Source organism: Thalassophryne amazonica, chromosome 12 (assembly GCF_902500255.1).
Source record: "Thalassophryne amazonica chromosome 12, fThaAma1.1, whole genome shotgun sequence".
Taxonomy (NCBI): Eukaryota; Metazoa; Chordata; class Actinopteri; order Batrachoidiformes; family Batrachoididae; genus Thalassophryne; species Thalassophryne amazonica.
Window position 1 is genome coordinate 23235950 of NC_047114.1, and position 139799 is coordinate 23375748.

Below are 139799 nucleotides of genomic sequence, written 5' to 3' on the forward strand. Positions count from 1 at the left end.
AGTAACTGTGGCAACACTGGGAATGAGTCATTTAAAAGAAGAGAACAAAAGAGGTAAAGGGCTGGATGCTGTTTTTAATCCTCCAAATCTCTTCTACAAAACAGGTTTGTTCACTCAGCTTTGTTTGTGTTACTGATACTTTATACCATGTTGTTGTAACGGTCAAATATTTTCCTCATTGGGTATTCCTCCAGTGATTCTGTGAATAATTACACAACAGGATGAGGAGGATTTGATGAAAGATGCATGTAAAATTTATCCATATTCTGTAAAATCTCTGGATAATTTCCAGGACTGCAGCTATCGGTTATTTTAGTAATCGAGTATTCTATCGATTATTTTGGCGATTTGAGTAATCAGATAAAAAGTACTTTTGTGTTTTTAAACATCAACAATAGTCCAGGGCTCTCCCTACTAAGCAATGGCACAATGTTGCTGCGCCAAATTCTTGACATTTTCCTGAAATGGCGAAGGGATGTATCTTTCTGTTTTGTTTTATTAACCATTTTTAAGGTTTTTTTTTTATGTTGGTGGACAGGGTCCCTGTGTGATTTTTTTTTTTTTTTTTTTTTTTTTTTTTTTTTTTTTTTTTTTTAAATCCCTCTTTCTCTGCCATTCAGCAGATGCATTTCAGCTGGAGGTTGAACATGGAACCTTCACAGTCAGTTTTTTATTTTATTTTATTTAAGTTACAGTGTTTGTGAAGCGTTGTGTGTTGCCCAAAAAAGCGAAAATTAAAAAGTGAAACACTCAGTGTGAGTCTGAGTAAAACACAGTTGAAAGAGTGGACTTTTTCTGGGAGGTTCTTCTTTCAGAAACTGTGTGGCCGGGAACAGAGCTGTAGCTGTGTGAGGGGCTCCTCTCACACCGGGCAGAGAGACAGCAGCCGGGTGAATAGTCACTCTCCACATAGAGTGGACCATGTGTTTTTTAAAAATAGACAAACACACTGCTTCGCATTAAATGTGCAGTAGGTCTATTTCAGATGAACAATGTGGACCGTCTTTCTCATAAAAGACTATTTTTTTTATTCTGTGTGTTGCATTGGAAAGGTGTAACTATCGTTAATTTTATTAGCTGTTATGCTCTAGTCTTCTGTTTTGTTTTGTTTTTTCTGGGGATGTTGCAGCACCACACACCAGCCTGGCCTATGTACTACAATGTTAAACGAAGCTTCGAGGCACAGAATTTGCCTCAAACATTTTTTGTAATCAAATTATTTGAGTTACTCGACTAATTGTTTCAGCCCTAATAATTTCTTACTGAAGGAAAGTGACGTTACCACCTTCAATGTTTTGACTCCCTTTATCCAAAATCAGCAGGGACTTTGAATTTAGAAATGAACAAAGGTAACTGAAAGGATGCTGGTGGCAGTGATTTGTGTATTCTTGGTTTATTTTGATCTAACACTTGGCACTAAAAGGTCAACATCTGTAACCTGTTGTACACAGGTAAGAGCAGCTCTGGTTATGATCTGGTTATGTAATGATCTTTAGAAAGAATAATGGTATGTTTGAGTTCCTGACCAAGAGAGTATTTCTTTAACCTGCCTCCAACGCAGAGTCCTTGATCCAATAAGGGATCGAATGTAAACCGGAGACTTGAACTGGGAAGGTTTTCTCCCACCTTCAACCTTTGTAGCTCTTGGCGGAAAGTGTGCTACTGCAAAAGTCTTATTACTGTGTCTGCAGCGTCTTTTCTTTCTTCAACTGTGACAAGATTAGCATGTCATGGTAAAAGCGACAGCCCTGAGAAGATTTATAAGTGTTGTATATAACTGAAAAATGGAATTAATATATATATATATATATATATATATATAAAATCCATGTCATCATGTTGCCTGTGAAAATGTCATGGAGACATTCCACATCCATGTGCAAAGCGGCAATAAACAGCTGACATGCGGGGTAAAACAGTGCAGCAGCTGTTTTAACCCGCATGTCAGCTGTTTATTTTGTTTTATTTTATTTAAGGGATTCTTCAACATTAATTCTCTTTAAAAAGTTCCTTACAAAGATTGAGAGTTTTATGACATTTGGGAGAGTCTATAACAGGGGTAGGCAACCTGTTCCAGAAAGAGCCTTGAGGGTGCAGGTTTTCTTTGCAGCCACTGACTCCACCAGGTGATTTTACTGATTAATATCACTTTGAGCAGATGGAATCAGTTAATCAGTGAAATCACCTGGTGGAGTCAGTGGCTGCAAAGAAAACCTGCACCCTCATAGCTCTTTCTGGAACAGGTTGCCTACCCCTGGTCTATAAGCTTAATACTGCTTATATATTGTTCAAATTCAGCCAGAAGTCTGTGTAAATTGGGGGTCCTTTTCAATACTCATTTATGAATATGGATGATCAAACAGATGTGATCAGATTTGTGAGCAATAAAACATCAGAGCTGCATGCTAAAACAATGTGCTGCACACACACACACCCTCACTCACTTACTCACTCACGCTCTCAAAGTAATTTTTTTTACTTTCATTGAAAGCTCCATTGAAGGTAACACAAAGCAAAAGATGAAAGATTTATAAATAAGTCCAAAACAAAAAGAAATCCTTATGCACACATCGCGCGTGCACACGATCGTAATCGCCAACCAAGGAAACAGCCAGAGATCATTTTCAAGTTCCACTAGTCCTCAAATACGGATGACCGGCCAGAGAAAAATGTCCAGATCCACTTGCCCTCAGATGCTGATCGCGCGTGCACATAATGCTCGATTATAGCTCTGCTCAACTTCTGTCACAATTGTGGCAGCTTAGATAGAGAGTCCATTATCTCCTGAAAATAGCGTCTCTGAGTTTTTCCAATAAGAGACACACATCTCCATGTCCAGGCAGTCTGCTGGGGACAGTTCATATCATGTTCACAGCAGCAGTAAACTAGCATCCTGCCACACAAACAGCAGCATCATGACACTTTAGATTCCAAAATCCGACAGACTCTGAAAAAGTTGAGTTTCCGGGTGAAATGTGTCATCTCCTCTGTAAATCTGAGCCATCACTTTCAGATAAAAGCTCAGAAGCTTTGTTATCGGACATGACCGCATTCATTTCGCTCTGTCTGTCAGCCATCAGATGTTGCTGTTCATTCTGATATGTACGTCACATGCTGAGAATTGCCAAGTGAGATGTTTTCTGGAAATGCACCTGTTAACTTGCTCAAGGAGAGGAATACAAAACATCACAGACCACTAATTATGAGTGCATGTGCGCAGAGAGACTTACAATCATGAATACTTTGTTGTGTTGCTAACTGGGATGTTAAAAAAAACATGCAACATGTCCTTTAATGAGTTTGAGCAACAGACAAAAATTTGTCTGAGGTGAGTGAATAATTGAAAATATGTGACGTAATGCTCTGGCTGAAGTTTAATAGCTACTTATAGCTTTTATACTTATAGCTTTTAGCTGCAGGAAGTTAAATCATTCACTGTTGAGCTGAGTGAGCGTTTTAGATTTATAAATTGTTCAATCTATTTTTATTTTTACCCAATAAAGCTACAGTTCTTTGTCACTGCCAGAACTGCAATAAAAGTCTCAACTTTAAATAACTTAGATTTTTTTTAACTATCAGTGCTGTTTCATATTTCATTTTGTTTAATGTACACATCACTTTCCATGCTATTTTATTTGCCTAAAAATAAATGCCCAAGATTCCTTATAATGTTAATCAAGAAATTATCTCAACAACAACAGATAAGTTATGGCTTTAATTTACAGATGAACATCAAATATTTCGAAATAATCTTTATTATTTTTATTAAAGCTATTTTAATTACACGTTTTCTAATGTAATAAAAGTTTTTTTAACTTACAAATGTACAGCAATCAGAACTTCATCTTGAAGTAAAAACACATACATAAGGATTTTAAGATGGCCAAGAATTTGAAAACAGAGATTATCAATAGCTCCAAAGCTCTTGTCAAAACTAAGAAAATTGAAACATAAGTGATGGATCTGAGATCTTACATTTTTCAGGGGGAGAACCCCAAAGAAACATATTCAGTTTTTTTTTTCCCATGGCCCACTTTCATCACTAATATGTCAGCAACAAAACCTTGAAATATGCTCTTCGAGTCACATGGAGACAGTGAAGGGAACCCAAAATGGTTGTGATCAAACCTCCTGGTTTTTATCAAAACTTGAGCAGCAGTAATCTGTACCATCTGTAGACATCCAATACTATTTTGTGGCAATCCAGAAAACAAAGCATTACAATAGTCATTTGTGAAAGACAAAGACATGAATTAAAATTTGTGAAATGTAAAACAAATCCTGATGTACATTTCCACTTTATCAGTTCCATGAGCCTTACTGTCATTCAGGTCAAACTCGCCACTCTGCTACTTTATTTTAATGAGTTGTTCAAACATTTATTGTTCATTTGTTTCTTTACAGACATGCAGCCATTGTTGGTGACTAAAAAAGAAATTCCTCCTGAGCACCAGGAATGGAATCTGAGTGTTGACCAGGAGGACATTAAAGAAGAAGAGAAGCTGTGGATAAGTCAGCAGGGAGAGCAGCTTCAGCAGCTGGAGGAGGCAGATCTCACCAAGTTTGGTTTTACTACCATCCTTGTGAAGAGTGAAAATGATGATGAAAAACCAGAGTTATCACAGCTTCATCAAAGCCTAAGTGATGAGAGCACAGAGGCTGAGCCTGTAGCCAGCAGCTCATCTGTACACAGAACACTGATGGCAGAAGTTGATGGAGAGGACGATGGAGGACCACAACCAGCCAGCAACTCAGGTTCAAACAGTCATTTACAACCAGATACCAGTGGCAGGAGCTCAGACGGTTCTGGAACTGAGACTGATGACAGTTATGACTGGAAACAGACCAAAGAATTTTGTTCAAGTTTTAACTTTTGGAAAAATACTAATCTTGTTCGTTCATTTAACATTGATGAGAAACAATATAAAGGCTGTAAATATGGAAAAGCATCTGGTCACATGAAAAACTCAGAAAAAGAAAAGGAGAGGCAAACAAGAAGAAAACCACTTAACTGTTCTGATCGGAGTAAAAAACAGAAACAGAAGTGCACTTTAAACAAACACAGGGCAATTCCTACACGGCAAAAACAATTTGGCTGTTCTGAATGTGGTCAAAGATTTGGGCGAAAGAGCCACCTGAAAACACACATGATAATTCACACAGGGCATCAAGCATTTGTCTGTTCTGAGTGTGGTCAAAGATTTGGGCGAAAGAGCAGCCTGAACACACACATGATAATTCATACAGGACAAAAAGCATTTGTCTGTTCTGAGTGTGGTCAAAGATTTGGACAAAAGAGCAGCCTCAACAAACACATGATAATCCATACAGGGCAAAGAGCATTTGTCTGTTCTGAGTGTGGTCAAAGATTTGGACGAAAGAACTACCTGAACAAACACATGATAATTCATACAGGGCAAAAAGCATTTGTCTGTTCTGAGTGTGGTCAAAGATTTGGACATCAGAACATTCTGAACAGACACATGATAATTCATACAGGACAAAAAGCATTTGTCTGTTCTGAGTGTGGTCAGAGATTTGGACATCAGAGCACTCTGAACAGACACATGATAATTCATACAGGGCAAAAACCATTTGTCTGTTCTGAGTGTGGTAAAAGATTTGGACATCAGAGCATTTTGAACAGACACATGATAATTCATACAAGGCAAAAACCATTTGCCTGTTCTGAGTGTGGTAAAAGATTTGGACTAAAGACCACTCTGAACAGACACATGATAATTCATACAGGGCAAAAACCATTTGTCTGTTCTGAGTGTGGTCAAAGATTTGGACATCAGAACATTCTGAACAGACACATGCTAATTCATACAGGGCAAAAATAAGTGGATAAGTGGAACACCACCATCACTCTAAACCATGCAGAGGGGCAGATAATAATCCCAGACATAAAAGTGACGCGAGGGATATTCCAGGGAGATAGTCTCTCTCCACTCCTTTTTTGTCTTAGTATTGATCCATTAAGCAAGATCCTCAAGGAATTGGACATTGGGTATGACTTAGATGGAGGTAGAGGAAGAAAACATAAACAGGTGGTGAGTCACCTTCTGTTTATGGACGACTTGAAAATATTTGCAGATTCAGAGAGGGGACTCAGGAGATTAGTGGAGGCAGTCCATACTTTTTCTAAGGAAATCGGTATGGAATTTGGGCTGGATAAGTGCTCTAAATGTACAATCAGAGGTGGTAAAAAGCAGGTCACAGAAAATATACAGCTGGATGAGGGGAACGTTATTGAAGATTTGGCTGAGGATTCCACGTACAAATATCTGGGAATTGAAGAAAATACTACAATAGAGCATAAAAAAATGAGAGAGAAAGTAACACAAGAATACTTAAACCGCTTAAAGAAGATCTGTAAATCAGAATTGATACCAAAGAACAAGATCACGGCCATAAACCAGTTTGCATTGCCTGTGTTGAGCTATGGCTTTGGCATAGTAGACTGGCCACAGGGTGAGCTTAACAAATTAGATACTAAAACTAGGAAGATGCTCACCCTACATAAAATTACATACAGAAATCAATGTATGGATAGAATATATCTCCCTCGTCGAGAAGGCGGCTTAGGTCTAGTGGAGATCAACCAGGCTTATAGAGCATCTATAATAAGTATTGGGCAGTACTTAAAGAGCTCTCAAGAAGAAGTTATGAAAAAGGTTATGCAACATCATATTAAGACTATGCCACAACAGACCTCTATTATAAAATTGGCAGAAAACTTTGGCGGAGATCTTTTGCGAGAGAGAGAAAGTAATGAGCTGACACCTGCAACGACACTAGCAAGACAGGCCAGGGAAAAATACAGCAAAAGAGAACAAAAACATCGAATGAATAGATGGAAACAGCACAAAAGGGCTGGCCGATTCCAAGAAGAACTTGAAAAAGAATACATAGACAAAGAAGGATCTGTGCGCTGGCTTACAAGCGGAGAACTTGGTTTTGATGGGGAAAGAATTATAGTTGGAGCGCAAGACCAAGGACTATTAACAAATGGCTTCAAAAAAATGGCAGGAATATCACAGAATGATCAATGCCGTTTCTGTCATGCAGCTGTTGAGAGTGTAAACCACTTAGTATCAGCATGTCAGATCCTCATGGCAGACGGACATTACACAAGCCGGCACAACAAGATCTGTAAGTATTTACATTGGAAAGTATGCAAGGAACTGGAGGTGGAAGTAGAGGGACACGTTTGGGAGTATGAGCCAGCACCAGTCTCATCCAATGGAAAAGTGATTGTCTTTTATGACAAAGAGATCCCAGCAGGAAGACATATCGAAAGAGGTGCAGTAAAACCTGATATTGTCATTTGGAACAAGCAAGAGAAGACAGCAAAAATTATTGATGTGACAGTCCCCAATGACTATGGCCTGAATAGAGCTGAAAGGGAGAAAATTACGAAATACCAAGACCTTAAAAATGATCTACGAATAACGTGGTCATTGAAAGAAATTGATATCATACCAGTCGTGGTGGGAGCAACAGGGCTTATGAAGAAGAACCTGAAGAAATATCTTGAGGCAATCCCTGGTCACCCAAGTGCCCATGAGGTGCAGATATCCGCAGTTAAAGGAACAGTTACCATCTTGAAGAGAGCCCTCGGATACAATGCCAATAATGATTAATGATTAGGATGTAACTGTAGACCCCAGGGTTGGGGCCCATTACACTCTGTAAAAAAAGAAATTGAAGAGAAATAAAAAAAAAAAGGCAAAAACCATTTGCCTGTTCTGAGTGTGGTCAAAGATTTGGACGAAAGAGCAGTCTGAACAGACACATGATCATTCATAGAGGACCAAGACCTTAAAAATGACCTCTGGACAACATGGTTATTGAAAAAAATTGATATAAGGATTAAAGTTCTCCATTGCTGTTACTGATTTCCTTCAATTCAGCTCAGACCCCATTCTAGCCAATTTGGTGCCCTAGGCCTCGGATTTGCTGTGGTGAGCCCGTGTGCAAACAATAATTTGATGTGTTTCTGTGCAAGCTGTAAAAACAGACAACGATAAATTTGTTCTTTAAAGTTTAGATTTATGTGGGTATTATCTCTCAGGATACTGAAACTAATTATACATCATTCTGTTGGTTTACCGAAACTATTCCCAAAAATCTGTCAGTGTTTGACGATGGTGTTTAACTTTCTACCACCTGTGGTAGAACTAAACCAAACACGTAAAAAAAAAACTTTTTTCCTCATGAACTAATAGCCTTCTGTTTATGTACGTAAAAAGAAAAAATATGTAAACTGTTCAAAAATCTACAGAAGTGTTCAGAAAGTCGAACAGGTTTTATTTACGCTTTCTGTTTCAGCTTCTGCCTTTATAATTCTAAATACCTTTATCAGACACATGTGGGCAGCATTTCTTCACAAATAAAGGTGTTCACAGGATTTTCATGAAGAAACCATCAGTTGGTCTGAAAGCACCAAATTTGGTGTTTATGTTGATGAAACAGTCCACGAGCAGAGGAGCTTTTCTGTCCTGTTTAAGGAGAATAAATTCTCTGCTTATAAAGATTCTATAAGCGTATAGCTTAGATAATTTATGACAGAATGTTCTGGAGTTATGGGTTAAAAACAGAAAAGGTGACAAAGGTCAACTTCAGTACACACAGGGGTCAAAACGTTGCTCCAAATTTGTTAAGTCTCTGCTGGAGCCTCAGCTTTGTGCATGCTCATAAGTGTCATCAATGCAGTAACTGTGAAAAATCTAAGAAATACGAGGTCTGCGAGAAAAATAATGTACCTTTTTATTTTTTTCAAAAACTATATGGATTTGAATCACGTGCGATTACATCAGCCAACTTTGAACCCTCGTGCGCATGTGTGAGTTTTTTCACGCCTGTCGGTTACGTCATTCGCCTGTGGGCAGGCTTTGAGTGAGGAGTGGTCCACCCCCCTCGTCGGAATTCCTTTGTCTGACTTCTTCCTGAGAGACTGGCGCTTTGCTTTATCAAAATCTTTTCAGAACCTGTGAGGCAGATCAAAGTGGACACCATTCGAGAAATTCAGCTGGTTTTCCGTGAAAATTTTAACGGCTGATGAGAGATTATGGAGTGTTGCTGTCGCTTTAAGGCCTTCCCACGGAGCGGGACGTCGCACCGTGCTCTGAGGCGCCGTCGTCAGCCTGTTTCGAACTGAAAACCTCCAAATTTAAGCCTCTGTTGACCCAGGTGTCCACTTCGATCTGCCTCACAGGTTCTGAAAAAATTTTGATAAAGCAAAGCGCCAGTCTCTCAGGAAGAAGTCAGACAAAGGAATTCCGATGAGGGGGGTGGACCACTCCTCACTCAAAGCCTGCCCACAGGCGAATGACGTAATCGACAGGCGTGAAAAAACTCTCGCATGCCCACGAGGGTTCAAGCTTGTCTGATGTAATCGCACGTGATTCAAATCCATATAGTTTTTGAAAAAAATAAAAGGTCCGATACTTTTCTCACAGACCTCGTACATCTGTGTGATTAGGCAGCCTGTAAAACAGTTGCGACTTCCATATGCACGTTCACAGCAGCAGCTGTAATGGTGTTTAAACAGTGTTCTGCTCTGGTACAGACAGCAGACTCTGAATTTCAGTCAGAATAATGTAGACATTAGAATAGATTTTAAAATATGTCATATAAATATATAAGACTTTTACCATTCACAAAAATACGACTGCTTGAATTTAAAGATCATAATGACTCACTGTACTCAGGTGGACATATATATATATATATATATATATATATATATATATATATATATATATATATATATATATATATATATATATATATATATATAATTTCCTTAAATATTCACAAAAATACGAAACACTACATTAAGGATTTCAACAACAATGATGATATTAACTCAATGGTAATCATACTATTTTCTTATTCATTAAAACAGGAATGGTTTTACAGGTGGAGGCCACCAATGTTTTTCCCCTCGTATTTTCTGACTGATGTTTCACTAGTTTTACATTTGGTTAGGGTTAGTGTCACCACTGGTAGCATGGTGCGGTACCTGTCCTGGACCCTACAGAGGCTGCACAAGTAGTCCAACTCCTCTGGGATGGTACTTCAATATGTGCCTTTGCCAAAAGGTTTGCTGTGTCTCCCAACAGTCTGACGAGCACTGAAGAGAGTCTAGGAGACAGGCAGTTACTCTAGGACAGCTGAACAGGGCCGTAGAAGGTTCTTAACCCATCAGCAGATTTCGTATCTGCTCCTTTGTGCAAGGAGTAACAGGATGAGCACTGCCAGAGACCCACAAAATGACCTCCAGTGGGCCACTGGTGTGAATGTCTCTGACCAAACAATCAGAAACAGACTTCATCAGGGTGGCCTGAAGGCCTGACATCCTGTAGTGGGCCCTGTGGTCACTGAATGGCACCGTGAAGCTCCACTGACATTTGCCATGGAACACCAAAATTGGTAGGTCCACCACTGTGCTTTTCACAGATGAGAGCAGGTACAACCTGAGCACAAGTGACAGACGTGAAAGGGTTTGGAGAAGTCGTGGGAACATTACGCTGCCTGCAGCATCATTCAGTATGACTGGTTTGGTGGGTCAGTGATGGTCTGGGGAAGCATCTCCCTGGAAGACGCACAGACATCTACATAAATTCCTCAAAGGGTACCAATAATTATGTCCAGCATACATTTTATGTCAGGATTTTTGTTTTACTTTATGAATGCATTTTGTTTCGTTTTTGTTGCCAAATAATTTTGGACATTTTTAAAAAATATTTTTATTAAACAAAATTGTTTTGTTTGTATTTATTTCTGACCATATATTAAACAACAACAGCAGAGACTAAAGACGCAGACGACTGCCCAAAAGACAAAAATTCTACCAGATATGTCCAGTGTTTGGAAACAGGAAGACAGAGAAATGGTGCAATTCTGCCCCTAGTAGTCAAAGTGAGAATTACGGGAAAACGTGCGTCTGAACGTAACAAAATCTAACTGGGGTTAAAAACAAAAACATACCAAAACATTGATGTTTGTGTGTGTTCTGAATTTGTTTTTGTCCCTACACCTTTAGACCTCTTCAAATTAGACCTTTTTCATCAAATTTATGCAAACTGATATTATTCCCATTCTCCAAGGTCTAAATTAATTACATATACCAGTTACTTTGATCTTGGACCTTGGCTATGCCTGCCTCAAGAGCCATGTAGTTTTTCAAAAACGCTGCAAAATTCAGGATATTATGTCCTTGTTTTCTTTGTAGCTTCCCAGAGGTTAATGCTATAGCACTGAAAGTGGTACCAAATGAAAGCTAATAAAATTGTCTTGCATATGGTGTGAAACACATGAACACCTGTGTAAATTTTAACTAATTTTAATGCACATTTTAATGCTTGGAAAGGATGACGTCATATGATACATAACTTTATCTAAAAATGTTACTCTATAGCAGGGGTGGGCAATTAATTTTTACAAGGGGCCACATAGGGAACCTGAATTATGTCCGAGGGTCACATCATCGATAACTCGGCTGTCTCCCATTACAAATTTTACAAAAAATTACCTATTTAATAGCTTTTATAGGTCATTTTTATTATTGTAATAATATGTAAATATTTAAATATACCTAAATAAACCTCTCATGATTTGCAACACACAAACTTGACATTTTTAATATATGGAATAATAATCACAGACCTCATGAGGGCTGGACAGAGACATACAAAGGGCCGCATGTGGCCCCCGGGCCGCAGTTTGCCCAGGTCTGCTCTATAGTCTATACAGCTTTAGTAAAGCTGTATAGACTATAGAGCTATAGAACTATAGGCTATAGAGCTTATGAAAAATGAGAGCAAAAACAAAAGTGTTGGATTTATATTTTTGTTCAGTGTATAATTGCTTCCTGGAGGTTAATGCAAAATATTAAAATGCATGTTTTGTTTTAATAGCAGTGCTAATACGTATATTCAGTTTCATTTGGCTCATTGTAACCGAATATTTTACTCATTACTTCCAGTGAAATTTATGATTTTGTTTACTTGGTGATAATTTGGCTTTTTACTTGTCAAACTTGTCATGTGACGTTCACTGAGCTTGACGCAGCATACAGCTTTAGTAAAGCTGTATAGACTATAGAGTAACATTTTTGAGATAAAGTTATGTATCATATGATGTCATCCTTTCCAAGCATCAAAAATATGTATGTTTGTGCATTAAAATTAGTTAAAATTTACACAGGTGTTCATGTGTTTGACACCATATGCAAGACAATTTTATTAGCTTTCATTTGGTACCACGTTCAACGCTATAGCATTAACCACTGGGAAGCTACAAAGAAAACAAGGACATAATATCCCGAAATTTGCAGCGTTTTTTTAAAAAATGCATGGCTCTTGAGGCAGGCATAGCCAAGGTCCAAGATCAAAGTAACTGGTATATTTAGTTAATTTAGACCTTGGAGAATGGGGAATAATATCAGTTTGCATAAGTTTGATGAAAAAGGTCTAATTTGAAGAGGTCTGCTACACCTTATATCAATGACACTACTGAAAATGTAAACAATGAAAAATTATAATTGTATTTCCAAAATTATGCTATATATGACATTTTTTTTCCAACCTGTGTGATGTACTATGACCAGCAGACCATTGATGTGTGCTGTGGATTTTGAATGCTGTAGTATAACCAGAGAGAGCTCACTGATGTGTGATGTGGGTTGGTGGCACTACAAGCTATAAATAAAAAGTTATTGAGATTTTATTCAAATTTATTGGAAAAAAAATTTCAATATACATATAAATTACTTTCTTTTTCTACGCTTAGAGAACAGGGTTATTCAACAGAATATAGTACAGTGTAATTTCCTCCACCTTTTTCCCTCCTCTCTTATCTCCCAGTTTCCTCATTAATATAACATACGTCAGTCTCTATTAATGCGTTACTCCCTAATAGGTGGTGGTGGTGGTAATGCACTATGTCAGTTTGCAAACCGCCAAAAAACTTGATAATGGAAGAAGAAGACTACTCCAACGAAGAAGAAATTTCCTGTTGGCGCGCGAGGCTAAAGCTAGTTAGCTGGACACGCTGGAAACTTCCCTGAACAGATCGAACTTCACTCTGCGATCCTCGAATATGTTTTTTTTTTTTTTTTTTTTTGAAGATCTCCAGAAGCACAAAGGTCGATCGTAAGCCAGAAGAAGAAGAAAAGGCGAAGATAGTGCGAAAAGGTGGAACAGCCGAGGAGGTTGTTGAAATAGCGGCTAACTGCTGCTAATGCTGAGATATTTGAGTTGGTAGAAATAAACACATCGTAGAGCAGCAAGAAGAACGAGTGGATTTAAAGAAGAGAAGCAACTAGTCAACCTGCCAGATGTTTTCAAGTCCAAAGTTCGCTGATCCAGAGGAGGTTTGTTAACTAAATGTTATTTCAGACCAACTCCACCACATACAAATGATAGCTGTTAGTTTGTATTGTAGTTCTTATAGACTGAACACCAAATATCAGCAAAAATAAACAAGACAAACTGCTTTATGATGATAATTGGACAATTCAGCTTGGTGATGAGCTAATGAAGCCTATCAATTTGATGCTATCAATTAGTTTTTCCTCATTTTATACACAAAAATGGGACTTTGCACACAATTCATAACATCTGAAGCTCATGTACAGTAGTGTTCAGAATAATAGTAGTGCTATGTGACTAAAAAGATTAATCCAGGTTTTGAGTATATTTCTTATTGTTACATGGGAAACAAGATACCAGTAGATTCTCACAAATCCAAGAAGACCAAGCATTCATGATATGCACACTCTAGGCTATGAAATTGGGCTATTTGTAAAAAAAAAAAAAAAAGTAGAAAAGGGGGTGTTCACAATAATAGTAGTGTGGCATTCAGTCAGTGAGTGAGTCAATTTTGTGGAACAAACAGGTGTGAATCAGGTGTCCCCTATTTAAGGATGAAGCCAACACCTGTTGAACATGCTTTTCTCTTTGAAAGCCTGAGGAAAATGGGATGTTCAAGACATTATTCAGAAGAACAGCGTAGTTTGATTAAAAAGTTGATTGGAGAGGGGAAAACTTATACGCAGCTGCAAAAGCATAGCCAATAAAAGAATAACCAGAATGGCAAAGGCTCACCCATTGATCAGCTCCAGGATGATCAAAGACAGTCCTGTAAGTGCTGTGACAGTTAGAAGATACCTGTGTGAAGCTAATTTATTAATAGTTCAAGACATTGTTCCGAAGAACAGCATAGTTTGATTAAAAAGTTGGAGAGGGGAAAACTTATACGCAAGTGCAAAAAATTGTAGGCTGTTCATCTACAATGATCTCCAATGCTTTAAAATGGACAAAAAAAAATCAGACGTGTGGAAGAAAATGGAAACCATCAAAATAGATAGAAGAATAACCAGAATGGCAAAGGCTCACCCATTGATCAGCTCCAGGATGATCAAAGACAGTCTGGAGTTACCTGTAAGTGCTGTGACAGTTAGAAGACGCCTGTGTGAAGCTAATTTATTTGCAAGAATCCCCCGCAAAGTCCCTCTGTTAATAAAAGACATGCAGAAGAGGTTACAATTTGCCAAAGAACACATCAACTGGCCTAAAGAGAAATGGAGGAATATTTTGTGGACTGATGAAAGTAAAATTGTTCTTTTTGGTTCCAAGGGCCACAGGCAGTTTGTGAGATGACCCCCAAACTCTGATTTCAAGCCACAGTTCACAGTGAAGCATGGTGGTGCAAGCATCATGATATGAGCATGTTTCTCCTACTATGGTGTTGGGCCTATATATCGTATACCAGGTATCATGGATCAGTTTGGATATGTCAAAATACTTGAAGAGGTCATGTTGCCTTATGCTGAAGAGGACATGCCCTTGAAATGGGTGTTTCAACAAGACAATGACCCCAAGCACACTAGTAATTAATGCCTCGCAGATGTGAAGAAATATGAAAAACTGTGGTTATACAACTAAATACTAGTTTAGTGATTCACAGGATTGCTAAAAAAGCAGTTTGAACATAATAGTTTTGAGTTTGTAGCGTCAACAGCAGATGCTACTGTTATTGTGAACACCCCCTTTTCTACTTTTTTTTTTTTACTAATAGCCCAATTTCATAGCCTTAAGAGTGTGCATATCATGAATGCTTCGTCTTGTTGGATTTGAGAGAATCTACTGGTACCTTGTTTCCCATGTAACAGTAAGAAATATACTCAAAACCTGGATTAATCTTTTTAGTCACATAGCACTACTGTTATTCTGAACACTACTGTACTTCTAAATTTTTCGACCTGCCGTCTACAGATAGAATTAGTTTGGCCACCTCTCGTCTTGTCTTTGTCTTTGAAAAGTGATATGTAAGAGACTTATTAAATCAGTCATTGTTTTCCATTTTCTTCCATGTGTCTCTGTTTTTTTTTTTTTTTGTCTATTTTAAAGCATTGGAGATCATTGTAGATGAACAGCTTATAAGTTTTTGCACCTGCGTATAAGTTTTCCCCTCTCCAGTCAACTTTTTAATTAAACTACGCTGTTCTTCTGAACAATGTCTTGAACGTCCCATTTTCCTCAGGCTTTCAAAGAGAAAAGCATGTTCAACAGGTGCTGGCTTCATCCTTAAATAGAGGACACCTGATTCACACCTGTTTATTCCACAAAATTGATCAACTCACTGACTGAATGCCACACTACTATTATTGTGAACACCCCCTTTTCTACTTTTTTTTACTAATAGCCCAATTTCATAGCCTTAAGAGTGTGAATATCATGAATGCTTGGTCTTGTTGGATATGTGAGAAGCTACTGAATCTACTGATACCTTGTTTCCCATGTAACAATAAGAAATATACTCAAACCTGGATTAATCTTTTTAGTCACATAGCACTACTATTATTCTGAACACTACTGTATGTTTGAGTGTCAGAGAGAGGAGTTATAGAATCTAATGACTAATTTTGAGGCTACATCGCCCACCGCTAGGCTACATGACATCAGTTGTCTGTCGTTGCTCGATGTGAGTGTGTATTTATTACAACATGACAAATTAGTTTTATCTGTTGATAATTTGTTTTTCAGTCTGACATGGTTTCTTCTGGCTTCAATCAGATTATGTGTCACACTAAAGATCAAATTGATATGAGAATTTATTTTTTGCTGTATGGCCCTGCCCAAATTGAGCTTTTGAGTTATTTTACAACAAACCTAGAAAATTAAATGCCTTCAGCAAGGCTACAAGTTTGACCACAGAGACAGTGAAACATAAAAATATATCTAAATGGAATCTAAACACAAAGTTTAGTGTTTTAAATTGAAGCTATACATGTACCATTGTAAATGAAATTGTCCCATTACTTTGCCGCAAAATGAGGACAGTGTGTCATTGTCTTCTTTTCTCTTCCTGATCACTGACCCTGTGCATTTAGAACACTTCATTTTATTTAACACCATCTTAGTTTAAACAAACATCTTATCAACATTAATATCATCTTTCTCTCTCCCTCTTATCAGCTGGTTGCAGCAGGTACGTAAGGAAAACGTGCATATCAGGTGATCTCTGTGATCAGGGTTGGTGTCTCCTGCTTTAGGACATCTGTCCCAGCACAGGAACATTTCGGTGTTGTCTCACACTTGTGATTGGTCAGCCTGGGCAGCAGAGCAGCAGATGATTAAATCAGCCTGTTTTTAGTCTTTCCTCCACTTGGTCATTGACTCTCTCTTTCTTTTGTGTGTGTTTAAAGTCTTTCTACAAAAATGTCTGACATCCAACAGCTGAGGAATATGTTGCAACCACAGCTAACACCTGCTGATGAAGGAATGATGGCAGACCAGGAAGAAGAAATGTGTCATTTAAAAGAAGAGAACAAAAGAGGTAAAGGGCTGGATGCTGTTTTTAAGCCTCCAAAGCCTCCTCTTCTGCAGAACTGTTTTGTTCACTCGGCTTTGTTTGTGTTTCTGATACTTTATAACATGTTGTTTTAATAGTAAAATATTTTCCTCCATTTCTTTGGTAACTTGTTAGCATTAATAGCCAGCTTTGCTACCAGGCATGTAATGTTGACCCAAATAGTGTAAATGTGGAAGTGTGCAGAAATGTGTTTTTGCAAAAGATAAAGGAGAAAGAGAGGCTGTGATGGAAGTCTGGTCACAGAAGCACTCTTTAACAGAATTATCTTTGATTTTATGATAGAAGTCAGTTTAGCATGAGTGGTGCTCACAGCTGTTTTCAGATCAGGCCGGGAAGCACCACAGATTTAGCACCAGTTGATGCACATAGTAACTGTTATATAATGACTGAGTGGATCCTTGTCATTTGATTGGTGCTTTGTATGTCACGTGATATGGATTATTCGTCCCATTTGTGTTGCGTTACATTTATCGTGCAAGTGTGGTTCCATTTACTGTGCAAATTTGGTTCTATACATTGTGTACCATTGCATGCTGCGAACCCCGCCCACACACAATGGGGTGGCATTTAGCTAAACATGGCAGACTTTGTTTTGCTGACGGATGATGATTTGAACAAGCTAATTGAGATGCTAATTCTTCTAACACACACACAAAAAATATCCACTACACCATAAACCCTCTGGGTGCATGAAGAGCAAAAAGCTTGGCAAATTTCTGACATGATTTTTTGCTGGATTTAGGAAGTAGACAGCAAGTATCACGGACTACATCTGTTTTTCCAAGTTGACTGAGAACAATTTTGGACTCCTATTTAAAGTTTGTGTTGGGCTGTTAATGTCAAAGCACAGAAATGTAAGTCCCATTTCTGTTGTTTTTAAATTAATATATTATCAAACGACAAGGATCTATTTTAGCCGTCATATAAAACAAATAATGAATGTCTTTAAATTTTATGTTTTTACAATAACAATAATAACATCCTCTGTTTTGTGCGACTAATTGCGCAGCGCCAAAGAGCCGCGCAGATTTCGGTCGGAATTAATAATTTTAGAGGGAATCACCATTTTTAAATCAAATGACACCTCTTTCCAAACGTTATAATACAAACAATAAACTACAACTGACCAAAACCAGTCTAACCCTCCCCCTCATGAGATGTCCTGCATTTTTTATTAATTGCATCCTAACGTGCAGCCAGCCGGCCGAAGAGCTCAGCTCAGTCTGTGGAGTTACATTTATGCCATTAATATCTGACAGGAAATGCTTTTGACAAAAACTACAGATAAGGTTCATTTCTATTTATGTCCAGAGAGCCAAGATCCAGTGACCAATTTCATATTTATTTAATTTAAGACTCAATAAAATGTTGTTGACATGGAAAACCTGTACAGCCTCCCTTTAGTACACAGAAAATTCACAAGCAATATTGATAAGGTAATTAATAAACAATTGGATCAATAAGCAGAATCGATAATGTCATTGATATCGATAAAATCTTATCAGTACCCATCCCTAATAGTATCGCACCAAATCGTATCGCATTGTGAGGAATTGAATCGCTATCAAATACATATCAAATCGTATTGAATCGGGAACGGGGTGAATCGTATTATCATATGCATCGTATCACTGGTAGTGTATGGAGATGCGTATTGAATCGCTGTCAGTGAAGAGATTCACATGCCTACTTTCCATCACACTCTGCATTACTTTGGACAGTTGACCCCAAGTATTTAAACTCATCTACTTTCACCATTTCAACTGCACTGTTCCACTGGGCTCCCTCTCATTCACACTTATGTACTCAGTCTTGCCCCTACTGACTTTTATTCCCCTTCTCTCCAGAGCATGTCTCCACCTCTCCAGGCTAGACTCAACCTGCTCTCTACTCTCACTACAGATCACAATGCCATCTGCAAACATCATAGTCCATGGAGACTCCTGTTTGATCTCATCTGTCAACCGGTCCATCACCATTGCGAACAAGAAAGGACTCAGAGCTGATCCTTGGTGTAATTCCACCTCCACCTTGAATGAGTGTCATTCCTACTGCGCATCTCACTGCTGTCACACTATCCTTGTACATGTCCTGTACTACCCTAACATACTTCTGCCACTCCAGACTTGGACATCTCCGTTCCACCATCACGTCTCTGTGTCTTCCTTCCGCTGTCCAGATGTCAAATCAAATCAATTTTATTTATATAGCGCCAAATCACAACAAACAGTTGCCCCAAGGCGCTTTATATTGTAAGGCAAAGCCATACAATAATTACGGAAAAACCCCAACGGTCAAAACGACCCCCTGTGAGCAAGCACTTGGCAACAGTGGGAAGGAAAAACTCCCTTTTAACAGGAAGAAACCTCCAGCAGAACCAGGCTCAGGGAGGGGCAGTCTTCTGCTGGGACTGGTTGGGGCTGAGGGAGAGAACCAGGAAAAAGACATGCTGTGGAAGAGAGCAGAGATCAATCACTAATGATTAAATGCAGAATGGTGCATAAAGAGCAAAAAGAGAAAGAAACACAGTGCATCATGGGAACCCCCCAGCAGTCTAAGTCTATAGCAGCATAACTAAGGGATGGTTCAGGGTCACCTGATCCAGCCCTAACTATAAGCTTTAGCAAAAAGGAAAGTTTTAAGCCTAATCTTAAAAGTAGAGAGGGTATCTGTCTCCCTGATCCGAATTGGGAGCTGGTTCCACAGGACAGGAGCCTGAAAGCTGAAGGCTCTGCCTCCCATTCTACTCTTACAAACCCTAGGAACTACAAGTAAGCCTGCAGTCTGAGAGTCTGGGAGGCCAAAGTCATAAAAGGAACCTTCTTCGAAAAGTCTATCGCATTAAAAGAAAATACAATATTGAAGATAAACAACTGGCTGCGAGGCTGGCTGAGTACCAAGCCATAGTGAAAGCATTAGCCGCTCAAATTAGAAATAAAGATAAAGTAAAATAAAGGCCAAACAGATAAACAAGCAGTTTGCAAACAACCCTAGACTAGTCTATAGAAATATGGCAAATGATACAGTAGAAGTACAACAGCCACCTGAGAGAGAAGTTGAGAGGTTCTGGAGACCACTGTTTGAAGACCCTAAACAGCACCAAGAGGCTGAGTGGATTGAAATAATAAAAGGGAAAAACAAAGAAACAGCAAATGCCAGCAATGATCATAACTGAAGAATTGATAAGAAATAAAATTCATGAATATAGTAACTTTAAGGCACCTGGCATTGATAAAGTTCCAAATTTTTGGTTAAAAAGACTGACAGCATTGCACCACCATTATGCCGCGGCTTTCACAAAAATATTGAACGGAAAAGAGGACACACCGGACTGGCTATCGACTGGGAACACAACCCTACTCCCAAAGACCAAGGAAACGCAGCTTCCCAACAAGTATAGACCCATCTGTTGCTTAACAACAACTTCTAAATGGCTGACAGGAATTATAGCCGATGCCGTTTATGAACATTTGGACACTGGTGGCTACCTGGAGAATGAGCAGAAAGGTTGTTTCAGAAAAAGATTAGGAGCTAAAAACCAGTTACTGACAGACAATGCTATCCTGGAGGACTGCAAAAGAAGGAGAACCCTCAGCATGGCTTGGATTGACTACAAAAAGGCATTTGATAATGTCCCACACTCCTGACTCATGAGGTGCTTAGAACTCTACAACATCAATGAGGAAATAAGATCTTTCCTGAGTGCACAAATGAACAAGTGGAACACCACCATCACCCTCAATCACACAGAGGGACAAATAACAATCCCAGACGTACGAGTTCAGAGAGGGATACTTCAGGGAGACAGCCTTTCGCCTCTCTTATTCTGCTTAATCATGGACCCGCTCAGCAAGATCCTGAAGGAGCAAGACATCGGATATGACTTAAGTAAAGACAAAGGAAAGGAAAACCAAAAACTTGTGAACCATCTGTTGTTCATGGACGATTTGAAAATCTATGCCAACACAAAAAACGGACTCACTCAGCTCGTGGAAACTGTCCATAAGTTCTCAAAAGATATTGGCATGGAATTTGGACTGGATAAATGCTCAAAATGCACAATGACAAAAGGAAAAAAGACAAAAACCGAAAACATACAATTGGATGAAGGGAGCTACATTGAAGATCTGGCTGCAGACTCCACATACAAATACTTGGGAATTGAACAAAGTAATTCAATTGAGCACAAGAAAATGAGAACAAGAACAATAAAAGAATACCTAAACCGCTTAAAAAAGATCTGCGAAACACAGCTGACACCAAAAAATAAGATCACAGCCATAAACCAGTTTGCAATACCAGTGGTGACCTATGGGTTTGGCATAGTGAACTGGCCACAATGTGAGCTTAATAAGTTGGACACAAAAACCAGGAAAATGCTCACCCTCCACAAAATCACATACAGAAATCAGTGCATGGACAGAATATATCTCCCTCGCAGAGAAGGCGGTATGGGTCTCACTGAAATCAACCAGGCCTACAGAGCATCGATAATAAGTATTGGACAGTACTTAAAGAGCTCTGAAGAAGAAATCGTAAAAACGGTCACACAACACCACGAGGCCATAACTGAACGGACCTCAATCACTAAACTGGCAAAAAACTTTGGCGGAGAACTTCTACAAGAGAGAAAAAGCAACAGTCTCATGCCTGCAACAAAACTTGCAAGACAAACAGAGAACAATACAGCAAAAGAGAAGGAAAACATCGAGTAGAAAGATGGAAACAGCACAAAAGAGCCGGACGTTTCCAAGAAGAACTCGAAAAGGAATACATCGACAAAGTTGGATCAATGGGAAAACTTGGTTTTGATGGAGAAAGAATTCTGATTGGAGCACAAGATCAGGGACTTCTAACAAATGGCTTCAAAAAAATGGCAGGGATCTCACAGAATGATAAATGCCGATTCTGCCATACAGCTGTTGAGTGTAAACCATCTAACTTCAGCATGCCAGATCCTCATGGCAGATGGGCATTATACATCCAGACACAACAAGATCTGTCAATATCTCCACTGGAAGATCTGCAAGGAACTGGAGATGGAAGTCAAAGAACATGTCTGGGAGCACGAGCCAGCACCAGTCTCATCCAACGGAAAAGTAACGATCTTCTACGACAAAGAGATCCCAGCAGGAAGACACATTGAAGGAGGTGCAATCAAACCTGATATTGTCATCTGGAACAAGCAAGAGAAAACAGCCAAAATCATTGATGTGACAGTCCCCAATGACTACGGCCTGAATCGAGCTGAAAGGGGAAAGATCTCGAAATACCAAGACCTGAAAAATGACCTAAGAACAACATGGTCATTGAAAGACATCAATATCATCCCAGTTGTGGTGGGAGCAACAGGCCTGATGAAGAAGAACCTGAAGAAATACCTTGAGGCAATCCCCGGTCACCCAAGTGCACATGAGGTGCAGTTGTCTGCGATTAAGGGAACGATCACCATCTTGAAGAGAGCCCTCGGATACAATGCCAGATCTAGTTAGGATAACTATAGAGCCTAGGGTGCAACTTTAGACCCCAGGTTTGGGGCCCATTGCATTCTACTAAAAAGACATCAAAGATAAATGAAAAACCAAAAGGCAGAAAGCATTTGTCTGTTTTGAATGTGGTAAAAGATTTGGACTAAAGAGCCACCTGACTGAACACATGAGAATTCATACAGGGCAAAAATGGGCCCCAGGTTTGGAAAAGAAATTGAAGAGAAATAAAAGGCAAAAGGCAAAAACCATGTCGTCTGTTCTGAGTGTGGTAAAAGATTTGCACAAAAGAGCAACCTGAATACACACATGCTAATTCGTCTGTTCTGAGTGTGGTAAAAGATTTGCACAAAAGAGCAACCTGAATACACACATGCTAATTCGTCTGTTCTGAGTGTGGTAAAAGATTTGCACAAAAGAGCAACCTGAATACACACATGCTAATTCGTCTGTTCTGAGTGTGGTAAAAGATTTGCACAAAAGAGCAACCTGAATACACACATGCTAATTCGTCTGTTCTGAGTGTGGTAAAAGATTTGCACAAAAGAGCAACCTGAATACACACATGCTAATTCGTCTGTTCTGAGTGTGGTAAAAGATTTACACAAAAGAGCAACCTGAACACACATGATAATTGGGTGGGTTGGAGTTCCTACTGGACACAAGCCTCGAGTGTCCTCGGTCCCACTGTGAAGGGGTTTGCCAGGAGAGATCTTGGTATGAGGATGTTTCAAAAGAAACAAACCCCAGCTAAAACCTCCACAAAGTGCCTAGGCACCAGGGCGTATGAAGAAAATGGTGCAGCTTCTCCCAGTGCTGTGGGGAGACATCTCCTCTGTAGCAGCACTCAGCTGGGACATCCACCAGATTAGCGGTGTCATCCACCACATAGTTCTGATCCTGGACCCCAGCAACATTATCATCAATGGGCTAAAAGAATCCAGTGAAACTGCATCATTGTAAATTGGTCCATTGGGGAGAAGAAAAAGATCTCTCACTGCTTCCCCTACTCAAACTTGAGAGGTGGGGCAGGAGATCAAAGGCAGTATTTGAGGAGAGGAAAGGTTACCATCTTGAAGAGAGCCCCTCGGATACAAAGTCAGTAATGTTAAGGGTGCAGCTTTAGACCCCGGGTCTGGGGCCCACTGCACTCTTATAGAAGGAAATTCAAGGCAAATGGAAAAAAAAACAAAAAACGGCAAAAACCATTTGTCTGTTCTCAGTGTGGTAAAAGATTTGGACTAAAGAGCACTCTGAACACACACATGATTCATGCATCCAGCAAAGAACACCAAAGCAAGCCAGCCTCTCAAACAAAAGGAGAAATAGGAGTCAGACACCACCAAAACAAACTAGGGGTCAGGCACTGCCCCCCCACAAAAGGAGTCATTCACCATGTCAACCACAACACAATATATAGATGCACCCAGACCCAGAGCAGTGGGAATTAGAAGACAAATTGGCAAATAAAATTGAGGAAGCAAACAGAATGAACATGAAAGAGCATCCAAAACTGATCAAACTGAAGGACGATAAAAAGTTCAATAGTATGCTACAGAAAGTTAACTTGGAATTAGCTTAGACAGGTCCCAGAAGCAACCACATTGACAGAATTAAATTGTGAACTATGGAGCAGCATGGTACATACAGAGTAAACTAGCCCCACAATATTTGGAGTGTAGAGGAACCAGAATTAAGAAAAAGAATACTGTGCCACGATGGAAAAAGACATTACAACAGAAAAATCAGCCATCTAAGAGCAGAAATCTCCTAAGTAACAACATTTTTGGGAGGCCAAAACCATCACAGGAACCTCTGTTGAAGATAAACAGCTGGGTGGGAGGCTGGCAAAACATCAAGCCTTAGTGAAAGATTTGGCTGTACAAATCAGGAACAAAGACAAGAAAATTTGTGCAAAACAGATAAACAAGCAGTTTGCAAAAATCCAAGGCTAGTGTACAGGAACATGGCAAAGGACACAATAGAAGTACAACAGCCATTTGAGAGAGAAGAAGTTGAAAAATTCTGGAAACCACTCTTTGAAGACCCAAAACACCACCAGGAGGTCGAGTGGATTGAAGTAAACAGAAAAACAAAAACAAATAGCAAATGCCAGCAATCACTGAAGAGGAGATGAGAAAGAAAATGACTGATTACAGTAACTTCAAGGCTCCTGGCATTGACAACATCCCAAATGTTTGGCTGAAAAGGCTGATAGCATTGCACCACCACTATACCATGGCTTACACAAAAATAGTGAACGGAAAAGAGGACGCACCAGACTGGCTAACAACTGGGAATACAAGCCTACTACCAAAGACTAAGGAAACACAGCTTCCCAAGAAGTACAGACCCATCTGCTGCCTAACAACAACCCATAAATGGCTGAGAGTAATTATAGCAGATGCAATTTATGAACATCTTGACAATGGTGGCTACCTGGAAAATGAACAGAAAGGTTGCTTCAGAAAAAGATTAGGAAGTAAAGGCCAATTATTGACAAAATTATCCTGGAGGACTGGGAAAAAAAAAGGACAAACCTCAGCATGACTTGGATTGATTACAAAAACACATTTGATAGTTCGCCAGAGTCCAGAATAATGAGGTGCCTAGAACTCTACAGCATCAATGAGAAAATAAGATCATTCCTGAGGACACAAATAAACAAGTGGAACACCACCATCACCTTAAACCACACAGAGGGACAAATAATAATCCCAGACATGAGTTCAGAGAGGGATATTCCAGGGAGACTTTTATTCTGACCACTTTTATTCTGCTTAACCATGGACCCGCTTGGCAAGATCCTGAAGTGGTATGACTTACAGGACTGTGAAAACTCTGCGGATCCGAGGAATTCCGCGTATTTCGTCATGGGGTGGGGGGGGAGTGTTAGTGCTGTAGTCTGTAATCGTGATCATCAGTGAGTTTTTAAAATGCCTATTGCAAAGCTTTTTTTTTTTAACGACGTTCAAGTTTTATAAGTCAGTAGACAAAAATGCCTAACTTAAAAGCGTGGCTGTTATGACAGTTGTTGTAAAGCGGGACTGGTTGGTTACTACAGCGACACTGTGTTCCTGCTGCAAGACGCTGTTCTGTAAGCTAAATGTAGCAGGTGGATATCACACACTTTAAGAGCCATCAAGTTTTTAGAAGAATTTTGCAGCATGTCTGTGTCACGGAGTGACGTCAGAAAGAGGGAAGATGGCGAGAAAGATGGTTTGAAAAAGTTTAATAAGGACAAGAATCCGTGGAATTGGCACTGGCTTGAATTTAAAGTTCATCTTTATGAACACATCCACAAGATAAAATAAACTTGAAAAGCGAACTGCATCTTGTGCCCTCAGGAAAGATAAAAAATTTTTTGTCTCTGGAAAATAAACATTGTGCTGTTCTGCGTCCTTATCAGGCGGGCCGGTCGCGGCACCGGTCGGCATCACCGTGATTGCTCTCACTGCCTCCAATGCACTTACTGAGTCTGCGGGCTCGGTAAATGCTGCAGGGGGCCACTCACACCGCCCCCCTGTCTGCTGTGCCAAGCTGCATCCAACTCCAGCAACAGGTCCAGAGACTACGCTCGCTGTTTTGATGCGCAGCACCCGCTGCATGGTCTCGGTAACCGCAGCCGCAGAGCTCCGTGGCCATGACTTGGATTCTTTGCGGGTCCCGCATCCGTACCCCCTGAGGCAGTGAGCAAAGGGAGAGCATGCGCATTGTGTTCTGCGTGCATTTATCATTTATAGGTATGTGATAAAATCGTTATCAAGTTATTCACCAATGAATATGGCTTTTTACATGCTTCAGAAAACCATACACCCTGAGGCCGAAGGGTGTATCATTTTCTTCAGGGTGTATAAAGCCATATTCATTGGTGAACAACTTGATAACTGATAACATCCACAGTTTCAGACTCTGGACTTCGTCTAACCATCCGTCAGTTGCCTTCAAGGGGTCAGAAATTTGTCTCCAACTATCAACAAGGACTGGTCATTTTCAACAGCAGCTCTCTTTTCCTCCTTTGTCAGTACCGATGCAGCATACACAAGCGCAGCCAGCTCTTCTTTCCATTTTTCTCTCCTGCTGTACGCAGTCTTGGTTGTAACAGGCAATCTGCGGAGCTTACAAACATGCTTTAAATCGTCAACTTTCCAGCGGTTGAAATGGTCCAAATCATAGCACTCCTCGCTGCTTTCCGCCGTCTCTGAATGTGGATTGGTAGCCGAAAAATTTAGCATACCCATAATGCACTGCACGACCCGAGATGCGCACTTTGCTTATTCCTCATTGCCATGCCGAGCTCTATAATGCCTCAGCATTGATGAAGTGCTCTTATTGATGTAAGATAGCTCTGTGGAGCAGAGCTGACACGTCACCTACAACAAAATAAAAGGTTAATTTATCTGAAAACAATTCAAACCTCTTACCAGAAAGGAGATTTGAGTTGTGGAGATATTTAAATGAAAAAATAACAGTAAACAATGCCCAAAGAAGAAAAAGATTTACCTTATTTGGTGTCAAAAGATCAAAATTATTCCAGACTGGGGTAAACCTCTTTGAATGATCCATGAAGTCAGTGGAACAAGGTGAGGGCAAGCAAAAATCCAACTCCAACAGCAACATGTCGATAGTTTGTTTCCTTATAAACACAACTTGGTGCTGTGCATCTGAACGACAGTTCCTGTATTGGTCACATGATTTTTTTTTTTTTTTTTTTTCTTAAAGCGATACACGCACCAATACGGGGGTTCACTCTTGTGTGCTCGGTACAGTGCTGTTGCACCAGTGTTCATCCCATCACTATTTCTTTCGTTGGAAAAAAGACATTGTGCTTTGAATGGATTTACAAGAATATTTGATATTTTACCATGATTTTCAAAATATTCTACAAATGTTAGCTGTAGTTTTTGAAGTGCTTTAACAGTCTTCAGTCTTCATGAATTTCTTGTAGTTTAATTGTTCTGAGTTAATGTATAATTTGATGAAAGGTTGAATCTAGGCTCATTTAAATATGCACTATTTTTTCTTCTAGGAGATGCTGAAAATGTAATATTAGATACAAAATTGATTTGGTTTCTGGTGCCCTGCGGGCCCTAGACCCTGGCTGCAAGGGGGCTGCAGACCCCAGGGAGGAGTTAAACAGTAATTGCTACAAGTCGGAAGGACCTCCTGTGGCATTCTATGGTGCACCTCAGTGGTCTCAGTCCTTTGCTGAAGGTGATCTGACAGGACATTAGTTTGGCATGCAGTAGCTGGGAGGTGTTGTCACAGATGGTGAGCAATTTTCTCGACATCCTCCTCTCCAACAGACTCCAGTTCCACCCCCAAGACAGAGCCAGACCTCCTGGTGAACTTGTTGACTTTGTCAGCTGCCTTCAGCCTGCTGCTCCAGCACACTACAGTGTAGAAGATGACGCTGGAGACCACTGAGTGATAAAACATCTGCAATGTATTTCTGCAAACACTGAAAGATCTGAGTCTCCTGAGGACGTACAGTCGGCTGTGACCTTTCTTGGCATTTGTGTTTACAGTCCAGTCCAGTTTGTTGTCTATGTGGGCACCCAGGTACCTGTAGTGGTCCACAATGTCCACCTCAGTTCCATTAATGGTAACTGGGTTCCGACGGGTCTTTCGTCTTCTGAAGTCCACCACCAGTTCCTTCATCTGAAATATGTCGAGCTGCAGGTGGTTGAGTTCACACCACTCAGCAAACCAGAATGGAAGAAAATGCTACAATAGAACATAAGAAAATGAGAGAGAGAGAGCAATACAAGAATACCTAAACCGCTTAAAAAAAGATCTGCAAATCGGAGTTGACACCAAAGAACAAGATCACAGCCATAAAGTTTGCAGTACCAGTGGTAACCTATGGATTTGGCATAGTAGAGTGGCCACAGGGTGACCTTAATAAGTTGGATACAAAAACCAGGAAGATATTCACCCTCTACAAAGTTGCATACAGAAACAAGTGCATGGACAGAATATATCTCCCTCGCAGAGAAGGTGGTCAAGATCTCACTGAAGTCAGCCAGGCCTACAGAGCATCTATGATAAGTATTGGACAGTAGTTAATGAGCTAAGGGTAGCACAACATCACAAATTTGGGGGAAAATATGGAGTTTTTTGGGGGGTGGGCGTTAAATGAAATTCACCCTTTTTTTTCACTTCTTGATAGATTTGGATGATCATAGGTTTGTTTTTTTTTTTTTCCTTTATCTAAACACTGTTGACAATTCATCCTTGGGGAAATATGAAATTTAAAATTTTAGTAAAAAAATATGGCCGCCTTTAGGATGAAATTCACCCAAAAATTTCTTCTTTCATTTTTGATGGCTTTAGATTCATATTTTTTTTTTGTTTGTTTGATTCATTTAAACACTGTTCACAGTACTTCTTCACTGAAATGTTTAATTTTGTTGTAAGCAAATAATGTTTGTTGGGAAAACAATAAAAGTCACCCAAAAAACTTACTTTCCTCCAGTTTCTGATACATTTTAATTCTGATGGTTTTGTTTAATTTATCAAAGCTCTGTTCTTCATTGCAGAATTTTGAAATTTTAAATTTGGGCAAAATACCAACGATCATAGTCGAGTGGTTAAACATTGGGCTTGAGACCAGAGGATCCTTGGTTCAAACTCTAGCCTGACTGGAAAATCACAAAATTTGCCAAGATGCCAAGATTTGAGGGAGCGTGCAATTGGCATGCCGACAGCAGGAATGTCAACCAGAGCTGTTGCTCGTGTATTGAATGTTCATTTCTCTACCATAAGCCGTCTCTAAAGGCGTTTCAGAGAATTTGGCAGTACATCCAACCAGCCTCACAACTGCAGACCACGTGTAACCACACCAGCCCAGGACCTCCACATCCAGCATGTTCACCTCCAAGATCGTCTGAGATCAGCCACTCGGACAGCTGCTGAAACAATCGGTTTGCATAACCAAAGAATTTCTGCACAAACTGTCAGAAACCGTCTCAGGGAAGCTCATCTGCATGCTCGTCGTCCTCATCGGGGTCTCGACCTGACTCCGGTTCGTCGTCGTAACTGACTTGAGTGGGCAAATGCTCACATTCGCTGGCGTTTGGCACGTTGGAGAGGTGTTCTCTTCACGGATGAATCCCGATTCACACTGTCCAGGGCAGATGGCAGACAGCGTGTGTGGCGTCATGTGGGTGAGCGGTTTTCTGATGTCAATGTTGTGGATCGAGTGGCCCATGGTGGCGATGGGGTTATGGTATGGGCAGGCGTCTGTTATGGACTAAGAACACAGGTGCATTTTATTGATGGCATTTTGAATGCACAGAGATACCGTGACGAGATCCTGAGGCCCATTGTTGTGCCATACATCCAAGAACATCACCTCATGTTGCAGCAGGATAATGCACGGCCCCATGTTGCAAGGATCTGTACACAATTCTTGGAAGCTGAAAATGTCCCAGTTCTTGCATGGCCGGCATACTCACCGGACATGTCACCCATTGAGCATGTTTGGGATGCTCTGGACCGGCGTATACGACAGCGTGTACCAGTTCCTGCCAATATCCAGCAACTTCGCACAGCCATTAAAGAGTGGACCAACATTCCACAGGCCATAATTGACAACCTGATCAACTCTATGCGAATATGTGTTGCACTGCATGAGGCAAATGGTGGTCACACCAGATACTGACTGGTATCCCCCCCAATAAAACAAAAATGCACCTTTCAGAGTGGCCTTTTATTGTGGACAGTCTAAGGCACACCTGTGCACTAATGGTGTCTAATCAGCATCTTGACAGGGCACACCTTTGAGGTGGGATGGATTATCTCAGCAAAGAAGTGCTCACTATCACAGATTTAGACTGGTTTGTGAACAATATTTTAGGGAAATGGTGATATTGTGTATGTGGAAAAAGTTTTAGATCTTTGAATTCATCTCATACAAAATGGGAGCAAAACCAAAAGTGTTGCGTTTATATTTTTGAGTGTATTTCCAGCAAATTACCATCCCCTGATACATTTCATACACTGCTGTCAACATTTCAGCTGGTACTTCAGGTTTCATTCAAAAGTCCATTTATTATAATAGGGTAAACACTAAAATGACTTTTACTAAATTTACAGCTGTTGGTAAAGAATTTTATTTGGGGTATGTTATTTTCCTCACCTGCTTAGTGCAGGGAAATGCGAGAATAAACCAGGGTGAGCTCTGGTTATTAACTAGAACTGGTTCATGATATCTGCTGCTATATGTGTAAGGTCAGAGGTGAAACTGTCAGCGGTGACAGCGTTGATGGTGGATGTGGAACAAGGAGTGTCTTAAAGATGAACATTTTTCCTGAATCAGAATCTGATTGTCATGAAGACAATTTGGCAGCAGAAATGCTGGAAGATCAACATGACAGAAGAGACGGACATAAACTGAGGACAACAGGGTGTCCAGATTTACAACGGTGCTGTTCATCTGCTCTGATCCAGGTTTCTGACAGCTTCAGTCAGCTGGATGTTGGCTCCTCCTTCTCTGCATGGACAGACACGCCTACCATAATGTGTCAGCTGTGTTCTGTGGTCATTCTGTAAAACACTCCTGCATTACGTTGATGCGGCTCTATGACATCATATTAAAATGTTATCAATCAAGCCTGTGTGGTGACTACTCACCTTTGACCTTTGCATCATATGAGAAAACTCCAATTACTTAAATTATTCAAAAAAATTAATGGTATTACAGTTTGTCTCTGTTGCTAAAACACTAAACCCTCTTGTCTGAACCAAATGCTCAGTTGCCTGAACCCACTGATTGAATCAGTCACTCTTTTGGCAAAACCATAAACACTTTTCATGTGTTTAGACACAACTTGCCAACACATTTTCATTGTGATGCACCTTTGTTGCATAATGGTGAGCACACGTGGCAAAAGTCAAACACCGTTAATAAAGCACTTTGTTTTGAATTCTGTTTTTATAACCCTTATTAAAGCAGGTTAGTCCCTGCATGTCTTTGAATGTAGAAGGAAACCCACACAAACACGGGGAGAACATGCAAACTCCACACACAAAGGCCACCGGTGGGAATCAAACCAACGACCTTCTTGCGGTGATGCAACAGTTTGACCCACTAAGCCACTCTGCTGCCATTCTAGAAGCTCTGAGATGCAATCTGGGGCTGTTCCAGACAATAAATTGTAGTCAGTGCAGCACCCATTTTGGTGAGAAAAGAAACCTTTTACTTCTGCAAAATCACTCTTCTGGTAGTATTGTCACAAGAATTTGCAAGTATTTCTTTTTAACATAAAGTAACAGAAACTAATCCTACCTGTAAAATAATGCACAACCACTTTACATCACCTGTACTCCATATATATACTTTAATATACATCTAAATTTTTCGACCTGTTGTCTACAGATACAATCAGTTTGGCCACCTCTGGTCTTGTCTTTACGTCTTTGAAAAGTGATATGTAAGAGACTTATTAAATCAGTCATCTTACTTTCAGGGGTGATTCTTAGACTACGGGCACTTATTATGCCCTTTGATCATATTGTATGAAAAACAGAAAAAAGGGAAAATTTCGCACTTTTATAGTTATCTTTACAATGAAAGTGTGTTAAGAAATTTGTTCTAGTAGTCTATGATGACTTTTTTTTCCACCTTTTTTCAGCATCATTATATGCAAATATTGCCGTTTAGTGCTTGTCCCACACCCAGACTTTTGATCTTCAATGATAAAAATGAATGGCAAAGAAACGTTTTTTTCTAATGTTTTAAAATATCTCTGAATAAAATATCAGTAAAATAATCAAACATAATTGGGGTATTCAATGTCATACAACTGTTGTGATTTTTTTAAACAAAATGTAGTTGTCCCACACTATTGCCTTAATTTCCACCACAACACTGTAATGTCCCTTTAAACAGTTTGTATGAAAGATTGTTTGGGTAGTTTCTATGGAGATAAACAGTGACATCAGAGCACATGTATGTAGCGCCAAATCACAACAAACAGTTGCCCCAAGGCGCTTTATATTGTAAGGCAATGGTGTGGTGGAAATTACATTTACAAGGCCAATAGTGCCCGTAGTTAAAGAATCACCCTCAGATGGTTTTATCGGTGCACATGTCCATTAGCAGGGTGCGGTTCCATTTCACAACCACCATCATAAACACTTGTCTTCACCATATTTCAGTCCGTTTGCCATGACGAATTGCTGTAACCATTCAGCATAGGTGTCAAATTCTTCATCCGCTTTGTGAAATCAAAGGTCTTCTCCGAATGCAGTTGCCATTGCCTATGTGCGTGCTTCATCTCAATGGAGTTCTGTCACCGACATAGAACTCTTCTTCAAAGCTTACATCCAGGTCCCTCGTCGCCAATTCTGCCATGTACAACTCAGTTTAGGTTCATAAGCTTTAAGAAATGAAATGGCAGCACTGGAATTATTGCACATTTATTTACAAGACTTCAATAATGCTCCTGCTTCTCTCAGCATCACCCCACTTCAACACTGGGGCTGAAGCAGCCACAGCCTCAAAGCTTCTTATTCTAGTGCCCCTGCAGGCGACCTTTGTCACTGCAGGCTTATAAAGTTCCGGATACCTTGATTTATTCAACAATCACTGAATGTCTGTCATTATGTGTCAAAGCCCCAATAAAGTGCAGAAAGATGCACAAAGTGGACATCAGATTCTCTGTTTCAGCAAATAAACATCTCCTGTGCTGAATGGCAGAGCCTTTGACGGGCAGGGGGCCAGAATGCTTGTCCACAGGTGACACTTATATGTAAATAAATAATTGAGAAGAAGCATGTAAAGTCACCTTGTAGTTAGTATCTCTGCCTTTTGTGTGGACGACTGGTTAAATTCCCTGAATGAATGCTGTGGCACTCACCGTCCAATTCCAGCCATGTCTGCAGACAATCTTGATATTTACTCCATCTACGAGCAGTAAAGGCAAAAATCCTCCCTTTCGTGGCACAGTTTTTGTGATGCCATCACATGCATTTCATCTTGCCATGTGTGCCACCATTTTAAAGATCGTTAAATTTAACCAGGTTAGTCCCATTGAGATCAAGATCTCTTTTGCAAGGGAGACCTGGACAATTCTAAAGTTTCCAATTCACGTAACGTGCATGTCTTTAAACGTGGAAGGAAGCCGGAGCACCCAGAGAAAATACAAGCTCCACACAGAAAGGCCGCAGGTGGAAATCTACACAATGACCGGACTGCTGTGAGGCAACAGTGCTAACCACTAAGCCACCGTGCTGCCCGTGGGATCATGGGATGCAATCAGGCACTTTGACTGGTCAACATTCAAAATCACTGCTCTCAATCTCAGACTAAATAGTCCAACATAAAAGCGGGCTAAAATTTAAAACTGGCAGGATTTGTGAGTTGAGCTTTTTATCTGTGCTACTGTATATCTCAGCAGTTCTTCCAAGTACAAATGTTTACTTTTTAGTCCACCTGAAGTGGGAACGAACCAAAAGAAAAACGGGACTCAGCTGGTGTCCTAAATGGCAAGAAGTTCTTGAATTTCATTATGTATTCCACAATCACTAAATACCCGTCAGTGTCTGTCAAAGCTACAATACAGGACTGAACGATGCACTATGTTGGCCTCAGAGGCTGTGTTTCAGTGAAATAATGACTCCTGTGCTCATTGGGACAACAGTTGTTGGACTGGTGTCCCGAATGTTCGTCTGCAGGTGACCAAAAAAAAAAAAAAAAATTGACAAGAAGCATTTAGGCTCAACTCCTTGTTAGTAAATGCAGACTGGGGTTCATTTCCCTGACAGGGAGAAGCTGCATTAATGTTTTTTTTTTTTTTTTTTTTATCTTGTCAGTATGTCTTAAACATATGTGAGATGAATTCATTGCCCTAAGTTTTTCACAAAATCCGTTAAGGATGCAGACACATGACAAATTTGACTTTGACTCAGTGAGGAACTAGGATTTTGAGAAATCATCACTGACCCTGAAAATCATGAACAAGAGCCAAGCACAGGTGTGTCAGAAGTGGGATTTGAACCCATACCTCCTATAGAGACCGCAACCTGAATGCAGCACCTTGGACCGTGTGGCCATTAGGACTCTTGACATGGTGAATTAATGTATGTTGCAGTTATGGATCACTTTGCAGTTAACATGCTGTTGCTGCATGGCGCTGTTGCGTGCAAATGAATGAAAACCAAAATCATGAAATGAACATCAAATGTTGTGTCACACAATCAGTTCTTTGCCTCCAATTTTATTCAGTCACTGTGTTTTGTTAAACAATCCACAATGTTTGCTCCACAGCCTCAGAGTGACTTATTAACTCTAAGCATAATGTCGGCATCATGATATGCGTTTGCAAATCAAATCAAATCAATTTTATTTATATAGCGCCAAATCACAACAAACAGTTGCCCCAAGGCGCTTTATATTGTAAGGCAAAAGCCATACAATAATTACAGAAAAACCCCAACGGTCAAAACGACCCCCTATGAGCAAGCACTTGGCGACAGTGGGAAGGAAAACTCCCTTTTAACAGGAAGAAACCTCCAGCAGAACCAGGCTCAGGGAGGGGCAGTCTTCTGCTGGGACTGGTTGGGGCTGAGGGGAGAGAGTCAGGAAAATGACATGCTGTGGAAGAGAGCAGAGTTCAATCACTAATGATTAAATGCAGAGTGGTGCATACAGAGCAAAAAGAGGTGAATTAAAAGAAACAGTGCATCATGGGAACCCCCCAGCAGTCTAAGTCTATAGCAGCATAACTAAGGGATGGTTCAGGGTCACCTGATCCAGCCCTAACTATAAGTTTTAGCAAAAAGGAAAGTTTTAAGCTTAATCTTAAAAGTAGAGAGGGTGTCTGTCTCCCTAATCCGAATTGGGAGCTGGTTCCACAGGAGAGGAGCCTGAAAGCTGAACGCTCTGCCTCCCATTCTACTCTTACAAACCCTAGGAACTACAAGTATATATGTATATATGATGCGTGACACAGTAACTGTGCTATATCCATGTAGATGTCATCAAAGCAAAAACTGCACAAAACAGCCTCAGATCATAAAGGCTTAAATGACATGACTGCAAACGGCAATAAGTTCTTGAATTTTTTTAAATTTATCCAACAGTCACTGAATGCCTGTCAGTGTCTGTCAATCCACAACAAAGTGCAGAAAGATGTACAAAGTGAACCTCAGATGCTCTGTTGCAGAAAATAAACATCTCCTGTGCTGAATGGCAGCGCCTTTGATGGGCATGTGACCAGCAAGGTTGGGTAGGATTACTTTGAAATGTAATCCAAAAGTAATCAGATTACAAGTAATCCAAATGTATGTGCATACATAGATGTAATCCACATGTATTATTTCAAAGTAATCCTACCCAACCCTGGTGACCAGAATGTTTGTCCACAGATGACACTTATATGTAAATAAATAATTGCAAAAAAGCATGTAAAGTCACCTTGTGGTTAGTATCTCGGCTTTTTGTGTGGAAGACGGGTTCAATTCCCTCAATGAGAAAACTTGAATTTATGACTTTTTTGGGGGGGCTTGCTTGTTTTTGTTTTTTGAAATCTTGTCAATATAAGGGAAACATGTCTGAAAAATATTTGTTACACATTTTTAAATTCAGTGCAGTTTTTTGTGTGTGATGAAATTCCCCAATCAGCTGGCTGAAATCGATCAATTATCAACTAATCAACTATTTCAGTGATGAAATCACCTTTTGCCACAACTTTCTTGCAAAGTCAATGACAGATCTGGTTGGATTCTGACACACAACAACATCCACCGAAGTTAAGAGCGAAAGATATTTTCCAGCAAACCATTGCTAACCCACAAAACTCAAACCAAACTGTTACATGTGAAAAGCGGGATTTGAACCCACACTTCCTAGAGAGACTGCAATCTTAACACAGTGCCTTACACTGCTCGGCTATTCTGACAACTTCTACCAATTGTTTGTACACATTCCAGTGACTGGTCACTTAGACCAGAATGGCAAGAAGTTCTTGTATCCAACAATTACTACATACTGTCAGTATCGGTCAAAGCGACAATAAAGGCCTGAATGATCCACTAAGTCAGCCTCAGAGGCTGTGTTTCAGCAAATAAATGACTCCTGTGCTCATCGGCACAATCTTTGTCTACAAGTGACACTTTAAATTTAATGAGGAGTACGTAAAGTCACCTTATGGTTAGTATTTCTGCTTTTCATGCAGGTTGTTCCCTAAAAGGAAAAGCTAAGTTTAGACTTTTTTTTTTTTTTTTTTTAAGAGTTTTTGTTGTATGAAATTTTGTCTGTATGAGGGAAATGTCTGAATAATATTTATGTTTTCAAATTCAGAAACTAAAACGTCAAATCCAGGCTTGTATCTCAGATGTACCTTCTGACACATTGTAGCTGAACTTTCAGGTCTAAGAAAATCCTCCTCTACCACATCATCATGAAGCTGTATAACTTGTGATGCAAAATGCAAAACATGCGCTATGCACAATTCCTCCAGTACAGTCACAGCCAGAGAAGCCTTTAACGTCTTCTGGGTTGCCTTGGTGTCTGGTCTCATTCTTCTCCATCTTGCACAGTCACTCAGTTTTTGAGAAATGTCTACTCCATACAGATTTACCACAAAGTGCCATACTGTTTGTATTTCTTCATAATTGATGTAAATAAAGTGTATCCATTCCCTGATTTGTTGGAAGAAAACTGGCAATAAAACAGATTTACTGGTGTTCCATTACTTATGCAACCCTCAATCTTGGCTTTTATATTTTTAATTAATTAATAAATATCAAGTTTACATTTGCTTTCAATTTGAGTTAACGGAAGAAAATTTTAGATTTTTTTTTGTATTTGAAATGGCATAAACAAATTAAAATGTGTGAAATACCATGTGCTTCAATACTTTGGAGGGCATTGTACATGTGGTTTATTATTATTTTTTTTTTTAATGAAATTTGCAAAATTAAAAAAAAAAGTTTTCACACATTGTCATTATGGGGCATTGTGTATAATTTTGGGGAAAATGAATTCCATCTATTTTGGAATGAGGTTGTAATATAACAAAATGTGGAAAAAGTGAAGCTGTGTAAATACTTTCCTCATGCACTGTATAGAAACGATTAGAGAAACATGAAAAGACCCATGTTTGTGATTTATCATGAAAAAAAATGCAAAATGGCAACATTTAAATATCTTGGAAACAGTAATCAGCCATTTTTATTGACACATTAGAATTCAGCATGCCAATATCCATAGTAAAAAGCACATTTTATTTCTGAAGCAGATAACTTCTAAAAAATTGTATACCAGTATAACATACAATGTAACACAGAAAAATAAAATACTATCACTAGCAACAAATAAGACACCTACAACTGCAATCAGAACAACACTGCTCCATTCCACGATGGGATACAATATTTACATACAATATTTTTATTTTAATAAATAAGGTTATTAAAGTATTGTATTAAAGTATTTTTAATCCTGCTTTTTATAGTGTTTCAACTTGATATTTTCACAAAATGTCTTAGGAAATACATATTTGCAATAATTTAATTTAGCACTATTAACCTACATTCTGTGACTATAACTGGGTTTTAAGGGTCCACACAGAAATGTAGGCCAATACCCTGTGTCCATTTTAACCTGTCCCAATCCCAACTGAATATGAACATATATACATACATATATACAGCAAATGCCAACCTATCACGTAGATTGTATTAAGAAGTGACAGCATTCCGACAGTCTGGTGTAATAGCAGCTCATATTTAAGTTCAAGCAGCTGAATGTTTGAAATTTGCACTCATGAATATTTGTATTTTATTCCCTTTTGAATCAATGTGTGGGTCACTCAACTTCCAGTGGTCAGAGAGAACTATTACAAACATGTGTGGACTCCATTAGAACTTACAACATACAAACCCAATTCCAATAAAGTTGGGACATTGTGTAAAATGGAAATAAAAACAGAATACAATGATTTGCAAATCCTCTTCAACCTATATTCAATTGAATACACCATAAAGACAAGATATTTAATGTTCAAACTGATAAACTTTGTTTTTGTGCAAATATTTGCTCATTTTTAAATGGATGCCTACAACACATTTCAAAACAGTTGGGACAGTGGTATGTTTACCACTGTGTTACATCACCTTTCCTTCTAACAACACTCATTAAGCATTTGGGAACTGAGGACACTAATTGTGAGTGTCATGATTGGGTATAAAAGGCGCATCCCCAAAAGGCTCAGCCGTTTACAAGCAAAGATGGGCGAGATCACCACTTTGTGAACAACTGCGTGAAAAAAATAGTCCAACAGTTTAAGAACAATGTTTCTCAACGTTGGATTGCACAGAATTTAGGGATTCCATCATCTACAGTCCATAATATAATCAAAAGATTCCGAGAATCTGGAGAACTTTCTACACGTAAGCGGCAAGGCCAAAAACCAACACTGAATGCCTGTGACCTTTGATCCCTCAGGCGGTGCTGCATTAAAAACTGACATCATTGTGTAAAGGATCTTACCGTGTGGGCTCAGGAACACTTCAGAAACCCACTGTCAGTTAACACAGTTCGTCGCTACATCTGCAAGAGCAAGTTAAAACATGCAAAGCGAAAGCCATACATCAACATCGCCGCCTTCGGGCCCGCCTTCTCTGGGCCCGAGCTCATTTGAAATGGACAGACGCAAAGTGGAAAAGTGTGCTGTGGTCTGATGAGTCCACATTTCAAATTGTTTTTGGAAATCATGGACGTCGTGTGCTCTGGACAAAAGAGGAAAAAGACCATCCAGATTGTTACCAGCACAAAGTTCAAAAGCCAGCATCTGTGATGGCACCATTAATACTAAAAGGTACATCCAGGTTTTGGAGAAACACATGCTGCCATCCAAGCGTCTTTTTTAGGGACGTCCCTGCTTATTTCAGCAAGACAATGCCAAGCCACATTCTGCATCTGTTACAACAGTGTGGCTTCGTAGTAAAAGAGTGCGGGTACTAGACTGGCCTGCTTGCAGTACAGACCTGTCGCCCACTGAAAATGTGTGGCACATTATGAAGTGCAAAATACAACAACAACGGAGACCCCGGACTGTTGAACAACTGAAGTTGTACATTGAGCAAGAATGGGAAAGAATTCCACCTACAAATCTTCAACAATTAGTGTCCTCAGTTCCCAAATGCTTACCGAGTGTTGTTAGAAGGAAAGGTGATGTAACACAGTGGTAAACATACCACTGACCCAGCTTTTTAAATGTGTTGCAGGCATCCTTTTCAAAATGAGCAAATATTTGCACAAAAACAATAAAGTATATCAGTTTGGACATTAAATATCTCGTCTTTGTGGTGTATTCAATTGAATATAGGTTGAAGGGGATTTGCAAATCTTTGCATTCTGTTTTTATTTACATTTTACACAACATCCCAACTTCATTGGAATTGGGGTTGTATATTCTGGTCACATTATCAAACATGTAATTTGCCCCTATAGGCAAGGGATACAACTGTAAGTTGATATATTGACTGCCAGCACTTGACCCATACTAAAACACTAGTGTGGGAAATAACCATTTATTTAAGAATAAGCAGAAGGTTTTATGATGAAAACAATGACATTCATTTCTACAGAGCTCTGTGGTACCTCTGTATAATAAAACACCAAAAATATGACTGAGGGGGTCATTCCATGCTAAGTCAGCCAGTGGTCCCCACATGACCCCCTCCAAAAAAAAAAAAAAAAAATCTGAAAAACACTGCACTTGCTCCCCAGCCAGAGAAATAGAAATACCCCAAGTTTTAATGAGCCAGCTCTAATACTTTAGGCACAGGAGCTGTTTCAAAATCGCAGCATTTTTGTTCGTATTTGAAAAAAGCACTTTCTGGCCAACTTTGGAGAGCAATATAACCTAGCCAAATTAAGTGAAACCCCTCAAACATAGTATCCTAGGCAAAAATCATACTGGAAAAGTCATATTTGGCATCAAAACAATGATATCTGGCTCCATTTTTTTATCCAACTGTTCTTAAAAACTGCCAAAAACTGTATATTTTCTAAACGAGGTCTTACTTTGAGCATGCACTGTATCAAAATGGATAAAAACCCACACTTCTCTTTACAGGCATAGACTCTCATGAACTAGTTCCAATGCCAGAATGTTTCAATTTTGCATTTCAGCTTAAATTTTGCTTGCAAGAGAAAAATTGAAGTTACGCAATTTCAATTTTTCACAAAAATACCCCATAATTGACCACAAAAAAAAAAAAAAAAAAAAAAAATCACTAGGTGAGCAATTGATAAAAAATGTGAAATTTCAACCATGCAATTATATGGATGTAACGATTATATATACACTAAATTTCAAGTTTGGGCAAGAAATATTTATATATTTTTAATTTTTCTGAAAAGTTGTAATTTTATGAATACAGATCCAACAACACATGATATACAATGTCATGTAATCTAAAAATACTTTCAAGGCTTACCTGAATGATTCATTTCTTATATTTATTTAATAGTTAAATACATAGTGAACAAGTAATATTTCCTCCATAATCTTTAAAATGCACACATTTGCAAACAAAGTGCTCTTAATCTAGGTATACCATGTACAAAGCCATCATGTCCGAAAACTATGTTCTTGGGTTATGTACAGGAAAACGTGTTTTCTGCAGACACAGCACAGGCAAAAAGGCTAATAGTAAATCAGCTACTGTAATAATATTTGTCATCAGTATGCATGTTATGTGTGCAAAAACCCTGGGAGAAGTGACTCAACTTTGTTCTGATCACTGTCATTCAGACTGTACTTGTGAGCACCAGCATCACTCAAATCAACAAAATTGTGAAAGCCAACCGTCTTACACAATGTCTTTCGATGACATTCATCTTGCAAAGTCAACCCTAGAGCACATTTTGCCTCCATGATTGATGAGAATATGATTAGGCAATGGTCAGAATTCCCAGAAATTCTTTGACCTATTTCTGGGAAACCAGGTTGAAATTAGGTTGTTCAGTTAATCCCACCTTCTGGGAAATTCAAAATATAGCCTGACCTTTTTCTGGGAAATTGTCAAAATTATCATTCATTTGGGTACCCTGTGCTGTTGCATCCATCAGCAATACAGTTTTTTTACCAAGTTAAAATAACTGTATAATTATTATAGTTATTATGTAATAACTATATATTCACATTTCTAGCCCATTGATTAAGACTTAACACCATATAGTCAATGTGCGATTTCACGCAATATTGCCTATTGTAAAAAAATAATTAAAACAGAAATATTTCTTGCCCAAACTTGAAATTTAGTTATCATCTTTACATCCATATAATTGCATGGTTGAAATTTCAATATTTTAATCAATTGCTCACCTGGTGATTTTTGTGGTTTTAATTTTTAGTTTTAATGAGCTGGCTCATTAAAACTTGGGGTATTTCCATTTCTCTGGCAGGGGAACAAGTACAATTTTTTTCTTTTTTGGAAGGGGTCATGTGGGGGGAATTATTTAAAATTTGACCCATTTGGCATGGAATGACCCTGAGAATAATAAAAAATGAATGAAAATTTCACACACAGGTCTTACTTAAGGTATACAATATTCCCCATGCAAAAATTGAAATCTCAGGCTTTAGTAGTTTTTGAGTTTTAGGACACGGAAGGTTTTGTCATTTCTCCTGCAAGCACAACTTAACAGTTGTGAACAAATAAACATATTTCATGTACACTTGGACAGAGATCACTGTCATAAGTAGAATTTGCCTCCTTTGGCGACCTTATTTATCTTGGATGTCTTTTTTTTTTTACAGAGTGCAAGGGGCCCAAAACCTGAGGTCTATAGGTGCATTCTAAACATTACTGACATTGTATCCAGGAGCTGTCTTCAAGATTGTGACCGTTCCCTTAATTGCGGATATCTGCAACTCATGGGCACTTGGGTGACCAGGGATTGCCTAGAGGTATTTCTTCAGGTTCTTCTCCTGTATGAATTTCCATGTGTCTGTTCAGCTGTTTTTTTCTTCCAAATATTTTACCACATACTGAACAGTCAAATGGTTTCTCTGCTGTATGAGTTCTCATGTGGACATCCAGACTCGTTTTTTGTACAAATCTTTTGTCACAGTCTGAGCAGCCAAATGGTTTCTCACCAGTATGAATTCTCATGTGTGTTTCCAGATTGCTTTTTTGAGCAAATCTTTTGCTACACTCTGAACAGCTAAATGGTTTCTCTCCTGTGTGAATTCTCAAGTGTCTCTTTAGACCACCTATACCTCCAAATCTTTTACCACAGTCAGAACAGCCAAATCGTTTCTCTCCCGTATGAATTCTCATGTGTGTGTTCAGACTGGTTTTTTGTCCAAATCTTTTACCGCACTCAGAACAGCCAAATGGTTTCTCTCCCGTATGAATTCTCATATGTTTGTTTAGATCACCTATACCACCATATCTTTTTCCACATGCAGAACAAGCAAATGGTTTCTCTCCTGTGTGAATTATCATGTGTTTTGTTAGACCACTTTTACGTCCAAATCTTTGGTCACACTCTGGACAGGCAAATGGTCTCTCTCCTGAATGAATAATCATATGAGAATCCAAACTGCTTTTATGCCCAAATCTTTTATCACACTCAGAACAGCCAAAGGGTTTTTCTCCTGTATGAATTCTCATGTGTGCACTCAGAGTGTTTTTTTGTCCAAATCTTTTTCCGCACTCAGAACAGTCAAATGGTTTCTCTCCTGTATGATTTCCAATGTGTCTTTTCAGCTGTTTTCTTTGACTAAATATTTTACCACACACTGAACAACCAAATGGTTTCTCAGCTGTATGAGTTATCACATGTCTATTCAGATGGCATTTTTGTCTAAATCTTCTACCACAATGAAAACAGATAAATGGTTTCTCTCCTGTATGAATTTTCATATGTCTATATAGATGACATTTTTGTCCAAATCTTCTACCACAATGAAAACAGCCAAATGGTTTTTCTCCTGTAAACATTCTCGTGTGTTTGTCCAGGCCGACTGATTGTCTCCACATTTTGTCACACTCAGTACAGCGAAAGAGTGTCTTACATACTTGCATTCTCTTCTGTTTCTTTGAAAAGCTCATGTGACCAAGTGCTTTTCCACAATCAGAGCAATTAAACTGTTTACTACCAATGTTACACCTGCTATCGACAACGCCTGTATCACAGTTTTTCAGGGAGGTGAACCCCAAATTAAGTTCCCTGGTCTGATTTCGATCATAGCTATCTTCAGTCTCTGTTCCAGAACTGTCTGAACTCCTGCCACTTATAATGGGTTGTAAACAACTATACTGACTCAAATTGCTGCCTGTCTGCTGCCGTCCATATTCCTCTGCAATAGCGTGTGACATCGGTGTTCTGTCTGCAGTTGAGCTGATGGCCAGAGCCTCTGCGGTCCCTTCAGTTTGGCTTTGACTAACCCCTGACGACTGTGGTTTTTCTTCATCATTCTCACTCTTCACAGTGACAACAGTGAAAGGTAGGTTTGAAATATCAGACTCCGTCAGTCTGTGAAGCTGGTGTCCCTCCTGACTTCTGCAGAGTTTTTCTTCTTCTTCTTTAATGCCTTTACATTCAAAGGTCTGCTGTTCAGGAAGCATTTCTTCTTTACTCACTAATATCTGCAGCATTGCTGTAAGAAAGTAATAAACAAAATTAAGAATATTCATGACAATAAAATCAAACTAAAACTTCTAACTTTGATTCAATGCCTTGAACAAAAATATTCAATACCATAATGAAAAACTGAACCCAACACAGTGCATAGCAGGGATCTCTAGCCTTCGCCACATCACATACGGTGGATGAATTCGTGATGTGGCGAACGGAATTTGTGAATTGCCATGGCAGTATGTATATATATATATACACACATATACACTCAACAAAAATATAAACGCAACACTTTTGGTTTTGCTCCCATTTTGTATGAGATGAACTCAAAGATCTAAAATGTTTTCCACATACACAGTATCACCATTTCCCTCAAATATTGTTCACAAACCAGTCTAAATCTGTGATAGTGAGTACTTCTCCTTTGCTGAGATAATCCATCCCACCTCACAGGTGTGCCATACCAAGATGCTGATTAGACACCATGATTAGTGCACAGGTGTGCCTTAGACTGCCCACAATAAAAGGCCACTCTGAAAGGTGCAGTTTTGTTTTATTGGGGGGGATACCACTCAGTATCTGGTGTGACCACCATTTGCCTCATGCAGTGCAACACATCTCCTTCGCATAGAGTTGATCATGTTGTCAATTGTGGCCTGTGGAATGTTGGTCCACTCCTCTTCAATGGCTGTGCGAAGTTGCTGGATATTGGCAGGAACTGGTACACGCTGTCGTATACGCCGGTCCAGAGCATCCCAAACATGCTCAATGGGTGACATGTCCGGTGAGTATGCCGGCCATGCAAGAACTGGGACATTTTCAGCTTCCAAAATTGTGTACAGATCCTTGCAACATGGGGCCGTGCATTATCCTGCTGCAACATGAGGTGATGTTCTTGGATGTATGGCACAACAATGGGCCTCAGGATCTCGTCACGGTATCTCTGTGCATTCAAAATGCCATCAATAAAATGCGCCTGTGTTCTTCGTCCATAACAGACGCCTGCCCATACCATAACCCCACCGCCACCATGGGCCACTCGATCCACAACATTGACATCAGAAAACCGCTCACACACACGACGCCACACACGCTGTCTGCCATCTGCCCTGGACAGTGTGAACCGGGATTCATCCGTGAAGAGAACACCTCTCCAACGTGCCAAACGCCAGCAAATGTGAGCATTTGCCCACTCAAGTCGGTTACGACGACGAACTGGAGTCAGGTCGAGACCCCGATGAGGACGACGAGCATGCAGATGAGCTTCCCTGAGATGGTTTCTGACAGTTTGTGCAGAAATTCTTTGGTTATGCAAACCGATTGTTTCAGCAGCTGTCTGAGTGGCTGGTCTCAGACGATCTTGGAGGTGAACATGCTGGATGTGGAGGTCCTGGGCTGGTGTGGTTACACGTGGTCTGCAGTTGTGAGGCTGGTTGGATGTACTGCCAAATTCTCTGAAAGGCCTTTGGAGACGGCTTATGGTAGAGAAATGAACATTCAATACACGAGCAACAGCTCTGGTTGACATTCCTGCTGTCAGCATGCCAACTGCACACTCCCTCAAATCTTGCGACATCTGTGGCATTGTGCTGTGTGATAAAACTGCACCTTTCAGAGTGGCCTTTTATTGTGGGCAGTCTAAGGCACACCTGTGCATTAATCATGATGCCTAATCAGCATCTTGATATGGCACACCTGTGAGGTGGGATGGATTATCTCAGCAAAGGAGAAGTGCTCACTATCACAGTTAGACTGGTTTGTGAACAATATTTGAGGGAAATGGTGATATTGTGTATGTGGAAAATGTTTTAGATCTTTGAGTTCATCTCATACAAAATGGGAGCAAAACCAAAAGTGTTGCGTTTATATTTTTGTTGAGTGTACATACATACATACACATACATACACATATATACACATACATACACACACACACACACACACACACACACAGAGTGGTCCCTCATTTATCACGGGAGTCACGTTCTAAAAATAACCCGTGATAAGGGAAATCCGCAAAGTAGTCAGCGCTATTTTTGCTATTATTATAGATGTTTTAAGGCTGTAAAACCCCTCACTACACACTTTATACACTTTTCTCAAACAGGCATTAACATTTTCTCACTTTTCTCTCTTGTGTAAACACTCTTTTTTTCTTCTGTGCGAGAAGATTATAAACAGACACATGCAGAACACAATGCGATGATAATGCATCTTGCCATAGAGCAAAAACTGCAAAAACATTCCTTGCAAAAAGACACATAGGGTCAATGTCATGGCATAGGGTAAATGTCAATGAGCAGATCTGATTTGATGCAGGTGTTAATTTGGGGGATGAAAATTTACAGGGTGATTCCATAATTTTTTCCTCAGAATTGAGTGATTCCATATTTTTTTCCTCTGCTTGGTCTAAAAAAGTAACCGTTACTGACTGCCACAATCTTTTTTTCTTGATTTCTTATAGTGTTTCTTAAAGCCAGAAAGTTGCCATTTGAAATGACTTTAGTTTTGTGTCATGTCTGTGATCTGTTTTTTTTTTTCTACAAAATTAAACAACTGAATGAACATCCTCTGAGGCCGGTGATTCCATAATTTTTGCCAGGGTTGTACAACAAATTTCTTAACACACTTTCATTGTAAAGATAACTATAAAGGTGTGAAATTTCCCCTTTTTTCTGTTTTTCATACAATATGATCAAAGGACATAAGTGCCCGTAGTCTAAGAATCACCCATGAATGATAACACAAACCCTTTTTTCACTCATGGTTAGTGGTCAGTTGAAGCCATTTATTGTCAAACAACTATGTTTACTCTTTTTAAATCATAATAACAGAAACTACCCAAATGACTCTGATAAAAAGTTTACATACCCTTGTTCTTAATGCTGTGTATTGCCCCCTTTAACATCAGTGACAGCTTGGAGTCTTTTGTGGTAGTTGTGGATGAGGCTCTCTGATGGTGAAGCAGCCACTGAATACGCCTTGGAAAGCTATTTTACAAATAATGAATGTTTATGAGTTCAATGGTACGAATATTTCATGAGGTGAAAGCTGGAACATACCACTGATGGAATGTTCCAGCTTTCACCGAATTAAATATTCATTCCATTGAAAGAATGTAAAAACATTCATTATTTGTTTTATATAACAGCTAAAATAGATCCTTGTCATTTGATATTTAATTAATTTATAAACAACAGAAAAGGGCTACCATCGACATTAACACTTGTCCGATTGTCCGGGACAAGTGTAAAATGTGATCAGACAAGCAATAGCTCTAAATCATTGTCCGACCGGACAAGTGGCATTTTTTTTGGTTTAAAATGTTCAAATTCTTTATTTTCATCACTTGGAACCAAAATACCTGACCGCCGCCTTTTTCTTATTACATCATGTCTTGTCTCACACCTCGCAAGAAAGCGTCTTCGGTTTTTCACGCCACTCTCCACGAATCGGAAAACATGATATCACAGGGTTCTCCCCAGACGATGGAACAACGGCTTCCGACAGTGCCGTCACACTCTGCCCTGCTCTCAGGTAGTTTTTCTAAAATCCTGCCAGGCTGTTTGTGCTGAACTGACCACTCGCCCCTCCACCGCCGGCAGAGAGCTGAGCAGCGCTGCAGCTCAGAGAGCATAGTGGAGAAAAGAAAAAAAAAAAAACTCTGTCAAAGTCTTCAGATAAAAAGAGCTTCTTCTGCTTGCATAGCTCCAGAAATTCATTTATACAACCCCTGGCAAAAATTATGGAATCTGCTCGTTGACATTGACCCTATGCCATGACATTGACCCTATGTGTCTTTTAGCAAGGAATGTTTTCACAGTTTTTGCTCTATGGCAAGATGCATTATCATCTTGAAAAATGATTTCATCATCCCCAAACATCCTTTCAATTGTCCAAAATATCAACATAAACTTGTGCATTTATTGATGATGTAATGACAGCCATCTCCCCAGTGCCTTTACCTGACATGCAGCCCCATATCATCAATGACTGTGGAAATTTACATGTTCTCTTCAGGCAGTCATCTTTATAAATCTCACTGGAAAGGCACCAAACAAAAGTTCCAGCATCATCACCTTGCCCAATGCAGATTCAAGATTCATCACTGAATATGACTTTCATCCAGTCATCCACAGTCCACGATTGCTTTTCCTTAGCCCATTGTAACCTTGTTTTTTTTCTGTTTAGGTGTTAATGATGGCTTTTGTGTATGTAAATCCCATTTCCTTTAGGCGGTTTCTTACAGTTCGGTCACAGACGTTGACTCCAGTTTCCTCCCATTCATTCCTCATTTGTTTTGTTGTGCATTTTTCGATTTTTGAGACATATTGCTTTAAGTTTTCTGTCTTGACGCTTTGATGTCTTCCTTGGTCTACCAGTATGTTTGCCTTTAACAACCTTCCCATGTTGTTTGTATTTGGTCCAGAGTTTAGACACAGCTGACTGTGAACAACCAACATCTTTTGCAACATTGCATGATGATTTACCCTCTTAAGAGTTTGATAATCCTCTCCTTTGTTTCAATTGACATCTCTCGTGTTGGAGCCATGATTCATGTCAGTCCACTTGGTGCAACAGCTCTCCAAGGTGTGATCACTCCTTTTTAGATGCAGACTAACGAGCAGATCTGATATGATGCAGGTGTTAGTTTTGGGGATGAAAATTTACAGGGTGATTCCATAATTTTTCCTCAGAATTGAGTGATTCCATATTTTTTGACCTCTGCTTGGTCTAAAAAAGTAACCGTTACTGACTGCCACAATCTTTTTTTCTTGATTTCTTATAGTGTTTCTTAAAGCCAGAAAGTTGCCATTTGAAATGACTTTAGTTTTGTGTCATGTCTGTGATCTGCTTTTTTTTCTACAAAATTAAACAACTGAATGAACATCCTCCGAGGACGGTGATTCCATCATTTTTGCCAGGGGTTGTAGGCTTTATTTTATAGTTGAAAGCCTTCATGTTCCCAAAGTGTGCTCAAATACAGTGTGAGAGTGAAGAGTCTCTCGTTCCCTCACACTCACACAGAGAGAGAGAGAGAGAGAGCGAAATAGAGAGCAGGGCTGTGAAATGAAAATTGTTAAATCCGAGGAAAATTTGCAGGGGGGTTACAGCTCCACAGGAGCCGGGGTCGAGGGCCCTGTGGGGCCCCAGAATTAAATTTTTATCTAATAATACTTTTTCAGCATCTCCTGAAAGAACAAATTTCAAAATTAGTGGATATTTAAATTATCCTATATTCAACCTTTTATTTATCCTATATTCAACCTTTTATTTCTCCATGTAATGTGGAGTTGCGTCAGGAAGGGCATCCGGCGTAAAACTTGTGCCAATTCAACATGCAGATCCACCTTGGATTTGCTGTGGCGACAACGAGTGCAAACAAGGGAGAAGCCGAAGGGACTTACTTTATTTGACCTGTCAATGATGATGTTGAAATAACAATATGACGTGGAAGTAGGACCTGGAATGATTTTCCTTTTAATTGTAAACCAAATTATGCATTAACTCAGAACAATTGAACTACATGAAATTTATGAAGACTGAAAAGACTGTTACAGCATTTCAAAAACCACAGCTAAAGGTAGAATATTTGGAAAATCATGGTAAAAATCATGGTAAAATATCAATAACATACCTTATAATAAAAAGTCACATATTCTTGTGTAAATTCATGCAGCCTGAATCCATTCAAAGCCACAATGTCTTTTTTTTTACAATGAAAGAAAGTCTAGATTAGTGAAAAAAGTCACATAAACTTGTCTAAAATCCTGTTTGAACAGCAGAATGCTTATTTTCCAGGGAGAGAAAAATTCTTACCGTGTTTCCAGAGAGGGCACAGTTCACTTTTCTCGTTTCTTTTATCTTTCAGGTGTGTTGATGAAGCCAGCGACAGTTCCAGGGATCCTTGTCCTTATAAGACTTTTTCAAACAGTCTTTCTCGCCATCTTCTCTCTGTCCGACGTCGGTCCGTGACACAGACATGCTGCACAAATCTTCTTTTAAAAACTTGAAAGCTCTAAAAGTTTGGGATGTCCACATGCTAAGTTTAGCTTAAGCGTTGCACAGGAGCTACACAGCGTCGCCGCAGCAACAAACCAGTCCTGCTTTATGACAACTGTCGTAACAGCTACACTTTGAGTGGCATTTTTCCTCCGCAAAACTCCGCGGATCTGAGGAAACTGATTTATATCTGTAAGACACAGATCAGTGTCCGCTGACTTATAAAACTTACACGATGTCGTAAAAAAAGAGAACGCTTTGCGATAAGCATTTTAAAAACTCAGTGATGATCACGATTAAAGAGTACATCACTAACACACACCCCCCCCCCCCCCCCCAATGATGAAATGCGCGGAATCCTGCGGATCCGCGGAGTTTTCAAAGGGAGACAGAGAGGGAGGGAGGAGGAAAAAGCGTCAACAGCAGGCGCTACAAGCTGTAAAAAGCAGTGAAACAATTTTAATAAATCATCTTCACCACACAGCCTCAGTGAAACAGTAAAGTGAGAAAAACTGATTCAGAAAGTTTTTCATCCATGATTTCATCATTAAAAGACCATATTTACTCCTTCACTTCGTCCAGAATAATTTTTTTCATTTTCTTTTAATTATTGTTGTTTATGCATCAATGACACCAGATCAAATTACTTGTATGTGAGAACTTACTTGGCAATAAATCTGATTCTGATTTGACAATCAAATCAGTCCAGATTTTGCTCTTGTTCAAACAAGACAATTAGGGGTTAATATTGTTTTTTTTTTGTTTTTTTTTAATAAGTATGCAATTCCACTCAAAAATGTTGAAAGAAAAAAAAAAAAAAAAAGCTAAACTGTCAACATGACAGAAAAACTGCCTGGACTCAAAGTACAGTGTGTCATTTTTAAAGAAGAGAGCAAATGTTATGTCCATCAAATATTAATGTGTTTTTAAACTTTTCAATGTCATTTATTTTCCTAACATAGAGAATATTGTAATTAATGTAAATAAAGTCCAAGACATATTCAGTGGCAGCTTTAGCATCAGAGATCCTCGTCCAAAACTACCACAAAAGACTCCAAGCTGTCGTTGATGTTAAACGGGCAATACACAGTATTAAGAACAGGGATATGTAAACTTTGGATCAGGGTTATTTGGGTAGTTCTCTTGTCATTTTGATTTAAAAAGAGGAAACACAGTTGTTTGACAATAAATGGCTTCACGCAACCACTAACTATGAGTGAAAAAAAAGTTTTTGTGTTGTCATTGATATTCTCTTAAAAATGGCCAAAAAAAGCAAAAATGCTGCCAGGGTATGTAAACTTTTGAGCATGACTATATATTCAATTGAATACGCCACAAAGACAAGATATTTAATATTTAAACTGCTAAACTTTGTTTTTGTGCAAATATTTGCTCATTTTGAAATGGATGTCTGCAACACGTTTCAAAAAAGGTGGGACAGCGGTATGTTTACCACTGTGTTACATCACCTTTCCTTCTAACAACACTCAATAAGCGTTTTGGAACTGAGGACACTAATTGTTGAAGCTTTGTAGGTGGAATTCTTTCCCATTCTTGTTTAATGTACGACTTCAGTTGTTCAACAGTCCGGGGTCTCCATTGTCATATTTTGCTCTTCATAATGCCCCACAACACGTGCAGAATGTGGCTTGGCATTGTCTTGCTGAAATAAGCAGGGACGTCCCTAAAAAAGACGTTGCTTGGATGGCAGCATGTGTTGCTCCAAAACCTGTTTGTACCTTTCAGCATTGATGGTGCCATCACAGATGTGTAAGCTGTCCATGTCATGGGCACTAACACACCCCCATACCATCACAGATGCTGGCTTTTGAACTTTGCACTGGTAACAATCTGGATGGTCTTTTTCCTCTTTTGTCTGGAGGACATGACGTCCATGATTTCTAAAAACAATGTGAAATGTAGACTCATCAGACCACAGCACACTTTTCCACTATGCATCTGTCTATTTCAAATGAGCTCGGGCCCAGAGAAGGCAGTGGCATTTCTGGATATTGTTGATGTCTGGCTTTCGCTTTGCATGGTAGAGTTTTAACTTGCATTTGTAGATGTAGCGACGAACTGTGTTAACTGACAATGGTTTTCAGAAGTGTTCCTGAGCCTACGCGGTAATGTTGCGTTTACACATAACGACGACAAGTCACGAATGCCATGAAGTATACATTCTTGGTCGCTGATCATGAATGTGATGATTTGAGGCAGAGGCATCAAGTGTCCTCAGGAACTGCTGCAAGCTGTCACCACATCTTACGGGGTGATTCTTTAACTACAGGCACTATTGGCCTTGTAAATGTAATTTCCACCACACCATTGCCTTACAATATAAAGCACCTTGGGGCAACTGTTTGTTGTGATTTGGCGCTATATACATGTGCACTGATGTCACTGTTTATCTCCATAGAAACTACCCAAACAATCTTTCATACAAACTGTTTAAAGGGACATTACAGTGTTGTGGTGGAAATTACGGCAATAGTGTGGGACAACTACATTTTGTTTAAAAAAAAATCACAACAGTTGTATGACATTGAATACCCCAATTATGTTTTGATTATTTTACTGATATTTTATTCAGCGATATTTTAAAACATTAGAAAAAATGTTTCTTTACCATTCATTTTTATCATTGAAGATCAAAAGTCTGGGTGTGGGACAAGCACTAAACGGCAATATTTGCATAAAATGATGCTGAAAAAAGGTGAAAAAGTCATCATAGACTACTAGAAGAAATTTCTTAACACACTTTCATTGTAAAGATAACTATAAAAGTGTGAAATTTCCCTTTTTCTGTTTTTCATACAATATGATCAAAGGACATAATAAGTGCCCGTAGTCTAAGAATCACCCTATGATTAATGGCACGTTTTGCTGGAGAATTATCAGGAACCATTACACACGGCCAAGAATAATGTTCTGCGTTGTTGCGCACTATCACGCGTAACAGCGCATCGTTTTCTGTCACGTTGTGAATGAGGCAAATTATTTCCACACACACCCCCATATTCATCCAACCGTCAGTTGCTGAGCAATTCAGATCACTCCAGTTTGCGCCTCAAAATCCAGCAGAAGAAGTAGCAGAAGAACTTTGTGATTGCATGCTTAGTTGGGCTCTGTACCATGGAGTGGTGCAGAGAGGAGGAGGAGGAGTCGGAGAAAGCCAGATGTGTGGCTTCATGCGACTCTCATCTCGCTCGTTTTCCCAAACATCAGGCACATGTAGCAGGTGGAACGCCTGCAGGAGCACGCCGATGAGCATTGGAACGAGGTTTTTAGCCGACTTGGCGTCACTGTCCTTCTTCAGCATACCACAGCAATGAAACTGAATGCGGTGCAGCAGGGTTTAATTGTGCGCACATCAGAGAAGAACGCTGTCACGCTCTGTTACGGGTCACCACTGATCAAGACAGATCAACACGCTCAGTTGTGACCTCCACGACATGGGGTGAAATGAGGGTATTGTGTGAGATTCGTGGAAGATTTTTTTTGACAGCCAAAAACATGCTCCACGAAAATCACAAATATCATGCACTATTAAGAAACCTATTCATATGTGTTAAGTCAAATTAAGAATGTCAGGAATGTGCCAAGAAGGATGCAAATATGACATTCATAATGCGTCTTGCCTATGTGTAAACGCACCATAAGATCCTTTACACAATGATGTCTGTTTTTAATGCAGTGCAGCCTGAGGGATCGAAGGTCACAGGTATTAAATGTTGGTTTTCGGCCTTGTCGCTTATGTGTAGAAAGTTCTCCAGATTCTCTGAATCTTCTGATTATATTATGGACTATAGATGATGGAATCCCTAAATTCCTTGAATGTGGAGAAACATTATTCTTAAACTGTTGGACTATTTTTTCACATAGTTGTTCACAAAGTGGTGATCCTTGCACCATCTTTGCTTGTAAATGGCTGAGCCTTTTGGGGATGCTCCTTTTATACCCAATCATGACACTCACCTGTTTCCAATTAGGTGTTCTTTGAGCATTCATCAACTTTCCAAGTCTTTTGTTGCCCCGTCCCAACTTTTTTGAAACGTGTTGCAGGCATCCATTTCAAAATGAGCAAATATTTGCACAAAAACGTTTATCAGTTTGAACATTAAATATCTTGTCTTTGGGGTGTATTCAATTGAATATAGGTTGAAGAGGATTTGCAAATCATTGTGTTCTGTTTTTAATTTACATTTCACACAACGTCCCAACTTCATTTAAATTGGGGTTGTAAAACTTGAGTTGTAAAACTGAGTTGTCAGCGCAAAATTCTGATGAAAAGAACAATCAACTGGCAACCAGTAAACACACAAATGGAGGGTCAGATTGTGGACTCTTTGCCATCGTGTTTGCTGAGGTCCTCTGCCGATCTAAAGGCTCTACTTTTTCAACAGGATGCAATAAGGAATCATCTTCAAGGATGCCTAGCTAGTCGCAAACATCATCTCTTTTCCTGTGACAGCCAATAGAGAAAACACATTCCTGTGCAGCTATGAGGTACCAGTATACTGTCACTGCCAACTACCAGACAATGGAAGCTTTATGATAGTGTGAAAAATGTGGAAATTGTATGAAATCTTTTCATACAATAATAATATTGCCCCGTAACAAGGCGACAATCGCTGAGTTGCTACTGATGCTTTGAAATGGCAGGGGCGCAGTGAACGCAACAGGTAGCAGCTCGTCTGGCTGCGGCGCTCTGATCACTTCCTCCATCTTTTATGATGAAATAATGCTGAATTTATGTGGAAATGATTGTTGTACAAAAGCTTCAGATATCTGTCACTGAGATAGATGATGACTGAAGTGCAGTTTTAAGCAGAAAGGAAGTGATAATCGGTGAACCGCATAATCAGTAAACCACGACTGACTCACAGAAATGACACATAGGCAGTGAAGGCAGAGTGGACTGGTTTTACGGGGGGGGGGGGGGGGGGGGGGGTGTTCGGTGGTCGACACCGGAACAGCCGAAATGACCGACTTTTCTGGCTGTTGCCATGATGAGACCCCGCCCATACAGACTCACTGTGAACTCATTAATGCATGAAGGAGTGGACCGTGGGTGGCTCCGTGTGTGGCAAAAAAGGCCTGAGCATGCCCCTCTATCTGAGTCTAAACCACCAGCTTAACAGGCTAACCTCGGTTCAGGTGTTTATTAAATCATATTTTTGGGGACTGTGTGGTCGTTCTCCTAACAGTGTGCTTTGGTAGGGACAGCAAAAGTTATGCACCGTGTATTTCCTCAATAATCGTGCATTAAGTGGACCTACTGACAGCTGCTAAAAGTGCTAACACAGCATACAGCATTAAATGAGACGAGTTTCACTCAGCATCAATATTGCAACATGGATGTTCTATATCATGGGTTAAAGCAATAAATTTTCATGTGACTGAATTTTTTTCCTGGCAAAAATCAATGCCAGCAATTCCCTAAAATGTGGCGTAGTGGGGGCACACACTTTTTTCCCCTCAATAAATACAATAAACACATTATACAGCATATAAATCTATTCTAAATAGCCTCTAAGGAGAGACAGACAAAGCATAAAAAGAATGCAAAACTTGAACATAAAGGTACATAAAAGGGCGGTGGGGGTGTAGTATTGATTCTGTAGGGTCTGTGGGTGCCCCCCAGAACATTTTTTAAAGACCAAGTCAAATTTTGTGTATTCTGGTAAATTTTAACAGGTATGAAGCCCTCTGAAACAAATAAAACTCACTTCAATCTGTGAAGTAAAAACACAGTATGGATTATTGGGGGTCCGGGGGATCTCCTCCAGAAATTTTTGAAAAGAGCAAGTCAAATTTTGTATATTCTGGTGAATTTTAATGGGTATGAAGCCCTCTCAAACAAAGAAAACTCACTTCAAACTATCGGGGTCTGGGGGATCTCCCCCAGAAATCTTTGAAAAGAGCAAGTCAAATTTTGTATATTCTAGTGAATTTTAATGGGTATGAAGCCCTCTGAAACAAAGAAAACTCACTTCAAACTGTCAAGTAAAAATTCTTTGTCTTCTGTAGTATTTTGATATGTTCTAATCTGGTGAATGCACCAAATGGGTGCTGTGTTGCTGGCTGTACAGTCAATAAAATACAAATTTAGGGCCTATAGCAACTGACAACATTGTTCTGCTGTGCACAAAGTTTGACAGAAAATGATTAATCCACTACAAAATAATTTTAGAGTCCAGCGCACAGAGCAGGTGGAATTGTGTGCACAAGAGGAGAGCCGGTCCAAAAATAGCCTCTCAGGTCCTGCGAAGCTGCTAGGCGCACGGATAATGGACTTTCAGCAGACTCGTAAGCACCACGCAAATGCCTCTAAGCTGTCGCAGTAACTCGAACACAAACTGCACCACGCTGTTGTTGCTAAATTTTGAACTTGAAATTAGTGCCACGTTCAGAAAGGAGCCTCGTTAACTGAAGATAATGCCTCTAAGAGCCACTCGGAGCCATGAAACTCCCACGATAGTTGAAGAAACCCTCTCGTAGCAAAGAAAACATGCTGCGTGGCTCCTTCTTCATCCTTCATTATTTGGTGGGACCCAGGCTTAACACTGTCACCAGTTTTGAAAATGCATGCACACTGAGAAACTCAAAACTGGCTTATTCACATTTAATCTGTAAAATGCTCTCACTTGTAAAACAAACTAGGGCTGCAACTAACGATTATTTTAGTAATCGATTAATCATTTTTTTGTTGTTTGTTTTTGTTTTTTTTACTTGTGAGTTTGGCCATTATTTCTTTAAGTGAGATATTATTAAAAGGCCTTTATCACGCAACATCAACGTTTGAGCTTGTAATAAAGTTATGATGTTATTCTTGCCAAAAATATACCTGGAGTAGTGTTTTGTTTTATTTTGCACATATATACATCACTGACACCTCACTTTTTTTTTTTGCCTCTCCCACAATGTTTTTGTTTTCAAAACTTTGTTTAAAAAGATATATTAACAAACATTAAACAAACAGTTAATAGAAAGAGATAAAAATTAAAATAGAAATAAATTGTACAAAAATAAAGGGATTCTTTAACATTAATTCTCTTAAAAATATCCTTATAGAGTGCGACAGTTTTGGACAAGTTAATTTTTCTGGCAAAAAATATGAAGGTACAAAATTGGTATGAAATTGAACAGGGCTTCATGCTGGAACCGTTGTGCTGCGCTTTGTTAAAAGCTGTTTACTAGGAATGTATTATTTTATAATATTTCATACATTTGTCATTTATTTGAGAACATTTTATTTAACTTATTACCAGGCAGCACTTTGCAATTATTTTATTTTCCTGTTTGTATAATGTTACAATAAATTGTTGGTTTAAACAACAAGCAAATTTAGGTTTTGCATTTTGTTGCCATACTGTACCGAAAAAGAACCGAACCGTGACCTCAGAACCGAGGTATGCCCGAACCGTGATTTTTGTGTATCGTAACACCCTTAGTGTGAACTGTCGGCATGGTGATCACCGACAGCCACAGCACTTTAAATGTTTAAACAGCACATTAATCAGGCATGATCACCCTGATCGATCAATCAGGTCATCTGATGATCACACCACAGCGACGGTGTTTTAAAAGTTTAAATCATTATAGTGCTTCTATACTCAACAAAAATATAAACGCAACACTTTTGGTTTTGCTCCCATTTTGTATGAGATGAACTCAAAGATCTAAAACTTTTTCCACATACACAATATCACCATTTCCCTCAAATATTGTTCACAAACCAGTCTAAATCTGTGATAGTGAGCACTTCTCCTTTGCTGAGATAATCCATCCCACCTCACAGGTGTGCCATACCAAGATGCTGATTAGACACCATGATTAGTGCACAGGTGTGCATTAGACTGCCCACAATAAAAGGCCACTCTGAAAGGTGCAGTTTTATCACACAGCACAATGCCACAGATGTCGCAAGATTTGAGGGAGCGTGCAGTTGGCATGCTGACAGCAGGAATGTCAACCAGAGCTGTTGCTCGTGTATTGAACGTTCATGTCTCTACCATAAGCCGTCTCCAAAGTCGTTTCAGAGAATTTGGCAGTACATCCAACCAGCCTCACAACCGCAGACCACGTGTAACCACACCAGCCCAGGACCTCCACATCCAGCATGTTCACCTCCAAGATCGTCTGAGACCAGCCACTCGGACAGCTGCCGAAACAATCGGTTTGCATAACCAAAGAATTTCTGCACAAACTGTCAGAAACCGTCTCAGGGAAGCTCATCTGCATGCTCGGCGTCCTCATCGGTGTCTCGACCTGACTCCAGTTCGTCGTCGTAACCGACTTGAGTGGGCAAATGCTCACATTCGCTGGCATTTGGCACGTTGGAGAGGTGTTCTCTTCACGGATGATGCGAAGGAGATGTGTTGCACTGCATGAGGCAAATGGTGGTCACACCAGATACTGACTGGTATCCCCCCCCCAATAAAACAAAACTGCACCTTTCAGAGTGGCCTTTTATTGTGGGCAGTCTAAGGCACACCTGTGCACTAATCATGGTGTCTAATCAGCATCTTGGTATGGCACACCTGTGAGGTGGGATGGATTATCTCAGCAAAGGAGAAGTGCTCACTATCACAGATTTCGACTGGTTTGTGAACAATATTTGAGGGAAATGGTGATATTGTGTATGTGGAAAAAGTTTTAGATCTTTGAGTTCATCTCATACAAAATGGGAGCAAAACCAAAAGTGTTGCGTTTATAGTTTTGTTGAGTATATGTGTTCAGAATGCAGCACTGGCATGAGAAAAGCACCTTAGTGCAGGAAAAAACACAGAGGGACTTGCTTTAAAAGGCTACGTTTCCAGCCACAAATTAAAGTATTTTCCAAGGTCATTTTCAAAAATCAGGAGCTTTATATGGATTTGTGTCCATCTGTGATGGTGAATTGGACTGAAATGAACAGGTCAGACTTTATATTTTTTCTGTGTGTGAACGAAACAGTCGTTCTGCATATGGACCGCAGCTTTCAGCCAATCAGCGGCCAGCATTAATGGACCAATTTAGACTTATGAGTAAATTACAAAAAACTTCTGCCAACAATCACATAACTTACCTACAACTTATGTCCAGCATGTGGGGGATGTATGAGTCACACATTGGCATCCGTTGAAAATTTTCAGGATGCCCAAAATTTTTGAGGAGCTCAGCTTATCAGGGCATACATCAGCGAGCTTCAGCATGTTTCAGCGTGCTTCAACTTGCTTTTAACTTATTAAAAACAACAACAAAAAAACAACTTACCCTTAACTTATTGAACTTATGCCAGTTTTTTTTAATATGGTTGGCATACACTGGCTAAATCGTCAAGGTGTGACAGGGCCTTTAAATGTTCATCGGTGTGTCTGTGATGTGCACATCAGTCTGATGACTTCATGTTTTCACACCCTTATTGGTTCCCAGCATCACCTCTATGTGGAGATGGCACAATAGTTTTAGAAAAGTGCATATGCCGGCCAGGATTTTTGTGTGATGCACCACACATTTCCATAGTCATTTCACTTATGACATCAGAACGTGAGCATGGAGAAGGATGTACGTCACGTTTTTGTATAAACGCATTCTTTGTACGAGGCCCCTGGTGCTTGGTATTTATCTTATTTACACAACGGCATGTCATTTGTCTCTACATGGGCCCGCGTTGCCAATTCTCTTCTGCTCTCTATATCGCGCATGCATGCACACATACATACACAGGTAAGCACACTCCCGCCAGGCATCATAACATGTTGTGTCAACCATCTGAAAAGCAGATGAAAATATCTGTATTTTCTTTTTAAACAAGACTGGCTGTAGAAGACTGATCCTCCTTTTTTTCGTTTTCAGTGGGTGGGTAGGGGGCAGTGATGGGTACAGCTAACCAAAAAGTTAGCTTTGATAACCGTTAATCTGATAACTGAAAAGTTATCTTTTATAACGCTAAACCGATAAACCCCTAAAAAAATTAACGGAAATTACAGATGAAAGCTAAACCGATAACTTTCAGTATTGATTTCAGTACACTAGCAGCTACTGACACAACAACGAGCCAGCGCTTCAGTATCAGATCAGCTTTCTCTCAGCAAGAGAGACCTGATAACAATAAAGAAAGGAAAGTGAAGAAAGGAGGGGGGGTAATTTCTCTGCACACCATACATACTCGCCGGCATATCACACAAGTCATGCACAGGCAGAGAGTTTTGACTTATGGTTAAAATTTTAAACAAACTAATTCCGGACAAGTTATTGAAATTAATGTCACGTCTGTCATTTTACAAAGTGAAAATATCAGCTATATGTTTTAGTTTTAAAGTAATGCGCTAATTTTGAAGGTTTTAGCGTTTAGACACACATAGGTAAGACCCTTCGGCTGCTCCCTTGTTTGCACTTGGGGTTGCCACAGCAAATACAAGGTGGATCTGCATGTTGAATTGGCACAAGTTTTACGCCGGATGCCCTTCCTGACGCAACTCCACATTACATGGAGAAATGTGGCAGGGTGGGATTTGAACCAGGAACCTTCTGCACTGACACCAAGTGCATTAACCACTTGTCCATCACCCCTGCTGTTTAGATACACATGCCGCAATGAATTATGGGTAAATTAGTTTCCTGACATGAGTGTGGCTTTTGGTCATTATAACACGTTACTGAAACATGTGGTGGGTTTTACAAATAAATCTGTATTTGTAAATATGTCATTTTTTTCATTTGTAAAAAAAAAGGGCAATTTGAACACTGAAAATTTGGTTTGCTAAGTGGATTCAGCACTTTTAGCGAATGTGTGGCAACAACTGTATTCACACTGCCATGAACACAAAATCAAATCACATGTACTTTTGAGGAAGGCATGGTCCTAATAACATCACTCACACCAGCCTTTATTCCACCATCACTCACATACTGAGTAGCTGCTGCACAGTGTGCGGTTAATACAGACAAAACATAATGTTCCACAGCCAACTAACCAGAGTGCAGAAGTCAAATTTCCAAAGCAGGTCTGAGTAAGCTGAGAAGATGGGGTTTCTTGTTTGTTCTCTTGAGAAACCAAGTTAAAAGCAAGTTTAGACTCAAGAAAATCTGAAAAGAAAAACAAGAAAACACCCATAAGAAATCCATGAACCATATCTACTGTCTGTGTTCATTCTGACAGCATATTTAGCCATAGTCTTCGCTAAAATATCACTTTGTTCTTGTCATAATTTAGTCAACGGAACAGTTTTAAATGACTAAATATCATAACATTTTAGATACTTAAAAACTCTCCTGTGGATTTAGTTGACTAAAATCTTCCTCCACTTTTAAGCCATTATACAACAGAAGGCAAAGCTGATAGCAACAGACTGCAAACCAGAGTATTTTTAATGAGAAAATGTAAAATTAATCCAGAGCAGGCTGACTCTTTACAATGAGTTAACATATCCTGCCATGAGATCGGGTTGGAGAGCACAGTGACTGTGCACCGCAACAGCACTTCCCACGAAACATTAAAATGTCAACTTTTACTCTGACAGAGCAACAAAACCAAATGCTGTTTTACATTTAACAATGAGATAAGAAGAAGAAGAGAAAAAAAAAAAAACACCCCAAAAAAATTACTAAAAGTACTTAATTTACTCAAATTTGAAGTCAGTCTTGGTAAATCGTCGTTCCCTGGCTGATATTGTCTTTCTGCTCTGGTTAAAAAAAAAAAATCCTTGCATTATTTAATGTGATGCTTTCTCAAATGTTTTATTCGGGTCGCGACGGAGCCGTCCACCTCCACCTGGAGCGTCCACTGAAATAAACAACGGGTTTGCAAATATTGCACATTGCTGTCTTAGCTTTGCAGTGATCAGCGAGAGTGCAGAAGACACTCACTGCTTGAATTGAGGCGTCTCACTCCTCGTCTCAGTGAGAGACACGCCTCAGCTCAGAGCACCCCTCCTCCCCTCTCCTCTGCATTCTGCAAAGGAGCAGTGGTTCACAGACGCTTCACAGTTTTCCTGGATCAAAACACTCCACGGGCGTTGTTGCGATTTATCATGGAGTCCAAATCTCTACCGTAGGCCAAATTTATATCATTTCTACTGTCAACCGCAAATACCGTGCACTCCTACTGTTTGATATTACAGAGGAGGATTAAACTGCAGTGCCACAAAAAAAATTGACTTTTTAAGCAACATTTTACCAATATTTACCATTTGGGGCTTTGGTGGAATGAGTGGACATTGGCTGACAATGAACACATTTAACAACTGAGTAAAACATTTCTACAGGGCAAAAATGGATAAAAGGATATCTAAATTTTATTTCTATTGCTCATATGCTTCCCCATACCATCAAAGTTTGATGACTGCTCGATGCTTCCCAATTTAAGATAATGTGCAAAACATCAAAACCATGTTGTATCTTTCAATTAAGCAAACTTGCATAATCTTTAAATGACTCAGTCTGCTGCTGTGGATAAGCGTAGAACTGCTTTAATGAGCATTAAAAAGAGGGGGGGGGGGGGGTTGCCATCAAATACTGGGAGGTTTTGTGTGTTACAAGTGAAAAGGAAGTCAAATCGTAAATGTAAGAACACAATAAGCATTGCAGAACGGCTGAAACCACAGAGCACTATAGAAGAACAGACAGGCTTCCAGCTCACAAACCAACACACATAGCAAGAAACAGGTAACTACACAGCAACACAACATGGCATGACATCAACCCTGCAAGCTCTATAAAGCTCAACAGCGACCACCCACTTATGACTCAAGTTCTGGAAGTAAAAATCCCATTTATTTTCTCTATTGGCATTTCAAAAAGTTCTTATATAAAATATTTTAATCTTTGGACCAATCAAATTAGATAGGAGAAGAGTGAGAAAAGCCACCAAGACACCCAGATAACCCAGAAGAAGTAACGGGCTTCTCGGGCTGTGATTGGAAAAATTGTGCACAGTGCATGTTTTGCATTTTGTATCCCCAGTTGTACAGCTTCAGGATGAAGTGGTATAGAAGAGGATTTTCTTAAAAAGAAGACCTGAAAGTTCAGCTATAATTTCTGAACTTTCAGAAACTAAAATCTGAGATACAAGCCTAGATTTGATGTTTTGTGTTCAATAAAACTTAACGCAGCATAATCTGTTGTCTACTTGTTTTTATCACATCACCTGATACTGAGAAATGTGGAAGAAGTGTTACTTTTGATGGGTTTTTAAAATATTATGGTCAGTACAACTTTTCTAGGATGATGGCGATGTTTTGGCCTTGTGTCTCTGCTTCTGATTTTTTATTAAATATAAACAGTGATTTCTACAATAAAAATGACAAGCACAGTGGTGTTTTTTTTTTCCCAGGCATCCTTGCGCACTCTGATGGTGATGTTTTGGCTTAGTGTCTAAATATAAACAGTGATTTCTACAATAAAAATGACAACCACAGTGGTTGTTTTTTCCCCAGGTGTCCTGCGCACTCTGATGGCGATGTTTTGGCCTTGTGCCACCACTTATGATAGGAAGATGACAGGTTCAGATTCAGATGATTATGTAAGAGCTGTTCTGGAAGGCAGAATTCACGTCCTGGCTCAGCAGCAACACCTGGTGGAAATAACTGCACGTGAGGACGTTCAAACGGACTGATCAGTTTACTGCTCTGATTACATATACAGTCATCTTTACACTTATATTTATTCCCCCTCTTGAAAGTTTTGTGTTATAAATCAGTATATATGGCTTAGTAACGCAATACAGCGAAATAGCAGCCACCACGGCCCACCAGCGGGTTTTTTTTTTTTTTTTTTAGGCGTCCTGCGCACTCCTGCGATATTTTTGGCTCCTGTGTGTCCTGCGCCTTTCAGTCCAGCCGCAATTTGAACTACTATTTAAAGTTCATGTTGGACTTTAGCAGGAGTGAAACACCAAAATGTAAGTCCCTTTACTGTTGTTTATAAATTAATAAAATATCAAATGACAAGGATCTTTTTTAGCCATTATATAAAACAATGAATGTTTTTACATTCTTTCAATGGAAAGAATATTTCATGAGGTGAAAGCTTTCACTGACAGCTTTGCGAACAGCTTCGGACTTCCACAAAAAAAAAAAAAAAAAAAAAAAAGACTGTGTAGTTCCTCAGTCTAGCCAAAAATCACATCAGCGTTTCAATCAAGTCATCATGTCGCTGTCCCGCACGCGCACACACGCAACCGGCTCAGTCCAGCCGTGTACTCCTCTGTGCAGAGAAAAAAAAAAGTCGCATCAGAAATGAGTCCAGGTTTTCTTTCTCTTACTGCTAACAGATAGCACAGTGGATTTGTTTTGTGTGTGTGTATCTTACAAGAATTAGCAGTGTCAGTTAGCTCAAATTACGCCTCAGGAGAGTCGTGTCCCCCGCACGTGCGACCTGGTCGGCACTTGTGTGTGCTTGAACAACAAAAATAAGACTGTATACGTCCAAAAATGAGTCCAGCTTTTGTTCTCTTTTCCTGCTAACAACCTCCAGGCAGCACAGTGGATTGGTTTTGTGCATGCACGCACGTGTGGGTGCACGTGCGCATGACGTGTGCGCATGCACGTGAGAGTGCAATGGTACCAAACGTATGGAACCAAATTTGCACTCTAAATGGAACAAGCCGTACTCTGAATGCAATGCAACACAAATGGGATGAATGAATCCATGTCATGTGACATACAAAGCACCAATCAAATGACAAAAATCCACAGCTGTTATATAAATATATATATTAGGGTTATGACAAATCTCAAATTTATTAGCCTGGGGTTATAAATGATGAACTTTTACCTAAAACTCAGAAAAATGTCTTTGGTTTTGCCCGACCTTGAAAAAACCTCCCGCACCTAAGACAGTTTCATATTTCACATTAAAACACCTAGCGGCTCAAACACTTTTTATTATAACATGTCAGTTTTACATATACAACCCCTGGCAAAAATTATGGAATCACCGGCCTTGGAGGATGTTCATTCAGTTGTTTAATTTTGTAGAAAAAAAAGCAGATCACAGACATGACACAAAACTAAAGTCATTTCAAATGGCAACTTTCTGGCTTTAAGAAACACTATAAGAAATCAGGAAAATAAATTGTGGCAGTCAGTAATGGTTACTTTTTTAGACCAAGCAGAGGGAAAAAAATATGGACTCACTCAATTCTGAGGAATAAATTATGGAATCACCCTGTAAATTTTCATTCCCAAAACTAATACCTGCATCAAATCAGATCTGCTCATTAGTCTGCATCTAAAAAGGAGTGATCACACCTTGGAGAGCTGCTGCACCAAGTGGACTGACATGAATCATGGCTCCAACACAAGAGATGCCAATTGAAACAAAGGAGAGGATTATCAAACTCTTAAAAGAGGGTAAATCATCACGCACTGTGACCAAATTGTAAGAAACCGCCTAAAGGAAATGGGATTTACATACAGAAAAGCTAAACGAAAGCCATCATTAACACCTAAACAGAAAAAAACAAGGTTACAATGGGCTAAGGAAAAGCAATCGTGGACTGTGGATGACTGGATGAAAGTCATATTCCGTGATGAATCTCGAATCTGCATTGGGCAAGGTGATGATGCTGGAACTTTTGTTTGGTGCCGTTCCAATGAGATTTATAAGATGAATGCCTGAAGAGAACATGTAATTTTCCACAGTCATTGATGATATGGGGCTGCAAATCAGGTAAAGGCACTGGAAAGATGGCTGTCATTACATCATCAATACATGCACAAGTTTACGTTGATATTTTGGACACTTTTCTTATCCCATCAATTGAAAGGATGTTTGGGGATGATGAAATCATTTTTCAAGATGATAATGCATCTTGCCATAGAGCAAAAACTGTGAAAACATTCCTTGCAAAAAGACACATAGGGTCAATGTCATGGCCTGCAAATAGTCCGGATCTTAATCCAATTGAAAATCTTTGGTGGAAGTTGAAGAAAATGGTCCATGACAAGGCTCCAAACTGCAAAGCTGATCTGGCAACAGCAATCAGAGAATGTTGGAGCCAGACTGATGAAGAGTATTGTTTGTCACTCATTAAGTCCATGCCTCAGAGACTGCAAGCTGTTATAAAAGCCAGAGGTGGTGCAACAAAATACTAGTGATGTGTTGGAGCGTTCTTTTGTTTTTCATGATTCCATAATTTTTTCCTCAGAATTGAGTGATTCCATATTTTTTTCCCTCTGCTTGGTCTAAAAAAGTAACCGTTACTGACTGCCACAATTTTTTTTTCCTGATTTCTTATAGTGTTTCTTAAAGCCAGAAAGTTGCCATTTGAAATGACTTGAGTTTTATGTCATGTCTGTGATCTGCTTTTTTTCTACAAAATTAAACAACTGAATGAACATCCTCCGAGGCCGGTGATTCCATAATTTTTGCCAGGGGTTGTAATACACATGAGGAATACATGAAAATGAGTACATATAGCATTTGTAGTGTTTTTAATAGTGTTTCAGATTTGTGTATTAGTGTTAATAAATTTGCTGTTAAGATATTTGTCTGTTCTGCAAGTACAACGAACCTCCTCCATCAACTTTACAGCTCTCTCAGCGAGGCACATCAAGCACTGATGGTTCCTTTTTCCAGTGAGTAGAGAAGCATTTCACAGCTTTGGGACACTTAAGTTTGGATATTGCTGACAGCAGGACTTCATAATGCGTCTCTGAATAGTGTTGGTTAGAAAACCAGGCCCACGACCATGTAGTTGCAATGAAATCGCAAGTTACCCTCAGCTGTTCTCGCCAATTTGGAGGAAGGAATAATGCAATAAGTGTAAAAAAACTTCCTTGTGAGTTCCACCTGGCACTGTGAAGTGATGGCAGCTTGAGCCATTTGATGCAAGGCCATTTTTCCTCTGTTTTGTAAAACTTGTATGCTTTCACAAAGCTCAAAAAGGAATTTAAAATCATCTCTAAAGCCAAGGTTCTCATACTCTGGTATCACTTCTATGCCCATGTATGCATTTTGCAAATCATCATACTGTTCCAAAATCTCATCAATAAACTTGTAGTTAATGTTAGGTGACCATGACCGTATAGGAAAAAAGACGTCCAACACATGTGGCAGAACAAGATCAAGAATGTGATGTTGGCAGCCGATGTATTGAGGTTCATCGAATTCCTTGTCTCGAAATGTTCTCTGAAGTCTGGCTGCAACACAATTTTTGTGACCAGTATTGACTGCTGTTGTGTCAGATGATCATCTGAATACTGTTCCATGCATTGTACTCATCAAGCAGGTCCTGTAGTGGTATATAGATGTCTGCAGCAGTTCCACTGTCACAAGCCAAAATGCCAAGTTGTAATGTTCTTCTGTCATTTTTCGGGCACACAACTTGGTACTCCTTATTGTTAATTTTCTTACCATCAAACTGCAAACAAAATTTCACTTCAGAGATGAGTTCCATGAGGCGGTTCTTAACTTGTTCTGTATCTCTGACTGTTCAACGCCAGACTCCAGACTGTGATGGTGTTGGGACACTAACTCCATCTTAAGCCAGACTTTGAAGCATCTCTGGCGCTTTTCTGGTTGACAAGCGTGTTTAGACACCAGTTTGGCAGCAGACTTTGTTGAGTGGCATGTTCAATTTTATCTATTTTACCTTTATTTTTTACTTCTTTTAATTATTGTTTATTAATATATTTAGCAATATTTATTTGTATATTTTTTTTTGTTATTTCTTGATACTTGTTAATTCTTTTCTTGTTACGTTATTTTTTTAAAATCGTATTGTGTAAACTCATGTATTTTTCAAAGTGATGTGGCGCTAGGTGCAGGAGGTTTTTTCAAGATCCAATGAAATAAACTTTAAAAAAAAAGCGATCTATGGGTAAAGGTTCATCAAATGCAACATTAGGAAAAAAGTTTTGTAGTCATAACCCTAATATATATAACACGAACATTTCGTGTTTGAAGCATGAACAGTAAAAATACTTATTTGGATTAAATCACAACTGTTTGCCGACTTTACGGCCATGAGCCACTGTAGTAAATATATTAGTAACAGTTAATATATTATCTACAAACCATAAATAAGGCTGCCTTTCTTCTGTCTAGCTGGTATGCTAACCACGTCTAAACTAGGCCTGCTGCTGACGCCACGCTAAACTTTCCTGTTATGATTCCTAAGCATGCATTACTGTATTCCGCCCACATATAAATGTACTGTGTTACCTGCTGAAATGTACCATTCCACGAACTCAAGCTAAAACGCTGATTTTTAGGTGTTTGGCAAGAACAGCGTATGTCGCTGTCAGCATCCAATTTTGCAGAGGTACTCATCGCCATAGATGTATGAAAAGTAGATGTCACATCGACCGCTGCTGCCGTGGAGGCGTCATCTTGGAGCGGTCACCCGCTCAACTCAGTGTTGTTTGGGAGGCCACGTCTTCTTCCTTCTGCTGCTCAACCAGGAGTACGATGACCGGTCCAAGATGGCGGCCGTATATCTTGCGCCCCAGCAATCAGTGTATATCCTTTATATGTCTATGCCCATCTCCTTTGTCCAAGCAGCAGTGATTGGCTCAGACACATCAACCAATCAAATTGCTCCTACTTGGACGATGATTTGACGCACTTCCTCTGAGGTTTTATTTCTGTTGAAAGACATTTAAGGGTGATTCTTAGACTACGAGCACTTATTATGTCCTTTGATCATATTGTATGAAAAACAGAAAAAAGGGGAAATTTCACACTTTTATAGTTATCTTTACAATGAAAGTGTGTTAAGAAATTTGTTCTAGTAGTCTATGATGACTTTTTCACCTTTTTTCAGCATCATTATATGCAAATATTGCCGTTTAGTGCTTGTCCCACACCCAGACTTTTGATCTTCAATGATAAAAATGAATGGTAAAGAAACGTTTTTTCTAATGTTTTAAAATATCTCTGAATAAAATATCAGTAAAATAATCAAAACATAATTGGGGTATTCAATGTCATACAACTGTTGTGATTTTTTTAAACAAAATGTAGTTTTCCCACACTATTGCCGTAATTTCCACCACAACACTAATGTCCCTTTAAACAGTTTGTATGAAAGACTGTTTGGGTAGTTTCTATGGAGATAAACAGTGACATCAGAGCACATGTATATAGCGCCAAATCACAATAAACAGTTGCCCCAAGGCGCTTTATATTGTAAGGCAATGGTGAGGTGGAAATTACATTTACAAGGCCAATAGTGCCCATAGTTAAAGAATCACCATTAAACCCTTGATTAATACAGGTTTTACTGCCATAATTTTATGTATTTTATTTTGCATTATGCATATTTTATTTGTAGATGTTGATGAAACGTTTGTCTTTAGATAATTTTTTACTGAGATGTTATTTTTAAAACCATGTTTGAAATTGTTGTCCAGTAGAGAGACAACAATCAATCAATCAACCGCTCAATCAAACAGAAGTCAAGCAAAGATGATGTATTCTCCTGGTTTTCACAACACACTATTAAAGTCCTGTTGACCACCCAAGGACACTCTTATGACAAACATGAATGAAACTTGTTCTTGAGCTATCATGCTGACAAGTGTGGTAATGAGAATATCTGACTGTGACCTTGAAATTGACCCCATGGTAACTGTAATGAACTGGTGTCGGGGTCATCCAAGTACATCCCTATGCTAAATATTAATGAAATTGGTCAACTGAGTCTTGAGATATCATGCTAAAATTGAAAATGGACAAATGGACATGCTGATCATTATATCCCCCCTATTTGATACCGTGGGGATAAAATGAGTAAGGTTACATCCTCTCCTTGAAAATGGCCTTGAAAAGACCAATCAAGCAGTGGAAATTGTCTTATTAGTGGTATATTTCAGAAAGAAGGTTCAACCATAGCTTGTACATACAGACTGTATTCACAGCACTTCAAATTTCCCACATTTTGTTTTGTTACACCTTTATTCCAAAATGGATTAAATTAATTTTTCCCCTCAAATTCAACTAACAATGATACCCCATAATGACAACATGATTTTTTTTAATTTTTGCAAATTTATTAAAAGTAAAAAATTAAGAAATCACCTGCACATAAGTATTCACACCCTTTGCTCAATGCTTTGTTGATGCACCTTTGGCAGCAATTACAGCCTCAAGTCTTCTTGAATATAATGCACAAGCTTGGTGCACCTTTGGGCAGTTTTGCCCATTCCTCTTTTGCAGCACCTCTCAATCTCCATCAGGTGGATGGGGAGCATTGGTGCACAGTCATTTTCAGATCTCTCCAGAGATGTTCGGTCAGATTCAGGTCTGGGCTCTTGCTGGACCACTCAAGGGCATTCACAGAATTGTCTTGAAGCCAGGCCATGGCTGTGTGCTTAAGGTCATTGTCCTGCTGAAAGATGAACCGTTGCTCCAGTCTGAGGTCAAGATTACTCTGGAGCAGGTTTTCATTCAGGATGTCTCTGTACATTGCTGCATTAATCTTTTCCTCAATCCTGACTAGTCTCCCAGTCTCTGCTGCTGAAAAACATCCCCACAGCAATGATGCTGCCACCATGCTTCACTGTAGGGATGGTGCCTAGTTTCCTCCAAACATTACTCCTGACATTCACACCAAAGAGTTCAATCTTTGTCTCATCAGACCAGAGAATTTTGTTTCTCATGGTCTGAGAGTCCAACTTCAGGTGGGCTGCCATGTGCGTTTTACGAAGTAGTGGCTTCCCTCTCACCACTCTACCATACAGGGCTGATTGGTGGATTGCTGCAGAGATGGTTGTCCTTGTGGAAGGTTGTTCTCTCTCCACAGAGGAATGCTGGAGCTCTGACAGTGAGACCAATGGGTTCTTGGTCACCTCTCTGACTAAGGCCATTGTGCCCCGATTGCTCAGTTTAGACAAGCAGCCAGCTCTCAGAATAGTCCTGGTGGATCCAAATGTCTTCCATTTAGAGATGATGAAGGCCACTGTGCTCACTGGAACCTTCAAAGCAGCAGAAATGTTTCTGTACCTTTCCCCAGATTTGTGCCTCAAGACAATTCCTTTGACTTTATGCTTGGTTTGTGCTGTCAAATGTGGGATCTTACGAGGTCTGTCAATAAAGTAACGGACCTTTTTATTATTTTTTTTTAAACTATATGGATTTGATTCATATGTTTTGACGTCAGACAAGCTTGAACCCTCGTGCGCATGCGTGAGTTTTTCCACGCCTGTCGGTGACGTCATTCGCCTGTGAGCACGCTTTGTGGAAGGAGTGGTCCCGCCCCCTCCTCGGATTTTCATTGTCTAGAAATGGCGGAATGATTTGGACTTTTTTTCCATCAGAATTTTTTCAGAAGCTGTTAGAGACTGGCACCTGGAAACCATTTGAAAAATTTATCTGGCTTTCGGTGAAAATTTTACGGGCTTCACAGAGAATAAGGACTGTTACTACAGCTTTAAGGACGGCTTTAAGGACACTCGGCAGAAAACGCCAGATCATTTCTAAGCTGATGGCTCTGTGGATACGAGACCATCGTGTGCACTTTCTCTGGTTATCACAAGAGCTGGACATCAGCCATTTTCCGTCAGATTTCACTTTTAACAAGAGATTTTCTCATGGAAAGCCACGCGGAGGCTTCGTGCGTAACGACCGATTCGCTGTTTGAGCGAGACAAAGAACACCTCCATTTTGGCGTGTCATGGGACAAGTTGGGACATGCCTATCTCGCCTTTCAATGCTTACCAGTCCAGTAAGTATCAGAGAAATTGTAGAGAGCTGGTCTTGTCCTAACTTGTCCCATGACACGCCGAAACGGAGGTGTTCCTTTGTCTCGCTCAAACAGCGAATCGGTCGTTACGCACGAAGCCTCCGCGCGGCTTTCCATGACAAAATCTCTTGTTAAAAGTGAAATCTGCCGGAAAATGTCTGATGTCCAGCTCTTGTAATAACCAGAGAACGTGCACACAACGGTCTTGTATCCACAGAGCCATCAGCTCAGAAATGATCTGGCATTTTCTGCCTCGTCGTCGCAGCTCGGAACGCGGCGCGCCGAGCGTCCTTAAAGCCGTCCTTAAAGCTGTAGTAACAGTCCTTAAAGGTCCGTTACTTTATTGACAGACCTTGTATATGTAGGCAAGTGTGTGCCTTCTCAAATCAAGTCTAATCAACTGACTTTACCCCAGGTGGACTCCAATTAAGCGGTAAAAACATCTCAATGATGGTCAGTGGAAACAGTATACACCTGAGCTCAATTTTGAGCTTCATGGCAAAAGCTGTGAATACTTATGTACATGCAATTTCTTAGTTTGTAATTTTAATAAATTTGCTAAAATCTTAAAAAAAAAAAAAAAAAAGAAAAAGTTTTTTTCACATTGTCATTTTGAGGAAAAAAATGAATTTCATCCATTTTAGAACAAGGCCATAACAACAAAAATGTGGGAAAAGTGAAGCACTGTGAATACTTCCCGGATGCACTGTAAATGGACTACATTCATATAGCGCTTTTCCATCTGCATCAGATGCTCAAATACTGTATCACAAACTCCAAATACATACACCCATTTCCACCACAGGAACTCAATCTAGGACCTATGCTGTAGAGTTCAGGAACAGCCCGTCAAGTAGTGTTGAAGACTCACAAAGCTCTCCATAACATCGCGGTAACAGCAAGCATCTTATGCTGGTGTGAGCTAGGAAGCAAACTTTAAAACAAGTCAAGGGGTGGATTCATGAACATTTCCAAGTCACTGAATATCTTGGACTTCATTTCCATCAACCTTTAAGAAATGCAAATAGTATGGTACTGTATGGTAAATCTGTCTGGAGGAAACAGTTCTCAAAAACTGAGTGACCATGCAAGAAGGACACTAGTGAGGGAAGCCGCCAAGACACCCACAACAACTCCAATGTTGCTGTGATTGGAGATAACTGTGTGTAGCACAACTTTTGTCTGTTGCACCATCCCTCATAGTGAAGTGGAGCAGAGAAAGATTTTCATACAACAAAACAAATCTAGGCTTGCATCTCTCATGTACCTTCTGGCAAACTGTAGCTGAAATTTCACATCTTTTTAAGAAATTTCTTCTCTGAGACACTACACCGTGAAGCTGTATAACTGGTGATGCAAGTTAAAAGTTCTACTGTGCGCAGTTTCAACAATCACAGCCACAGACTCCTATCACTTCCTCAGAGTTGTCTTGGTGGCTTTCCTCACTCATTTCTTTCTTGCATGGTCACACAGTTTTTGAGAACTGCCTCCACACAGTGTCATACTGTTTGTATTTCTTAAAGATTTATGTAAAGACACAGTGACTTGGAAATGTCCATGTATCCATCCCAGCTTGTCTGAAGAAAACGATGTAAAAGTGATTTACTGTAAATTCATCAAAAGGTGCCAATACATTTTATGTCAGGATTTTTTGTTTCACTTTATTTGTTCATGTTGCCAAATAACTTTGGACATTCTTAAAAAAAATATTTTGATTCAGCAAAATTGCTTTGTTGCATTTATTTCAGACCCTACATTAAAAATGTGTACATAAAATATAGAGGTACTATTAATTCTGACCAGACTGTGTGTGCATACATACATACAGAGAGAAAACAATGTAACAGTTAGATGTAAATATGCCCATTCGAACAAAGAGCATGGAATAACACGTGCTGCTAAATCTTCCCTGAACAAGTTTTCATTCAATTTACACTTCCCCATGTCATCCTGTAAGTACATCTAGCTAATTGAAAGTGTCTCTCGCTGAACGGTCCAGCAAGAAACACGAGATTTCTGCATTTTGCTATTTTACGTTGCATAGCGTTACAAGCCTTTACTGAATTATAAAAAGGTGGTTCGGGCATCTGGTAAGGATGCCTGGGAGGTGGTCCTGGCACATCCAGCTGGGAGAGGCTGGAAGCCCCAGGACTAGGTGGAGAGATTATGTCTCCACACTGGCCTGGGAACACCTCGGTACCCCCCAGTCAGAGGTGGTTAATGTGGAAAGGGAAAGGGAAGTTTGGAGTCCCTTGCGGTTGAAAATGTGTCAGAAGATCCTACTTTCCGTGTCTTGGTATTTTTAAGACCTTTGAAAGACTGACTTAAGATACTTTTTTCCAGTTTCCAGTAAAAGAAGAAAAAAAAAAATCACTGCATTGATAAACCCCTTGTCCTTCCACAAGCTATTGTGGAACATCCCTCCATAAGGGTGCCTGGTGATGCAGATAGCCTAATTAAAGCCCAAATCTTTAAGGTCCTGGTTTTTCCCATCTTACCACCCGGTTGAGATGTTGATGCTGGTCTGAAAAACACATATCCTTTTGGAATAGTTTTGACTGTGTTTGAATGCTTGATCGCCAAAGTAAAGGTCAAACAATGTCATCATCCATTGCATTCTATGACATCACGTTACCCTGTAACGTGGTAACTAAGCATGACACACGATGCAAACTATTCCTTTTTAAAACCCCATTAACTCAACCAATAATTTGCATCACTTTTTACCAAAATGAGAGTAACTTTAAGTTTTGACTCCTGTACAAACTGAAATTGACCTTTGTCACCATTCCTGTTTTTACCCCGTAACTCCAACATTCAATATGACTGGAGCGTCTTTTAATTTTGACCCCTGTGTAATTCTTCAATTGACCCCTACCTGGCTGCCTATTGAAAATTCAAGTAGCCAATCGATTTTTTTCCAAGAGTAATGTCTAAGGAGTATTTTTGCCTAATTTGGTGCTTCTATCACCATTTGCACGATTCCTCTGTAAATATTCTATCTGCTGCACTATCAGCCCTCTGATGCCTTTCATTCAAGTTAAAACTGAAGAGGAATCAGTGCAGCTCATGAAGCTTCATGTGCTGTCACGTTGGAGGAAATGTCAGCAGCAACGCAAACATCGCAAAGCAGATGAGAGCTCCATCTTCACTGTGGGTGATAAAATACTTAAAATGCACATAAACAAACAAAAAAGACACCAGTGTGAATGCCGAGAGAAACTTTATTCAATGTGACGTCATTTCTGCCTTCATGGGGTTAGGTCCTTTTCACAACCAGTCATATCAAAACATTAATAAGGCCTTGTTTACACTGCCAGCTCAAATTAGATTTATTGTAAATCTGATTCAAATCCACTCTCACTGATTGACTGTCCAGAACATATACAGGAAGTGACCAGATCTGAGTCCCCATTTAAATAGTCTTATCCATATTGTTTGCTGTGGTAACAGGACACACCCAGGAAAACCATGGACAACAGCGAACTGTGCCTGTTTTGTCTGAAATGGTTATGTGGAGCCCAGACAGTTAACAGGCACTTTATGTCCTCGTCCATCCAGTTTATTATTCTCCGCCATGCTCCAGTTTTTTTTTTTATTCCCTCTGTATGAAATACGGGGGATATAGCTATCAGCATGTCTGTCTATCCATTTTCGCTTGTTACTGCAGTATCTCCAGAACCAGTTGACCAATTTCATATTTAGCAAAAGGGTGTACGTGTGTGATCCAGTGATGGAAGTGGGCCATAGGATAAAAAGAAAAACAGAAAATGTTTGGGAAGGGCCAAAGACCCGAAGCCCCTGGCGGGGGTCTGGGGGTTCTCCCCCAGAAAAAATTTGAGATCTCAGATTAATTTTGATGCATTTTCAGGGCTATTTGCCCACTAAAAACAAACAAACAAACAAACAAAAAACAATTTGTTGGGTCAGGTCAATTTTTCCACCCTTCTTTTCACACAACTTGTATTGTACTACCAGCTTTTAATCCAAAAAACACAGTGTGGTTCAGAAAACTACACTATCAAGTAATGACAATTCAAATAACTGAAAAATAATGATCGAGTTTGACAGTGATTGATTTAACTTCCTGCAGCTAAAAGCTAATTTAACTGATAAACCTCAGCAGAGCACAAACGTCATATTGTTTTCACTCACTCACCTCAAACTTTTTGTCCATTGCTCACTCAAGTTAAACTCTCGTCTGAATGCTAACAGCATTAGCATTTTTAGCAGCTGAAGGCTTCACCCGTTAGCTCCGCTTGATGTATGATTACTAGAAAAAAAATTCAGCTTATGACTTTTAATGTCCACAACAAAGTAAACTGTTAGGAAAACAACAGTGCAGTCCCCCAAAACATGACTTTATAAACTCTTAAACCCAAAACAAATAAACCCTTCTTCTGAAATTATTGGGGGCTTGCAAACCAACATTATGCATTACTGCCACCAACTGTTTGGGCATGGAATTGAATGAATGGACTGATGTACGTTGTCAAAAATAACACGGAAACATTAACCACGCGAGTAAAAACCCTATTTTCCGGTAATTTCCAGAAAACTTTCATCACTGGTGATCCCCCGACACCAGTCGATTACAGTGACCTTGGGGTCAATTTCAATGTCACAATGAGCTATTTAAGATATTGTCATAGTCACCCTTGGTAACGCAATATCTCAAGAACTAGTTGACCAATTTCATTCATATTTAGCATAAGAATGTACTTGGGTGATCCCCAACAATTTGTATTACTGATTTGTGGGGACCATGGGGATATATCATCTCCTGATGACTTGTTTACCGTTTTCTTTGACTTTTTTCCACTTATTCCAACTCCACATGTAAGGTGCCTCGAATCAACTTCCATCTCCCCGGGACTACATTATTTTTGTTCATGTCACGCTGCAAGTGATGCAGAGGACACTTCGGAAAAATCAGATCTCAGGTGGTATTTTGCTATCCACTGCAAAATAAATAAATAAATAAATAAAATCAAGCTAGATACAGTTGGGATATGCTAAAAATCTGATTTTGAGTGGTAATGTGAACAAGACGTAGGTTTTCTACTAGGTGGCAAAAGTGGCTCATGCACTTTGTTCCAAAACAGAAGGTCCCCAGTTCCAAGACCACCTGTACCAATTCTCCATGTAATGTGAAGTCTTGTCAGGAAGGTCAAGCATGCAAAACCTTCCTAAAATCAACATGTGATACAAACCACACTAGACAAAAGCCAAAAGAAATTCTAATTCTTGAATAAATCGTCTATGACAACTACATCGAATGTGTTATAAAAAGGTGGGTATTAACAAGGAAATGACAGTGAAGTACAGACTAAAGTCAGACTATGTTTTCTGAACCTTTAACTTGTGTTGTTATGAAGATATGTGTGCATTTCGTGATTACACCAACCACTTTCTGCTGACATCATTAAATGAACCTGTATCTACTCAAAAAGGTTGAGAGGCCAAGTTGCATTTTAGGTCTTTAAGTCAAATGTTTTTTTTTTTCTTCATTTCTCTTGGATTTATTTTTAACAGAATGCAATGGACCACAGACCTGGGGTCTGTAGTTGCATCCTAAACATTGCTGGCATTGTATCTGAGGGCACTTTTCAAGATGGTGACCATTCCCTTAATTGGTGATAATGCACCTTGTGGGTACTTGGGTGATCAGAGATTGCCTCAAGGGATTTCTTTACGGTTTTCATCATAAGCCCCATCACCGCCCACCACAACTGGTATTACATCTATTTCTTTCAATGACCATATTGTTCGTAAGTTAATTTTAAGGTCTTGTCATTGTGATTTTTGTCCCTCTTTCAGCTCTTTTCCATATGAATTTTCATATGTCTGTTCAGATTACTTTTTTGTGTAAACCTTTTACCACACTGAGAACAGCCAAATGGCTTTTCTGTGTGAATTCTCATGTGTCTGTTCAGACTTTTATCTCCAAACCTTTTACCACACTCAGAACATCCAAATGGCTTCTTTCCCGTATGAATTCTCATGTGTGAGTTCAGATTATTTTTTTCTCCAAATCGTTTACCACATTCAGAACAGACAAATGGTTTCTTTCCTGTATGACGTCGCATGTGCCTGCTCAGGTAACGTTTTTCTCCAAATCTTTTACCACACTCAGAACAGTCAAATGGTTTCTCTCCTGTATGCATCCTCATGTGTCTGTTTAGGTAACGCTGTTCTCTAAATCTAAAACCACACTCAGAACAGCCAAATGGTTTCTCTCCTGTATGAATTCGTGTGTGTTTCTTCAGATTGTTTTTGTGTCGAAATCTTGTACCACACTCAACACAGCCAAATGGTTTCTCTTCTGAGTGAATTTTCAAATGAGTGTTCAGATTGCTTTTCTGGCTAAATTTTTTACCACACTCAAGACAACCAAATGGTTTCTTACCTGTATGAGTTCTCATATGTGTATTCAGATTGCTCTTTGCTCTAAATTTAAAACCACACTCAGTGCAGACAAATGATTTCTCCCCTTTATGACTTCTCCTGTTTGTGTTCAGATTGCCCTTCTGTCTCCAACTTTGATCACACTCAGAACAGCAAAAGAGTTTCTCACTTGCTTGAATTCTCACGTGGTGCTCTGAAAAGTTCATGTGGCCAAATGCTTTTCCACATTCAAGGCAACTGAACTGTCTCCCAGCAATGTTATGTCTGCTATCACTAACAGCGGTATTGCCATTTATCAGGCAGTTAAAACCTGAACAAAGTTCCTTAGTGTGGCTCCCTTGATAACTGCAGTCAGTCTCAGTCTCAGAACTGTCTGAACTGCTGCCACTAGTATCAGGCTGTAAAGTATATACACTTGAGTTGCTGACTGGATGTGGTCCTTGATAGTCCTCTGCATCAGCTTGTGCTGTCAGTGATCTATGCGTACTTGAGCTGCTGGATAGAGATTCTGCCTCTGTGCTCTCCTCAGTTTGGCTTTGATGAACTTCTGAGGACTGTGGTTTTTCTTCATTTTCACTCTTGACAAGGACAACAGTGAAAGGTAACTTAGTGACTTTAGCCTCTTCCAGCTGGTGAAGCTGCTGTCCCTCCTGATTTATCCAGAGTGCCTCTTCTTCCTCTTTCATGTCCTTGTGGGCAACACTCAGCTCAAACTCCTGTTGCTCAGAGAGAATGTCTTTGCTCACCACCTGCTCCAGCTTTTCTGCAAAGAAGTAACTGATTTAACATCAACATTAAGAACAGTGATCACAATAAAGATAAAGAAGTAGAGTAGTGAGTTTCACCTGATGGAAGTTATTGAACTGAACTAAATGATTATGTGGAATTATACATCAAGACTGCTTGGTTTAGATTTCAGAAATGACCGAATTGGTCCTAGACAACATATTTTAGCAACTAAAGTTGAGTTGAACTGAATCAAACTCAGGTACAATTTTTGCCTTGGTAGTACACAAATAGATTGGGTAGTGTTTATAAAATAGGTAGCTGACATTTTTCAAGGGTGGTACTAAATTACAGAAAGTTTCTATAATTAGTTGGAATAGCGAGAGTCCAGAATGTTTTTAGAACTCATGATAATGGCAACATGAAACTTAAGTAAACTGACTAAACCAACTGAACTACAAACAATAAATTACTAACTCTAACAACACTGTTAAACTAACATGAACCAAAATAACAACATCTAAAACCCCAAACTCCCATGTTGCATTGCAGCATAATGTCTATTGTTCACTGTTGTTAGCTAATATTGCTAATTTCTCCAAAAATATTAGTCCTATCAACTTTGTTTTTGCAGCATTCAACCGTAACCCAAAATACATAAGCATGCCAAACGGCAAAGGTCAGCTCTCCCTAGTTTCTCCGTGATCAAAGCCAACATACACATGCATACACGCATGCACGCACAAGTAAAAACATTACTGTTTTTGGGGTCGTCTCATTGTTGCTCCTCTAGTGCATGCAACTCCATTGACACTAAAGCAGCTGAAACTGATTAACAACACTCCCCACTACTGAACTGACAACATCAATATCCCAGAAGTTGAATTGATTTGATCCCACAAATACACACACGCCACTTGGCTATTGTAATATAGATATTTGAATATCTTGCAGAATTTTGCAGGATACACTGAAAATGCCTCAAAACACTGTAGTATATATGACAAACCTGTATGTGGCACTGTAAACTGTGGAAGCATTTTGTGAAAGATCCACAAAAATGGAGAACAAGACAGCAGCATGCACATAAGTGGTGTAAGATAAGGAGCTAGTCAATGTAGCAGCAGAAGCTACAACTTTTGCAAAGCAGCACACTGAGTAAAATAAAGCATTTTAAGAAAAAGAGTCTGGGTTGATCATCTTAAATAAATTTATTGCATATTTAAAGCAAAACAGTGTTATTGTGTACTTTTAAAATAACACGCCGCAGTGTGTTAATGCACTGGCTGATCTGCACCTCGCAGACGAGAAACGATGCACACTTTAAGTGACTCAAACTTAACTATTAAAAAAATGCCTTTATTTGGATTCAATCAGAGTACTGATCAACAGGATGAACAGCGAATTTATCAACGCATCTGCACTCAGCCCAGTTTTTCAGAGGCTGTGCTCATGTTCACACGCAGTTTCCACTGAAACTCCTATCCTCCAAATGGTTTGTGCTGACACTCCCGCATTCCACCCAGGGATTAGTCTCTCCCCACAAAGAGTGTCACTTCTAATGGAAAAATGGTGTACTGTTTAGTTTTCAAGGACGAGGCAAATGGGAGAGGTCATGTTGGTAAGTGTTATACATCCCCTGATGAAGCCGAATTGGTGAAACGTTGGGATCCTCTCTCCCTTTTATTTCTTTTAATTTTTTTTTCTTTTAATACCTTTTAAACCTTTTTTTTTTTTACATGGGAAATTGGATTTTGTTTTTTACACACACAATAAAAGTAAGTGTTACACTACACAGCTAACCAAAATAACTGTGTTCTCTTGCTTGCACAATCGCCTCGACACGTTTGAGCTCCGGGTCATAAACAAACAGCAACACATGGCCACTTTCTATTGCGTCACTTTTTCTTTGCATTTTCACTTTGTTTGTGTATATTTTCCCAAAAATTCAGAGAAAGTGCTATGTTTCTGCTGGGGACAGACAAGGGCTGTCCTCAGATCTAGCAAAATTGTGTTATATGCGTCATAATTTATGCCTTGAGCACCCACCCTCAAACGAGACTGTGCTGCCCAATACGGTGCTCCAGGTGCACTGTTTTCAGTCACAGAAAACAAGACAGGTTCTTTTATATATATATCTTTAGATAGAGTATCTCGTCAATAGTTTTACATCCTCATTGAAGACAACTTTGGATGCTGTAGCTCCTCTGAAAAAGAGAGCTTTAAATCAGAAGTGCCTGACTCCATGGTATAACTCACAAACTCGCAGCTTAAAGCAGATAACCCGTACGTTGGAGAGGAAATGGCGTCTCACTAATTTAGAAGATCTTCACTTAGCCTGGAAAAAGAGTCTGTTGCTCTATAAAAAAGCCCTCCGTAAAGCTAGGACATCTTACTACTCATCACTAATTGAAGAAAATAAGAACAACCCCAGGTTTCTTTTCAGCACTGTAGCCAGGCTGACAAAGAGTCAGAGCTCTATTGGGCCGAGTATTCCTTTAACTTTAACTAGTAATGACTTCATGACTTTCTTTGCTAATAAAATTTTAACTATTAGAGAAAAAATTACTCATAACCATCCCAAAGACGTATCGTTATCTTTGGCTGCTTTCAGTGATGCTGGTATTTGGTTAGACTCTTTCTCTCCGATTGTTCTGAGTTATTTTCATTAGTTACTTCCTCCAAACCATCAACATGTCTATTAGACCCCATTCCTACCAGGCTGCTCAAGGAAGCCCTACCATTAATTAATGATTCAATCTTAAATATGATCAATCTATCTTTATTAGTTGGCTATGTACCACAGGCTTTTAAGGTGGCAGTAATTAAACCATTACTTAAAAAGCCATCACTTGACCCAGCTATCTTAGCTAATTATAGGCCAATCTCCAACCTTCCTTTTCTCTCAAAATTCTTGAAAGGGTAGTTGTAAAACAGCTAACTGATCATCTGCAGAGGAATGGTCTATTTGAAGAGTTTCAGTCAGGTTTTAGAATTCATCATAGTACAGAAACAGCATTAGTGAAGGTTACAAATGATCTTCTTATGGCCTCAGACAGTGGACTCATCTCTGTGCTTGTTCTGTTAGACCTCAGTGCTGCTTTTGATACTGTTGACCATAAAATTTTATTACAGAGATTATAGCATGCCATAGGTATTAAAGGCACTGCGCTGCGGTGGTTTGAATCATATTTATCTAATATATTACAATTTGTTCATGTAAATGGGGAATCTTCTTCACAGACTAAGGTTAATTATGGAGTTCCACAAGGTTCTGTGCTAGGACCAATTTTATTCACTTTATACATGTTTCCCTTAGGCAGTATTACTAGACGGCATTGCTTAAATTTTCATTGTTACGCAGATGATACTCAGCTGTATCTATCCATGAAGCCAGAGGACACACACCAATTAGCTAAACTGCAGGATTGTCTTACAGACATAAAGACATGGATGACCTCTAATTTCCTGCTTTTAAACTCAGATAAAACTGAAGTTACTGTACTTGGCCCCACAAATCTTAGAAACATGGTGTCTAACCAGATCCTTACTCTGGATGGCATTACCCTGACCTCTAGTAATACTGTGAGAAATCTTGGAGTCATTTTTGATCAGGATATGTCATTCAATGCGCATATTAAACAAATATGTAGGACTGCTTTTTTGCATTTGCGCAATATCTCTAAAATTAGAAAGGTCTTGTCTCACAGTGATGCTGAAAAACTAATTCATGCATTTATTTCCTCTAGGCTGGACTATTGTAATGCAATATTATCAGGTTGTCCTAAAAGTTCCCTGAAAAGCCTTCAGTTAATTCAAAATGCTGCAGCTAGAGTGCTAACAGGGACTAGAAGGAGAGAGCATATCTCACCCATATTGGCCTCTCTTCATTGGCTTCCTGTTAATTCTAGAATAGAATTTAAAATTCTTCTTCTTACTTATAAGGTTTTGAATAATCAGGTCCCATCTTATCTTAGGGACCTCATAGTACCATATCACCCCAATAGAGCACTTCGCTCTCAGACTGAAGGCTTACTTGTAGTTCCTAGGGTTTGTAAGAGTAGAATGGGAGGCAGAGCCTTCAGCTTTCAGGCTCCTCTCCTGTGGAACCAGCTCCCAATTCAGATCAGGGAGACAGACACCCTCTCTACTTTTAAGATTAGGCTTAAAACTTTCCTTTTTGCTAAAGCTTATAGTTAGGGCTGGATCAGGTGACCCTGAACCATCCCTTATTTATGCTGCTATAGACTTAGACTGCTGGGGGGTTCCCATGATGCACTGAGTGTTTCTTTCTCTTTTTGCTCTGTATGCACCACTCTGCATTTAATCATTAGTGATTGATCTCCGCTCCCCTCCACAGCATGTCTTTTTCCTGGTTCTCTCCCTCAGCCCCAACCAGTCCCAGCAGAAGACTGCCCCTCCCTGAGCCTGGTTCTGCTGGAGGTTTCTTCCTGTTAAAAGGGAGTTTTTCCTTCCCACTGTTGCCAAGTGCTTGCTCACAGGGGGTCGTTTTGACCATTGGGGTTTTTCCGTAATTATTGTATGGCCTTGCCTTACAATATAAGGCGCCTTGGGGCAACTGTTTGTTGTGATTTGGCGCTATATAAATAAAATTGATTTGAATTGATTTGATTTTTTTCAGCTCAGATCGTGACTGACGCGTGCAGCGTAGCGAGGAAGAAGGTACATATCATGCACCAGGAAACGTGGATTACCAGGGTTGTTATTCAAGTAATTCAACGATTTTTGTTGGTTAGTCATGAAAAACAAAAGTGGATTTTCACCCTCATCACTTGGCAATGTAAATGTACATGCTAAATTTAATTATGCTACATCGCAAGTCCCGGCAATGTAAAAATTGCACATAGTGATGGCGATATTCAAATGATATACTGTGCAGACCTATGCTGAATGATGCTGCAGGCAGCATAACCTTCTTCACAGTATCTCCAGATGCTTCCATGTCTGTCACATGTGCTCAGGTTGAACCTGCTCTCATCTGTGAAAAGCACAGGACACCATTAGCAGACTTGCCAATTCTGGTGTTTTTCGGCAAATGTCAATTGAGTGAAATGGTGCCCGCCAGTGAGCACAGGGCCCACTACATGATGTCAGACCCTTGGACTGCCCTTATAAAGTCAGTTTCTTATTGTTTGGTCAGACACATTCACCCCAATGGCCTGTTGGAGGTAATTTTGTAGGACTCTGGCAGTGCTCATACTGCTCCCCTCTTGCAGAAAGGAGCAGATACTGATCCTGCTAATGGGTTAAGGACCTTCTACAGCCATGTATAGCTCCCCTAGAGTAACAGCCTGTCTCTTGGAATCTCTTCCATGTTCTTGAGACTGTGCTGGGAGTCACAGCAAACCTTCTGGCAATGGCACATATTGATGTGCCATTTCGGAGGAGTAGGGTCCAGGTACCACATCATGTTACCAGTAGTGACACTGACCCTAGCCAAATGTAAAACTAGTGAAAAAATAGACAGAAAAGATGAGGATAGAAAACATATCACTGACATCCACCAGTAAAACCAATCTTGTTTTTGGGGTTGTCTCATTGTTGCTCCTCTAGTGCAGTGATTTTCAACCTTTTTTGAGCCGCGGCACCCTTTTTATATTTACAAAATCCTGCGGCACACCATCAACCAAAATAATATTATAATTCTATTACCTCTGGTTTTGCGCAAAACCCAATTATCGCAATAGAAAATCGATACAGAAAACACCGCATTTCAAAAATCCTCAAGCATTTTGCGCTCTGATCTCAAGTAGGGCTGTCACGATTACGAATTTCTGGAGACGATTAATTGTCAGACAAATAATTGCGATTGACGAATATATTGTCTATTTTTTTTCTTTTTTTCCCTTCTTTATAGTCTCCTATTGTAGTATAATTACACAACTCTGGAAGAACGTTTGGCTTCTGTGAGTGGAGAAACTGGGAATGGTGCAACATTTTTATTTTTATCTTCATTTTACATACAGTCCCAACTTTTTCTGAATTGTGGTTGTTTCTGTTGCATTTCTGAAATTGTTTCTCCTCATCAGTCATGTTTTGTGCTTAAACACTGCATTAAGCCCATATTGAACAAATAAATACCTTTGGAAAGTAACAGCTGTTAAAGTTCAGAGTTCTCACCTGCTTTTTGTGATCTGTGCATCTGAACATCACCACAGCTTCTCCATGTCAGGGTTTGTTTTTGTTTTTTTTTTGTGGCTCAGTTCATTCATATATTCTCATTTTTTAAATATGTTTTTAAAGATATTTGACCGTTTATTTCATCTCATGATCTCATAAATTCAGCATACGACGCGCACATGATCAGACCTTTAGAGAAAATTCAGAGAGAAGTAAAGGCAGCTTCACGTTTTCGTTTTCTTAATATGTTCACTCGGGTTAAAATCCTCTCTCTGCTCCGCGCTCGCTGCGCAGTGAACGTGTCACGCCTGCATTCAGGAATCTCCCTCACCCACCCCCCTCCCTCGCAGTCTGCAGCCTGTTAACTCCGCGCGCGTGCACACACACACACAGGCACAGACACAGACACCGACAGCTCCGCATTTTAGACGGCTTTTGAAGAAGACGGCACTGTTTTAATCGGCCGTCAGCCTCCTTGTTATTGTCCCGCCTTAAGACGAGAGCGAGGCTGCAGCACAATACGTCAGATTCTGAGTCGTTTTATGCTTTGTGGATAAAATAAATAATTCACGGTAATCGCGAATATGAAAAATAATCGCGAATATGAAAAATAATCGCGATTGACGAATATTGTAATAACTGTGACAGCCCTACCCACGGCACCCCTGACGATCGATCACGGCACCCCAGGTGCATGCAACTCCATTGACACTAAAGTAGCTAAAACTGATTAACAACACCCCCTACTACTTAACTGAGCAGATCAATATCCCAGAAGTTGAATTGCCCCCCCCCCCACACACACAAGGTATTTCAGAAAAGCTAATATAACTTCAAAATCTAATAACTTGACCAATTTTCAGTCAAATGATCTCTAATGTTAATGTGTAGAAACAACTGACAGATGAAAAAGCACTATATAAATGCAGTCCATTTACCATTTGGAGCATTTCAAAAATTTCTAAATTTTAACCCCTGTGTAATTCTTCATTGACCCCTACCTGGCAGCCATATTGGATTTTCAAGTGGCCAGCACTTTTTCCCCTCAAACACTGATTTATGAAGAACATTCATGCCAAATATCATGCTTGTATCACCAAGTGAAGGATTGTTTCAGTTATCTGCTGCACTATATGTGAAGTGACTGATCTATGTTCCCCCTCTTCCTACAAACCCAGAGGAACTCAAGCAGAGAATCACTGCTGCACCGGAAACATGACATGCTGCAGTGTGTTTGGCAGAAACTGGACTACCGACTTGACTTGTGCCGTGCCACAGGCGGTGCAAATATTGAGAATGTGAAATTGTTCGTGAAATCCACTGTGTGGAGAAAAGATTATGTTGTTTTGCCCCTGTCTTAAAGTAACCCTAATGATGTACTTGTTATTATTACACTAATTGCACAAATTTGTTTTTGTAGCCACTAACGACTGGGAGTGAAGCATGCTGGGGTCATTCTGAACTGGGAGTGAAGACCTGGGGTTATTATGTTTTTGCAAGAGGAAATAACTTTCAGATGCCTGTTGATTAAAGGAATTATGTGCACCAGGGAGTTTGAGATGGCCACTCACCCTCCCTTCGCGCACACACTAGAAAAGAGGGGGCAGAGCCATGCTCTGATAGAGTCTGCTGCGGGTTACGTACGAACGCCCAGCCGGTTGACAAGCGCACTCTGCCAAAGGTGTTGGCTCTCCACCTTAAAGGCGTCACGGTAAGAGAGAAAGAGATATTTTATGCGCTGCAACCACTTGTGTTTGATGTAACTGCTTTTGTGGGGAATAAATATACGCCTGTTTGTTCTAGCAAAATGCAGTCTGTGTGATCATTTCTGTGTGCCGATCTGACCGAACCTTGTTTCAAAACATTTTTGGCGTTGTCGGCAGGATAAAGTGCGTTCAGACTACACACAGAAATGTTTTGTTTTAGAAGGGGGAAAGGAGATGTGGAGGAGGCATCTCAACAGGAAGAAGTGGTCCCGGGGTGGGATGGGATTACTTTTAAAGAAATAGGCCAGCTTCTACGGAGACGCGGGGGACGCCCTGGGCCGTGGACTGGAGCAATTCCCACCGCGACACCACCGGTTTTATGTGAAATGTTAAAGCGGGTGGAGGTTAAAACGAAAGCTCCATTGGGAGGTATTTTAGAGATGATGTGGATTTGTGCGGAAGCTTGGAAGGAGCGAGTCTTAACTTTAGACACAGTCCGTTCGTCAGAATGTGCTAAGTCACAAAAAGTGACGAAGTTAGAACAACAGGTAAAACAGTTGGAGGGACAGTTAAAGGAGTTTGTATGGGGGGAGGAACAACAATGCTCATTTGATATGGCAAAGAAAGCCATACAGCAGGCTGTGTCCTTAGGAAAAATGCAATCAGGACCAGTAGAACTTCAAGTGTCTGCTCTAAATGATTATGCTAATTGGAGCTTATGGCAAAAACAAAATAGGATACGAAAACCTTTAGGGTTCTGGTCGAGGAAACTCCCAGATGCGAGAATGCGTTATACGCCTTTTGAAAAACAGCTTTTAGCATGTTATTGGGCGTTAATTGAAACTGAATCGCAAACGGCAGGACATGAAGTAATGATGAGGACACATATACCAATTTTGGCATGGGTGATGAGTAATCCCACCACTCACCGAATAGGGACAGCTCAGGAGGCTAGTGTAATAAATGGAAATGGTATCTATCAGAGCGGGTAAAGCCAGGTGAGAAGGGGGTTTCGCTGTTGCATGAACAAGTAGCTGATGCTCCTGAGAAAGATGAGGTACCTTTTGAAGTTCAACCATTAGAGGAATCTCCTGTGAAAGCGGGAAAAAGATGGGATGATTTGTCAGATGATGAGAGAAGTCGAGCATGGTTTACGGATGGTTCTTGTCAATATCAAGCAGGAAAAAGGCGATGGAAAGCAGGAGCTTTCAACCCACAATTAGGTCAATCTTTAGAAGAATTAGGAGAAGGAAAAAGTAGTCAGTGGGTGGAGTTGAAGGCTGTGCATATGGTGATCATGCAGGTAAGAGAAAAAGGAGTTAAGCCGAGTGCCCCTCCCATTGAGGAGGAAGAGGAGGAGGATTCCGATGACGACATGGTGCACATAGCTGCTACGCGTAAGGTCAAGAAAGATAGAAAGAAAGGAAAGAATAAGGGAAGGCGTTCCCGGAGTCTTGATTGTTATGATGAGGATTAGGAAAATGGTCAAGCTCTTGTGGCCCGCCGAGATTTAACACAATGGTCCACAAGTGATATTAGGCCCTATGTTCGATTGGAAATGTATTGGATTAAATCAGTTCAAGTTACTTCGGCTTTAGTGGACACAGGAGCGGAGGCCTCATTAATTCATGGCAATCCAGAAAAAAAATGAAGGGACCAGTAGTTCCGCTAACTGGGTTAGGAGGACAAATGGTTTATGGCCTGTATCAAAGTGTTATGTAAGAGAAGACTAATCGTCGTCATTCTACCCGTAGTTACCCTTGTGTTGTCTAGGCTTGATGCCCTGGTGGGAGTTGCTGATCAGGCGATCAAGAACCACAGGAGGTGGGCGCCGCCATGGCAACCAGTGGAAGTCCCAGAATTGGAGGTGTCGGTTGCTGGGTCATACTCCTCCTTGTAGGTGGTGCCATGGTCTCCAGTTGTTGGGGGATGACAGAAGGAAACGAACTTGAAGAGATATCATTGTTTCAAACAGGATGGAAGAACTCTGCCAACAACAGAACGCAAGATGATTCACTAGTGATTGCAAACTATGGCGATGTGTGAACTGTTTTGCCAGACACCATATACCAGTATTTACTATGGGATGTAATGTCACTCTTCGTGCTAGGGTGAACATGTGTGTTTTTAATATGACAAGTTATTCATGTAGTAATGTCAATGGAACCACCTGGACTATTAAACCGTGGAGTAAAGTAATGATCAGTAATAGTACTGAAATTAAAGGGAGGAGATCATTCCTGTACATGCTGTGGGTACTACCAACAGAGGCTAAGGCAACACAAACCCAGGTTGCACCTTTAATTGATACCTGCACCTATTTGGCACAAGCAACAGTGAAGACAAAGGTATATTGGCAAGTTACCTTTCCAAATATTCCAACTTGCAAAAGGCGCCGAAGAGCGTGGTATGATACTCTATTAGGAGGAACAGGAACTGTCTTGGGAGTATCAAATACAGTTGATAATGAGGTAACTAGAACAATGTTATAAAATACCGGAAAGTATTCGTCTCAAGTACTCCATCAGGTTGGAGAGTGGTTACCAACAGCGTTGGTGGGACAATTACAAAATGCTAATTTATGGCAAAAAAGTTTTCAATGGCAATTGAAGTTATGGAATGAAACATATGATTCATTGAAAAATCTCTCACATATGGGAAATTGGACAGTGTGTGAAGTACAAACTATTCATGCAGAGGCTCAAAGAGAGAGATTTCAGCGTATAGTTACCACAGGGAACTATCATGATTGGAGGATGATTTGGAATATAAACAATACCTTATGGTTAAAACTGCATCCGGAATTTACACGATGTAATAAAACGGTATGTACTGGGCATTGGACCCAGTACAATGTAATACAACCAAAGGTTGTTTGTAAATATCAAGTATTACCTGTGATAACGACTAATGGTTATTGGTTCTTGCATATGGATGGAGAGTGGTTAGAACCAAAAAACCAATATAACTTTTGATACTAAACTGTGTGATATAACGGATAAGGGTATGGCCTGTGTGCTGCAAACTGGATATGCTAATCCATGTCTAACCGACTCAGAGGTTGTACTTTGTGACTGGACTAGGGAAACACCAAGAGAAATGTTGTGGCAGATCGGCCCACATGCTGTGTGTTGCAACAATGAAAAATAATTCATAGGTACCTTCGGTTCCGTATACTGGCTGCCTGAACAATGTGCATTTATGGCATTGGGGTGATCGGACGTATCGTTTGACTAATTATTCTGTATCAAGTCGGCTGACTTCGGTACAATGGGATGTATTGCATTCCCCATGGAGTCTTTCCCTGGAGCGTTTCAAATGCGCATTGGAACAATCTACGGAAATTCAGCAATTAATAGAGTCACATACGTCCAACGTCTCCAGTCTCATGGTGTCTACATTGATAGCTAGCGAACGGGTAAAATATGTGGCAAAATTAGTACAGCAAGCGTCAGCACACCATTGGTGGGATATCTTTTCAGGGATGTCCATCATTGCCAGGAGTACCTTAGTGCCGCCCTTAATTTTTATTAATTATAGCAATATGTGTTATGTTACATGTTTACGGCGAGAGGTGGAATGGGTAATATTTCAGCGTATGAGATGAAATTATCTTTGCTATGTCATGATCCCTTTGGCGTAAACCAATATAATGTCACATTAGACCCCACAACATCGGGTTTTGTATATGAGTATATTGTTTGGAACAGGTATAATCAAGACTATATTACTCAAAATTTTGTTTGTGAATCACTAGAAGAAATGTGGGAAATGCTATGGCAGGACATAATTGTTGGAATAGGCTGGAGCCCAGCATTACCTGAATCTGCTAGTGGTTACATAAATTGACTGGTGCAAAACACCAAGAGTGGAATGTGTGGAGAAAAGATTATGTTGTTTTGCCCCTGTCTTAAAGTAACCCTAATGATGTACTTGTTATTATTACACTAATTGCACGAATTTGTTTTTGTAGCCACTAACGTGAAGCATGCTGGGGTCATTCTGAACTGGGAGTGAAGAGCTGGGGTTATTATGTTTTTGCAAGAGGAAATAACTTTCAGATGCCTGTTGATTAAAGGAATTATGTGCGCCAGGGAGTTTGAGATGGCCACTCACCCTCCCTTCGCGCACACACTAGAAAAGAGGGGGCAGAGCCATGCTCCGATAGAGTCTGCTGCGGGTTACGTACGAACGCCCAGCCGGTTGACAAGCGCACTCTGCCAAAGGTGTTGGCTCTCCACCTTAAAGGCGTCACGGTAAGAGAGAAAGAGATATTTTATGCGCTGCAACCACTTGTGTTTGATGTAACTGCTTTTGTGGGGAATAAATATACGCCTGTTTGTTCTAGCAAAATGCAGTCTGTGTGATCATTTCTGTGTGCCGATCTGACCGAACCTTGTTTCAAAACATCCACATACCTTTGAATTTCTCATTCAAATTTTAATAAATAAATCTTATTTTACTCAACATTAAGTCTGTTTCATATCATTTGATGAACTGATCTAAATCATAGTAATCCATACTGCTTTCTGCTATTTTGAGCTGTGCCTTAGGAAGACTATGTTGTGATTTGGTACTATATAAATCACCTGAGTTTAATTTCATTATTTTAATTCCGCCTGTAATGCTGGTACTTGGAAAGCCAAATATTTTCTAAAGGTTGAAGTCACTGTAACAAAATTGAGTACCACTGGCCTAGACTATGCAGTTATTCAGATATTTATATGTCAAATAATATCAAAATTTTTGAAACACCCTGTATACAAGTACATCTCTATAAATTAGAACATCACTGAAAAGTTAATTTATTTCAGAAATTCAATTCAAAAAGTGAAACTCAAGCATTTACTTCTTTTCATTTTGATGATTATGGCTTACAGCTAACAAAAACTCGAAATTCCATATCTCAGAAAATTTGAGTATTGTGTACCACTGGGAGGAGGCCCCGGGGAAGACCCAGGACACGCTGGAGGGACTACATCTCTCGGATGGCTTGGGAACGCCTTGGGGTTCCCCCGGAGGAGCTGGAGGAGGTGTGTGTGGATCGGGAGGTCTGGGCGGCTTTGCTTGAGCTGCTGCCCCCGCGACCCGACTCCGGATAAAGCGGAAGAAAATGGATGGATGGATGGATGGATGGAAAAAACAACAACAACAAAAAAAAAAACAATATTGACATCATTGCCAAAGAACCTGGGTGTTCACAGAGTGATGTATCCAAGTATATTAATGGAAAGTGGAGTGGAAAAAGTGTGGGAGAAAGAGGTACACAAACAACAGGTATAACCACAGACTTGAGGCTTGTGAAGCAAAGGCCATTCAAGAATTTGGGGGAGATTCACAAGTAGTTGAATGCAACTCACACCAGTGCTTCAAGAGCCACCACACAGACGTATCCAGCACATGGGCTACAACTGTCGGCTTCCTTGTGTCAAGCCACTCTTGAACCAGAGACAACCTCAAAAGTGTCTTACCTAGGCTTTGAGTACTGAGTGCATATACCGTACAGTACATGAAGATATATTTCAGTAGGTCAACATTTCTATATTAAAAATCCTTTTCAAGTGGTCTTATATAATATTCTAATTTTCTGAGATACTGAATTTTGGATTTTCATTAGCTGCAAACCATAATCATCAAAATTTAAAGAAATAAGTGCTTGAAAATTAACACTCTGTGTGTAATGAAATTATATACGAGTTTAACTTCTTGAACTGAAATAAATGAACTTTTCAACGATACTTTAATTTATTGAGATGTACCCATATATTACACCACTACAGATGAAAGGCATATGAAATATGATGGTGGTGTTTAAAGTCTGATTACAGAAAGAAAATGCATATTAGAACTAGGGATGGGTATTGATAAGATTTTATCCATATTGATGTCATTATCGAATCTGCTTATCGATTCCGTTATCAATACCTCTCTGTGTACTAAAAGTAGGCTTTACAGGTTTTCTATGTCAACATTTTATTGAGCCTTAAAGTAAATAAATATGAAATTGATCACTGGATCCTTGATTTCGGGACATAAAGAAAAATAGACAAAATCTGTACATGGTCACTGGATCCTAGATCTCTGGACATAAATAAAAATTTGTACATGGTCACTGGATCCTAGATATCTGGACATAAATAAACAAAATCTGTAGTTTTTGCCAAAAACATTTCCTTTCAGGTATTAATGAGACAAATTTAATTCCATAGCCTTTGAGGTACTGTCTTGCAGCCAGCTGCAGTGCAAGTCAAGATCAATGTAATTCATAAAGAACGGAGGATGTCTCATTTTGGGAGGGGGAAGGTTGGTCTGTTGTAGTTTGTTGTCTGACGTTTGGAAAGAGGTGACGTTTGACTTAAAATGGCGACTCGCTTTGAAGTTATTAATTCCAATCGAAATCTATCTTTTCAGTGTTTGGAGCTGCGTAGTTAGTCCCACAAAACAGATGATATTATTATTATTATTATTTATTTTAACTGAGGGACAGTAACGTCAGCGCGCTGCCCCATGAAAAGTTAATGAGGAACGAATAAAAACTCCGGTGTAAAAGGAACAGAGGATGATTCTCGTTTATTGCCCGCAACAAGATAAGAGAGGGGTTAATTAACAAATTATGGACCTGTTGCTTCTGAAAAGCAGTGAAGCAGCGGATTGCTGCTTGAAGCTTAGCAACCCACTGCTTCAATCAATGTAGAGAAATGTGAACTGAAGACCTGATGAGGGAATCGTTAAGCAAAAAGGCTACTGATGTCGGTGGGTTGAATCATTTCTTATCGATTCTTAACAGGAACCGGTTTTCGATACCCATCCCTAATTAAAACACAATAGGGGTGTTACGGTACACAGACGTCACGATTCGGTTCACACCTTAGTTTAGACATCAAGGTTCTGTACGAGTTTGGTTTTTGACAATTCTTCAAAGATTTATTAAAAATACACATTTATTCATGTGGATGAACTGTTTTGGCACTAAAAATTGGTTCACCAATGTAAACTGGTGAACCCATTTTTGTGATTTCTGTCTTCATGTCCAAAATTATATAAAAACACAATATTAGATCAACACTGTGTTGGCTCTCATGTTCAAAACGTAATACTGTAGCTTTAATCTGTGAGCAGCAGAGCACTACCATCAGGCACTTTAACACTATGAGACAAATTGTAAATGTAACTTTCTTTTTTCATTAAAAGTTAATGAATTATTGGATTATATCTCATCATTCATGTTGAGATTATTTTACAGTGTAGTGTGGGTTTTTTTTTTTTTGCTTGTGTGGTTATTTTTATGTTACATAACAAACAACAACAACAAAAAAGAAAACACCCACGTGAAAGCAGCAGTAGTAGTAGTAAAAAAAAAAGTGGGGTAAACAAGCAGAAAACACCCAACACAAAAAAGTTGATAGTAGATATGTATGAAAGCAACACACACACACACACAAATTATACACTAATATTATTGCTGCAATCACAACATTGTGACTGCAACTACTATGGAATTACTTGTGCATTCCTACAGTAATTTTTGGCAGCTTAATTAGCAAAGTGCACAGGGACAAACCCAAAAAGGGCTTGCATACTCTGTGCAAGTCTGTTTTGCGTCTACAATTAAAATTGAGGCCTGAGTGATTCGTGTGTCTTTGTGCATTCTGTTGCTCAAAACACAGAGCTCAGGAACATAGCTGAACATGTTTGTGATTTTAAAACAATCTTCTGATGACAATATTGATGCAAACTATAGAAAATGTATGTTCCATTCTGCTTGTGAAAACGCGTATTATGCACAGAGATTTGAGCAGCGATCAGACACACAATCTCTGGTAAGTGCGTGTGCCAGTCACAGACGAAGTACAAAATATGGCACATTTCACAGCTTCAAGGTTCTTTCCCCAAAGTTTGACTAAATTATGAAGAAATTTGAACATTTTTGTGATTAGAAAGTGTTAAATTGCCTTGAATATAGATTCAAGGTAATAAGAACCTTCAAGAACCAAATTAAATTCTACAGAATGTACGTACAGTCAAATACTCAAACTAGAGTGTTTAATATATTCATCATTAAACAAGTCTTTCCCATTTAATTGGAAAATTATTCATGTACAACTGATTTTAATTACTGACCGTGCTTTTTGTTGTGGAGGTAGTTTAACATTATAATTCCAGTTCATCACTTGAGCTATGATGCTTCACATCAGACCTGCAACACACAAGAAAATCACTTTTATTAGGATCTGTGTATGTGAAAGCTCCAAAGGCAAAGTGCACTTCCTTAAATACTAACAACTTTCCATCTGATTGCTGGTTCTGCTTGACATACACAAAAATGTGATGTACACCAATCAAACATAACAGAGAAAGGCTGTAACTGGTAGTTACTGAATGCAATCTTAGAACTAAGATGTTAGAATGGAATAGTTTTGACTATGCTGAATGTTTGGTCTCCAAAGTAAAGGTCATACAAGGTCAACATCCACAGGCTTCTATGACATATGAGTTATCCTCTAACATGATAACTAAGCATGACAGATGGTGTAAACTATTCCTTTAAAAAAAACAAAACATTAATTGAACAAATAATTTGCATCACTTTTCAACAAAATTGGAGCTACTTTATCTTTTGACCCCTGAACAACTGAAAGTGACCTTTGTCACCATTTTTTGCCCCATAACATCAGGCGGAAGAGATCTCTGTCGGCATGAATAATAAGACATTTCTAGTAGCAGTTGGGCTATGTGGTCTGAGAATTTCTTATCAAATTCAACCAGGTACCCACCTGGCCCCGGTGATGTGCCACTGCTCATCAACTGTACAATATTTGAGAGAAATAAGTCTTTTGTGTGTATAGAAAATATTTTAGATGTTTGAGTTCAGCTCCTGAAAAATGGGAGCATAAAATAAAAGTGTTGTGTTTATATTTTTTGTTCAGTGTATACACAGGGTCAGGGTTAGAGGAAAACATTGCTTTCCGTAGCTGTGCATTGATTGCCGGCTACTAAAGCAACACTCTCTCTACTCTCCGTAGCCGCCTATAATATTATTCATGGTATGGCCTCTAACTATCTATCATCCTCCTTTTGTCTAAAGTCCTCCCGCACAATACTCGCTCAGGGCCTTGCTCTCATTATTTATCCTGTAAAATGTTTTGGACATACTTCCCTCAAACATACTGCTCCCATAGCCTGGAACTGTATCCCTACTTGGTTTCAATCGATTACCAACAAGGTAAGTTTTTGAAGACAGTTAAATTCAGTCTTATTCAATCAGCTAAGGAAAGAGGAACTCAAATACTTTATTTGTTTTTAATGTGATTTCCAGTCCAAAAGACTATCTTATCTTCTAGTGCATTATTTTATTGTCCAAATCTTCATGTTAAATGTGTTGTTTTTTGCACTACAGGGATACAATTGCAATTTATTTTAATTTATTAAGATCTTATTGTTCTCTGTTCAATTTGTACTTATTGGTACTGCAGTGTTAAGGATATATATATATATATATATATATATATATATATATATATATATATATATATATATATATACACACACACATACATACATTAATTATATATTTATTGCTACTTAAATTGAGATTCTGTCTTTGCAAAATGTACATGTTCAAACAAGCTCCTCAGTATTGTTAAATATTAGCCTCACAAGGACCATAATGGAAATAAGCGTTTATGCTTTGTGTCAGACGTGTATCATTGATATATTCACCTTTCTGTGTTTATATTGTTTTTACAAAATAAACTCAATCAATCAATAGCTGTATGCTAACTACGTCTAAGCTAGCCCCGCAGCTAACGCCCTGCTAAACTAGCCTATTAAAGAGTGGGAAGCAACCATTACTGTGTTGTCGCTAATACACAAATATGCTCTATATTACCTGATAAAACGCACCATCCCACGAACTCGGGCAAAGGATGAGAATAAAAGGTTAATTTTGAGATGTTTGACTAGAACGGTGTGAATGTCACGGACTAGTAGTGATGTTAAGCTCGAGTCAGTCTGCTCGACACTGCATCGAGCTTTTTGAACCAGAAGTGTCAGTGAGCAGCGTTTCGAGCACGCCCCCATCACGTGACCACTGCGAGCGAGGCCTCGTTACGTCACACCACGTGTCGAGCTTCGCATAATCTGGGCGTTTCAATACGACCCGCCAAGTATTTAAATGAGATCTGAATCGCAGCTCAAACCGTGGGTTTTTGAGAGGAGGAGATTGCTAGCAACACTGTTATTGCCAAATACCACGTGAATCGGAGCCAAGGAAAGCATTAGTTTATATTTAGGTCTAGTTTAGAGTTCATTTAGTACATACACATAGGATCTAACATAGACAGACACACACAACAGGCATCCATTCATATACAACATTTATTCACACAGTACATCAACATAGGTTATAGGTTAAACTATATATTATAGGTAGATCAGAGACTGAGCTGAGTGACTGAAGAGCTGTGATTTTGTTGACGTGAAAGGTGTGAGAAAGGTGAGTGTGTGTGTGTGTGTGTGTGTGAGAGAGTGAGTAGTGGTGAGGAAGGGACATGGAGGAGCCAGGTCCAAAAAGAGCACGATCAATTGCTTGGGAGCACTTTGATCTAATAAGCCCCAAAAAGGTCAAGTGCTTGATTTGTGATCAAGAGTTGAGGTACAGTAACAAGACGTCTTCAATGACACCTGAGGTCCAAACATCCCGAGACATCAATGGCTGCTGCTTCTGTTGCTGCTCCTGGAGCAGGAATCAGGCCATGTAACCTGTATTTTATTCTTTATCTAAGATTAAAACATACTCATAAACAAAAATAGCTCAGCATGTCATACTGTATTTCCATTAAAGGCAGACAAGCTGATTTGGATGAAGCACTGGTGGACTATGTTGTGGAAGATGCACAACCATTCAAAATAGTGGAGAGCAAAGCCTTCAGGGCTTTACTACAAAGGTTTGACCCAACATATGCCTACCTCCAGAGGAAAAGACCGGCTCAAATACTGGGGGACACGAGTCGCAGTCTATCCCAGTTTACAGAGAATGGCAAAAAATATTTGTTGATGCAGCAACATCAGTGCCTTGCGAGCAGGTCTTCTCCAAAGCTGGAGAGGTGGTGAGGCAGAAGAGGAGCTGATTAAAGTCCAGCACCGTTGAAAATATTCTTTTTTTGAATAAAAATTGTTGAAAGTTGCACAATCACTGTCTCCTATCCCCTCTATTCTACTAATTACAGTAACATAAGCACCAGTTGCAGAAGCACGTCTTTCTCACTTTTCCCGTCAGATTTTATCTACATATAGTTTGAGGAATGATAACACAAATCTACATATAGTCTACAATAAAGGCTTTCATAACCATTATGTGTGCATCTGTAGGGACTATTTATTACATTAAAAAGACACAATAATACATATGACATTTATTATTATTATTATTATTTTTTTTTTTTTTTTTCAAGAACAAACCACATCATTCATGAATTACTGCAAACATTTGTCAGGGCACTCGCTCAAGGTAATTCTCAAAGCAATCCAGCAGATGTCACCCTTCAAACTGTATCAAACGCGTCGAAGCAGTGTGTCGATTTTCAGCCAGTTGTGTTGCAGTGGCTCATTGGTTCATGAGGCTTCGAAATTGCCATCACTACGGAGTAGACTGTCATGTCCGTCCACGCAAGAAAGTGATTGGTCCAGACACATCAGCCAATCCAAGCACTTCTACTTGGATGATCAGATGCACTCATTGGACGCACTGGCCCAATAGCAAAAGCCAGTTTCGAGTTCAGCGCCGCAGTGGCTGTTGGGTAAGTTCAAAGGTCAATACATATAAACATTGCGCGTTCCCAGGATCATCGCGGCCTAGTACGGTCAAGTCTGTCTGTACAAATGGGAACGATTACAGCAGTTTCTTCGTGCAAGGGGTTTATCAGCGACGGGGAGAGCGGAGGCGCTTTGAGCTTCAGTGTGCCGGTAACGGAAAAAGAACCAACTCTGAGCAGATCAGTCTACTGACGTTGGACAGTGTCGTCTTACTCTGTCCACTCGCCGACCTCCTAAACAGTTCCCTCGACAAATTAGTGCATTTATAAGAGATATATAGATGAATCTTATCACAGGCTGGCACTTCTATTTTTTTTTTTATTTTCCTTCTGCACATGTGTGTTGTGGCTGACGTCACTTAGAAAAAAAACACACCGGTATGAAGCTCAACTTGCAAACAAAAATCTAAATATTATCATAAGTAAAGTTCGTGACATGCTTAGAACAGTCGTCACTCCAGTTGAAGTTAATTCAAAGTGATTAAGAGAAGCTTAACTCTAAACAGACAGCAGTTAGACCAGTTCAAGTCAAGTTTAAGTTAAAGTTTGCTGGCTGGTGCAAAACTGATGACTGCTTAAAGAAATGGAGGAGTGATGAATGTTCTCAGCAGTGCATACACTTTATGTTCATCTGTCTCAGTATTTAAATTTTGATTATAAATTATATTTTTTATCTATTATTCCTATTTCCATTTTTATTTACACATTATGTATATTAGGCCACACTTTCTGTCTGACATGCAATGAATGAAGTCAAATCATGTCTTTATTATAATATATACTTTTATTTTATTCAGGAGAGGAGAAAGGAATCCATCACCAGCCACCGTGTATGTCCTGTGACATATCATCTCATCAGTGGAGAGGAGAGGGACCTGCAGACAGGCTCCTTACAGACGACAAAGAAGGAAAAGCCGACACTTATACTTCAATTCATAGTGGTTGAAGGAAGTGTACTACCATCCATCTCGATTCTGTTTACTGCTTTTTAAAAGCAGACTGCACCCCTTCTATGAACACACACAAGCTTCCACACAAAGTTTGGGTGTGTCTCATAAAGAAGACAGGGAAGGTTGTCAGCGGCTGCTGCACTTGCTTTGCTTGTCGGCCAAATGACTAAGAACTGTATTATAGACGCTTATGTACAACTATAATACTGAATTCCAATAATATGAACATTACACATTACAATGACGGTGTTCGGATGACCAAGGTCTCATCTGCTAAATCTTCATGCAGACCCCCCCACATCACCATATAAATAATAATAAAAAAAAAAACTTCTAAAAATTAAATGTTTCTGACTTTGTGTACAGTGCTAATAAGAAAGCATTAACTCAAGAGTTACATTGAAAAGGGGCCCCAAAATATCTATTGACTCGAAACCACTACCTATCACATTCAGTGTGCCAAGTAAGTATGAAATGTATCAAAAAGACAAAACTTTGTGGGATAAGACCATTTTTATTGAATGTATCTTGTAGTCACATTTAGTCACCAATAAATTTTCTGTTCCATTACTGTAAACTGGCCAATGCCTGTGTAGTAAAACCTGCCCATTTCAAAATCACATACTATTCTTATGAGAAACATATCTATATTTTTTGGTAACATATGTTGTCATTTGTTAATATAGTGTGTAAACTCTCAGCACAAACGTAGGGGCAGCAAAGTGCTGCACACACTAACACAGTGTCATCCAGGACTGGAACAAGAGTAACTGGCCCATTTCATCCCCCCAAAGCCCGTTCAACGTGAATCCTGGCATTTGCAACTTTTCTCATCTTTGCAACATCAGCAGCCGTTTGTTGATTAATGCCTAAGCTGGGAGGAGGGATGTGTAGTTTGGCACTATGCATCAAAAGATAAACAGTATGTTGAATGTACTCCTTAATTTCATTTGTTCATGAAATTAATTTATGGTATGCTGCACCTTTTGGAAAGCTCAGTGTCTATGCTACAACATATTCAAATTTCAGCTCTCTAGGCCTGTTTTTCAGGGGTTTAGAGGGGAAAAAAATTAAGCCAAAGGTAAATTCACTATGTTGCAACTTGCACGTCATCCAGACAACCTGAGGTCTTATCAACTGCTTAAGACCCGGTCACACGGCATATGACCATTCCTGAATGAAGGGGGGGATTAAAAAAAAAAAAAAAAAATCACAAATCGTTGAGAAGAGGTGGACAAACGACCTTTATCACCGAATAGCCTGCGAATCAAGAGCGCAAAAGGGAAGCTAATGTTGATCTCCACGCTTTAAACGAAACGCGACTGGAGCCACTGCTGGAGCAGTTTGTCTGCATCTCTACATTCTAGGACTCGGCGCTGGGACAGAGCTCATAGCGCCTGAGTCCTGGAGAACAAAAATAATAAGTGCACGCAGGAGGCGATAACTTGCTGCTTCTGCTGCATTCTAGTACCGTTGATAATGACAACATTTTTGTTGTTCCAAATTCAGCAGGTGCTTGTGGCAAAATAATTAATTGTATCCACACAAAAGATTAATTCTGGCCTATATAAGGTGTGTGAGCCCAGTGAAGCTGACCTCCCACCTAGATAAAAAAAAAAATCCAAGTAAACAGGCTGAGTTTGCCCTGTAATTTCCAATGGTACATGAACGCAGCAGCAGCGCTCAGAAACAGCTTCTGTACTGTATTCAGCTGTATTATGTACTGTAACATTCAGCTGGTTGAATGAAGTCCAACAAAAACTAAGAAAACGATAAAAAAACCGTCAAGAATGCCAGCAAAATGAAATATGGATGAACTGAGTTTTTTGGTGGCATTCGTTCAAATTTTTCAACATCTTAAAAATCCTGATGAAGCGCCAGCTGCAGGAACAAAGCTGTGTGAAGTTTAAACAATGCCAACGAAAGTCCAGAATTCTTGTTTCGGTTGGGCTTCTTTGCCCTTCGTTAAGTGCCGTGTGACCAGGCCTTTAGCAACGCCGGCTGGTGCGACCAACCATGGGTGCGACAACGATAAGCAAGCTGATGTCAGTGCTCACTTAAAAAAACAAACAAAAAGGTAGATAACACTTCAGGTTCACAGGTCAAAGCATACAAGCACTGGTAAGACTCTGCTGTTGTTACGCTAGGTGGAGAAGACAAGAACAATGTGGACAAAAACGGTGTATGTAAACAGTTCAAAAGTCAGTATTATTTTGTGCATTTGTTTTGTTAATGCAATATGAGCCATAGCTCCAGTAACAGTTTATTTATAATATAAACTGATTTTTAATACTGCAATTTACTGCTTTTGATAAAGATGACAAGGGCGCAATTTAGTACTAGAAACGGGGGGGGGACAAAGTGCGAGGCCCGCAGGGCCGAAGCCCATAGGCCGGGCGTCTGGGGGCCGCTTTAGGCCCCCATAAGCCAACGGTTTCTAGATAAGCTCAGATGCATTCTGAGCATCTAGAACAGTAATTTTAATGTTTTGAGAAGACCATAAAGTGGACACCATTTGACTTATGCAATTTGAAACTGTGGATATAAGTACTTATTCTGAGAATAGCCAGCATTGATTTTATTAACATCCTGGTGTAAATAAGGTATCACCACATGTGTAGAATTCAAAAAGAATGATAGGTTTTCATTAAAAAACAACTGCAATGTGGTAAAATGTATAAATATGAAAGAACAGGCTCTTAATAATTATTAACTATCGCATACTGTAGTTTTTTTTCTCAACATTTGTTTTTGCATAAGTTTGAAAAAAAAACAACAGATCATAAGTTTAGGATAAATTACTTATCATGAATTTAATTTTCAAAGTGGCACTAATGACAACACTCAGACTGAACATAATTTTGCTCACATAGACTGATTTTGGAAATCAAGCAATAATTGCAGATGGGCTTTCTGAGGTCCCAGATAGCTTTTCTGATTTCCTTTTCTAACTTTCAGAATATAGTAAATTAGCATATGGTCCATTGATACTTATGTGTAGACACTAGTCCCTAGAGGCAACTATTTTTGGTTTCAAATCTGGGCAAATGCAGTCCCAGAAAATTCCGAATGTGACAAACAAGCAACAGGTGTTATAAACAAGTCAATGCTGCTAAAAATACAAACTTACAGAAACAAAGATACTATTCTGACATGGTTTTGCACATAAGACTGGTATAGCATGTTTCAAGTACACACATATATGTCAGAAGGTGGGGGGACATACCATATTCTGTCCCCCCTGGTTGAAAAGGTGGGGGTGGGGACATGTCCCCCCTATTCCCCACCAAATTGCGCCCATGAAAGATGATGACAGTGTTTGGGGTTTTATTTTTTGTGCGTTCGTTTTTGTGTATGTGATTTGACCTTTTAATTTACCCAGCAATAGCACCTGCAGCGCTTAAATTCAAAAGTGCTTAGTCAACAGTGTAATCCAATGTGGCTGTGCCACCGAGTCAATACTAAAAGTTATCGGTTAGCTGTAGCTTACGCTAAATTTTTAGCTGTTTATCGGTTTAGCATCATAAAACAACTTTTGAGTTAGCGGATATCAAAGCTAACTCTGGTTAGCTGTGCACACCACTGGAACTAAATCTTGCAGTTATTAAAACATGCATTTCATGGCAACTTACAAAATATATTTCTGGTGATATTAATAAATTAATATACGGACTAGTTCATCTACATATATAGCTGTGCTACCTTTTGCAACTACCAGAAGCCACTTCTTGTAGCCATCTCAAAAAGGCCTGAGTTGTCAAGTCCCATTTGTACATCAGAGCTAAATGGTTCCTTTCTGGTTGGTGTATTTTACTTTGGTATATTCTGTTGCCCACAGCAGTACCTGCTCTTCCTCTCTCTTCCACTGACTCTTTTCAAACTCAAGCGGTTTCCCTTCCTCCAGCGATCTTTTCTCGCTTCTTTTTGAGTTTCTTCCTTTATACTTGGTATTTCTTCTGCTGTCATATTTTGTAATTCGAGAGGCAATCAATTGTAGTTTTGCAGTTGTGGTGGCTTCTTTCTTTTCTGTTGGTAAATCCTCTTCTTTTATCTGCTCCTCAAATACTGCCTTTTTCCTCCTGCCCCACTTCTTATACATTGAGTAATTGTCCAATTTACAGTGGCATAGTTTCATAGATTTCTTTTGGCACTTTGAGGCCTTTGCTGCTGGAGTCCAGGATCAGATCTATGTTGATCTGGTGCATTATCTAGCCGAGTGCTGCCGCAGGAGAGATCATTCCCTGCAACACTGGGAGAAGTTGCACCATTGCTCTGCTCACACACTCTGGTGCTGAGATGTGATTTGGGGACGTTTTTATCCTGGGAGACATCCGGCCAGTACAATTTACCATTTTTAGTTTTTTTCATATTTGCCTTGTGAAGTTTTTAGCTGGGGTTCCTTTTCATTGAAACATCCTCATACTGAGATCTCTCCCGGCAAACCCTCTTCACAGTGGGACCAAGGACATGCGAGGCAAGTGTCCAGTTGGAACTCCTAACCCACCTTTCATTTTTCATTTGTCTTGAATTTCCATCTAATAGAGTGCAGTGGGCCCCAGACATGTGGTCTAAAGTTGCACCCTTAACATTACTGACATTGTATCCGAGGCTCTCTTCAAGATGATGACCTATCCTCTCCTCAAATACTGCCTTTGATCTCCTGCCCCACTTCTCATGTTAGATTAAGCGAAGCAGTGAAAGATCTTTTTCTTCTCCCCAGTGGACCAATTTACAATGATGTAGATTCACTGGATTCTTTTGGCCCTTTGATGGTGATGTTGCTGGGATCTAGGATCAGAACTATCCGGTGGATGACCCAGCTCAATGCTGCCACAGGAGAGATGCAGCACTGGGAGAAGTTGCCCCATTGCTTTCTTTCACATGCCCTGGTGCCTAGGCACTTTATGGAGTTTTTAGCTGGGGTTTGTTTTCTTTAAAACATCCTCATACCAAGATCTCTCCTGGCAAACAACTTCACAGTGGAAGCGAGGACACTTGAGCTCGTGTCCAGTAGGAACTCCAATCCACCAGTGATGCACACCAAAATGTAAGTCCCTTTTCTATTGTTTATAAATTAATATATTATCAAATGACAAGGATCTATTTTAGTCGTTATATAAAACAAATGAGTGTTTTTACATTCTTTCAATGGAATGAATATTTAATTCGGTGAAAGCTGGAAGGTACCGTTCAACGAGGCTTTGCCTCATTGAGCAGTACCTTCCAGCTTTCCCCTCATGAAATATTCGTACCATTGAACTCATAAACATTCATTATTTGTATTATATGTTAGTCTTTGAAATGTGAAATATCTTCACAGTTTTGATCTACTTTCACTAGTTTTTGAGTAATCAGTTACCATTCCAACATACGTTGTGAAAAACATGACCTCTAAGATGCAGAAATTGAAGAAACATAATAGAGGTCTGGTTTGTGTGTGTGTGACCTGTATTGTGCTTCAGGGTGACCAGAGCCGGCTTCTCGTGAGTCTGAGTGATTTGTTAACACAATGCTTCACCATACCAGTTCAAACACAGGTGCAACAACAGTCGGTCCAGCTGAGGTCATTCCCTCATTTCTGTCGAAGACAGAGAGACCTGTTGGCTTCAAGCGCCGTCCTGCTGATCCGTCACAGCGTACAGACAGACACAGAACACGCCAGTGTGGCCTGTGATGGATGCTAAGCAGCTGCAGAAGCTCTGCCGAGACTGACATCTCCAGCAGCCGTTTCCAACACACAAACAACAATAACTGAGACTTGCTGGCAAACAGCAATAGATAAACAGAAAGCATAAACGGGTGATTCTTTAACTACGGGCACTATTGGCCTTGTAAATGTAACTTCCACCACACCATTGCCTTACAATATAAAACGCCTTGGGGCAACTGTTTGTTGTGATTTGGTGCTATATACATGTGCTCTGATGTCAGTGTTTATCTCCATAGAAACTACCCAAACAATCTTTCATACAAACTGTTTAAAGGGACATTACAGTGTTGTGGTGGAAATCACGGCAATAGTGTGGGACAACTACATTTTGTTTAAAAAAATCACAACAGTTGTATGACATTGAATACCCCAATTATGTTTGGATTATTTTACTGATATTTTATTCAGAGATATTTTAAAACATTAGAAAAAACGTTTTCTTTACCATTCATTTTTATCATTGCAGATCAAAAGTCTGGGTGTGGGACAAGCACAAAACGGCAATATTTGCATATAAAGATGCTGAAAAAAGGTGAAAAAGTCATCATAGACTACTAGAACAAATTTGTTAACACACTTTCATTGTAAAGATAACTATAAAAGTGTGAAATTTCCCCTTTTTTCTGTTTTTCATACAATATGATCAAAGGACATAAGTGCCCGTAGTCTAAGAATCACCCAAACGCATATAAACAGTTACACAAGTGGGGCTACACTGTCAGGAATGATTTTTCAAAGCAGTTTGTAATGTGGTTAAGCCAGAAAATTGTTGCTTTGCCTTGAAATCAATGTGAAGACAAAAATACTGCAAAACATACAGTGAAATAAACAAGTCGCAAACAAAGTTACACTCCAGTACACGTGTCAAGTGGAATTTTACTGAAAATGTTTGACTCGAGTGACCTTGAAGTTTAAGCTGAAAGCTAATTAGACCATCTCATCTCCAGCCTACCTATCTCCAGTCTTTTGCTGAAGACTCATCCCAAGCATGGATTTTCTGCATTTGGAAACAAATGAAATCCATAATCTTCTCATACTTCCCGTAAGCGTGCACAGTGTTGGTACTAATCCAACAGGAGTATATGCAGGAAACCCAAAAAGAAGAGGTTTCTCTGAATTCAACTCAGACTGTCTGCGACTAACAAGCCGGAGCTGTGGTTCAGTCAACATGGAACTGCTCTGGGACAGTTTCCCAGGGTGCAACTGAAATAATGAAAAATCTCAACATGGGGCACTATTACCAGGGGTGGATCTAGATTCAGGTTTTTTTTTTGGGGGGGGGGGGGGGGGGGGGGGGGGACTTGTTTGTGTGTGCTAAAGGTGTGAAAAGTTTCAAAAAAATTTATAGCCTTTTTCCTGTATTCTAAGGAAATCTGAAACGCTAAATACTGACTCTCTTCTCATCCTTTTTAATTCACAATTTTTATTTTAACCATGGGAAATCTTCTAATTCCACATGCAGCAGCATTCAGCAATCAGCAAGACATTTCCCGTATTTGATCCCACCTTTGGGAGGTTCCAATCCCCTCAACACCCCTCCCCCTTCCCAAAGACTGATTTCATTTATTTCCAATCTGTAACAAAGCCTCTGTCGCTCTGCTTTCAGTTGTGAGTTCTCCCTGCTGTCTGATTGATGTCTAAAAACAGCAGGTTCATTTCCACCGCTGTAATTCAACCAACTTTCCACATAGGAATGGCCTTGCAGCCAAGAGCCACTGAACTCATGCAGCTATGTATACAGTCAACTAATAATTCTGCAACAGTTTCAGGTGCAATGTAAATTCTGAGCACAAATGAAAAACTATTTCACCTATTTGACAAATTATACATTGCTAGCATTGCTGTGCAAGAGTAGCAGACTGCTTCTCGCAGAGTACATCAAGAGTTAAGAAAGGGCAAGGTTCACGAGTCTGGCTTTGCACTTATTGATCGTTGTCGTCTTTTCCAGCATGAGTTAATAACAAGTCAGTTTTGAGCCCCGCCCAGTGGATGCAGGGTCACTGAGAAGCGCCTACTCCAGAGCAGGGACGTATCTCACAATCGTAACTGACTACCCAGGATAGATTCCTAGTGGTGACTACCTGACTCATCCTGAGTTCCGACAATACCTGGGTTGTTTGAGTCTTGTGTGCCTGAAGCGAGTTTGATAGGTCAGCTATGCTCTCCTTGATGAATGAATGAATGAATGAATGAAAACTGTTTATTTCAAACATTTGATACAACAACAATTACAAGATAGATCAGTAAAGACAACAAAAAAGTTCCTACTGTGTACCCAACATGTCCGAAAAGGGGTAGGGTGAAGCATCAGCTTATTTATCCCTACCCCTTCTTCCCCACAACCAGTAATACCCTTTTGATTGTGGCAACCTGCGCATCAGTCACATCATCATGCAGGATCAGCTCAACCACATCCACGGCCTCAAAGAAGTTTTCAAGATAATCTTGAAGCTGATTGTCAAGCCTGCACATCATGCTCTGGAAGAGGGAGTTCCTGAAGATGCAGCTCCCTCCCATGGCGATTGGATGGGTTCTGTCTTCCGTCCTCTGGATGCTGGGGGGTTTGGCGGGGGGGTGTCCCGGGGAGTTGGTTGTGGTGTCCTTGGGGGGAGACCCGTCTTGGTGGCGGTGGCAATGGTGAGTTGTTTGGGGGTGTAGTCGCTAATATGACCAGTGGATAGAACAGGTGACCAGTTGTCTTTTGCCACGATATCTCCAACTATGGGCAGCTTGGCTGGGTAGTCTAGATTGCTCTCCATTTCATTGAACACGGCACTGACTGAAGTGAGGGCTGACTGATACTCGGGGAGGAATCAGAAGAGCCAGGATCGTAGTCCTTGAGCTTGGCCACTTCGGAGTCCAACCTAGCTTGGATGTCAGTGTGGCTGAAGGCTTCAGCTGAGTGCCTGCTGACAAACTCCTCTTGGTTATAGGCTCCTGAAATTTGTGGCTGATGAGGTTAGTCAGGCTGGTCTCGACTTTGGGATTGTCCCACCTTTCCCACATGAACTCTCATGTGTCTGTTCAGATGGCATTTTTCTCCAAATGTTTTACCACACTCAGAACAGACCAGGAGTTTCACTCCTGTATGAATTCTCATGTGTGAGTTGAGATGATATTTTTGTCCAATCTTTTATCACACTCAGAACAGCCAAATGGTTTCTCTCCTGTATGAATTCTCATGTGTGTGTTGAGACGGCTTTTTTCTCCAAATCCTTTACCGCACTCTGAACAGCTAAATGGTTTCTCTCCTGTATGAATTCTCATGTGTGTGTTCAAACGGCCTTTTTCTCCAAATACTTTGCCACATACAGTGCAGTCAAATGGCTTATCTCCTGTATGAATTCTCATATGTTTTTTCAGGTGTGTTTTTTCTCGAAATCTTTTACCACATTCGGAACACCAAAATGGCTTTTCTCCTGTATGACTTCTCATGTGTCTTTTCAGCTTGTTTTTTTCTCTAAATGTTTTACCACATTCAGAACAGCCAAAAGGTTTCTCTCCTGTATGAATTCTCATGTGTGTATTTAGATGTATTTTTTGTCCAAATCTTTCACCGCACTCAGAACAGCCAAATGGTTTCTCTCCTGTATGACTTCTCATGTGTCTATTCAGCTTGTTTTTTTTCCTCCAAATCTTTTACCACACTCAAACAGCCAAATGTTTTTTTCTTTTGTGTTAATTATGTGCATGTTCACATTGCCCTTTGTCCAGTTGTCACACTCTGGACAGCTAAAGACTTTCTCACTTGCTTGAATTATGTTGTGTTGCTTTGAATAGTGTATCTGACCAAATACTTTTCCACACTGAGAGCAATTAAACTGTTTCATAGCAATGTTACACATGCCATCACTAACAGAGGTATCATTGTTTCTCAGACAATTTAAACCTGAACCAGCTTCACTGGTCTGGTTCCCTTCATAGCCATCATCAGTCTCTGTTTCAGAATTATCTGAACTCCAGCGAGTTTTTAATTGTAAAAAACTAAGTGGGCTGCTGGCTTGTCCTGGTCCTCCGTAGTAATCACCATCCACTTCTGCAGCTACTGTTCTGTTCACACAACTGCTGGCCAGAGGGTTTACCTCTGTGCTCTCTTCAACTTGTGATTGATAAATCCTGAATGCCTTCAGTTTTTCTTCATTTTCTTTTTTCACAGGTACAACAGTGAAAGGTAATTTAGTGTTAACTTCCTCCAGCATATGAAAATACTGTCCCTCCTGACTTGTCCAGAGTTTCTGCGGTTCCTCTTGATTGTCCTTATGGTCAACACTCAAATTCAGCTCCTCTTGTTCAGAGAGAACTTCTTCATTCACCAACAGCTGCAACATGTCTGTAAGTAAGTAATTAAATTAATAAAAAATAAACATTCACCACAATACAGGTAACGCAGAGTGGTGAGAGTGACATGATGAAAGTAATGTTTTTTCCACTACCTCTTTACCGCCTTGGCTCTACCTGTCTATACTTTTTGGTTTTCAATGGGCAAACCTGGGACCTGGTATCAAGTACTATTTTTGGTACCACCTCCGTCGTGGTTCTAAACAAGCTCAGGCAATACTAAGAGGTAACTGCCGAGGACTGATTGGTCACAGAGAACCATCATCACTTCCTCATCACGAGAAGGGACATTCTTAAAAACAATCAACCGCCATAGTCTCCTTCCAATCCTTGTAGCTATACTATTTTACAGATCATTGGCTTTATAGAGTAAATGGCTACCCACAAAAACACACCACATTTAAATGATGAGGTGCAGATGTTCCTCCCTTTGGTTAAATGGACTGCATTTATATAGCGCTTTTCCATCTGCATCAGACGCTCAAAGCGCTTTACAATTATGCCTCACATTCACCCCGATGTCAGGGTGCTGCCATACAAGGCGCTCACTACACACCGGGAGCAATAGGGGATTAAAGACCTTGCCCAAGGGCCCTTAGTGATTTTCCAGTCAGAACCCAGGATCTTCTGGTCTCAAGCCCAACACCTTAACCACTAGACCATCACATCTGGTTGCTGATGAAAGTCCACCAAGAAGTCATAAAATGGTTAGCTATACACAGTTACCAAAAGACCTTCCAGCAATGAGACTGCTGTGCAACATATCACTCACACCACCACCTCCAAACAACCCCACACACAATTACTCCAATCACAGCCACCTAAGTCTATAACTCAGTGGTGTCCAAAGACATTCCAGAAAAGGCCAAGAGGGTGCAGGTTTTCTTTGCGGCCACTGACTAAACCAGGTGATTTCACTGATAATCACTTTGAGTAGATGGGATGGGATCATTATTGAAACTAGGGGTGCAAAGTATGCACAGTTGATGATAGAAATTATATTAATTTGGCCAGTAGAGATTTACAGTAGTGTTCAGAATAATAGTAGTGCTATGTGACTAAAAAGATTAATCCAGGTTTTGAGTATATTTCTTATTGTTACATGGAAGCAAGGTACCAGTAGATTCAGTAGATTCTCACAAATCCAACAAGACCAAGCATTCATGATATGCACACTCTTAAGGCTATGAATTTGGGCTATTAGTAAAAAAAAAAAAAAAAAAAGTAGAAAAGGGGGTGTTCACAATAATAGTGTGGCTTTCAGTCAGTGAGTTCGTCAATTTTGTGGAACAAACAGGTGTGAATCAGGTGTCCCCTATTTAAGGATGACGCCCAGCACCTGTTGACATGCTTTTTTCTTTGACAGCCTGAGGAAAATGGGACTTCAAGACATTGTTCAGAAGAAATGCGCAGTTTGATTAAAAGTGATTGGAGAGGGGAAAAACTTATATGCAGGTGCAAAAAATTATAGGCTGTTCATCTCCAATGATCTCCAATGCTTTAAAATGGACAAAAAAAAAAAAAAAAACAGAAGCATGGAAGAAAACGGAAAACAACCATCAAAATGGATAGAAGAATAACCAGAATGTCAAAGGCCCACCCATTGATCAGCTCCAGGATGATCAAAGACAGTCTGGAGTTACCTGTAAGTGCTGTGACAGTTAGAAGACGCCTGTGTGAAGCTAATTTATTTGCAAGAATCCCCGCAAAGTCCTCTCTGTTAAATAAAAGACGTGCAGAAGAGGTTACAATTTGCCAAAGAACACATCAACTGACCTACTAGAGAAATGGAGGAATATTTTGTGGACTGACGAGAGTAAAATTGTTCTTTTTTGGGTCCAGGACCCGCAGACAGTTTGTGAGACGACCCCCAAACTCTGAATTCAAGCCACAGTTCAATCAATCAATCAATCAATTTATTTATATAGCGCCAAATCACAACAAACAGTTGCCCAAGGCGCTTTATATTGTAAGGCAAGCCATACAATAATTACGTAAAAACCCCAACGGTCAAAACGACCCCCTGTGAGCAAGCACTTGGCGACAGTGGAAGGAAAAAACTCCCTTTTAACAGGAAGAAACCTCCAGCAGAACCAGGCTCAGGGAGGGGCAGTCTTCTGCTGGGACTGGTTGGGGCTGAGGGAGAGAACCGGGAAAAAGACATGCTGTGGAGGGGAGCAGAGATCAATCATTAATGATTAAATGCAGAGTGGTGCATACAGAGCAAAAAGAGAAAGAAAGAAAGAAACACTCATTGCATCATGGGAACCCCCCAGCAGTCTAAGTCTATAGCAGCATAACTAAGGGATGGTTCAGGGTCACCTGATCCAGCCCTAACTATAAGCTTTAGCAAAAAGGAAAGTTTTTAAGCCTAATCTTAAAACTTAAAAGTTCACAGTGAAGCATGGTGGTGCAAGCATCATGATATGGGCATGTTTCTCCTACTATGGTGTTGGGCCTATATATTGCATACCAGGTATCATGGATCAGTTTGGATATGTCAAAATACTTGAAGAGGTCATGTCCTTGAAATGGGTGTTTCAACAAGACAATGACCCAAGCACCTAGTAAACAAGCAAAATCTTGGTTCCAAACCAACAAGATTAATGTTTTGGAGTGGCCTGCCCAATCCCCAGACCTAAATCCAATTAAGAACTTGTGGGGTGACATAAAAAAAGCTGTTTCTGAAGCAAAACCAAGAAATGTCAATGAATTGTGGAATGTTGTTAAAGAATCTTGGAGTGGAATAACAGCTGAAAGGTGCCACAAGCTGGTTGATTCCATGCCTCTCAGATGTGAAGAAATCATGAAAAACTGTGGTTATATAACTAAATACTAGTTTAGTGATTCACAGGATTCCTAAAAAAAGAGTTTGAACATAATAGTTTTGAGTTTGTAGCGTCAACAGCAGATGCTACTATTATTGTGAACACCCCCTTTTCTACTTTTCTTTACTAATAGCCCCATTTCATAGCCTTAAGAGTGTGCATATCATGAATGCTTGGTCTTGTTGGATTTGTGAGAATCTACTGGTACCTTGTTTCCCATGTAACAATAAGAAATATACTCAAAACCTGGATTAATCTTTTTAGTCACATAGCACTACTACTATCTGAACACTACGTGATAATGCTTGTTGATGACTTCATTGTATCTTCCTCAGTGACTCTGAATGACTGGAAAAGGCTGCAGTCAGTGCCTTGGTCACAGGCTCCATCTTGGTAGATTAAAACTTTCTTCTGAAGGGTGTAACAAACTATTTTAACCCTCTGGAGTCGCCGACATAATTCGGTCATGTAAAAGTCACATGACTAAATTAAGCACTTCTCCCATTAAATTCACCAGACTTAAGTTTCTGTGTAGGCTCTCAGTTGTCCAGGTGGTTTCCATAGTAGAGAAGCTTGAATCTTCGACTGGACTGGGTTGCTTGACGTGAAGACGTTTCGCTTCAAATCACAGAAGCTTCCTCAGCTAAAATTCTTGCTCTGGTAGTCTGACGTCTGTCTTGACTCTTGTAGAGAGAATAAACCAGAAGCCAACAAAAGCTGGAGTTTTTAACCTAACCAGACCCCTCCTACCGAGAGGCTGACTGCTATAGGCTAGTGACTAAACAATAGCTCTAATTAGCACCGATTGTGCACTCTCCTAATGATGGGATGGAAGCCTCCCCTGATGGCTCCCTTGACGACTCTCGTGATGACGTGAATGACTCATTACCATGATCAAAAGACTGAAACTGCTTAGACCTGAGTACCCCATTGTAAACAGGGGACAAAGCGTGTCTGAGACCCGCCCCCCCCGGTTAAGGCTGGGTTTCAACTGTTTTACAAAGAATGCTTCCTTGACACCTCTCTCAAACCATTTCTTCTCTCTGGCTAAGATTTTAACTTCCTTGTCCTCAAACGTGTGGTAAGTAAAATAAGGGAGAGAGTGTCTCTGGAGGAGCTGCAGGACATTATAAACAGCCAGCTGAATGCACACCCAGACAGAGCTGGGATTATAGCTGAGGACTTCAATCAAGCCGACTGAAAATCTGAAACACCCAAACTACACAAAAATGTGAACTTTCCTACCAGAGACAGTAATATTCTGGACCAGGTCTACACAAATGTTTCTGAAGCTTATAAAGCTGTTCCATCCCCACAACCTTGGAGTCTCTGACCATAATTTACTCAAAATAATCACACCCTACAGACTTCTAATCTGCAGAACACGTCCAGATGTTACAACTATTCAAACCTGGAGTGAAGAATCCACCTCTTGTCTGCAGGAATGTTTGGAGAAAAAAAAAAAAAGACTGGGAGGTGTTTAAAGAAAACAGACCTAGAGGAATACCCCTCATCAGTGCTGGATTACATCGCCTTCTGTACTGACATTGCGCTTACCAGCATAACCATCAAGTTCTACCCAAACCAAAAGCCAGAGCTTGATAGAAATGTGCAGTCCCTGCTCAGGGCACGAGATGCAACCTACCTGCAGGTCTGGAGACAAACTGGCTTACACCAATGGCCAGAGAGAACGGAAAAAGGGAATTAACCCTATAATGCCTGACCCTCGAAATGTAAACCAGTTATACAGCTTCCTGTTACAGTGGGATAGAGGAGGATTTTCTTAAAGACACCTGAAAGTTTAGCTACAAATTGCTAGGAAGTACAACCCCTGGCAAAAATTATGGAATCACCGGCCTCGGAGGATGTTCATTCAGTTGTTTAATTTTGTAGAAAAAAAAGCAGATCACAGACATGACACAAAACTAAAGTCATTTCAAATGGCAACTTTCTGGCTTTAAGAAACACTATAAGAAATCAGGAAAAAAAAATTGTGGCAGTCACGGTTACTTTTTTAGACCAAGCAGAGGGAAAAAAAAAATATGGAATCACTCAATTCTGAGGAAAAATTACGGAATCATGAAAAACAAAAGAATGCGCCAACACATCACTAGTATTTTGTTGCACCACCTCTGGCTTTTATAACAGCTTGCAGTCTCTGAGGCATGGACTTAATGAGTGACAAAGAGTACTCTTCATCAATCTGGCTCCAACTTTCTCTGATTGCTGTTGCCAGATCAGCTTTGCAGGTTGGAGCCTTGTCAGGGACCATTTTCTTCAACTTCCAAAGATTTTCAATTGGATTAAGATCCGGACTATTTGCAAGGAATGTTTTCACAGTTTTTGCTCTATGGCAAGATGCATTATCATCCTTTCAATTGATGGGATAAGAAAAGTGTCCAAAATATCAATGTAAACTCCTCAGTGCCTTTACCTGACATGCAGCCCCATATCATCAATGACTGTGGAAATTTACATGTTCTCTTCAGGCAGTCATCTTTATAAATCTCATTGGAAAGGCACCAAACAAAAGTTCCAGCATCATCACCTTGCCCAATGCAGATTCGAGATTCATCGCTGAATATGACTTTCATCCAGTCATCCACAGTCCACGATTGCTTTTCCTTAGCCCATTGTAACCTTGTTTTTTCTGTTTAGGTGTTAATGATGGTTTTCTTTTAGCTTTTCTGTATGTAAATCCCATTTCCTTTAGGCGGTTTCTTACAGTTCGGTCACAGACGTTGACTCCAGTTTCCTCCCATTCGTTCCTCATTTGTTTGTTGTGCATTTTTGATTTTGAGACATATGTTTTAAGTTTCTGTCTTGACGCTTTGATGTCTTCCTTGGTCTACCAGTATGTTTGCCTTTAACAACCTTCCCATGTTGTTTGTATTTGGTCCAGAGTTTAGACACAGCTGACTGAACAACATCTTTTGCAACATTGTGTGATGATTTACCCTCTTTTAAGAGTTTGATAATCCTCTCCTTTGTTTCAATTGACATCTCTCGTGTTGGAGCCATGATTCATGTCAGTCCACTTGGTGCAACAGCTATTCAAGGTGTGATCACTCCTTTTTAGATGCAGACTAACGAGCAGATCTGATTTGATGCAGGTGTTAGTTTTGGGGATGAAAATTTACAGGGTGATTGCATAATTTTTTCCTCAGAATTGAGTGAGTCCATATTTTTTTCCCTCTGCTTGGTCTAAAAAAGTAACCGTTACTGACTGCCACAATTTTTTTTTTCCTGATTTCTTATAGCCAGAAAGTTGCCATTTGAAATGACTTTAGTTTTGTGTCATATCTGATCTGCTTTTTTTCTACAAAATTAAACAACTGAATGAACATCCTCCAAGGCCGGTGATTCCATCATTTTTGCCAGGGGTTGTACATCTAAGATGCAAGCCTAGATCTGATCTGGTTTGGTGAAAGAATAGCCTTCTCTGTTCTACTTCACTATGAAACGAAGAGTGGCGATGCAAAATGCAAAGCTTGCAGTGTGCACAATGTCTCCAATCATAGCCACATAAGCCTATAACTTCTGAGTTGTCTGGGTGTCTACTCCATGCAGATTTACCATAGAGTGCCAAACTGTTTGTATTTATTATAATTGATGTAAATAAAGTCCAAGACATATTCAGTGGCAGCTTTACCATCAGTGAGCCTCATCTACAACTAAAACAAAAGACTCCAAGCTGTCATTGATGTTAAAGGGGGCAATATACGGTATTAAGAACTGGGGGTATGTAAACCTTTGATCAGGGCATTTGGGTAGTTTCTGTTGTCGTCATGATTTAAAAAGTAAACACATGACCTCACCCAAACACGAACCATGAGTGAAAAAAGAGGTTTTGCGCTATCATTAATATTCTCTGAAGAATGGCCACAAACAAGAATTCTGTCAGGGTATGTAAACATTTCAGCACAACTGTAAATAAGCAACTTGCAGAGTACTCAGTGTGGATGTGCCAAACAACGTAACAATGGTCTATTGCACTTCACATCACCCTGTTCCATCTGGAGCATCTCAACAAATATACCAGGATATGTCAAATTCAGATCCAGCTTCAATAAAATAATACCCCACAAACTGGTCAACAACCTGGGATTAACCACCACACACTGCTCACGGATTCTAGACGTTCTGACCAACAGACCACAAGGCCTCAGAGTGGGAAACTGCACTCATCCACTCTCACCACTGAACACTGGAGTACCACAGGGCTGTGTCTTCAACCCAGCCCTCTTCACTTTGTTCACCCATGATTGTACACCCATCCACTTCTTCAACACTATATAACTGCTCTAGGTCTATCTTTAGGCAACACTGTAGGAGAGACTGAATGCCTTTGATTGGCTGATCATCATCATGTGACAATCCCCATGCCAACGTAGGAGACGCATTATTATGGTTGCCTTATTTTGGTGAGATTAGCAGTTACTTAGAAGATTGCCTTGCATCAGTGAAAAGCTGGGTGTCCAGCAATTTCCTACTTTTAAACTCTGACAAAACTGAAGTGATGGTTCTTGGTCCAGTGAGACATTGCATCAATTTGACCTGCTAACATTTAGCCTAGGCTTGTGTGTCATAAATCACACTGACAAAGTGAGGAACCTTGGGATCATTTTTCATCCTATGTTGTCCTTTGACCTCCACATTAGAGATATTACGAGGGCTGCTTTCTTCCACCTGCAAACAAAGTGAAGATTTGTCCCATCATTTGGGGGAGGTGATGGTCTAGTTGTTAGAGTGTTGGGCTTGAGACCAGAGAATCCTCTATTCAAATCCCAGCCTGACTAAAAAAAAAAAAAAAAAAAAAAATCACTAAGGGCCCTTAGGCAAGGTCCTTAATCCCCTAGTTGCTCCTGGTGTGTAGTGAGTACGTTGTATGGCAGCACCCTCACATCGAGGTGATGTGAGGCTTTGTCAAGTGCTTTGAGCATCGTGCTGAAGATGGAAAGCATATATAAATGCCATCCATTTACCATCCTATCTATGGCTGATGCTAAGACCCTGATTCAAGCATTTGTTTCTTCTAGATTGCACTACTGCAATGTTCTATTTTCTGGTTTACTACAGTCCAGCATTAGGGGTCTCAAATTGGTTCAAAATGCTGCTGCCAGACTTTTGACAGGAGCAGAAGGTTTGACCACATTACACCCATTTTGGCATCCCTTCACTGGCTTCCTGTCCCTGTAAGATCAGCTTTTAAGGTTCTGTTACTAACCTATAAAATTATTCACAGACTAGCACCTCCCTACTTAGCTAACCTAATTAAAACCCTACGTACGGCCAGGCTTTGCATTCTCAGAATGGCAGGGACTACTTTGGTTCCTATGGTGAATAAGAAGTATGCGGGTCACAGAGCTTTCTCTTATCATGCCCCTGTTATGTGGAATGATCTCCCTGCATCAATACAACAGTCAGATTCTGTAGAGACTTTCAAAGTCCAGACTTAACACACACTTTGTGATTTTTATCTGCATTGTTATTTAAATTAATCTTACTTACTGCCAATACAAAGTTGTGGTAACCGTTTCGAGTCCCGTGATCACACCAAAGCTCTCCTGTTGAGATGGCAAACAGTGCTGTCCGCTGTAGTCACCTCCCGCGGCTTCCTCTCCAAGTCTTCATCGTCACACTCAAAACTGGATAAACTTGTACAGCTTTTGCTGCAAGACTCAGCAACTCCTAGTGTTTTCCACTGCAACAATGCCGCTTTCTTCCAGAAGTTTTTTTTTTTCAGTTGTGGCAGTGTCACATTCCTGAAACTGACAACAACAGCAGGGGTGTGAATCTTTCAATCTCTCACAATTTGATTCAAAAATCAATTCAGTACATAGAGCTGCAAATTTGAGGATCTACTCAAATGTACTGCACTTTGCTAAGAAAGGTGATATGGCAACTGATGCCATGAAAGCAAAGGCAAACCTATGACTAAAGGTATTCATTTTACATGATGCTGTTGGAGTGCAGGTCTTTTGAAATGAAAGACCATGGATCTAGTTATTCTTTCTGCACGTTCAGAATTGGCTGGAAGTTTGTGAAAGTGATGCAGTGTGCTCTGGTTGGCTCCTGGTGTTACCGCTGCAATTATTCAGCTTCTTTCAACTCAGGGCGATGGCATGCAAAAGACACCAGAGCATTTGTTTTGTTTCCGAAATGCTTCACCTTCATTTTGCACAATTTGCATGTCGAGTTGGTCATATGAAGCCAGTTCTTACTCAGGACATTACAGAATCCAAAGTGCATCCAAACATTGACGGAGGGTAGGCCTCCCCTGTCACCACAAATTTTGCAGGATGATACACTGCCTCAGAAAATAGCACCAATAAAAAAATGCAAGCACATCCTTTCTAAGAGATATAACTTAATTCTCAAAAATATTCAAGAATGCAATAGAAATGTGGGAGAAAAAAAATCCTAAATCAGTGACTGCTATTCAAAGGGGGTGTGGGCTAATGTGCCATTTTCTCCACATGATGGGCCTTCTCAGATATCAATGCAAAATAGAATAATAATTCAGATTTGTAATTTTTATCTTCTTGCCTTTTATCAAAAATTTGCATACAGTAGCTTTAATCTGTGAGCAACAGAGAGCTGCGTCAGACACTTGAGCATGTTGGATGAATTAACTCAGCAATACGCTGTGGTTTTGGGTTTTTGTTTTGGCTTTTTTTTTTTTTACTCGAGTAAAATGTTGTACCAGACTGCCTTCAATATTTTGTTAATTTTAAGTTTGTTTGATTTTCACAAATGATGGCATCTCATAAAACTTCACTCTGTACAAATTAAAAATCATTGTAGGCATAGTCACAAAAACATTGCAGATTGTAAACAAATGACACAATATTGCCTTTGGGTAAAACAAGGCGCTGAGCAGTGCAGTAGCGGGAGGTTTACCGTTTACTTTTACTCAGTGGTGAAATCTTATGAAATCAGGAATCTTCAGGATGCCAATGACTTAGTGTATTATTCCCTGTTCCACAAACAAAAAGCAGAACCCAGAGAAGAAATTTTACACCTTACCTAAAGATCCTATTCGGGCCATCTGAAAATGATGAAGTTGGGTCCAAGTTGTTGGAGCCAAAAATCTGTTCACACTTATGTGTGCTCTCCTCATTTCACAAGAGATATCAGGGTTCTCCCCAGACAATGACTGAATGAATAAGGACGCAGCGCCGTTATACTGCCATCTAGCACCACTATACTGAGTGGCATCATCTCGTGATGTTTCTGCGTGAGACTTGGTGGGAATCTGACAAACCCATTTTTGTGAGGAAATTTCACATACCCAACTTCATTTCTTTATTTTATCCTGTTTACATCCAAATAACACAAACCATGACAAAAAGCAAGCGCTACATGAAGCCTGATGATCAGAGGATGATCTCTGCATTTTTTTGTTTCATCTTGGCGCGGACCACAACCAAAGCGGGACGCAGCGACCGCTGAGCCGTCTGGGGAGGAGGCATGCCAGAGCTGAGCATATGGAGGGTGCACAGCCGACATGATCGACGCCGTCTGCTGTGAGATCTATCTGATCAGACGCTAAGAACAATGTTCAGATTTGTGCATGCTAAGTGTTGTCATGGATATAACTGAAAAATCTAAGAAATACATGTGTGATCAGACAGCAGGCTGTCTGACAGATAACCTGAAAAACAGCAGAGAGGTGCGCATGTACGGTGCACGACACGGTGCATGCTGCGCTGTTACAGAAAAGTCTCACTCCAAGACAGACTTTTAAAGTAAAATATAAATAAAGCATACCAGCTCCACTAAGAAGAACACACACACACACACACAAAAAAAAATGAACAGGGCACTCACTTGTGATTTCTAAAGTCCATACTCCACCAAAGAAGTCCCCACGTGCACAATTGCCAGCTGGCATCGTGGAGCTCCTCACAAAGGTTCACTCACAATTGTGACACGGCAGAAAATCCCTCATCTCCTGAAAATAATGTATTCTGACTTTTTTCACCTTCAATTGTGAATGAAAGCCCAGAAACTTCATTTTCAGATGAAGCAGTGTTTGTTTAACTGTCAGTAATCTCTCTGCTTTTCCTAAAATATACACAACACGCCGAGAAATGCAGTCATTCATTTTTCCAGAAATGCATCTGCTGACTCAGGGAGGAAAGCTGAATCTTTAGGTTTTTTTGTTTGTTTGGTTGTTTTTTTTTTTGGGGGGGGGGGGGGGGGGGGCAATATAAAGAGGTGTCAAAATCTGAAACACAAGGACAAGGTGAGATTTTCACACTTTGAAGTGAATGCCCCCAGCCTGGTGATATTGTGACTTGGGAATTCAAACTTTTCAAACTGAAAATTATGCACAGGAAATGTGTAAAAAAGTCTAGAATCTCCCACATTTAAATTGTCCTTTCTGTACATTTGTTTTTCTTTCAAATCAGTTTATTGCACATTTGTAACATGTATATGGGTGATTCTTAGACTACAGGCACTTATTATGGCCTTTGATCATATTGTATGAAAAACAGAAAAAAGGGGAAATTTCACACTTTTATAGTTATCTTTACAATGAAAGTGTGTTAACAAATTTGTTCTAGTAGTCTATGATGACTTTTTCACCTTTTTTCAGCATTATATGCAAATATTGCCGTTTTGTGCTTGTCCCACACCCAGACTTTTGATCTTCAATGATAAAATGAATGGTAAAGAAACGTTTTTTTTCTAATGTTTTAAAATATCTCTGAATAAAATATCAGTAAAATAATCAAAACATAATTGGGGTATTCAATGTCATACAACTGTTGTGATTTTTTTAAACAAAATGTAGTTGTCCCACACTGTTGCCGTGATTTCCACCACAACACTGTAATGTCCCTTTAAACAGTTTGTATGAAAGATTGTTTGGGTAGTTTCTATGGAGATAAACAGTGACATCAGAGCACATGTATATAGCGCCAAATCAACAGTTGCCCCAAGGCGCTTTATATTGTACGGCAATGGTGTGGTGGAAATTACATTTACAAGGCCAATAGTGCCCGTAGTTAAAGAATCACCCATATAGTGTGTCAATTAAACACAAACATTTTAGATTAATTTCACTAAACAATTCAGCACAGTCAACCCAGCAATGGTACTAAAAGATTTTCATTTTTGTCTTATGACTTCAAAACACAAGGTCGGACAGGACCCCGAGTGAAAGCGCTGCCTGTTGTTTTGGGTCATTGGCACTTACAACATGTATCCTTCAGGTGGTGCCCACCTGAAGGATACATGTTGATATAATTACAGTTTATGCTTAATTAAATAAATATCCAGGGTTCTCCCCAGAAATCTTTAGTATAGCGGTGCTGTTGGCAACTAGACTCAGACTCACAATAAAAGTGAGTGAGTCTTTGAAAGTGAGTGACGACAATCTTAGGCCATTTCACACATAGTATGAATGTGGTCAAATTGTGCATGAAGTGCGCATGAAGCAGGAATCATATGCAAAACGTAAAATCATAGCTGTCTCCAACTCCTTGTACACCTGTTGCTACAACTATTTGCGCACACCAGCGGCTGAAAGACAATGTACCCTGTGAGAGCCCACCGAACCCTCTCACGGCAGGTGTCGGCCAAACTCCAGCTGACACACACGAACATCTAACACCGCTCACTTGGCACTTACAAAAATGTGTGGCCATTCGCACTGTTAACAAGGCAACAGTCAGCAGACGATCACTGTCGAGCAGGATGTGAAATTTGCACCCAGAAGTGTGGGTTTGCAAACAGACAGTGACACGGTGGTGTGTGCGCTGAACTGACAGGAGGTGTGGCCACTGACAGGAGCGGCTGTGGTTCTGGACATCACGGCTGGGGAACACGTACTGTGTTTGGACAGTCATGCACTAACAACTGTCCACAGTGATGTGCATTTCTGCTTGCTGTCCCCATGTGAACATACATAAAAACATATATCACTGTTGCAATGGGCTGCAGTGAGCGTGCGCATGGCGCTCACATTGACAAGCTACCTCAGGAGAAACAGACTATCATAACACGCAGTGGGCGATCTGAAAGTCACATCACCCGCGTAAGCTCTGTTCCACATGACGCGGTGTCTGTCCTGCGGCGCGTCGTCTACAAGACATGCCTGTCGGGCAGGACATGCGCGCGGGGGCCGGCTGGACACACCGCCAGTAGATGTGGACATAAGAGCACACTGCTTCATCATTCATGTCATTTCATGACTGTATGTCTGTGACCATGGGTCATCTACAGAGGAACAGATGGATCATATTTGTATTGTCTGCTTGATAAGAGGGATTCAATAAAATGTGGTGTTTTTATACGGTGTTTAGTTTTATTTTTTCTTAAATACGTCCATGTCCTTCTTGATATCAGGCATTTTCCCGCACCTTTTACAAGACAGCGATGGTAGCTTAGTGGTAGAGTTTCTGGCTGGCAATCAGAGCTTTTGGAAAGTGCAGGTTTGAATCCTGTGGGTGGCATGTTTTTTTTTTTTTTTTTCACAGCAGCTGTAACCACATCACGCACTGTGTTACCACGTGCACAAAACCATCGCACCCACTTTAATAAATCATAGAAGCCGCATTACCAGAGTGTGTGATATATTTATCTTTTGCCCTTAAAGTTAAATTAGCAGCTTTAAGCAGTGTTAAAACAGCATGTCAGGTCCACATTGTTCCATTAATGAGCTGTGTAAGATGCAAAGCGGGGACAATGTATTTGCTCATCACAGGAGTGGAACCCAGATATCGCATTTGCACTGCTACTTTTCCAACAGAATTATAAGATCCTGAAGAATGTGCTGAGTGGACTAAATTAATAAATTATTCCAACCCCAATTCCAATGAAGTTGGGACGTTGTGTAAAATGTAAATAAAAACAGAATACAATGATTTACAAATCCTCTTCAACCTATATTCAATTGAATACACCACAAAGACAAGCTATTTAATGTTCAAACTGGAAAACTTTGTTTTTGTGCAAATACCTGCTCATTTTGAAATGGATGCCTGCCTGCAACACATTTCAAAAAAGCTGGGATGGGGCAACAAAAGATTGGGAAAGTTGATGAATGCTCAAAGAACATCTGTTTGGAACATTCCACAGGTGAACAGGTTAATTGGAAACAGGTGAGTGTCATGATTGGGTATAAAAGGAGCATCGCCAAGCAAAGATGGGGCGAGGATCACCACTTTGTGAACAACTGTGTGAAAAAAAATAGCCCAACAGTTAAGAACAATGTTTCTCAATGTTTAATTGCAAGGAATTGAGGGATTCCATCATCCACAGTGCAGGGGTTAGATTATGTTGTTCCTCCTGCTTAGTGAGACATGCAGGTAAAATACATGTTAAATACTTTTCATACCAAAGTAGTTTGCTTTAATGATTGTCACCGTTTTGTCACAAATGTGGGAGATTGTGTGTTTACCGGCGCTCGTTCACAAAATGCTGGTTTGGCTTTAACAATTGTTCATAAAACCAGAGCTCTGACAGCCTTAAAATAGCATCAAAGCTATCTGATTCATGACAGGGTTTTTCTGTTTGAGTCTAAAACTGTTTGATACCTGATCCGCCACTAGCTTAGCTTATGGCAAGCTAAAACTGGACACTCTCAGTTTGGCCGAACTACTATAAAGATTTTGTAGATTCTGTGTTAGTACGTGCCCGCAGCCAACGTGCTTGATGAATTCCTGCACAAAAACTAGTTCCCAGATAATGATATATTCCTGTGAGATAATGAGGATCTCTCATCTACAACCCCAATTCCAATGAAGTTGGAACGTTGCGTAAAACGTAAATAAAAAGAATACAATGATTTGCAAATCCTCATCAACCTAATTGAATGCACCACAAAGACAAGATATTGTTCAAACTGATAAACTTTGTTTTTGTGCAAATATTTGCTTGAAATGGATCCCTGCAACACATTCCAAAAAAGCTGGGACAAGGGTATGTTTACCACTGTGTTACATCAACTTTCCTTCTAACAACACTAAGCGTTTGGGAACTGAGGACACTAATTATTGAAGCTTTGTAGGTGGAATTCTTTCGCATTCTTGATTGATCTACGACTTCAGTTCAACAGTCCGGGGTCTCTGTGGTCATATTTTCCACTTCATAATGGGCCACACATTCTCAATTGGCGACAGGTCTGGACTGCAGGCAGGCCAGTCTAGTAACCACACTCTTACTACAAAGCCATGCTGTTGTAACACATGCAGAATGTGGCTTTGCATTGTCTTGCTGAAATAAACAGAGACGTCCCTGAAAAAGATGTTGCTTGGATGGCAGCATGTGTTGCTCCAAAACCTGGATGTACCTTTCAGCATTGATGGTGATGGTGTCATCACAGATGTGTAAGTTGCCCATACCATGGGCACTAACACACCCCCATACCATCACAGATCCTGGCTTTTGAACTTTGCGCTGGTAACAATCTGGATGGTCTTTTTTCCTCTTATCCGGAGAACACAACGGGCCATGATTTCCAAAAACAATTTGAAATGTTCACTCAGACCACAGCACACTTTTCCACTTTGCGTCTGTCCATTTCAAATGAGCTGGGGCCCAGAGAAGGCGGTAGTGTTTCTAGATGTTGTTGATGTATGGCTTTCGCTTTGCATGGTAGAGTTTAAACTTGCACTTGTAGATGTAGCGACGAACTGTGTTAACTGACAATGGTTTTCTGAAGTGTTCCTGAGCCCACGCGGCAAGATCCTTTACACAATTATGTCGGTTTTTAATGCAGTGCCGCCTGAGGGATCAAAGGTCATGGGCATTCAATGATGGTTTTCGGCCTTGCCGCTTACGTGTAGAAACTTCTCCAGATTCTCTGAATCTTCTGATTATATTATGGACTGTAAATGATGGAATCCCTAAATTCCTTGCAATTGAACATTGACAAATATTGTTCAACTGTTGGACTATGTTTTCACGCAGTTGTTCACAAAGTGGTGATCCTCACCCCATCTTTGCTTGGGAACGACTGAGCCTTTTGGGAATGCTCCTTTTATATCCAATCATGACACTCACCTGTTTCCAATTAACCTGTTCACCTGTGGAATGTTCCAAACAGGTGTTCTTTGAGCATTCATCAATTTTCCCAGTCTGCTGTTGCTCCTGTCCCAGCTTTGTTGAAATGTGCTGCAGGCATCCATTTCAAAATTAGCAAATATTTGCACAAAAATAGAAAAGTCTATCGGTTTGAACATTAAATACACTGTCTGTGGTGTATTCAATTGAATATAGTTTGAAGAGGATTTGCAAATCATTGGTATTCTGTTATTTACATTTCACACAATGTCCCAACTTCACTGGAATTGGGGTTATATTTAAGAGACTTCAAGTTTATGAGCAACTTCACCTGTTATCGCTCAAGCACATTGTAAACATTGACACAATGGAGTTTGATGCGTTAGAGTTCAGAAAGATAGGACTGGAATGTTTTGATTACCATTTACAGTTGGCGATGAAAGACTTGGGTGTTAACAACAAGCTGCACTGAGCAGGGTGATGTAGACCAGGGGTGCCCAAGTTTGGTCCTCGAGATTACCTTCCTGACACTTAGTTGTCTCCCTGCTCCAACACACCTGAATCCAATGAAAGGCTCATTAAAAGCCCAAGTCTTTAATTGCATTCAGGTGTGATGGAACAGGGAGACAACTAAGAGTGTCAGGAAGGTAGATCTCAAGGACCAAACATGGGCACCCCTGATGTAGACTGTCCCATTGTCCACATTACGAGATCTGACTGGTGCAGCTTTAATGATCATTAACTAATTGATTCCTGTTCTCACAATGTGGACTGTCCCGTTGGAAACCTTGTGACAACTGACAACGCAGGTTATGGACAAGCAAACACAGCTGCCATCACTTTGTTTACTATCCAGCATGCCAGTATAATGCTGGCTTCTGGGTTTGACTACATCATGTGCACACCCACTATAGAGAACCAATGGATGACCTCATGCAGGCTTTGTCTGCTATGACTGCAATGTTTCACCCAGAAGCAATCTGGCGGCAGTTTGTTTACATCGCTAAAATCCCATGGCCGAGTCTATTCTATGCTACTTACTTACTTATTCGCCCGGGGTCTGAGTACGCAAGGCATGGCAAGATGTGTATTTGCCTGAACTTTAGTTGAATAAGGTGAAAATAGTCTATTCACCCAAAAAGTGGTAGGGCCAAAGACAACTTTGATCACTCCCCGATTTTGGGCTAATGACTGTGAATGTTACTAGGCCAGGAAATGTTAATTGTTTAGGGTCTTGACATTTTGCTGAAATGACAATGGAATGTGGCTTTCTGAGTTTGCTCCTCAACTTGTAAAATTTCACCATTTTAAACATATTTTAAAAGGTTGGTGGGCTGGGTCCCTGCATGAAATTTTTCAATGACTTTTGACAGAATAAAACCTAATGGATACAGGCATATTGCACCTCAATTATTTGTCATGACATCCAAATTCCCCAGCGTATCGCTAGCAGTCCGCAAGTTTACACTTTTGGTGATGACTTGTGCCTCATCAGCAACCAGTGGTCAGTGTACGATAGGGGTGCGACCACCAGGCGAATAAAACTGTCTGAAGGCGCATGCTCGGATGCCAGGTCAATAGTCACTTCCAAAAATCACACGGTGCCCGGATGTTCGAATTCGTGGATCTTATTTATTTCACCCTGGTATCGAGAACTGTGTAATTTCACTAGTACTGTTAATAGGCACTTGGACATTCTTTCAAAGTTGTTTAAATGGCCTTCTGCTTGCAATCAGAAGAAAGGGCACCAAAAATGCAACAAAATGACAGCTCATTTGTCAAAATCGGATAAATAACACCAGAGATATTGAGATTTGAAGGGGTCATTTTCGTGCCCTATTTTCTAAGCTTATTTACATTACAATAGAGGAAAAAATTGTGTCAAATAATAGGAATTTCTGGCTGAAAGGAAAGGTAGATTATATCTCATTATATCTCATTGACACTTAATAGGTGTTCTGTGTCTTACGACCTGAGGGGAGCAGCAAAGCACTGACCGTGCCTAGCTTGCCAACAACCAAGAAGAAGAAGAATCAGAGGGTATCACTTCAATACGTCATAGTTCCGCTCGACCAATCAGAAAGCAGTAACCATAAACCAGCGAGCCAGCCTGCCCAAAATATGCTCAACAAAATAAATCCCCAATCAATCCTTCATAATGAAGCAAAACTGAAATAAAATCCTCACGAAAATAACATTTTAAGATATCGATAAACTTATCTGAAGCATTTATCGGCTGAAAAATGTGCAGATGTTCATGTATAGAACAATTATTTTCCGGGCATAGCGAGTAGACGACAACATATTTTCAGCGGGAGGTCGCTACCATGGCTACCGGCGGGGATCCAAAATATTAGTGCGGAGGCACAGATTCATATGATACTTCGCTAAAATGATGTTTATTACATAAACTAGACTAAGCAAAGGTATTTAATCACCAAGGAAGTCACGCAGGTGGTGAATTTAACATGGGAACTCCACGTTCGATTTGGAAATCAGGCACATTTCAGAAATCTGAATGGATTTTTACCAGACAAAGTGCGTAAGAATTCGCAGGTCTCCTACATCAAAATAGCGGCATTTCTAGTAGAATTCATGCAGAACCAGCCTCTCCAATCCGCATTTTGCGAACGATACGAACCGCGATCTTGAAAATTTGATGACGTCATCACGCGAGGCTAAGTTGCTGGCTGACGCGGCTGATGTCCAAGTGCCTACTGTTAAGTACCTTCGGCTGCTCCCTTGTTTTCATTCAGGGTCGCCACAGTAGATCCAAGGTAGATCTGCATGTTGATTTGGCACAATTTTCACGCAGAATGCCGAGTGCACTAATGACCAGGACCCAATTTCACTAACCCTGGTACATTTAATAAATTTCTGGTATCGTGACAGCCCTACTTCCTACAGCTGATAAACGATACTTTTTTAAAGCCCAAAAGGGGACGAAGCTCGTGCTACATTAGCCTACATTCACTTCAGAAAAAAACACGGGTATAAACACACATTAGGATAAACACTGCGACAACAGGATACCGTAATTGTGATTTCTACAACATAAATCTTATATGTTTATGTCGCCGTTTAGCAATTTCCACAATCTTAAACAGATTATTAGCAACCATTAATTGTCGACTTACCTCTCTGCAACAGGGCCTGCAGCCTATTTCTTCTTCTTCTGTAAGAGTTTGTAATAGTTGTCAACCCGTTGATTCATTACTGCCACCAAGTGGACAGGAGTGTGGGTCAAACTACTACTAGAGGAGCAACTGGCGACCCCCCGCACACATTTAATGCAACTAAAAAAAAAAAAAAAAAAAACATCGACAGGAGCTGATGAAACTAACAGGAACTGAGAGAAAGCCTAAAAAACCCCGTGTGTGGCAAATATTAAAACTGAAGGCACAGTGTGATTGCTTTTTAAAAGCAAGCGTTACACCAGAGGGTAGATTAGTGTTTATCCAGTAGATGGCAGCAACGTACTGCAAATAAACTGGCTCCAACCGCTCCCTGTCACAAGTCATATGATCATAACATGATTTTGTTGTTCTCAAAGTATGTCAATAACAACAACAATACTAATATTTATTATTTTTATGTGCTTAACACTGGTGTATTTACAATATGGTACTGACATCTACTGACTAAACTGCCCTCTAGTGTCTGTCAAAAGCAATTTTACTCTTATTCACATATATGAAAACTAGCCGAATTGAACAGCTTCACCACAAAGGAATCATACAAAGAGAAATGTTGTCAAATTAAAAAGATTCCTTCGAGGCGGATTTGAACCAGCGACCTAAAGATTTCAGTTTTATCATCCCTACAGTCCTCCGTTCTACTAACTGAGCTATCGAAGGGACACGTGTTATTCTGTCCCCTCACCAGAAGTGTAAAACTCCGTCTTCCCAAAGTAAAAGTCCAGCCACATATTCGTTCCATCTTCCTAATTAACCAGCTGATTGTAATTAGTTCAGCTCTTCAAACAGGTGGATGAGCTAATTATTGAGATCACCTGTTTTAGGTGCACAGGTAGAAACACCACATGGGAGGGTTTTTACTTTCTGAAGCCGGAATTTTACACCTCTGCCCCTCACATCCATGTATGAAAATTGTTGAATTATACCTGTTATATATAGTGAAGTAGATAAGAGAATATTTACAGCGGAATCTTTAAAATGGTGAAACAAGAACCAAATTTGCCACAAATACTCCTTAGACATTACTCTTACATTAGCCACCTAAATTTTCAATAGGCAGCCAGGAAGGGGTCAATTGAATTACACAGGGGTCAAAACTTAAAAATGCTCCAATCATATTGAAAACTATCCCGCATTATTTGTCTGGTCACAAAGATTCCACAAAGGTTAGTTTGGACTATCTGTGACTGAATATATGGAGTTATGGGGTAAAACAGCAAGAATGGTGATAAAGGTCATTTTCAGTTCATATAGGGTCAAAAATTAAATTGCTCCAATTTTGGTAAAAAAAAAAAAAGTGGTGCAAATTATTGGCTGTGTGAATAGGATTAATAAATGGAATAGTTCTGAGTGTGTTGAATGCTTGGTCTCCAAAGTAAAGGTCAAACAAGATCAACATCCATTGGATTCTATGACATGTCACATATGTTACCCTGTAACATGATAACTAAGCATGACACATGGTGCAAACTATTCCTTTTTAAAAAAATATTAACTCTACAATACTTTGCATCACTTTTACCAAAATTAGAGAACTTTAACTTTTGACCCTTTGTACAAACTGAAACTGACCTTTGTCACCATTCTGCTGTTTTACACCATAACACGCCAAAAACCCATAAACTGGCATAAAAACAAACATATTCAGATGTATCAAAGTGTGCGTAGGCATGTATCCATGCATGTTTGGTTTGTACATCCAATTAATGTTGAATTGAGCGCACTGAAGCTCCTCCCTTTCCATGTCAATATGTAAATTTAAATAGTTTGGTTGTGTTAATTGCCAGTACCATAATTGTGGAGTGGAGTGTGTTTGATTACTTAGCCATTGTCTCGGTGTTGTCATATGTAAAACTTAATGAATTTTTTTGTGTGCAAAAACAATGAAAGCTGTGTTTTGGTCCCATTTTTCTATACATCTTGCTGTAGTGTAAAGTGAAAACGTAATGTGTGTATATGCTGAAGTCAGAGCTTGTGCACACACACACTCAAGTAAAAACATATTAGGTGTGCGGCGGCTGACAGTGTGTGACATTCACAACATTACACACGCTTTTATTGACAAATACTGAACACAGTCGGGGGCCTATTAAGAAGCTCTCTTTTTTAGAAAAAGAAAAAATATAAATAATAAAAAAACATTTGAATGCGTACATTCCTAAATGTGCCCACGCTGGTTATCGTTAGGAACAATTACATAAACTATTTAACTACCAAGCAGCCATCCATGCACCATGCAGCCTCCAACCTGATGCGCATTTGCACAATACATATGATTTGAACACTGATGGAATGAAAATGTTTCCTATTAACAAAAACAGATTCATCGTTCATGTGATGGCAACGTTATAGTAATGTGTGCAGTCAATAGCTCTGATCAAATCAAATCAAAGCAATTTTATTTATATAGCGCCAAATCACAACAGTTGCCCCAAGGCGCTTTATATTGCAAGGCAAAAGCCATACAATAATTACAGAAAAACCGCAACGGTCAAAACGACCCCCTATGAGCAAGCACTTGGCGACAGTGGGAAGGAAAAACTCCCTTTTAACAGGAAGAAACCTCCAGCAGAACCAGGCTCAGGGAGGGGCAGTCTTCTGCTGGGACTGGTTGGGGCTGAGGGGAGAGAATCAGGAAAAAGACCTGCTGTGGAGGGGAGCAGAGATCAATCCTAATGATTAAATGCAGAGTGGTGCATACAGAGCAAAAAGAAGAACAGTGCATCATGGGAACCCCCCAGCAGTCTAAGTCTATAGCAGCATAACTAAGGGATGGTTCAGGGTCACCTGATCCAGCCCTAACTATAAACTTTAGCAAACAGGAAGTTTTAAGCCTACTCTTAAGTAGAGAGGGTGTCTGTCTCCCTGATCCGAATTGGGAGCTGGTCCACAGGAGAGGAGCTGAAAGCTGAAGGCTCTGCCTCCCATTCTACTCTTAAAACCCTAGAATACAAGTAAGCCTGCAGTCTGAGAGTGAAGCGCTCTATTGGGGTGATATGGTACTAAGAGGTCCCTAAGATAAGATGGGACCTGATTCTTCAAAACCTTATAAGTAAGAAGAAGAATTTTAAATTCTATTCTAGAATTAACAGGAAGCTAATGAAGAGAGGCCAATATGGGTGAAATATGTGTTGGGTATTTTCTCCTCCAAACATTCTTAAAACCTTTGATAAGACAAACAGAGTCAAGAAACACCAGTGAGACAGAAAGTCAAATTAATCACGCGCGGAGTGCGGCCAGGCTGTACACCAAGGCTACACTAAAGTCTGGCCTGTGCTCCCGCTCTTTTTATTAGAGATGCCCTCATTACATCATAAAACTTGTCATAAGGGGGGGAGGGGGACAACGCGAGACAAGTTTCTTCCCGTAACATAAACACATACGTCAATAAGCGCAGCTGTAAGGAAAAACAGTTTCTTTCTTTTACTCTTATCGTCGGAGGTCAGCACATCTCGTTCGTCTGTTGCAGTTATCAGCTGTTGTGCATCTGCCTGGAGTGTCCTGGTCTTCACGCTAAGCATCACATCACAACAGTCAAAACAACCTTCAGGTCTATTACTCCCAGTTCATGACTGACCCCGTCATGCTTCACTCCCAGTCGTTAGCGGCTACAAAAACAAGTTGTATAATAATAATAATAAGTACATCCAGCTCCTCATTCCCAGTTCAGATTGACCCCAGCATGCTAAAACAAGGTTGAATAACACGTACATTCTCGGGGTCAGGTGCAAACAGCACAACACCGTTCTCATCAGAAAGAAGACAAAAGGTACAAATGTTTAACAGTGATAACATATATATAAAATCTTTAACATTCCCCTCCTGTTTATCACCTGTTAAACATACAGTAGTAGTTATCACCTAGCTTAGCACTTCTTTTTGAGATTTTCACTAAGAGGTTCATCATGGTATGTTCTATAGGCTTACACCCCAGAGGTGATGTCATCATTGTCACCATCATCGGTGTCTGGGTCATCATACTTCCATTGGTCTGGGTACAGGTCATGGGAGTCATCGTCCTCCTCGGTGTCGTCTTGCCCCAGGAGTGGATATGATGCTGGTCCCCCTCCTGGTCCTGGACTTATTGCTGTGGTTATCATTCTATTTACAAGGCCTCGGAGACATGGAATACAACAACATCCACACAATGTTAGAATTGCAGCAAATACTGCTATAGACACTAATAGTGAAGAAATCAAAGACCTCCATCTTCCCATCCCTTCCAGCCACCAATCCCAGCCTTCGGTGTTTACTCCACTGTGCTCTTTCATCTTCCTGTTCAACGTTCTCAGCCCGTCAATGGCTTGAGTGAGACTGCCGTCTGCAGCCGTGTTGTTGGGAATGAATGTGCAGCATTGTTCTCCGAACATAGCACAAACACCTCCTTTCTCCGCCAACAACATATCCAGAGCAATACGATTCTGGAAGGCCATAAGGGACGTGGCTTCTAACTGTGAATGGACAGCCTTAAATCCTTCCTCAGTCCAATTTCCTAATTTCTGTACATTGTAGTGGATGTAGTTTATTCTGTCCACGTTTTTATTAATTGAACACCACCAACAGATGGAAGATTCGAATCCAGCTGCTATTTGATCAACCAGTTTATACTCGTCAGGCACTCCTCTGGGGACTCCTAATGCGTCAATATATGTTGGATTTCCTACTCCTTTCCACTCTCTTTTTACTCTATGTCTGGCTATGCCTTTCTGCCAATCTTCAGGAATAAGAGAGGCTGCATATGTCGTAACGTCTTCAGGGGTCATGGGTATGGCTTTAACTGGTAACAATAATGATATTATGCACAATAACCTGACACATTTCGTGGCAGTCTGTCAAAGATTCTGTTATCACCACACCACCACCATACATCACTCCTACGACAGGTTTGAATGTGGGAGTACTATGGACCACATTCTTACACCAGGCAGTGTGGCTTAAGCTACCCAAAGTCTTACTTGTCCCTGTCAAGTGTACACATGTATGGTTAGCATGCCCAACTTTGCTTGAAAATAAAGGTTTGATCTTAGTCAATTTGGTCAATGGATAGATCTTGTCCCACTTAGAACATTTGTTGTTTGCTGCAATGTATGTCTGTGTCATAACCGTCAGCAGACAGTCTTTGGGTAATGCTGCCGGTATTACCTGTAATATAGGTCTGGGTCCCATACATACAACACAGTCCTTCTTTGCTGCTAGTCCTGCTTGTTCTGCCATTAAAAGCCAATTGTTATTTTGTCCACTAATTCCTGTAGTTACTAGGAACCAGTCATCTGCCTTCATGTCTTTTGTGCCTTGTACGGACATCCCCTTTGCTTGTATGGGCACCCCCTTTGCTTGTATGGGCACCCCCTTTGACGTACTTAATTCGGTCAATATTGGTTGCTGTACTCTATCTGTTTCACAGAGGAAAAAATGGAAATACGGATCTTTTCCTTGTTTGTATACCCAAAGGAGGAACAACCAACAGTCTCCCTCTATATCAGGTGGGAATATGGTTCCTTTTTCTGTGGTATTCACCACTATAGACAGCTTATCATCTGTTTGATACATTTTGAGAATTTGACTCTGGTACTTAGCCCACTCGGTTTGTGCCCATCTTGGTGTCCATCTACTCCATTCATCGGCTACCAACGTTTCCCATCTCTTATCTTGTTGATCATTGGTCATATACCATGAGAAACTATTTCCGTAATTAGTCCCTCTGTCACCATCCCCACCATCCCATATTCCATGGGTAAGAGCACTATATGGTACAGAGATGACCACAGAAGCTTTTCTAGGAATGCAGGCTTGTATACCAAATCGGTACGCATTGTTCCTATCACAGCTATGTACTGTGGCATTTATTATCGGACTGGGGTCTTCGTTACTTCTTTTTGGTCTCTGCAATCTGCGGAGGTGATCCTTATTATCATGTCCCGTGCTTATGGCTTTTAATAATAAGCCCAATCCGAAAAAGAAAAGTAGCATAACAAGGACTGTCCATGGGGTCCAGAAACCCTCGTTCTTTTGTTTTTTTTCTTTCGCCATTTCTGCACACTACAGCACACCTATGTTCAGAACAGTGGCTTCTTAATGTCTTCTGCTAGCTTTCGTGTCTAACCTGGATCTTAACACCAAGCTCACACACTATTACTAGTCTTGTCCTACTGTTCTTACTGTTTGTCTGTGTCTGCAGAAATGACTTTCTTACAGTGAGTCAAATGAATCCATGTACTTCTTTCCCCAATTTTCAAGGCTGTGGGTGTTGTGAGTAGTACTTGATGGGGCCCTTCCCATTTAGGTGAATGCCAGTGTTTTCTCTTGATGCTTCTTATCAACACCCAGTCTCCAGGTACCACTTTAGGGTCCTCCTGTGGAGAAATGGGATCATCAGTGTTTGGAACTCTCCCTCGTTGTCCTTCTAACATTTTTCTCATGTAATCCGCCAAATTGGCTTCCTCAGGTACATCCCAAATTTGCCCATAATATGGCAATCGATATTTTCTGCCAAACAATGTTTCATACGGTGTCAACCCCATGGTACTAGTTATGTTTATATACATTTTTACCAAATCTACACAATGTGTCCATGGTCTGCCTGTTTCCTCCATTGTCTTTCTAAGTCTGTTTTTTACTGTTCCATTCATCCTTTCCACTAATCCGGCGCTTTGTGGATGATAAGCACAATGATTTTTGAGATTGACCTGTAACGCTTCTCCTACGTATTGCACTATTGTATTAACAAAATGCGCTCCATTATCTGAATAGACTGTTTCTGGTATTCCAAATCGTGGAATGATGTCTTTGCACAATGCCTTAGCCACTGTAAGTGCATCTGCATGTTTTGTAGGGAACAATTCTACCCATTTTGAGAAGGCATCAATTATGACTAAACAAAATTCCTTCCCTTCATGTTTACTCAGCTGTATATAATCCATATGAATCACTTGAAAGGGATATTGTGGTGTTGGAAATTTGCCTCTTTGGGGTCTCAAATTGCCTTGTGAGTTGTGTTTTGCACATATCATGCATGCTCTACAATGCTGTTTTGCATATGCATCGAACCCATAAAGACAAAAAATAGATTGCAATTGCGATATCATACCCCCTGATGAGACATGCGTCACGCCATGGCTCATAATAGCTGCCCATTTAAACATATTTTTTGGCAATATGGGTTTCTTTTGTGGTCATACGTACAAATCATTTGCATACGTAGCCCCTTTAGCTATCTACATTTGTTTTTCTCTGTCAGTTGCCTGCTGTTGCATGTCAGCAAGCAGTGTATGACCTAAATGCAAATCTGGAGTAGTGTCCTGTACAACAAAAATAGAAGAAGCTGCTGCTGCCTCTTTTGCTGCTCTGTCAGCAAAATCATTTCCTTTTGAAATACTGTCAGAGCCTTTGGTGTGAGCCGCACATTTGCATATAGCAATTTGTTTAGGCAATTTCACAGCCTTCAGTAGTGCAGTTAGGAGTGTGGCATGAGTCACTGGCTTTCCAGATGATGTCACCATTCCACGCTCTTCCCACAGTTTTGCAAACACATGCACTGTGCTGAAAGCGTACTGGCTGTCTGTATAAATTGTTACAGCCGTACCTTTAAACAGATAGCAAGCTGCAGTTAAAGCAACTAATTCAGCTGCTTGTGCTGAAAATGACGATGGCAATGAAGCAGAATCCAATACTTCTGAATTTGTGACAACAGCATATCCAGATTGTGTTTGTCCGTAAGCGTTTTTAGTGGAAGAACCATCCACATACACAATTGTACTGTTTGGGATGGGTGTGTCCTGGAGGTCTGGGCGTGCTTTCGTACAGACCGTAGCTACATCAAGACAATTGTGCGGCTCACCATCCTCAGGTAAAGGTATCAATGTGGATGGATTCAATGTTGTACAGCGCTCTACCGTAAGGTGTGGTTGTGATAATAGCAAGGACATACACGAAAGATGTCTTGCTGGGGACAAAAGGCTCATGTTTGTCTGCAACAGAAGTGCAGAAACTGCATGTGGAACTTTCAGTGTCAACTGATGGAATAGAACAACATTACTGCTACTTTGAACAGCCATAGAGGCTGCAACAACAGCTTGTACGCATGGTGGTAAAGCACTTGCTACTGCATCCAATTTAGATGAGTAGTAGGCAACTGGCCTCAATTTTGAGCCATATACTTGAACCAAAACACTAGTCATGAACTTATTCTTACAATCAACTGTTTGAATGAATGGTTTACTATAATCTGGTAGTGCCAAAACTGTGGATGACACTAATGTTTGTTTTACTTTTACAAAAGCTTCCTCAGCTTCTTTGTTCCATTCCAACACGGTTCACATTGAAATATCATCCTTGTACATCAAATCAGAAAGTGGACTAGTCAACTCTGCATAGCAGGGAATCCATGCCCTGCAGTAATTAGTCAGTCCAAGAAATGACATCATCTGCTTTTTGGTTTGTGGTTTTGGAGCGTGCAAAATTGCTTCCTTCCTGTCAGACAGGATAGTACGCCCTGTGGCTGATAATTCATGTCCTAAATATTTTACTTTATCCCTACACAACTGAACTTTGTTTTTACTCACTTTGTGGCCATTATCAAATAAGAAACATAATAATGCTACTGTGTCAGTTATGCAGTTTTCTCGTGTGTCAGAGGCAATCAAAATGTCATCAACATACACCAATAGTTGGCTATCTGCCGGTGGAACAAAATTGGCTAAACATGCTGACATGACTTGAGAATAAATAGTTGGACTCTCTGCATAACCCTGCGGTAATCTGGTGAATGTATATCGTTGTCCTTTAAAGGTAAAAGCAAACCAGAATTGACTATCTGGATGTACTGGCACAGAGAAAAATGCATTACTTATGTCAATTACTGAGAAACTATTAGAATTTGGTCTCAGCGAATTTAACAAGGTGTGTGGATCTGGGACACATGGTGCTCTTTTAATCACAGCAGCATTTACTGCCTGCAGATCTTGAATCATTCTCCACCCTACTGAGGGCAGAGCCTTTTTTACAGGAAATATGGGTGTGTTACATGGTGAATCTGGACATGGCACTATTACTCCTGCTGTTAATAAATTCTCTATTACTGGCCTGATTCCTTCAATTGCATCAGGTTTCAATGGATACTGTCTTACACATGGTCTGTATTCTGTTTTTGGTCTTATAACTACAGGTTGTGCATTTTTTATCAGTCCTACGTCTGAAGGACCTGTTGTCCACAATCCTGATGGTACAGAAGAGAGAAGATCATCCTCTTCAGGACTCAACTGAAACACTCAGGATTGTGAAGTGGACACATCAATGTGTGTTCCAGCTGTCAGCACCAATGAGACATTAACTGGCACTTTATACAATTTAGTTGATGGACTGAACTCCGTTCGTGGTCCAACTCTGCTCCAATCAGTGGCTGACAAAGCTGTTATGACTGTCAGTCCCAATTCTTGCCATTCTGTCAAATATGGCTTACAAAGTGACACATGTAATGGCATACCTGTAAATCTCAATTTTAAAATGTCTTCAGTGGCACCTGTCACTGTTATGACAGCTGTTGAGTTGCCATCATGAATCAAATCGGTCATTGTCAGCTTCACAGGTGAAACGTTTTTCAATTTGTTTTCATAGTCACCATCCGGACCTGGAGGATCTTTATGCCACATTGTGACATGCAGGTCAGGTGGTGACATCTTTTGTTCAGGATTTTTTAGTAGGGCTGTCGCTTGCAAGACGACATCTTTACCCCATCCTGCAGCATCTTCTTCTGAAATGTCAAATGTATAGTAATAGTGGAATGTGGGGTCATCGCTTTCTTCTCTTACCATGTTAACGCCTCCTGTGCGTTCAACAACTAATTTCCCTTGTTCCACAATTATGGACAAGCCCAATGCAGTCAATCCGTCTCGTCCTAAAAGGTTAACTGGACATTGTGGCATGTTCAACACTGACATAGTACATGTCAGGCCAAATGGATCTGTCAACGTTATGGGTTTAGTGATAGGGACGTCTGATGTTTGTCCATTTGCAGAGCGAACCCTAAAGATTTCGTTGCTTAATTGATGGACAGGTATGTTGTCATTACATGTGGTTCTACATGCTCCTGTATCACAAAGGAATGTCACTGGTCGTCCATTTACCAACAAAGTCACTTCTGGTTTTGGTACCGGATTTCCCAGTAAGGCACACAGATCCATATCACAATCAGACTGCCTATCTGATGTGGAATCATGGATTATGGATTCTAGTCATTGTGGATACTGTGGCTGCGGAGGATTATTCCGTTGTGGAATTCCTCCTGCTGCTCCCTCAGTAGGTGGATTCGGACAATTTCTATACATATGTCCCTCTCTCCCACAGTTCCAACAAATCAGGGGACCACGTGGTGGCCCTCCCTGTCTGTGCTGCTGTTGTGGTTGCCATGGTCCTTGACGTTGTGGCTGTCCACCTTGTCTGTTTTGCCATGGCTTTTGGGGGCGTTTGCACTGCTTCTGCTGTCTTAAGTTACCCTGTTGGTAATATATTTCATCATCTCTGTGTGCTACATACACTCCTTTGTTGCTGTTTCCTGTCTTTTTCTGCTTTAAGACTCCTTCTGCATGACAGCAGTGTGTATGTGTTTCTTCCAATGTGCCTGTTGGCAATCCAATCCAATGTTTCTGTATCCAAGCTTTTATATCCTTATTGGAATGTTGGATCAGAGCGTTTTTCAATTGTTGTTCATACACTGGTGTTCCTGGCAATATGCCACTATGGACCCTAAATACACTCTCAAATCTGCATCTAAACTCTGTCCATGGTTCTCCTTCTTTCTGTGTTGTCCTGGTAATTTCAGTGTAATTTATTTTTGGTCCTAACACACCTTTTGCTCGTGTAATCATAGCTTCCACTCTTGTTTTCAAGACTAGATCATCATGTGGCAACGGTACGCCATCCTGGTCTGCAGGATTCCAGTCTCCGCGTATCTGACTCCATTTAGGGCCACATGCTTTCATCCACACCTGTTGGACTTCAGGTCCATTAAGGTGGTAAGAATTTCTAATGTTTTCTATATCCTGCATAAATCCCTCAATATCGACATGTGGCGATGGTATCATGTCGACTGCTGCTTTGATATCATCAGCATTCCATGTTCGATATACGAGCATGGTTGATCGCTGTCCTGCTGTTCCTGCACGAGGATTTGGTACTTCTATCATAGGATAGGCATCTCCCTGGTCACTGTGTTCCACCATGGGAGGGGCTGTAGGCACTTTCGCTTGACTGCGTGTTTCTGGTTTTTCTGGTTTTTCTCTTTTTACCTTAGGTTTTACTGCCAA

At 40.1% G+C, this 139799-nt stretch overlaps 2 protein-coding genes and 2 long non-coding RNA genes across 6 annotated transcripts; 1 reads left to right on the forward strand and 3 right to left on the reverse strand.

The window, feature by feature from the left end:
• The first annotated feature begins 28492 nt into the window (after positions 1-28492).
• Positions 28493-38379, forward strand: LOC117522477. Its single transcript, XR_004564222.1, has 3 exons — positions 28493-28503; positions 34919-34923; positions 38092-38379. It is a non-coding gene; the product is annotated as an uncharacterized LOC117522477 (long non-coding RNA).
• Positions 38380-42143: 3764 nt separating this feature from the next.
• Positions 42144-96623, reverse strand: LOC117521451 (gastrula zinc finger protein XlCGF57.1-like). 3 transcript variants are annotated; one of them, XM_034182748.1, is made up of 3 exons: positions 68146-68164; positions 60954-61065; positions 42144-44005 (listed from the first exon to the last, which is right to left on the reverse strand). In XM_034182748.1, the coding sequence occupies exon 3, from the start codon at positions 44001-44003 to the stop codon at positions 42273-42275; it is 1731 nt and encodes a 576-aa protein (XP_034038639.1). In that variant the 5' UTR covers positions 44004-44005; positions 60954-61065; positions 68146-68164; the 3' UTR covers positions 42144-42272. The 3 variants fall into 3 exon arrangements, with proteins under 3 accessions (XP_034038639.1, XP_034038640.1, XP_034038641.1); XM_034182749.1 differs by lacking the exon at positions 60954-61065 and having other exon boundaries at positions 68146-68176; XM_034182750.1 differs by lacking the exons at positions 42144-44005; positions 60954-61065; positions 68146-68164 and adding exons at positions 77158-78836; positions 96536-96623.
• A 6377-nt stretch (positions 96624-103000) lies between these two features.
• Positions 103001-108728, reverse strand: LOC117521175 (gastrula zinc finger protein XlCGF49.1-like; the record flags this gene model as incomplete). The annotated part of the gene is given in 3 exon segments (XM_034182525.1): positions 103001-103201; positions 108115-108251; positions 108254-108728. Coding segments are annotated over 3 exon segments (693 nt in total), but the record flags the coding sequence as incomplete, so codon positions are not given.
• A 100-nt stretch (positions 108729-108828) lies between these two features.
• On the reverse strand, positions 108829-128476 carry LOC117521452. Its single transcript, XR_004563944.1, has 3 exons — positions 128440-128476; positions 117793-118056; positions 108829-109449 (listed from the first exon to the last, which is right to left on the reverse strand). It is a non-coding gene; the product is annotated as an uncharacterized LOC117521452 (long non-coding RNA).
• Positions 128477-139799: the final 11323 nt, after the last annotated feature.

What these genes read in the sequence shown, in the direction of transcription:
- LOC117521451 (XM_034182749.1), bottom strand. Translation starts at nt 44,003, where the DNA reads ATGCTGCAGATATTAGTGAGTAAAGAAGAAATGCTTCCTGAACAGCAG.